General features: G+C 44.0%; 1 protein-coding gene across 2 annotated transcripts; it reads right to left on the bottom strand.

Moving 5' to 3' along the window:
- Positions 1 to 23,706: 23,706 nt before the first annotated feature.
- TBX15 (T-box transcription factor 15) lies at positions 23,707 to 125,496 on the bottom strand. Of its 2 annotated transcripts, none has more exons than XM_082670969.1 (8): positions 124,778 to 125,496; positions 66,715 to 66,928; positions 61,420 to 61,521; positions 59,690 to 59,861; positions 58,405 to 58,572; positions 49,257 to 49,321; positions 35,483 to 35,580; positions 23,707 to 26,209 (listed from the first exon to the last, which is right to left on the bottom strand). In XM_082670969.1, the coding sequence occupies exons 1-8, from the start codon at positions 124,980 to 124,982 to the stop codon at positions 25,425 to 25,427; spliced, it is 1,809 nt and encodes a 602-aa protein (XP_082527095.1). In that variant the 5' UTR covers positions 124,983 to 125,496; the 3' UTR covers positions 23,707 to 25,424. The 2 variants fall into 2 exon arrangements, with proteins under 2 accessions (XP_082527095.1, XP_082527096.1); XM_082670970.1 differs by lacking the exon at positions 124,778 to 125,496 and adding an exon at positions 79,537 to 79,792.
- Between the last annotated feature and the right edge of the window lie 18,683 nt (positions 125,497 to 144,179).

Here is a 144,179-nt window from a genome sequence, read left to right as displayed (position 1 = left end):
CTGACCAAGGTTACGCAACGAGAGTCAGGCTGAGTCAGGAGTCAAACCCAAATCTGTCCAACTCCAAAACGTATGTTTCGCCCACTGAGCCATGCCTACCTTCTCACTAGGACTCTAATTCTGTCTTCCCATCTATCTTGGCCTTCAATTTCCTTTTAATTATATCTGTTCTACACTTTACAGTTAAGATACTTCTCCTTGGTGAAGAAAATGAGGACTTGTCAGAAACTAAGGTGTTTTCTCCCTTTCATGTCTGCCGTGCATTCTAAGTATTCTCCAAATGACTGAGCGTGTTCTAGCAAAAGGAGCTTTATCCTTCTTTTCACAAGCTTCTTATTCTGCACATTTATGTCAACCCTAACCTCACCCCCACCCCATTTTTCACCTAAAATCCCTTTGATTGTGTTGGTGAGACTTGGTTCCTCAGGACAAGCCTTCTGCTCCTTATCAGAAGTTAAAATTTCTTATATCAGTCCTATTTTTTGAGTCCCATCCTCCCATTCCCTTCTTGCTATGCTGTCCTGATCTTCGACTGGAAAATTCATCTCAGTTTCTTCCCCACCCTCCTTCAAGTGCATACTATACCCTCATGGACTTATAAGCGAAAAACATAGCCGTCAACTAAATATCTTCTGGTATCAGCCAATGAACACTCTAAGTCTCCCTTTACCTGGAGGCATTTCAGTTTTGGAAGGGACTGATGAAGTGAGGGACAATGATTCCAGGTACAACTTCTAGAGAGAGAATGTGCCTGGGTCCAAATCCTGACTTTACCATCTACTACCTCTGTGATCTTGGCAATTTACTTAACCTCTCTGAGCCTCAGTTTATTCATATGGAGAATGGAGATAATAATTCTGCTAGGATAAATGTTAGCTCTTACTTATCATCAAGTGTATCTTAATGTTGGCATTTTTGCCCTCTAGGTAAATGAAAGAATAAATATTTGAGAGTTGGGAGCCCTGAAGTTTGCCACTAAATTCATACTGTGTGAGTGGTTAGCTCATCTGCTTAGAAATAAGTAGCAACAGAATTTCTGAGTTGTAAATGTCATCACAACCAAACCAGAGGCCTGCAGTTACAGACTCAAATGCCAGTGGAGCAGACCAGATGAAGACTATCAAACTGGAGAGCTCATGACCCTTCTGAAGACGGCAGCCCTATCTGGCACCCACATGAAACTGTGGCCTCAGTAGTACCAAATCTTTGCTTTTTCCCCCAAAATACCAGAAGTACAGACTCTTCCGTAAAACCTTCTAATTTTTAAATGTTGGCAAATTATTTTTTAAATATTTAGCATCTTACATGTTTACTGACAACATACCAGCAGTTTGAACCTCTGGCCTAAAGCCTGAAGTTTGAAGCCCCACTCCCCTAGTTATAGAAAGCACTTGTAGCTATCACATGCTATAACCATGACTACAAATAATCCCAGAGATAGGTCAGGAAACTTTATCTTATTTATGGAGCACCTCCAGACTGGGAAACCTGCGTGTCCACTCAGCTATGTGCTAGAGTCACCCTTTTTTTGCCACAGATATTAATTTACCACAAGACTGCTCTTGTCAGATCCTCCAGAATCTCCAGGTCAAATTCCTGGCCCATCCCAAGATTCCAGGCACTCACCGGTGATCTTATCTATGGTGTCAATTTCTAATGGTGCTGAGATTAAGAACCTGGTGAAACAGTTGCCAGACAAGCTGTTGCTAAAATTGTCTATGTATGGTTAGAGGCAGGGAGAACCCCGCCCCTGTCCTGCGCATCTGTGGAAGAGAGGGGGAGGTTACTGGAGCCAGCACCTAATGTGCTCACAGTCAGGTCTGCTGAAGCCCACAAGATGACCCATTTGGGGAAACCAGGGCTGGTGGCAGCTGCTGAGTAAGCCTTGCTCATTGGAGGATTATAAGAGAGCTGGAGAAGCCTTGATAAGTCACTATGAGTCAAGTCTATCTTTGGAATATTCAACAAATTTTCCAGCAGATTCAACCCATAAAGGCTAGAGCCTAAACTTATCCAACTTTTAATGCATACAAGTGGCCAAAATGTATATTTTTAAAAGCTTATTTCAGCATTGTCTGGATTCACAAATAAATAAAATAGAAGCAACCTAAATGTCTATCTGTAGAGAACAGATAAAAATATAGTAAATCATACTACGAAGCAATATAAAGGCAGCTATGGGATAAATGAAATTAATTTTAAAAAACTACCTATAGAATAATACATATGGTACTAACACTTTGGGGTTAAAAATATTAAAAAGAAAAGAAAGGAAGGAAATAAAAACCTATGAGAATATATGTGTAAGTGTGAGTAGATATGTGAGTATGTGGGCTGAAAAGACTTAGGAAAAGACTCTGGTAAGATACATACTAAAGAATCAACAATAGTATGCCAGGAAAAAAATATTTTTATTGAATATATGTTGGCATATTATTTTGTTAAAACAAACAAGAAGTAATTTTATAAATTAAAAAAGTGAATATGTAAAGAAAATATTTAATCCTAATCAGATCAAGTCAACTCATTATTAATTTAGTACCTATTGTGACTCTAACAGGTGCTGCATATCATCAAAAATATAAACGAAAAACTCCTATCCTCAAGTGTTATAATCCACCAGGAGAATATATATATATATATTTAATAGTACTCAAACCCAAATAACTGAGTCCTTCTCATTTCATCAATAAAAGAAAGTTAGTAAAGCTGTCACTGTTTGCAGATGACATGATACTATATATAGAGAATCCTAAAGATGCTACCAGAAAACTACTAGAGCTAATCAATGAATTTGGTAAAGTACCAGGATACAAAATTAATGCACAGAAATCTCTGGCATTCCTATACACTAATGATGAAAAATCTGAAAGTGAAATCAAGAAAACACTCCCATTTACCATTGCAACAAAAAGAATAAAATACCTAGGAATAAAACTACCTAAGGAGAAAAAAGACCTGTATGCAGAAAATTATAAGACACTGATGAAAGAAATTAAAGATGATACAAATAGATGGAGAGATATACCATGTTCTTGGATTGGAAGAATCAACATTGTGAAAATGACTCTACTACCCAAAGCAATCTACAGATTCAATGCAATCCCTATCAAACTACCACTTGGGGCTTCCCTGGTGGCGCAGTGGTTGAGAGTCTGCCTGCCAATGCAGGGGACATGGGTTCGTGCCCTGGTCCGGGAAGATCCCACATGCCACGGAGTGGCTAGGCCCGTGAGCCATGGCCGCTGAGCCTGTGCGTCCGGAGCCTGTGCTCCGCAATGGGAGAGGCCACAACAGTGAGAGGCCCAAGTACCGCCAAAAAACAAAACAAACAAGCATAGTAAAGATGATCCAAAATCTTGGAAATAGAATAGACAAAATGCAATAAACATTTAACACGGACCTAGAAGAACTAAAGATGAAACAAACAATGAACAACACAATAAATGAAACAAAAAATACTCTAGATGGGATCAATAGCAGAATAACTGAGCCAGAAGAACGGATAAGTGACGTGGAAGATAAAATAGTGGAAATAACTACTGCAGAGCAGAATAAAGAAAAAAGAATGAAAAGAAGTGAGGACAGTCTCAGAGACCTCTGGGACAACACTAAACGCACCAACATTCGAATTATAGGGGTTCCAGAAGAAGAAGAGAAAAAGAAAGGGACTGAGAAAATATTTGAAGAGATTATAGTTGAAAACTTCCCTAATATGAGAAAGGAAATAGTTAATCAAGTCCAGGAAGCACAGAGAGTCCCATACAGGATAAATCCAAGGAGAAATACGCCAAGACACATATTAATCAAACTGTCAAAAATTAAACACAAAGAAAACATATTAAAAGCAGCAAGGGAAAAACAACAAATAACACACAAGGGAATCCCCATAAGGTTAACAGCTGATCTTTCAGCAGAAACTCTGCAAGCCAGAAGGGAGTGGCATGACATATTCAAAGTGATGAAGGAGAAAAACCTGCAACCAAGATTACTCTACCTAGCAAGGATCTCATTCAGATTTGATGGAGAAATTAAAACCTTTACAGACAGGCAAAAGCTAAGAGAGTTCAGCACCACCAAACCAGCTCTACAACAACTGCTAAAGGAAGTTCTCTAGGCAAGAAACACAGAGAAGGAAAAGACCTACAATAACGAACCCAAAACAATTAAGAAAATGGGAATAGGAACATACATATCGATAATTACCTTAAATGTAAATGGACTAAATGCTCCCACCAAAAGACACAGATTGGCTGAATGGATACAAAAACAAGACCCATATGTTTGATGTCTACAAGAGACCAACTTCAGAACTAGAGACACATACAGACTGAAATTAAGGGGATGGAAAAAAATATTTCACCCAAATGAAAACCAAAAGAAAGCTTGGGTAGCAATTCTCATATCAGACAAAATAGACTTTAAAATAAAGACTATTACAAGAGACAAAGAAGGACATTACATAATGATCAAGGGATCGATCCAAGAAGAAGATATAACAATTGTAAATATTTATGCACCCAACATAGGAGCACCTCAATACATAAGGCAAATACTAACAGCCATAAAAGGGGAAATCGACAGTAACACATTCATAGTAGGGGACTTTAACACCACACTTTCACCAATGGACAGATCATCCAAAATGAAAATAAATAAGGAAACACAAGCTTTAAGTGATACATTAAACAAGATGGACTTAATTGATATTTATAGGACATTCCATCCAAAAACAACAGAATACACATTTTTCTCTAGTGCTCATGGAACATTCTCAAGGATACATCATATTTTGGGTAACAAATCAAGTCTTGGTAAATTTAAGAAAATTGAAATCACATCAACTACCTTTCCTGACCACAAAGCTATGAGACTAGATATCAATTACAGGAAAAGATCTGTAAAAAATACAAACACATGTAGGTTAAACAATACACTACTTAATAACGAAGTGATCACTGAAGAAATAAAAGAGGAAATAAAAAATACTTAGAAACAAATGACAACAAACACACGATGACCCCAAACCTATGGGATGCAGCAAGCAGTTCTAAGAGGGAAGTTTATAGCAATACAATCCTACCTTAAGAAACAGGAAACATCTCAAATAAGCAATCTAAATTTGCACCTAAAGCAATTAGAGAAAGAAGAACAAAAAAACCCCAAAGTTAGCAGAAGGAAAGAAATCATAAAAATCAGATCAGAAATAAATGAAAAAGAAATGAAGGAAACGATAGCAAATATCAATAAAACTAAAAGCTGGTTATTTGAGAAGATAAACAAAATTGATAAACCATTAGCCAGACTCATCAAGAAAAAAAGGGAGAAGACTCAAATCAGTAGAATTAGAAATGAAAAAGGAGAAGTAACAACTGACACTGCAGAAATACAAAAGATCATGAGAGATTACTACAAGCAACTCTATGCCAATAAAATGGACAACCTGGAAGAAATGGACAAATTCTTAGAAATGCATAACCTGCCAAGACTGAATCAGGAAGAAATAGAAAATATGAACAGACCAATCACAAGCACTGAAATTGAAACTGTGATAAAAATCTCCCAACAAACAAAAGCCCAGGGCCAGATGGCTTCACAGGCGAATTCTATCAAACATTTAGAGAAGAGCTAACACCTATCCTTCTCAAACTCTTCCAACATATAGCAGAGGGAGGAACACTCCCAAACTCATTCTACGAGGCCACCATCACCCTGATACGAAAACCAGACAAGGATGTCACAAAGAAAGAAAACTACAGGCCAATATCACTGATGAACACAGATGCAAAAATCCTCAACAAAATACGAGCAAACAGAATCCAACAGCACATTAAATGGATCATACACCATGACCAAGTGAGGTTTATTCCAGGAATGCAAGGATTCTTCAATATACACAACTTAATCAACGTGATATACCATATTTACAAATTGAAGGAGAAAAATCATATGGTCATCTCAATAGATGCAGAGAAAGCTTTCGACAAAATTCAACACCCATTTATGATAAAAACCCTGCAGAAAGTAGGCATAGAGGGAACTTTCCTCAACATAATAAAGGCCATATATGACAAGCCCACAGCCAACATCATCCTCAATGGTGAAAAACTGAAAGCACTTCCACTAAGATCAGGAACAAGACAAGGTTGCCCACTCTCACCACTCTTATTCAACATAGCTTTGGAAGTTTTAGCCACAGCAATCAGAGAAGAAAAGGAAATAAAAGGAATCCAATTCAGAAAAGAAGAAGTAAAGCTGACTGTTTGCAGATGACATGATACTCTACATAGAGAATCCTAAAGATGCTACCAGAAAACTACTAGAGCTAATCAATGAATTTGGTAAAGTACCAGGATACAAAATTAATATATAGAAATCTCTGGCATTCCTATACACTAGTGATGAAAAATCCGAAAGTGAAATCAAGAAAACACTCCCATTTACCATTGCAACAAAAAGAATAAAATCTCTAGGAATAAACCTACCTAAGGAGAAAAAAGACCTGTATGCAGAAAATTATAAGACTGATGAAAGAAATTAAAGATGATACAAATAGATGGAGAGATATACCGTGTTCTTGGACTGGAAGAATCAACATTGTGAAAATGACTGTACTACCCAAAGCAATCTACAGATTCAATGCAATCCCTATCAAACTACCACTGGCATTTTTCACACAACTAGAACAAAAAATTTCACAATTTGTATGGAAACACAAAAGACCCCGAAGAGCCAAAGAAATCTTGAGAACGAAAAACGGAGCTGGAGGAATCAGGCTCCCTGACTTCAGACTACACTACAAAGCTACAGTAATCAAGACAGTATGGTAATGGCACAAAAACAGAAAGATCAATGGAACAGGATAGAAAGCCCAGAGATAAACCCACACACATATGGTCACCTTATCTTTGATAAAGGAGGCAGGAATGTACAGTGGAGAAAGGACAGCCTCTTTAATAAGTGGTGCTGGGAAAACTGGACAGGTACATGTAAAAGTATGAGATTAGATCTCTCCCTAACGCCATACACAAAAATAACCTCAAAATGGATTAAAGACCTAAATGTAAGGCCAGAAACTATCAAACTCTTAGAGGAAAACATAGGCAGGACACTCTATGACATAAATAACAGCAAGATCCTTTTTGACCCACCTCCTAGAGAAATGGAAATAAAAATAAACAAATAGGACCTAATGAAACTTCAAAGCTTTTGCACAGCAAAGGAAACCATAAACAAGATCAAAAGACAACCCTCAGAATGGGAGAAAATATTTGCAAATGAAGCAACTGACAAAGGATTAATCTCCAAAATTTATAAGAAGCTCATGCAGCTTAATAACAAAAAGCAAACAACCCAATCCAAAAATGGGCAGAAGACCTAAATAGACATTTCTCCAAAGAAGATATACAGACTGCCAACAAACACATGAAGGAATGCTCAACATCACTAATCATTAGGGAAATGCAAATCAAAACTACAGTGAGATATCATCTCACACCAGTCAGAATGGGCATCATCAAAAAATCTAGAAACAATAAATGCTGGAGAGGGTGTGGAGAAAAAGGAACCCTCTTGCACTGTTGGTGGGAATGTAAATTGATACAGCCACTGTGGAGAACAGTATGGAGGTTCCTTAAAAAACTACAAATAGAACTACCATATGACCCAGCAATCCCACTACTGGGCATATACCCTTAGAAAACCATAATTCAAAAAGAGTCATAGGGCTTCCCTGGTGGCGCAGTGGTTGAGGGTCCGCCTGCCCATGCAGCGGGCGCGGGTTCGTGCCCCAGTCCGGGAGGATCCCGCGTGCCGCGGAGCGGCTGGGCCCATGGGCCATGGCTGCTGGGCCTGCGCGTCCGGGGCCTGTGCTCCGCAATGGGAGAGGCCGCAACGGTGAGAGGCCCGCGTACCGCAAAAAAAAAAAAAAAAAAAAAAAAAAGAGTCATATACCAAAATGTTCATTGCAGCTCTATTTACAATAGCCCAGAGATGGAAACAACCTAAGTGCCCATCATCGGATGAATGGATAAAGAAGATGTGGCACATATATACAATGGAATATTACTCAGCCATAAAAAGAAACAAAATTGAGCTATTTGTAATGAGGTGGATAGACCTAGAGTCTGTCATACAGAGTGAAGTAAGTCAGAAAGAAAAAGAGAAATACCGTATGCTAACACATATATATGGAATTTAAGAAAAAATAAATGTCTTGAAGAACCCCGGGGTAAGACAGGAATAAAGACACAGACCTACTAGAGAATGGACTTGAGGATATGGGGAGGGGAAGGGTAAGCTGTAACAAAGCGAGAGAGAGGCATGGATATATATACACTACCAAACGTAAGGTAGATAGCTAGTGGGAAACAGCTGCATAGTATAGGGAGATCAGTTCAGTGCTTTGCAACTGCCTGGAGGGGTGGGATAGGGAGGGTGGGAGGGAGGGAGACGCAAGAGGGAAGAGATATGGGAACATATGTATATATATAACTGATTCATTTTGTTGTAAAGCAGAAACTAACACACCATTGTAAAGCAATTATAAGAAAAAAAAAAGCAAACAAACTACCACTGGCATTTTTCACAGAACTAGAACAAAAAATTTCACAATTTGTATGGAAACACAAAAGACCCCGAAGAGCCAAAGCAATCTTGAAAACGAAAAACGGAGCTGGAGGAATCAGGCTCCCTGACTTCAGACTACACTACAAAGCTACAGTAATCAAGACAGTATGGTAATGGCACAAAAACAGAAAGATCAATGGAACAGGATAGAAAGCCCAGAGATAAACCCACACACATATGGTCACCTTATCTTTGATAAAGGAGGCAGGAATGTACAGTGGAGAAAGGACAGCCTCTTTAATAAGTGGTGCTGGGAAAACTGGACAGGTACATGTAAAAGTATGAGATTAGATCTCTCCCTAACGCCATACACAAAAATAACCTCAAAATGGATTAAAGACCTAAATGTAAGGCCAGAAACTATCAAACTCTTAGAGGAAAACATAGGCAGGACACTCTATGACATAAATAACAGCAAGATCCTTTTTGACCCACCTCCTAGAGAAATGGAAATAAAAATAAACAAATAGGACCTAATGAAACTTCAAAGCTTTTGCACAGCAAAGGAAACCATAAACAAGACCAAAAGACAACCCTCAGAATGGGAGAAAATATTTGCAAATGAAGCAACTGACAAAGGATTAATCTCCAAAATTTACAAGCAGCTCATGCAGCTCAATAACAAAAAAACAAACAACCCAATCCAAAAATGGGCAGAAGACCTAAATAGACATTTCTCCAAAGAAGATATACAGACTGCCAACAAACACATGAAGGAATGCTCAACATCATTAATCATTAGAGAAATGCAAATCAAAACTACAATGAGATATCTCACACCAGTCAGAATGGCCATCATCAAAATATCTAGAAACAATAAATGCTGGAGAGGGTGTGGAGAAAATGGAACACTCCTGCACTGCTGGTGGGAGTGTGAATTGGTACAGTCACTATGGAGAACAGTATGGAGGTTCCTTAAAAAACTACAAATAGAACTACCATATGACCCAGCAATCCCACTACTTGGCATATACCCTGAGAAAACCATAATTCAAAAAGAGTCATGTACCAAAATGTTCACTGCAGCTCTATTTACAATAGCCAGGAGATGGAAACAACCTAAGTGTCCATCATCGGATGAATGGATAAAGAAGATGTGGCACATATATACAATGGAATATTACTCAGCCATATAAAGAAACGAAATTGAGTTATTTGTAGTGAGGTGGATGGACCTAGAGTCTGTCATACAGAGTGAAGTAAGTCAGAAAGAGAAAGACAAATACCGTATGCTAACACATATATATGGAATCTAAGAAAAAAAATGTCATCAAGAACCTAGGGGTAAGACAGGAATAAAGACACAGACCTACTAGAGAATGGACTTGAGGATATGGGGAGGGGGAAGGGTATGCTGTGATAAAGTGAGAGAGTGGCATGGACATATATACACCACCAAACGTAAAATAGATAGCTAGTGGGAAGCAGCCGCATAGTACAGGGAGATCCGGTAGGTGGTTTGTGACCACCTAGAGGGGTGGGATAGGGAGGGTGGGAGGGAGGGAGATGCAAGAGGGAAGAGATATGGGAACATATGTATATGTATAACTGATTCACTTTGTTATAAAGCAGAAACTAACACATCATTTTAAAGCAATTATACTCCAATAAAGATGTAAAAATAATAATAAAAAATAAAAGGAAGTTATCATTATTTCTATTTTATAGATGAAGGAAACTGAGGTTCAGAGAAGCTGAATGACAGCAAGTGAAGTAACTGGGTTCTGGTTCTAAACCCAGGCATCTTCACTACTGAATGTTTAAAGGTGAATGTCTTTGGGGTTTCCTATTTCTTGGAGTGTCGTGACTGTGAAGAAGAAAGGACATTGCAACAAATACTAATTAAGTAACATTTAGAAGGTGCTTGGGCAGAGATGAGATATCCAAGTTTTCCTTTCTGCTCAAGTGAGATTTTTCAGCTTATTGTTGATCTTTCTTTTCACTTATTTCCTTAAGTAGAATCTATTCCAAAGATTGACCAAAACATCATGGATGAGATCCAGCTATCTTCCATGGAGCAACAAAGATGGCAGACACCTTAGAAATCACCTCTGTGACATCTCTATTTTAAGGACAGGATACTAAGGCCCAGAAAGGCCTGAGGACTGTAATACAGCTAACTGGAGGCAGGCATGAACCTACTACCATTTTAGCCCATTCACTTCATGCTAGTCCCCGTGAATATCCCAGCTAGTAAGATATCAATTGGTGGGAGCACCTGCCTGGTAAACTGGGGTACTGAGGGATGCTACTTTGATGTCTCACTAGCTGGCAAGGTTCTCGCTGGTTCAAAGTAACCCAGATCAACTTTAATGGAACAGGCAGTCATGCCATTCTAATCATGTCTTTTTTGAAACAGTTTTTGCTAACACGTTATTTTCTATCAGAAAGACAGATGCACAAACACCAGTACAACTAGCATTTATCAAGTGCCTATGTTATGACCCTCACTGTGAGTAGGACTTTGTTTTGTTTTTGTTTTTGTTTTTGTTTTTAGCTGTACACGGGCCTCTCACTGTTGTGGCCCCTCCCGTTGTGGAGCACAGGCTCCGGACGCACAGGCTCAGCGGCCATGGCTCACGGGCCCAGCCGCTCCGCAGCATGTGGGATCTTCCCGGACCGGGGCACGAACTTGTGTCCCCTGCATCGGCAGGTGGACTCTCAACCACTGCGCCACCAGGGAAGCCCATGAGTACGACTTTTGATTGCACTGTCTTTTAATAATCTCAGAGGTAGATGATAATTTCCATTTTACAGAACCGAAGGCTCAAATCCAGGCCTTTTAAAAATACGTCTAGGGCATGTTTCCTGTGTGATGCCTTCCCTGGTGTAGCAGCAAAAGCACTGGATATGGCCCAAAGACTGTAGCTTCTCTAGAAGCAAAAGTGCTAATAAAAATCTCTGCTTCCAGGGGGGAGCCAATTGAAATCAAATAAGGGTAAATTTCATTCTGTCATCTCCTGACCTATAAAAGTGAGTTAGAAGAACAGACTCCTGGAGAGTTGCTGCCTCCGGGCTCTACAAGAGTCTCTACTCATTTCTTATTGTTCCAGATTTCTGGATCTTGTCTTCTGTCCAGCTTCCTGCTCTCCTGTAATCACAGCAGCACTCCATTCTGTGCTTGGACAGTTTGTAAAATCTGTACTCCCTGGGAACAGATGATAGGTCTCAGGCTTCAAAATTCAATAAATCTCATCCTGTGAGTTTCTGGAAGTGAGCATTCAGGAGAGCGGAAGCCAAAAATAGATGCTCTTCATTTAAGTCTAGGGGTTACTCTATCATCCTCCCACTTCCTTCTTAATGTTTCCTGGTTCTGATCAGGTCTACTGCTTAACTCAGTGGAAGAAGAAAGATGGTCTGGGTGCAGCAGGATGTCCCACTGGAGCTTGTGCTCCTGGAGTACAACTCTGCAAAGCAGCATTTTCCCTGAGATAATGAGCTGGAGTGAATTTACCCCCTACTACTGGTTCTTCTTTAATTATTTCTTGAAACAGAAAGGAAAATGTCATTCAAAGTATAAAATGCACCTAAAAAAATATTCTTCAGTGAAGCCCAGTGGAATTAAGGTGTGACAACCCCAAGTCACAAAAGAGCTAGTCATGCTAAAGGCCAAGTTAAATAACTCATAATTTTGGATCTCTGGGTCCTGCTAGCACTCGAGTGTGGGCTTAGGAAATGCCTGAACTGAACAGGCAAGACGGCCCCTGTTGAATCTTGCTTGCCTTGGCCCTTGCATGGGTAGCTCTTCCGTGATTTGGCTTTCCCCACACATCTCACACCTTCTCACAAGTGACATTTTCACCCAGTGCTTGGCTTTTCTGTGGTGGGTTAAGTGTCTGCATACATTTACGTCATCAATTTCCCAGTGTGAGGATGACGTGGCCATACATGCTGTTGCTCTCCAGACATGTGAGAGGAGTTGAAGTGCTGCTAGGGTTCCTGCAATCTTTCCTGGGATAAATATGGATGAAAAGGATACGGCGTAATGATGTATGCCTTATGTGTCTCTATGATGCTGCTTCCTGTAGTGCCTTCTGATGGGCAGCACTTTTTTTTTTTAATCAAACTGAGTTTCCACGTGGTTCCAATGGCACCTGGTTCCTTGGAACTAAATCTTCGACCAAGTGTTGTTATTTCCTAATATTCCAGATTCACATCTGCTGATATGAGATTTCCCTGGATTCCACAGGTATACTGCATCGTGTAGCAGTGGGCTTCTGAACTTCTTTGGAGCATCAATACAGCCACCCTGATTACAATCACTGGTCCTCAGCTTATCCCATGTATGTGGGAAGCAGTCTTGCTTTAATCATCTACCATCACCTCCAGGAAGTCTTCTCTGAACTCTGGATGGAACCAACTACTTCTCTTTTGTGCTCCTGCAGCATCCACGTTTGTCTCTACCATAGCATTTCTACAATACACTACGTTAATTGTTTCTGTTTATGGTCTGTCTCCATACTAGAATGTGAACTCCTAAATTGTAAGGACTATATATTACTGACATCTAGCACCATGTCCTGCACAAAATAGATTTTCAGTACATGTTGATGAGCCATCGTTGAAGGTTTAGTTGAATGAGTTTGGGTGGATATTATTTCCAGGCCTGTGAATTAATTCTACTCCAGAAATTCTTTTTTGCCAGTATTACTTTGTCAGGAGATGTTATATATGGCTTGTGTTGACACTCAAATAGAAGGACACACATCCAGCTAAAGTTGTTACCACAGAAAGACTAAGTAGTTTTAACACTCAAAGGGTAACTGTATTTAGCAGGTCTTGTGGAGGCCACGTGGAGGGAGATGACTGACTTCCCCCCATGCTTTCACCTTGTTAAGAGACAAGGAATTAGCAGCCACTTTGGATTGGCCTTTAGTTTGGTCTATAACTCAGTATCTTCTGACCGCATCTTCCTTAAATCCTCCCAAAAGACTCTCCTGGGATTCATACACATTATGAAATCCAACTGTCTGATATGACATATGGATGCCTCACCCTCTATATCAGATTTCCATCCACACACACCACGAGTGTGTTCGTGTTCCTATATTAGATACAGACTGGGAACCCCAGAGATAATCTTCTTTCCCAATTTCAACAACTTCAGCTTGCTTGAGGGATAGTTCTGTTCAGCTACATAATAGAGAATGTCCTTGAGTGATTAAGTCTGGAGGAGTCTTGCATCCTGGTGGTTTGAGGGGAAACAAGTCTTTCCAACTCTGGATCCTCTGGTTTTTGCCCTGATATTTTACTAGGGCCTCAATATTCTCTAATTCTGAATGGTTAAGGAAGACCTTTCCAGGCCATGTTTCAGAAGAATTAACCCATGTTAGAGTGAGGCTTGGAGAGCTTTAAGGAAAAGATGTACGTAAGCCCGTATTACAAAGAAACAAAATCAGCATTTAGGAAAAAGGCTCTACTGATGAAGCATGAAACCCTGCTCAGGCCAACAGACTCTGCAAGTGGGAAACGGATCTTGTGGCAGTTTGCCTACATGTTTCTGGGAACCATTTCTGGATGAAGGGATTGTTGAACCAGTTCTCCTTGGCAAAGAAGACTAATTGGACCAAGATGGTGGTTGGCTTGTTCTACTGGGTGCCTCACTCTCTGAGCTTCCTCTCTGAGGCTCATCACCAGCAACACTCTGAGCCCAAAAGCCTGGGTGTTGTCTCAGGGTCAGGCAGAGCCTAGTTCCAGAAACCCAGCTTGGGAGTCACGGAGAAAGATTTTACTGGGTCTTTGGCTATTGCACAGAACGTCACATGACAAGGCTCTCTGTGCTCCTACTTAGGGGTAGGAAGGGTCATTCCCCAGCCCTGCAGAATTACAGGCTGCAGAGAAAGTGATCCTGATACTCTAGAGCTGGCTTCCATATCTGTGTCTGTTTTGAGATGGTCTCAGCCTATGAATAGTGATGTTACTGGCTAGGAATGCCTGGGGGCGCTCACCTGGGCCCTACTACTGTGACTAACCCCCACAGACTTTTCCCCAGCCAGAACCAATGTTGTGACTGGACCAGCCCTTGTGGTTCTTATTATGATTGCAAGATGCACCTCAGCAACAACCATCAGGAAACTTTGAAAAAAAACGAGTTTTCTTCACAGGTCCTGAAAGGTACATGGCAAGCCCAGGGCCACACAGCCAGATCATGGAGAGAAAGAGAGAAAGAGAGAGCGTGGACCTGGGGTTCTGCCTTTGTCGGAATTGAGGGTGGGGTGCCTAGTGTTTTGTGGATTCACTAGTTACTGGTGAATTTAAAACATAAGAGCAGGAATTAAGGTACTGGAAGCGAGAAGCACAGTCAGTCAAGCCCTCAGTTATCTAGGTGACTGAGGACTTTCTAAAAGGAGAAATTTATGGATGGGGTGGCCTTTATCTGGTTGTGTAGGTGACAATACGTTTATTGAAGACGGATGTCTTTGAAGTGGATCCCTTGGGAATCAAAAGCTTAATATCAGGCACTTACATTATAATCAAAAAAGCTAATCCTTAGGTACTTACACTACAATGTCCTATGTGGCATCTTTCTGGGTGAAACCAAATAAGAGTCTATTCCTAGGTATCCCATGCTCTTGAATTGGAAGAGTTAATATTGTTAAAATGGCCATACTGCCCAAAGCAATCTACAGATTTACTGTTTTCCCTATCAAATTACCCATGACATTTTTCACAGAACTAGAACAAGTAATCCTAAAATTTATATGAAACTGTAAAAGACCCAGAATCGCCAAAGAACTCCTGAGAAGAAAAAGCAAAGTTGGAGGCATAACACCCCCACAAGACTTCAGACAATACTACAAAGCTACAGTAATCAAAACATCATGGTATTGGCACAAAAACAGACATATGGATTAACAGAACAGGACAGAGAGTCCAGAAATAAACCACACACCTATAGTCAATTAATATTCAACAAAGTAGGTAAGAATATACAATGGGAAAAAGACAGTCTCTTCGGCAAGTGGTGTTGGGAAGGTGGACAGCTGCATGTAAACCAATGAAGTTAGAACACTCCCTCACACTATACACAAAAATAAACTCAAAATGGCTTAAAGACTTAAATATAAAACATGACACCATAAAATTTCTAGAAGAGAACATAGGCAAAACATTCTCTGACATAAATCATAGAAATGTTTTCTTAGGTCAGTCTCCCAAGGCAAAAGAAAATAAAAAATAAACAAATGGGACCTACTCAAACTTAAAAGCTTTTGCACAGCAAAGGAAACCATAAACAAGATGAAAAGACAACTTACAGAATGGGAGAAAATATTTGCAAATGATGCAACCAACAAGCACTTAATTTCCAAAACATATGAAAAGCTCATACAACTCAATAACTAAAAAACCAAAACCCAATCAAAAAATGGTCAGAAGACCTAAATAGACACTTCTCCAAAGAAAACATACAGATGGCCAATAGGCACATGAAAAGATTCTCAACATTGTTAATTATTAGAGAAATTCAAGTAAAAACTATAGTGAGGTATCTCTTAACACCATTCAGAATGGCCATCACCAAAAAGTCTACAAATAATAAATACTGGAGAGGGTGTGGAGAAAAGGGAACCCTCCTGCACTGTTGGTGGGAATGTACATTGGTGCAGCCATTATGGAGGACAGTAGGGAGGTTCCTTAAACTAAAAAGAGATCTACCATCTACCATATGATCCAGCAATCCCACTTCTGGACATGTATCCAGAAAAGATGAAAACTCTAATTCAAAAAGATACATGCACCCCAATGTTCATAGCAGACTATTTACAGTAGCCAAGACATGGAAGCAACCTAAATGAACGTCCTTCAACAGATGAATGGATAAAGAAGATGTGGGGTGTGTGTGTGTGTATATATATATATATATATATATACACAGAGAGATATATGTATATGTATATATATGATGGAATATTATTCAGCCATAAAATGAATGAAATTCTGCCATTTGCAGCAACATGGATGGACCTAGAGATTACCATATTAAGTGAAGTAAGTCAGAAAGAGTGACAAATATCATATGATATCACTTACATGTGGAATCTAAAATATGACACAAATGACCTTATTTACAAAATAGAAACAGACTCGCGGACATAGAAAACAAACTTATGGTTACCAAAGGGGAAAGGCGGTGTTGGGGGGAATAAATGAGGAGTTTGGTATTAGTAGATACAAACTACTAATATGAAATAGATAAACAACAAGGTCCTACTGTATAGCACAGGGAACTGTATTCAATATCTTATAACAAACTATAATAGAAAAGAATCTGAAAAAGAATATATATATACATATATATATATATATACACACACACATATATATATGACTGAATCACTTTGCTGTACACCAGAAAATACATTTTAAATCAACCATACTTCAATTAAAAAAGAAAAAAGAGGCTATTCCTTCTATACTATAAGCTCTCTAGGGCAGAGAACATGACTTATCTATAGCATTCTCAGCATTTTGCTCAAGTAAATAAATATAAAAACAAAGAAATGAAAAAGCCTGCTGTAATTAAGTAACATATTAATTAATAGTGCAGGTTCTGAATGGGACAGCTTGAGTGTGCCCTTGGGCAAGATTCTTAGCTTCTCTGTATATTTTCTCTTACCTACATTATAGGAATAATAATAATAGTATCTATCATGTAAGATTATTGTTCAGAATTAAATAAGATGATGTATGTAAAGCACTTAGCTGGCATGTAATAAGCACTTGATAAATATTTCTTGCTTTATAGTTATTACCACTTAAGAAAATCTTATTCTGCATTTTGTAAATCCTCAAGATGTTTTAGGAGAATGGGAAGGCACTCCTATTGAAAGATATATCTTAATGATGAACTGAATCCTAATGGGGTAAAGTCAACTTCTCCGGGTTGTTTTGCAAAACATTTGAGTAGCTGGGACCAGAAGCTAGCCCTCCCTTTATCTGCTGGGTTTATAGGAAAAGTAGATCTTAGAAAATAAGCCTAGACTGGCTCAGGGGCTTGCAGAGACTCCTAAGTCATACCTAACAAATCTGTTTCCCTTCCTTCCTACGTACTCAACTAGACTATATTTCCCAGGTTCTCCTGCAGTTAGGCGTGGTTAGAGTTCTAACCAAAAAATGGGGAGGAAGTCATGTAACCAATTCCAAGCCAGGCATATAAATATTTCCCATGTTCAAGTTTCCATTCTTCCTCCATCTGCTACCTGAATGGAAAGGTATCAAGCTATGTGTTGAAGATAGTGGAATTTGGAAGGAGCCTGGTTCTCAGAATCACTGCTTGGAGAAGAGCCACCTAACCAGGAAGCCCATGCAGATTGTGAGATGAGTGAGAAATAAACATTAACTTGTTAATATTTGGGGGTTTATCTGTTACATCATCTAGAGACAGCTTAAGGGGGATTTTACCTGCCCATGGGTGAAAGAGGAATGTACAGTGTGGCAAGACAGGGAGAGCTCCAAGATTCCTCTTCATGGCCAGGAACTTCTCCTAGAACGAGAATTGCAGGAGGGTTGCCTTGGCCATCCTTTGGCAGCTCACTTTATCTGTTTTGGCTTTATTGAATAAAAGTACTAAAAAGGACTCAAAATCTCTTTGGTTTTCTGTGCCTATACTGGGCCTGCATTAAAGTTTAATAAAAGCAAAAAGTATGAGTAGGAAGCATCTGAAGTAGGAAATGCCGTTAGGTTGACCCATAAAACATGAGTGCTAGGAGCAGTTGTAGGGATGGAAAATTTTCTCTTACCTTCTGGGTTCTTTAGCTGATTTAATAATTAAATTGACACAAGACAGATTAACAGAAGCAAAACAAATTTAATTCTGTCTGTACAGAAGCCCCCAGAGATATGAGACTAAAGGGCAAGTAGGGCAATTGAGGCTTACATGACTTCCTGAGCTAAAGAATGTACTAGGAGCCTGGAGCTTCAAAGGGGAGCAGGGCAAGAACAGCTGAAAGGTAAGAACAGCTGATGTCTGGTAGTTAGAAGTTTGCCCTGCCATGCAGGTAATCAGATAAAACAAGATGTCTCTGATAATGTTTTTGTTTTTTTTTCTTTCTGGTACAGGCCCCCTATTTAACTCATTTAGGTAATTAAGGGAGAGGTAAAAGTTTTTCCCAATCTGCTGGGTCTTGCTTGCCTTCAGCTGAAAATAATCCACACGCCAAAGTGCATGTTTTGGGTTGGCATATTCTGCTCCCCTTCACAGTAGAATAAGCTAAGAAGGAAGACATGATCTATGTTTTCTCAGCCTTAAGCAGCAAGTTTCACCTCTCTCCATCTCGTGTGGTACTGCTTTGCCTGGCCGAAGAAAGCAAAGGGCTCTGTGCAGAGCTGTATACAAGGAGCATGGCACCTGAACCTAACCCTGGGGACCTGGTGGGGTGGGGAGTGTTGGGGGGATGTAACTTGACTCCTCGATCACCCCCTAGTCCCCACTGGTCCTTTCCAGAGTGAAGGTTCCCACTGAGACACTGGATGGAATCCTGAACTGCCCAAGTTAGAGCGTTGGGCTGCACCCCACAGGCTTACAAGGCCTGTGCTTGCCCATCCTTAAGACCGAAGAAAGAGCCCGGAGTCAGCGACAGAGACATCAATGGTTCAACGGATGGGAGAGCTTACCTGTCTGAAGCAAGGTCCTGGCTTGACTCTGTGCGGTAGAGGGTCTGGCAAGTCATGGCGGCAGGCTTCGCTCCCCGGGGGAGGGGAGGGGTACTAGTTATAGGAGGAATTGATGTCAGGTGGGCTCATCGGTTACCAGGGAAACCAGCGGAGGAGCTCGCCCCTTAACAACCCTTTGATAAACATAGTGGAGGGTTCTGATCTAAAGCTAGAACAGTCCTTAGGTGGGGCCTGGGGCGAGTATGTAGGAGGTGTAGCAGGTACTGGTGAGGGGGTGGGGGAGGAGGAGGATGTTCAGAGAGCAAGAGAACAGCCATCTTGAGTGGCCTGACCACACACAGAGCTAGGACATCTCCTATCAGAAAAGGGAGTCCAGGAGTTTCCCTGGTGGCGCAGTGGTTGAGAGTTCGCCTGCCGATGCAGGGGACACGGATTCGTGCCCCGGTCCGGGAAGATCCCACATGCCGCGGAGCGGCTGGGCCCGTGAGCCATGGCCGCTGAGCCTGTGCGTCCGGAGCCTGTGCTCCGCAACGGGAGAGGCCACAGCAGTGAGAGGCCCGCGTACGGCCAAAAAAAAAAAGGGGAATCCAGAGTCATCGTACTAGGAGCAGCAGGGAGAACATACGACTTAAGATTTTTGAGATTTGACTTAAGAGAGCGAACATCCTCTCCCCCAATCCCACTACCATAACTCATTGTCCCATACAGAGAACACCTGTCTTTGCCATGCTACTTCCCACCCTCGCATCTGGACGCCCTCCTTTCTCCTCAGTTTATGCGGTTTCCATGAATTCTGAAAGGACAATTCAAATTCAACCTTCTCCATGAACACCTCTCTTTATTATTGACCTTATAAATCTCATTTTGGGAAAAACACAGTAGTGGAAAGGCGTTGGTTGCAGCTCTTTGTTGCATACAAGCTGTGTTAATTTTGTGCACCTTACTAAACCTCTATAAGTTTCAGTTTCCCTATCTATAAAATAGGGAATGAAATACAAATCCTAGAGGGTAGTTGCAAGGATTATAGGATAACCTTGCATAATATGGAACACGTAATAAAGACTCAATGAAAATTTGCTTCATTCTAAAGTTCTGCCCCATATATGGTCTCTACCACCAATTTAATGCTTTTCTTATTCACTGTTTCATACACATATATCTTGACTCCTCGACCAGGCTGAAATCCTTTTGAAGGTAGAAATTTTTGCTATCTATTACACAGAATAGTTCTGAGAAAACTGTAGAATACGAAGCCATATTTAGTATTTTCTTATTATTATGAATATGATTATTAATTGGTTGCTTGATCACTTGTTGTAACCTTTTAATAAAGTCAGAGAGAAGGGATGACTCTCATCCTTACCAAGTCATGAAAATAGAACTTCACTGGGACCATGTAGAAGACAGATTCAGATCTGAAGAGCCCCTAAATGGCCCTGGTCCCAGAAAGTCAGCAGCAGGGCTTTAGTAAATAAGTATCAGTGCTACAAAGCCTTTGGAAAGACAAAAATGCCTGGCTTCAGCTAATGCAAAACTAGCAGAGCACGTCTTCTAGTGAGGATATGGCTGCCCTTGTCATAAGCTGGAGTAAGCAAATTCTAAGATAAGGTCTTCCTTTGCACTAACTCAAATGTCACCCACTTAGAGTAGCCCTCTTAGAAAACCCTGTCTAGATGAGCCTCATTCCCCAATCACTATCATCCTATTATTTTTAATTTCCTCAAAATGATGTTTGCAGTTTGAAATTATATTCTTCATTTTTTTGCTATGTCACTCACACCAGACCATGAGCTCTTTGAAAGCAGGAGCAAGTTTAATTGTTCATTTCTATGTCTTCATGTCAAGGGAGGGCAGTGACTGATAGGCATTAAATAAGTATTTATTGAATTGAATGAATGAAGCCGGTCCCAGTCATGGCCCTCTCAGGAAATCAAATCTCCAGTTGACAATCATAAGCAGAAAAGCTTTGTGAAAATGTGTCTTTGTGACTGGTTTTCCTTGAGAGGACAACTCTCCTTTAGCTTATTGAATGCAAATTGGTACAGCAGAGCTTCTCTGAAATCCTAAGTACCTACCAATGAATCAAATATGTGTCATCAGACAAACAGCTCTGCCCTTCCATCTCAGCCCTCAAAACTTCCACTGATACAATATTTCATAGAAGAGGGTATTAGTCTGTAGGCTGCAAGAAGCTTCCGAGTACCTCCAATTTTATTAATTGCCAGGTTTCAATTGAGATGCTATCCTTTTCCCTCCAAAACTTATTTATTGTATCGACTTTTAAAATGTTATTTCATTCTTAACCCGTCATTCCTAACTTCCATAAAAATTCTGAGCATCCTTCAAATCTCAGTCAAGTTCTACCTCCCCAGTGAAAACACTCCCAACTTCACCTTCTTACACTGAATAACTTCTTTGAATTTTCAGAGCGTTTTATATCATTTGCCTCACATGCGCATGACTGCCTAAAAAGTGAACTCTTTTAAGGACAAAACTATGACATGTATTTTTTAAAAACCCCTATTATGTGTAATGGATGCTGCCAAGCTAGTTTCTAAAGTAAATTTTCATTAATCTGTCACAGAACGCTATGTGAAGAACAATAAATCTTTGATAATGTGGGTCCCATTAATTTGGACTGAATTCGGCCACGTAACCATTTTGCACTATCCTTGAAAAGTGGGTTTGGCCAACAAATTCAACAGTAAGAATGACTATGTATTAGGATTCATATTGGGGCCTTGAGGATCAAAGGGGAACAAGACAGCCTTTCCTCAAAAACATGAGCATCTTAACTCAAAGAAGAATAATCTTTCAATAGCCCTTCGTATGCGATCATTGTGCCAATTGAAATAAAATTTCACCATTTCATTAAAGATAATTGGGTAGAGTATATTCTTGACAATTCTTTATCCAGTTTGTGTTAAAATAAATATTTTTATTACTTTCTCAGTTGCAGGTAGAAATGTATGCTACAATTCAAATGTAACCAGCTTAGATTGTTCTAATTCATCCAAATTATAGAAATTACCTATACTTAAAACTCTTAAATGATTATTGCTCTTTAATAGGAAATAATAAATAAAACAAGAAATTATTATTCTTACTGTTAAATGAAAATATGGAGGTTCTGTGTTGAGTTTGCTGCTCAACGTATCATGCTTATCTATTACCTAAAACCTCAAACACTGGTAGACCAGTGAACAATATTTGGTATGCTGCTAAGTCAGTAAGAATAACAATAAGCTTCATATGTAGTTGGTCTCGGTCTACTGTTATGAAGCGAAGTGTTGAATGCAAGGTTTTCAAATAGCAGTGTTGTTTTAAGTTTTGAGATGTCGCCCAGCGAGTTTACAATCCATGAAGATACTCGATCAGCTACTGTCCCGGCTATTTTAGCAACAATCTGATGGCTAATGGAATTAACTGGCATGCCACTCTTTGAAGTTATTCATAAAACCAAAGCAATGACTAATTAAAGTTTTTGCTTTCCCAACCCAAGTATGGTGGTCCAGCAGCCTCACTCTCCCCAAATCAAGCCCTGGTGAAATGGGTCAGTGGGCTTCCAGTGTAACTGTCCACTGGGAAACAGTCTGAGGCAGGTGTAAGAGCAGGAGATTTTAAGTCCTGGCTCTGCTGCTTCCCAGCCACGTTTATGTATAGACAGGTCCCAGGTTTTATAACCCTAGTCTCCCATTTGCAAAACAATATGTCCTGCCTAACCACTGTGAAAATGCTTACAAATGGAATAGCCCTGGGCACTTTATTAGTCTCTTACATAAATCGTCATTTGATGCATGACAACTCAAAATCACTCCTCCTGCGCTGGGTGGCACATTCAAGGGGGAGAGTATATGTTTATGATTAAACATCCTAATCTGAGGTCCTAACCCAGCCTCAGAGACACTTTTGCCCCAATCCCTTAGAATTCTTTCTTGATGGTCCGCGGGCGTCCTGAGACTGCTGGGGCTCCAGCAGAAAGGCATAATGTCAAATTACCAGCTCAATCACTTGCTACCTGAGGGCCTTGGTCCATTACTTTACCTTTTTAAAGTTGGTTTCCAAATCTATAAAAAATAAAAATAATACCTACCGCAGAATTGTGGGAGGATTCACGTAAGACACATGGTATGATATCTGGCACTTAGCGACGATGAGGATTGCTATTAGACTCACAGGTTTTTGCAGCTAACATGAAAGTGGGTATCCCACTGGAGTCACACCTGGTTTCAAGTCCTAGTTCCCTCTCTGACTGGCTGTGTGGACCTGGATAATTCACTCAGTCCCTCTGGAGCTTAGTAACTAATCATAACATGAGGACGATAATATATACTTCATGTGTTCTGAATAAAGATCATGTTACATAGTAGAGATGAGAGTGCTGTGCTTATTGTAAAGCACAATGTAAAGGCATCGGCTGCTGCTTGCTTTTTCCATATGAACGAACACACAGAAAACAATTGCAAAGATTTTATTTAGCGGCTTTCTGTGCTTGGCACTTAGAAACAGAGTTCCGTGCATAAGGGCAAATTTTTATACACCTTTTCTTCATACATATTTTACATACCCTTTTTATTGCCCCCTTTTTTAATATTCATAATACTGGATTCCCCACTAGGCACATAAATACATTTATCTACAACACCTCAAAACCAAAACTCTTAATAATATCTGTATTCTTTTACTTGGTATTATTTGCATTTCCACACCACTTAAAAAGTTTAGCTTGTACCAAACTTCACTTGTTTTCTTATCATTAAAGGATTTGAAGGGGAAGGGAAAGATGAAGGAAAAAAATCCAAAACTTCAAAATTGCAATGAACTATTTGATTAAAAAAAAAATGGCGATCTAAGGGCAGGTCGAAGGATGCAGAAGACCCATCTGCAATTCTCTGGAACATGACAGGACTCCTCCTGCCACAGGGGTGATGGGCAGGTGATCCAGGTCAGGCGTCTGGACCTGGCATTCGGAAGGCCAGACCTCCATTTGTCACCTCTGTTCTTGGTATCATCTGTCGGGATTATAAAACCCTTCCTTCCTCATACTCCTTCTACTTCCTTTCCCCTGCCAGGCTGCATGCGCTGGAATCGGCACTTCCTGTGTGGCGCCCCTCTCTTCTGGATCACAATGGTCAGAACTGTGGCATGAAGACGCATTCCTTGCCCCGGTGCTTCTCACCAGTGCTCTGACCACGCAGTGTCCCAGAGAGGTTTACTCCTCAATGACTTCATGGTTCCTTCCATAACCTGTGGGGGAGAGGGGGAGAAACAAACCCAAACCACATTTCCTCGGTGAATTAAAACTCTCATCGTTGCTCTCACTTCATCATTCAGTCTTGCTCTCCACCTCTCTCTTGGTCTCTGTTCGTTCTTCTTTCTTTCTCTCTCTCTCTCTCTCTTTCATCTGCTCTTACTCCCCTTTTCACAGGCACCACTGGGAACATCAATGACCGCACACCAATTGAAGAGAGCCAATGTTCAAAAGCAATCTTTCTCAGGAAGCCCGGTCCAGTTGTAGTACTGATGTCTTTCCACCCTCACTGACCGGAAGGGGTTCCAGGATACACGGTTCATTCCAGAAACAGGGTAAGCTGCAGAGGAGCAACGCTGGCAGCTACTGCTGGCCCAGTCCATCTACTGTTGTACCTAGACACATTTTTGGTGAAAGCACCCATGCTGGGCTTCCCTCCACAGAGTTCACCCAGTTCCGAGTCCGTGTGCATGTATGTTTGTGTATGGATGAGTTTGTGTATGAATATATATGTATGTGTGTATACATGCATGCACATATGATGTGTGTATGTATGTATGTATAGACCTGTATTCGTGTGTGGGTAATTTTCATGACTGCTACATGCTAGCATCTCCCTTAACATTATTATAAAATGATTATTCAGTTTCTTCAAAGCCCACTCTGGGGAGACGATGCTTTATAAAACTAAGATTTGGGAAGGCAAGAGAATGGCCACTGAGTCAGAGATGATTCCACCACAAGTATCCTTCAGTGGCTTAAATGTCTCTTGTTCTTGGGTATGTGCTTTCCTCCTCCAGTAAAAAAATAATAATAATAATAATACACAGTTCCTGTTTTTCAAAGGCGTTGGGCTCCCAAAGAGGAGGATCTGCCCATGGAGACCCTGGGGCCTTGGCTGCTGTAGGCTCGGTGGTGCTAGGACTGGCCACTAGACCATGTGAACGGACATCTGGGAGGAGGAGCCTGGGACGGCCCCATACTGCCGGCCATCACAGGTGTTAGTCGCCTGCTGATTATTGGCTGAGGGGCTAATCATGTGCATGCCATGCTCCATCCCTGTAGGCAGGTACTGCCTCTCTCCAAAGGCCCCATTGGAAGGAGAAGAACAGAGTAAAGTGCTTTGAGAGGTGCTCAGTTTTTCTGGGCTTGCAGCTAGCCTTGGGGAAGTGGGGAAATTGTATCCATATAGATTATAAGGGTTGTGGAGAGAGAAGGCATTGTAGGAGCTCTGCTGCATGTGGCTGCCCCCAAACATGTGTGGTGATGAGGAGCTGGACGCTGCATTGCCTGCCTGCATGACATACTGAAACTGGGAAGTGGGGAAGGACCCCAGCTGGCCACCGTAGGCTTCCATCTTGCTGTTGCTAGGCAACGAGGAAGGAGTAGGTATTCCTGAGATCAGGGATGGAGTCCTCTGGGGCATGAAGGTTTCGGAGGGCTGAGAGGCTGAAGCAGTGCCACTCTGGAGCCTGTTGTAGCCACTGTCACTCAGCCCTGGGTAGCTCTGCAAGGCAGCCATGTTGCTTCGGGCACATGGTGGGTAATCAGAGAGGTTTAGGTTACACAGCTGGCTCTCTCGGCAGCCCACGTTGAAAGTGTTGGGGGCCAGATGAAATGTTGGAGGAGAACAGGATGGAGATAAAAGATGAGAAGAAGCTGAAGGGGATGGTGTCCCAGTGCTGGAGGTGGTTGGGGAAGTACCTGTGCTGCCGCCTGAAAAATAAACCATAAAGACCGTTGAGACATGAGAATCACCTGAAGGGCTTGTTAAAACACAGATCGCTGATTCTACCCCAGAGTTTCGACTTCTGTAGGTCTGGGACAGGGCCCGAGAATTTGCAACAAGTTCTCAGATGATACTGAGGCTGCTGGTCCAAGGACCACTCTTTGGCTAGAGGATGTCCAGGTCCCTTTTATCTCCTAAAATACCTGAATTTGTATTTGAGAGAGTTGTTCTTATAAGCTGGGGATATTAAAACTGGGTTGGTGGCCGATGCACCAACAGACAAAGGGCCAGTTCAACCCAGTCTACTTCAAATGTGTTCTCAGGTAACTTAAGAAGGTCAAAAATGACCTTTCCACGCCTCCCCTTTACTGGGCTGGGGAGCAGCAGTGCTGCACCCACTTCCTGTCTCATCTACTGGAAGTTGAAGGCAGTGGTGAGTGTCAGGGTTACTGGACCTTTCCTGTGAATTCCAGAATGGGCAGCTACTTTGTCTTCCACAGGGAATCTCCCATGATGGAATTTCTCTATCAGCGCAAGGTTGGGACTTTCCCAGAATTGTTGAGCGCTGTGATTCTCAAGGAGCATCTTATCCTTTAGGTCACCCACAACTCATGCAGGGGGTCCTAGAACATGAGCTGCTATACAAGGGGAAAGGAACTTTTAAGTAGAAGGGAGCAGGAATAAGGTTTTTAACACTGAGAAAAAATGTGAATAAAATCATCAGGATTCCAGAAATATAGGGATACAAAGAAACCATCCACAGTGTACCAGGGAGGAAGGTCCAGGTGTGCAAGCTGAGAGGCAGATACCTCAAAGAGAAACCCAAAGCTAATTTTTAGCACAGGAAAAAAAAAAACAAAAAGCCTTAGCCTACCTCCACAGATATCGTAGCAGTTTTGGCTGTAGAAATACAAATTTAGCTCTTGTTAATGGTTTTTTTCAGAGTTAAAGTTTTCACAAAGCCCAACCAATATCAGCTCTTGCTTGGTCAAAAGAATTTCCCCAATGAACTTCCCAGGTAGAACTGGATTTAGATCTAAACAGCTCCTGATTTCAGAATCATTTCAGGAAATTCTCCTTCTCTGTTTCTTGTTCATATCTTAAATTCCCTTAAGAGAAGTAAAAAGATTTTTATTCCACAAATTGAGATATGGCCAACATTGTAAATGCCGTTGGAGAAGTAAGGCAGCACTGACCATGGAAGGAAGGGCATCAAGCCTGATTCTAGGTTCTCTGGCCTCCAGCCAGCTCCTGACCACAGGCAAGGCAGGCCACGTCTTAAATCTCCTCATCTGTGAAACAAGGGCTCCAACTGATAGGATTCAGTTTCTGTCCTTCTCAGAGTTTATGTCTGAGGATTAATTTCCGCTAAAGTGTGAATGGCCAGTAACAAGTACTTTCCGAGGAATCATTTAAGCACCAGGAAGTTCTTGAAGGGGAAAGCTAAGAAGTATGATGGAAAACACACTTCTTGCTTTTGTACCCCTGAGCAGCCTAGCCTACGGTGACTTAACGCGAAGCTCAGGGGTTCATTTTCTGCCAGCGTGGGGCTCCTCTCTGAGGCGTCCTCCACAGTTTCTCCTTCTTCCACCCTAAATGCCAGGCACGTCAGTGAAATAAGTGCTACGGCACAAATAGAGAAACTCAACTCCAGCTGTAAAGAGATTTGTGTTTTATGGGATGTGTATCTAGTCTCCTCTCTTTGAAAGTCCATCCTTGCCCTCCCAGATCTGGTGTTTATGTGGTCCTGGAGGAGACCCCCTGTTCAGCACGCTGTACCGTCCCGTGATAGGTATGCTCCATCAGGCCCGAGCTCTAGCCCTGCAGCAGGAAGTGCAAGATGGAGCAGATGACTTTTTACAACCCTAAATGGTTTTCTCGGATGGCCCAAGATGGAACGAATGGTACTGATTTAAGGCCTCAATTGGTTTCACTAGAAAAAAATAAGACGGGAACTATTAACAAGTTACAGGGATTTCTGCTGAGCAGATGAGAGGCACATGTTAAAAAGTTTGTAGTCAGCTTGCTTTGGCTTTCAAATGACACTCACTGGAAATGAGACTTGGTAGCCTGCTGAGCTTCAGGGGGAGAGAGTGCCCATACGAGCTAGTGTTTGAAGAGGGAGAGCAAGCCTGCCCAGGAGAAGGTCACATGGCTTCCATTCCCTTTGAAGAAGTGCTCTTGTGCACGTAAAATACTCAGTACAGATAACAGCCGTTTTTCAAAGTCCACACAGAGAGAGAAACTATGGCACTCGTTTATGCAGAGAAGCAAACCGAGATACTGAGAAGTCTTTACTCTCTTACGATCTAACAGCTTGTCAGCTGTTAAACAAGATTGGGCGTGCCGGCCAAGTGCTAAATAAGCAGAAGGAGGCAGGCTGCCCTCCCTGTGCATTTCAACACAGCTGTGTAGAGGCCTCTCGTCCTAGAAGAGCCAGGGCCGAGCGGGAGGCCAGGCCACTCTGATACAGAGGGGTCAGAGCTGCCTCTCAAAGGAAAGCAGGCCTCCCTTTCCTGCGTGGCCTTCTCTTCTTTCCCTTATTCCCCTCTGTGCTCACTGGGTCCGGAAGGCTCTACGAGTCTTGATTTAAACTTCGTTAAATGGATGACTGTGGACTACAGAGTCAGACAAGCCCAGTACTAATCCCAGCTGTCTTACTGATTACGGAACCTTAGCAAGTGAGCCTCTCCAAATAAATGGAATTTTGAATATTGACCTTGTAAGTATGTATTGAGAATCAGATGAAATAATACAGATTACAAAGTGCACACGGGCATAAAAATGTGTTTCCTTTTCTTTTCTCTTCTATCAGTGAAGAAGAAGTGAAGGAAGGGGAAAGGCATCTTAGGGCATTTGGGTCCTAATGGGGATGGCTGTGGGGTGTTGGCCTCTGTCCACGGAGGTGAGCATCTCAGCCTCTCCACACTCTGGGCAGCATCATGTCACAGCCAACTGCCTGGTTGTAACAGGCTACAGGAGCCTTCAGAACTGTGAATGATGGAGAACTGGACACCCACCGGGCCCATATCCCCAAGGCTAATCCAACTCTGTTTCCTCTCCAAACTATCGGCCCCTGCCCCCTCACTCCCCACCTGGGATGGAAATCAGATGCCCCATGTCTCCACCTCTTCTCAGATCAGATCAAGCAAAGTGGAATTGAACACAGACAGGTAGGTTGGTGTCTTCCCCACTATCCTCAGAGGTCTTAATCCACATCTGAGAGGTGACTAAAATGTAATGCTCTAAGTAGCTGAAAACTCTCTGGCCTCTCAGGACCCATCCTCCACCACCGCACTTCCCTGCATCCTATTTTACCCACGGCCCAAAGTGAGAAGGTACCCGAAATTCGTACTCAACATTAACTTGCTCCAATATCCAAAGCTAACAGTCAAAGTGACCAAAAGGAATACATGTTTAGCAGCGATTCCATACAAGGGCAATAACCTAGAATAGACTTGTGTACCATGAAGACAAATTAAATGTGACCATGAAAATCCTGAATACCAAACCTGCTGACTTTTGCATCTTTAGATTGATCACTTCCAGACTGTAACATGGAGGCTTTCACGTACAGTTCCCTTTTGGGTTTATGTTGTTGTGCTTTCCGCCCCCTCACCAAAAAAAAAAAAAAAAAAATCGAAACACAGTGAAACACAACCCCATCTGGGCTAGCGAAGAATAAATCTCCGTGTAATTGCTCGGTGCCACGAACCGCACTCTTCTGTCATAGAACTTGATGGCATCTGTCCCTGAGGACTGCTGATTCACTGTGTGTCCTTGAGTAGCCTTCTTCAAGGCTTTCAAACAGGTAAGAGGTGATATGTCAGCACCCTATGGACCGATCCCAGGGAATAAACCCAGAGGCCATAAAGTTTAATGATCAGAACCCAGTTCATCCCAACTAAGGAATTCCCCTTCGTTGAAATAAGTGCCCTTCTCAAAATGCAAATGTGAAACATTATAGTGCTAATGGGAATTGCGTGCTTTCAATCCTAGAAAGATTCCTAGTGCATCCTTCTCCGTAAAATTTAAAGATATGCATAGATCCAAACCTCTTCCCTTTAGAATAGCTTTTAATATCTTCACCCATTCTCATTTTTCACATTGGTTCTCTGGGTTCTGAGTCTCTCTGCTTTTTCAATGGCCCTATTTCACACCTATCACATTCCCTAGGTGGAATACCCCCCACTTTTTCACTTTCCATTAACTTGCTTGTTTTCTCTGCTACTTGTTTTACTGCCTTTCCTGCTGCGGTTTACATCTGTTGTTATTGTCATTTAGAACTAATCTGCCTCTCTCCTGGCAACAGTACCATTTTCCCACTGAGAGACACCCCCTTTCCCACTCTTACCCCTTCACCTGTACCTCCAGGGAAGGCATGTGACGCACGCCTGGACAATCTAAGCATCCCCACACCCTGCCACAGTAATTAATTCAATGGTATCCCAATTAGAGTCAGTGAGACTCAGTGAGATTGTGCTGGAAATCTTGAGAGAGAGGCACATGACCCTTGCCGTCCGATTTAAGCCTAAAAAGATGCAGGTGCCAGGGATGCTGGTAGCTGTGTCACCACCCTGGGGAGCCCGAGAATGAAGTCAGGTGAGAGATGATAATGGCTTGGAGTGGGGTGGTAGCAAGGGAGACTAGAGACGTGGGCAGAATCAAGAACCTGGTAAAGGTTGGATATGGTGGGTAAGGCGGGAGGCAACCGTCTAAGGTGATTAATGGATAGTGGCGTCCTTCCCCCAGGAGAGGGCGCCAAGTCTGTGAGGTAAATCATGGACTCCATTTTGGACGCATTGAGCATAAGGGACTTCGGGCCCAAATAGAATATGTAACCAATAACCATTTGCCTTAATAGACTGAATTGAGATACTCTCCCCTCCTTGTCAAGACCTCCTCACAGGCATTATTGCTTGTCTCAGGGATAAACGAGATCAGCATAAGTTGGCTACCTTTGAAACATTATAATGATCACACAGTAGTTCAAAGACTCCATTCCCAATCTTTTTACTACTATGAATTTGCTCAGTATTTGCTATCTTTCACTGACCAACCTCTAATTAACACAAATAAAACTGATGAAAATCCCAACACCAACAGAGACCTTCAGGATCCTAATTTTTAACTGCCTGACAAACATTGAAAGACGCAAAGGTGTTGAAATCTAGTGACGTCTACCACCAGTTGAGAAGGGAGACCTTCTGTAAATGGCAGGTCTCCTTCTATCCACAGATGGAGACGTATGATCCGCTTTGGTGTTCTGGTCCAGGATGGCTCCTTTTCTCACAACAGTTGTCAGATCACTTGGAAATGCCACCCACAAAAACGCTCTCAGTTTTGGTTATGCAAATAGCTCCATTGTATGTGTGTATATATATATATATATATCATCAGAACAACCTCACAGCAACATCAGGATATCATCAGAACAGCAGGATTGAACTTGGCTCTTATTTCTTTTTACGTCTTCGTCTGTGTCACCTCACTCCACTTCTGCCAACATAACTTACTTGTTTAGTTCATTTTGTCCTGCCACAAGGAGTGTTCAGGAAAAAGCCATTCCTGAAATATAATTCCTATCTCCAGACTCTCCGACAGTATAAACTCCTTGCTGATTCTAAATGAAGATGTCTGAAAATAAAACCATACCCTTGACTTCATAAAAATGAAATATGGACCTACTATTTAGAGTTCACAGTCAATTGCTGACACTAAGCCATCAACTGGATGAGTGAGCTAATTGTGTGTGTGCGTGTGTGTGTGTGTTAGTAAAAAGGAAGAAGGTGTGGTGGAAAGGAAAGTGCCCAGTAAGGCAGGAGGTCCTCTTTGGAGTTCTCAACTTAGTTCTGTCACCACTTAACTGCAGACATGTTACTAGGCTGCTCTACGCCTCAGTTTACTTTTGTGTTAAAGGCAGAGGATAATGAATCCCATGCATTCTTCTCCATCAGAAGGATGCTTTATAGAGCATCCATTCAATATGTTTTTGAAAATAGAAGGATTTGGACTTTTTTAAAACCATGGCTAATTCACCTAAGCACATTCCTTGAAATTTTATCAACAGATGGGTCTCAATGAAAGAGAAATTACAATGACCGCAAAGGCAAGAGGGGAAAAGCACCCTGAACTTCACTCAAGCAGAATGGCTGATCCAGTGTCCAGTAGCAGTAACAGCACAAAACTGTCCCAAGGCCACGTGTTTGACATCCAGATATTCATGTGCTTGAAGCAATGAGGTAATGTGGACACCTGGGTGGGTTGGTCACTTTGGATCTTCGGTTTGGTGCCAACACTGCCAATACTCTCTTCACCAAAAGGGAGTTACTACAAAATCAGTCTGCCACTGAAGCTTCCACTAGACGCTCACCACTCTTTACGTCTTCTAAGACACAAAACAGTTCAACACAGATGGCTGTGTCTCTTTTCTTCATTTTATGACTGATACTGTCCAGAGGTACTGGAACACTCAGTTTTTAAAGGAAGAGGGAATGCGTATTGTTACTTTTACATCCTTTGCTAACGTCAAGAAACCAAGCCACATATTTTTTAATAATGAGAATCTGGATCAAGTTCAGTGTATAGTTCAAAAATGTATTCCAATTAAACTATTTAATAGAGTCTTGGCTTTTCCTCTAGCCCCATTTCACCACCATATGTATCCAATAATTCCACACTCATTTCCCCCCATCAGCATAAAAAGGGACTCAGTGAATAAGAGTGACATTTTGGTCTGAAAGTTCAGTGTCTCTTAAACCATTGTTTCCCACATGTCAATAATAAGTCTTCAGATCAATAAATTTTCAATAGAAGCACCATGAAACCTGCTATGCTGTACACCTTAGCAAAGCAGGCTCCCCTGCAGCTTCCCCATGCATGCACCTGCCCAGTGGGTCCACATGCTGGTGAAATGCAGGTAGCCATCCACAACTATCACTCCACATCTGTATCCACGCACATTTCAGGTGGCTGTGCTCCAAGATTTAATCAGATAGTGACCCTGCCTACCTGAGCCACAGTGCCACCAAGTGACCTCATTCATTGTTCATTAAGTACTTCCTGGGTTCCGGGCCCTGGAGTAGATTTTGGGGACACAGCAGTGAACACAATGTCGCCACCAATGCTTGCTCTCAGGAACTGGCAATATCCCTGCCCACCGTCTCGTACCAGCCTCTGTGATACAAACTCCTGCTTAGCTAGAGCTTGGAAAGCCAACACATCAAGCAAAGGCAGATGAGCAAGAAGCCACCTCAGAAATAAATAGGGTCAAGTAAGTGTCTTTGCATGACACATTTTCATTTATAAAGCATGTTTATATATTAAATATATTAAATGCATTTACAAATGCTTATATTGGGGCTTCCCTGGTGGCGCAGTGGTTGAGAGTCCGCCTGCCGATGCAGGGGACATGGGTTCGTGCCCCGGTCCGGGAGGATCCCACATGCCGCGGAGCAGCTGGGCCCGTGAGCCATGGCCGCTGAGCCTGCGCGTCCGGAGCCTGAGCTCCGCAGCGGGAGAGGCCACAACAGTGAGAGGCCCGCGTACCGCAAAAAATAATAATAATAATAAATGCATATATTAAATAAAGCATGTTATATATTAAATTCTTCACAAAAAAGAATCATCCCTCTTTGGGGTGAGGAAATGGACTCAAGAGTAGAAGTAACTCGCCAAGGGTACATAGAGGGTTAGTGGCCATCAAAGACGAAGGCCCAGAGTTCCTGACTTCCATAAACCTCTGCCCTCTTAAGGGCCACGAGGGCATCAAAGCCACAGTGACACCCTGAATACATATGGACCCTGCTTCTATGACAGCATTATGAGGAGCAAGTCGCTTCATACGAAGGGCTTCCATTTCTCCTCCACTTATTAAAAAAAGAGATGGAAATTCTGGATCACTTGCCTCCCCGGATCCCTGTGAAGATGTATGGTCTAATCATGTTTTGAATAATTATTCATCAGAACAGCAATAGTTCCTGTCCCTGGTGCATTTTCTTCTCAGTTACATAAGGGGAATGAAGACAGTGATGATGTTGATGATGACAATGACAGTCAGCATGTACTGAGGGCTTACTATGTTTTTAAATGCATTATCTCATTTAATCCTCACAAGAATTTTATTATATCCTCCCACTATACAGATGAGAAAACTAAATGTCAGAAAGGATGAGGGACTTGGCCAAGGTCACCAAGCTAGGCCAGAACAGTGATAAGAGCCTAACCCAAGTTGCCTCACTCCAGAGCCGCTGCTTTTAATCACCATCTCCATCTTAAAACCCTGAGGGAGTTCAGTAATTTAGGTTACAAAACCTAATTTAGTGTGCAAACTGCTAGAACCTCCCTGAGAAGGGAATATACTATAATGTGTTATCAAGTCCCAGAAGGGGCTCCTACATCACAAAGCCCCAAATTCAAAAACTAGGACTCTATTAATGGCAATCATTTGACAGAACAGAAGGAGCTCCATCTGTAATTTTGATCCCTGTCACTTTGGGGCAAGAGGAGGGTGGAGAGGAAAACTCACAAAGTGTCTGACATTTTGGGAAGCTTTCACTTGGGTACCCAGGTGTATGGGTGCTGCGCCTTGGGAGAGCCAGTGGTTAGACTGAGAAAGGGAGTTGAAATCCGCCCATGAGCCATCTGTACACACGGCCACAGGCTTCCCAACCTGAGCTGCGAGAGAAGGGAGATTAGAAACTGGATGAAAAGCACAAAGCGATGGAAGGAAAAAGTCCACCTCGCCCATGCCCTTGAGATGGGTGTGGCTCCACGTCAGCAAAAAAGGAGAGAGCACAAGTTACAAGATTCAGAGGGGCTTGCGGCAGCTCCCTCCCCACTGTCAGACCTGAGCGACTTATCCCCATTGTCGGGAGCTACGTTGTTTCTCATCTACAAACTAGAATAAGAAAACCGATGAGGCTGCCATGAGTAATAGATGAAATTATTATGAAGATCTCCAAATCCCAAGGGCTACATGAACGCTTAGTGACAGAAATAATCATGTCACCACCATTACGTAACCTTGCTTTGGGAAGGGAGAGAGAATTTGGGGTGCCAGGTGAAACACTGCCTCTGAAACCTGCTTATTTGCACAAGTGGTGATGCCTTGGTTATTTACGGAGCTACCTAGTTCTCTTCATTCCAGGAGAGTCGGTGTAACTCGTGGCTTGGCTTGGGGCCAGATGTGCTATATTCAGTTCGGCTCCCATTCCCTCCCCAGCGCTGCCTCTAAGCAGAGGCCTTGCCCAGGGCTTTACCTTGCTGCTTCTGCATGGTGGTGAAATCTTCAAAGGTGAGCGTGCGCACAGGGGGTCTCCAGAATGCATAAGTCTCCATGATGGCTTCCAGTCCGGTTCTACACAGAGAAAAGCCAGCAAAGGAAGTTGTAAATAATCCCAGGAAATGCATGGACTTAAAAAAAAAAAATCCTGAAGTGGTTTGTCTGAGAAGCGGTATATGCACAGGCACTGAGAGATACCACCACCAGGGTAAATCAGTCTGGAAGAGCACAGGTACAGATGCCGCTGGATTGCAAGAAAAAGAAGAAATTAACCCAATTCAGATTATCTGCAAGCAAGTCAGAGCTATGACGGAATTTCACTTCAACCTTTCTTCAGAGAAGGTTTGGTCTGCTTGAAAAAAAATGTTAAGTGTGTTAAAGGTCAAGGTCACTGGTAGCATGAATAGAGCTGAGCAGAGAGTAGCACTGACCATTTCTCTAGCACAGGATGCTGTGATCATCATTACCACAACACACTGACACAGCCCGTCCCAGAGTCAACTCCACCACCGGGTATGTGGAGTCCATGAAACTGTCATATTGCTGCGCCTTGAAAGGCTTCTTAAATCCTCTTAAACAGAGACAAGCACCGTAATAGAAATAGGAGAGGTAAGCACTCAAATATACTTGAGTTTCTGCTGCAACAAGAAATACCTACCTGAGGGCACAAAGAGGGTTTGGTCCCAGAAACTAGACCTCAAACAAAAAGACCAATACATTTCTGCAAATGTTTATCTGTATTTCGTAATATAATAACCAAACTGGTCTTTGAGAGTCATGTACTTGGGACTTTAGGAAACATCCCGTATTTTACCCATGTATTACTTTAAGGCTTCTGTTTCATTGACACTAGAAATCCCATTAATTGAACTATGTGCACACTGCCTAATTTATCCTTCAATAAATTCTCTCTATCATATATATGTATATATATATATGAGATGTTGACGAACAGTGTTTTAACATAATTATCCAGGCTATCTGGATTATCTTAGACATATTCTTGCTGATACTCGGTATCCTCAAAACAGAATATTGGCTGGTGCCTTGTTTGAAGCTTTGAACACAGCTTCTGATTATTGCCTCCTCTTTAAAACTAACTGCTTCACTTCTAGCTAAGTGGAAAGAGGGGAAGTTAGGGTGGAGGAAGGTAGGAGAAGGAGGGTGGAGAAGAGTAGGTGGCATAAGTCCTTTCATTGCAAAGTTGCTGGAAAGTAACATGGTGTCCCTTCCTGGAAAAGACAAGCTTTCCCTCTTGAGATGAAACTTATGCTGCCTGTTCTTCTCCCTAGGTAATACATTTCCAGCATTCTCCTCAGTCTGGCACAGCAAGAATAAAGTGAGAAGCTTTACTTTAAGTGAGAACAAATAGCCCTTCCTTATAAATGACTATAAGGTCCCCTGAGGTTCTTCTGTGATGAGCTGCTGATACACTGATTGGCTCTTTGTGTTGGAAAATTTCCTCTCTGAACTGGCCTTACTTGCACAGTTAACTTTCTAACGTCTCCCCTGGAATCTTGGAGGCTTTAAATACACCAATGTTGGCAAATTAAACTCTGTATTTTTAGAAGAGGTTGAGAGGAGAGGGTGTTGCATGGTGTTTATTAGCTGTTAATCTGTTAAAAGTAGGAATAGAAGACATTTCCACATAGTCACCCTGCATTAACGCTGAATGCAGTACATGAAACTACTTGTGGGAAGAAAGAGTCCAGGCAATTAGGGAGCTCAGAATAATAAGGGGATAGGCAGATAAAGCCATGCTGAGCCTTGATGGATATAAAAAATAGATAGGCCAGGCTTAGCTCTTACTGCCCTGTTTTGGAATGTTGGGGGCTCACCAGAACATCTTAGGATTCCCTTTAATGGCACGGGAGGCTCACTGCAAATGGCAAGGTCTCTATTGTTCCACCTCCTATTCCATTCTTTCCAGCAACATGTACCAGTGATGAGGACAAAATATTAGCTCAAGGACAAAGAACAGTCCTTTCTCATTTCATAATAAAGTGATAGAAGACTGTGAGGTAGCTATAATACACCGATATACTTCCAATGTTATATTTATTAAGGGAATAAAAAATCAATGTTGATTTTATTTTCATAACAGGCAAAAAGACTATGGCAAAGGTATTAATAATTTTATTTAAGTAGTCAACGCTGTATAGGATAGCGACCATTTATCCAAATCTAATGATACCATCTTAGATGGAGAGTTATCCAGCCTCTGTTTGAGTATTTCCCAAGGAAAATATTTTGTTTGGGGACAGATCTGTTAGAAAGTTTTCTTTGACCTTGTGCTGAAGTATCTGAGGTAACTATTTCTCTCTGGTTCCATTACCAACGGGTAAATGGTAAGAGTGCCAAACACTTTCCACATCCTCATCAGGAAGACCTTCCTTAACTGTTAAGAACACAATGTGTGACACACCACATATGGACACACCCATGGTCCATCCAGTCCAGGTGTCTTCACAAGAAGGGTCTTTTTGGTGATGAAGTTGGGTGAGGGAGATGACTACCAAAATCTAATGGCTAAGTCCACACATTCCTTATCATACTTTACTAATCTGTTGTGGATCTATCTTTCATAGATTCATCCTGTACCTTACTGAATCTATTTATATATTCAGGGTGGATCTCTTTTTTAGGGAATTAATCCTATTTGTTTACTATATGCCACATCTTATTTGTCCTCAAACTCCATTAAGCTTCCTTGGATAGATCTAATTGTTCAGTAGTACTAATTCTATTTATCAGGATTGGGTGGAGTGCCACAGCAAGACAAGTATTAGCTAATTCACTCTCCACCAGGTTTTCCACCTCCCAGTACTTAGCACAATGCCTATTACCTGACAAGGCTTCAATTGATAGGCATTAAATTAATAAGTAAAGGAATTATTTGTATTACTATTTTTATTTATTTAATATTTATTACTATTTTTATTACTGAGTCACAATTTCCTGAACTTTAACCAGCAATCATTTTTTCTAAGCCTAAATCTTAGGAAAACAACTTGATATCAAATCAAGAATCTGGGGCTTCCCTGGTGGCGCAGTGGTTGAGAGTCCGCCTGCCGATGCAGGGGACGCGGGTTCGTGCCCCGGTCCGGGAAGATCCCACATGCCGCGGAGCAGCTGCGCCCGTGAGCCATGGCCGCTGAGCCTGTGCGTCCGGAGCCTGTGCTCCGCAATGGGAGAGGCCACAGCAGTGAGAGGCCCGCGTACCGCCAAAAAAAAAAAAAAAAAAAAAAAAAAAAGAATCTGAAGACAGAGAGAGTCCTCTAGAACTGGTGACTTGGGAATTGCTTCTACGTATAGCTATTTGTGCCTTTCTTGACTCAGGTCCCAGAGAGGTTTCAGTTTTCCTTTGGTTTCTTCTTTTCTGGTCATGGAATTTCTGACCTTCAACAGAGTCTGAGTTCCCTAGCAGAGGACAGTCATTTATACTCTCATCTTCTCTTATAAGAATCCTTGCCAACCACCTGTTGACATCTTCATCCACTTGGATGTCTATTCAAAGTTTATACTGAGCAACACGTTGTTTACTTATTCATCATCACTGTATCCCAGTTTTATAAAACTTTATCTCAAGGTTCTTAAAAGTGAATTCATTGTCTAACAGATAAAAAAAAGTGGTGTTAGGTAACCACATGTCATTAACATATTCCACATGGTGGGCCTCTCCGGGTCTGCTGAACACCAGAGACCTGATGTCATCTCTTAAGTTTCCAATCAAAGATGATCAAATTGGCAAGTGTCCCCCTCTTGCTTACTTTCCCCTGTTTGCTCCAGTGACAACAGAGACCATATCCAAACCCCCTTTGTTAAGTCATTTGGCTGTAATCACCTCTCTGATTTCCAGGCCTCTTCTCTTTAGACTTTTCAGTCTGCTCACTGGCCAAACCAACAGAATGTACTGAAGAGGAGAGAGAAAAGGAAGGAAAGGAAGCAAGCCAAAGAGGTCTTTTGCAAATTGATGATGCCTCGAGATCAACTGATTTGGAAAAATAGCCAAAGTGCAAAGAAATATTCTTCCAACCTTCTCATTCAAAAAAAAAAAAAAAAAAAAAGCTGGGACCATCCTTTTGAAGTTCAGCAAACATATGATAATTATAACAATTACAACTACATTCATGAACCTGTTAGGTAACACACCAATGCATAGTTTCTGCTTTTTATTTCTCTTGAGATAGAAAATTATTTTTTATGTTTCTTTCATTTATTTTCTTTGTAATTCTGACATCTGACTCTCTTTGCTGGTGATACCGTTAACAACAGGAACCTACGCTAGGGATTGATAAGATCACTGGTTATCTCTCAATAGAAGACAGTCAAGGACTAAAGGAAGTCTACTGAGATGGGGTCTTGAAGTCAAAAAGGGGTTATCCAATCAGGAAAACAATTATGTGCTAGGTTCAAGAGATATAAAGGCAAAAAAGACACAGGGTGTTTACCCTTAAGGAGAATCCTGCTCAACAAAAAGATAACAACATGTAAATGACTAATTTCTGAACTGTGTGATAGATGCTACACTGGAGATGTGTAGACAATGCCATGAGGCACTGAGCAAGATGTATTGAATATACCTGGAAAACCCAAGGGGGATTCCATAAAAGACCAGTTGTTTAAGGTTAATGTTACAGGGCACTCAGTAGTTTTCCACACAGACAAGAGGCAGAAAGAGCTTTCTTAGTAGAGTTAATAGTATATGCAAATACGTGGAGGTATGGAAGAGAAGCCATGTTCTAGGAACTGAAAATAGTTCAGGGTGACTGGAGCTCCAGGTGTGAGATGGGGGCCGGGGGTGGGGGGAGGCAGGCGGACACCATGGGTATTTATTCCACGTGAGGCGCTTGGATTGTATCCCATGGGTGATACTATGCCCCTGAACTCCTTTTCTTTCTCCTCCTGTTCCAACATTTGAAAAGACACAAAACCAGAATATACTGTTCTTTCAAATCTAATCACCATGTGGCAACTTTCTAATCCTTTTCCTTAGACTGTCATTGGTCCACTGAGGTTAGGTCAAACCTTCCACACATCCCTCTCCTTCACTGGATCTGGAATTCGCTCCTATCTTTAGATTCCTCAGGGTTTTTATTGTCCAGAGATATTCTTAAAGACCTCCCAGTGGAGGTCTGCAAACTGGCAAAAGAGCCATCAATTCAAAACTTGGCTTTAGATGTACAATAAATATATCTACCTGATGAACTGGATGTCACTATGTGCTTTACAATGGTTTGGACGAACACGTGTCCAATGGACAGATGACTGGAGTTGAGTTAAAACTGTTCCTTGCCCAGTGATTCCCAACTTGGGAATCCTGTCCCCACTTGGAGTCTGAATAGGTAGCGATGGTGGTCCATAAGGAGTTTTCGCTGCCTCAAGAAGTACGAGAAAAATCCTTGATAACACAAAGCAGGCTGCCTAAAACATTAAGTTTCTTTGCATTTGACTGGCATGGTCTCACTTTAACTTAGTAATACTAAATCACACAAGGGGCAGATTAGCATAGTGGTTAAGAGCACAAGGTCAGGAGCCAGACTGCCTGGGTTCCAACTGCAACCCTGCCGCTTACTAGTGCAGTGTTGCCTAGTTGTATAACCCTTTCACGCCTAAAGTCTCCCTACCTGTAAAATGGGGATAATGATATTATCCCCTCCTAATTGTAACTTAATAAATGCATATTGGTTAAAGACAAAATATTTCAAAACAAGAGAGAAAATACAATGAAAGCGTGAGGACCATTGGTCTAACTCAAGTAAAAGAAATCCCGCCATCTGCTCAGATTGTGATCTGTAACACGAGAAAACACTTTTCCTTCACTGGGATTCAAAGCTGTGTCAGCCCCCTGGCTCTGGATTGAATGTGGAAGGACCTCTACGTTACCTAATTTCATTTCTCATTCTCTCCTCTAAAAACAAAAAAACGTGTCCCTCAAGCCTCTTTAGGCCTCATTATCTTGCAGATATTTCAGATTCCAATATGTTAGCCATTAAACAGACGTCTATCTGTTAGATGACACCATCCCTGGGCAAGAGCCATAGATAATAAAACAACCGCCAACTTTCTCTGGCAAACCCACATGGCCAAGAGGACAATGGTGGAAAAGATTCATGACAGAGGAGGGAGAACAAATATCAAGGCAGAGAAAAATGTTAAATACTGGTTGAAAGACCGTAAGCCAGGGGACATGAAAAACAACTAATGCCTGGATGAATAGGAGGAGTCTGGCAGGATGCTGCTGCCGGAGTCCAGTATGGAGCCAGCTACCTTGAACTGCAGATGCGGCAAGGCCTGCAGGGGAGTCCAGCACTGATTACTTCCATAGATCTGCCGAATAGCACCCATGCCAGGGATAACAAGAGTATACACAGTCTACAGGGGCTAGTGAGACTGCCAGGAATGAGCAGGATGAGATTGGCTGGAAAAATACAGCCAATGGCTCTAGGGAGAACAAATGAAAATAGAGAAATTGAAAGTGAGAGAGATAGTTGGAAAGTTGTGCTGGTGGAAGGAAAGCGAGTGGTCAGCTCCTTGGCTCTAAGCTTGCCTTCAGGAGTGAGTGGGAAATGGAGGTGGACAAGGGCAAGCTATGCCTATCAGAGGAGTGAGACCTCATTCTCTGGATGTTGTCACTGGCTGGCTTTGCAAATTCTAAAAGGTAATACCTCACTGTACTCAGTCTTACCGTCAGTAAATGGGAAACGCTTTACCGATACCGATCAACTCAGAGGTAAAAATAGAAAACTTGGACCACAGATACTAAATGAAATGATTCTTACTATTATTTGTATGCGTATGATTTGATGCCTAGAAATAAATTTACAAGGTTGAACTATATGAAATTGCTAATATCTTCCTATTTTTGACCTACAACTAAGGAAATTTTGTATGTTCAGCTTAATAGCTAGATAAGGGTGTAGACAAGATTTGAGACACTTAGTTATACTAGAGAAATCTACCAACAGATTGATACTAGAGACCCACCCTGCACCTTGACTCCCAGAGAAAAGTTGTTTCTTTTGGATCTAAGCAAGGATGATCCGGCCCTGGGGCTAATCTTTTTTCCTCTTCCCTCCTGTTACCTTTCAGCACTCTAATTCCTCATCTCACAGTCCTCTTTCTGTCTGCATACTTGTCTTTGTGGGGTGTTGTGAGGAGGGGCTGGACCTTGACAGGAGTTCCCATCGTGCCAAGGAGGTGGCTCTTCACTCTGTGAACATGGCCTTGGGACAGCAGCTGCTTAAGAGGAGGCATCACAAACAAATCTTTACTCCCAAATACTTTCCCCACAACCAGTAGAGAGTCCTTCCTTTGGGTTAAGTCTTAGCCTCGTTAAGCATCCTCTTCCAGCAAGTAAATACATCCATTCCTGTGATGTACCGAATGGCTCCATTTTTAGATCACCATCCCCCGACACATGTAAGGGACACTAGGCACTGGAAAGACTGTCACCAGCCACATTCCCAGCAAACAGCAGTGCTTGCTGGAAACACTCTGAGAATTAGCTCAGACTCAGTGCCTCCTACACTTCAAGCTGCAAGCCCTATTGTTTTTTTAGTGAGGGGCAACCTATTAAAACTACTTTCCCATGTAAACCAACCTCCCCATAATACAGGGCCTGCCACTGGCCCTTTCTGACAGTCCCTGCCTTGTGGAACTTGAGTGTCCTTGTTCAAGCCTCCAGGGGAGAACTCCACAGAGACAAAGACACCCTCCAAAAAAGCTGCAGCAACTCCCTGGACTACAGAAGGGCCACTCCAAGGGGGAAACTGTCATGCAGCCATAGCAGTGGCTCCTGGAGCACCAGGCCAGTAAGGAGCATCTGGAGGAAACCATGTCACCTGGGACAATCCCCCTTGCCGTTGTTTTAGATACTATGGAAGCTGGAAGTACAGGTAAATCCCAAGGTCAAGACAGGATGAAGGTTGCTGACAGAGGAGAACCCAGGGTCACAGAGTCCACGGCACCTCTAAAACAAGTTCATAGAACCTTCACTCCACTTGACAGGTCATAACTTTAATCCTCCCCTCTTTATGTATGTGTTTGCTTCGGAGGAAGTCGCTGGGAATTATATAAAAGTTCCCAAGCTTACTCGGGCTTTCGGTAAAATCTCGGCAGCCGCTCCTCACAGGGACAAAGTTTTCACTTTAGATGTGGGCTGAGACCCACAGAGTCTTTCCTTATGCTCATCTGTCTATCCCTTTTCAAGTGCAAGGTCTCTGCAGCGGCAATTCTCCCTCTAGCTGAGCACAGTGGGCTCCCCAGGCACGTGGACAGATAGACATCCCGAGGCTGCTTCTCAACCGTGAGACTCAGTGCAGAGACGACTGCTTCTCTTCAGCCTCACGCCCTTCGTCTTCTCTTTGTAAAGAACTGAACCATTGGGGTGGCCATCACCAAAGATGTCATTTGACCTCTCAGTTTGCTACTGAGTGACCTTTCTCAACCAAACCTCACTCTGCTTGGGCTCATCCTCTGCGAGCCCTTCTTTCCTGAGGCTCATGCCTCTGGAACTTGCTGGGTGTCTTCCTTCTCCAGGGAGCCAGGCAGCACAGACATGCACCCACTGTGCAGAGCCAGCTCAGATGGCCTGAAGGGTGTGCATGTCTAATCTACAGTTAAGCTAAATCAGTGTCTTCCAGCAGCAGTCCGTCTCAGATTTGAATCAAAATTGCCCTTAATCTTTCAAACAAAGACTATTTATAGATTCACTCTTTCTTCCTTTCTCGGTTAGTATCTAAAACTAGCTCCCCACTCTTTCTCTACCTGACTCACCCTTAGTTGGGGTAAGGCTTTCTCACTCCCGAGGTCCTGGTTTTTAACTTCTCTGCCACTCGTCAACTCTGTTCAATGTTTTGTAACTAAATGTATGATTATTATTTTACTTTATATACCTGGCACTACAGGAAAAGAAATCTAAGAACAGGAAGTTGAAAAAGGTAGACTTCTTTCTTCAAAGGTCTTCATTCTAGCAGGGGCCAGACAGAACCCAGGAACACAGACCACACGACAAAACTTACTGTCAGGCCGAGGGAATCTATTTTCCCCCAGGAACAAGAAGGTGTTACTGTCTCCTCCTTATAGGAGGAATCTCCCACAGGTAATGCTGGATATCGCACCATGGGGCTAGGCCTGTTAAAGGTAAATATATATTGACCCTTTCACCCAAAGCTATATTTGGGCCACATAATTTCTGAGAAGTCTAGAAGGAAGAACAATTTAGACATAAACAATTTCCCTCCCATTGCAGAGACAATGCCTGGAAGCAAAATCTGTCAGTGTTTCCACGCCAAAAGAACCATATGTCTACTACTCTTCTCCATAACATGAACACACACACACACACACACACACACACACACACACACACACACACACACACACACACACAGAGTGGAGACTTCTAATGAGGGACACAATGAGGGACACAATTACATGGGAATGAAAAGTAGCAGCTCCGTAAGTAAAGGCTGAAGGGTGGTGACCTTCTCACACTGCAGCGTGAGAATGACATTTCTTAAAGAATCAGGAGGAACTATCATGGGCTCCGATGACGGTGATATCACAGAGCTGACACAGTGAACTCACTAGGACTCCTGTTGGGGTTCTGCATGGCCCAACGGATATCATCCCTTGTCCTCATTTGAACTCAGAATAAATTTCCAAGAAAGACCTAGGAGACTGATGTAGTAGAGACCAAAATACCAGTTTTATTATTGATAAAAAGTGTCTGGAGACTATAACATAGGTGTGAAGGCTGAAGGAGTGAGCTAGAACTCCCTGAAATAAGCTGACTTCCCAGAGCTGCAGGCCTCCTCTGCTGGGCTTACCACACAGTGGGAAGAGCCCAGATGGTACACTTTCTGCAGACAAGCGGGTCCTAAAGAGTTCCAGACTCAGCAGTCACATCAGTCACCTTGGTTCCCACTGAGGGGAAGGGGAAAGTGATGGGGCTAGAAGCCAGGAATACTTCTCATGGATATCTCTTTTCATTCAAATAAGAATGGGGACTAAGTGTCCTGGCCACAGCTGCCTCAAGTTCTTCTCCACACTCAGAGGGCACTGTTGTGAACCCAGCCAGCTTCTGATTGCCCTGCAGTGAGAGGCTTGCAGGATGAGAGAGACTCATGAGAGGCATTTCAAGAGAGTGCAGTGGGCGGCTGTGTCCTCCCCAGCTTTCCTCTCACACTCCCTTCTGGAGCCTCGGGATCGCACTGGCATGGATTGAGATCGACAAACCTGAACGTGTTTTGGTTTGAGGTTTGGCAATTTCTGTAACTCCAAAGTATTCCATAAATGTTTTGTGTTCTACAAAACCAAAAAATATTGGCCAAGCACTTTCCCCCCTAATTTTTAAGCTCACGTGTTTTTCAAGGAAATGTAGTCCGTATGTTTGGGGTACATTTCTATGCAACTCATCAAACCATGCTCGTCTGTACGAGTCATTTGATGTCTAAAATGCATGGGGAAAATCACAGATTGATGAGAAGCACTGTGTTAGCACAAGCAGGGCCAGCGATGGGGCACTGGTGGGCACTGCTGGGAAGGCGGTGAACTAACTGGATTCTGGTTTTGGCACAGGCCACCTCTTCCCAAAGATTTATAAATAATCCCCTATATCCTCAGCCATCAATTTTCGCATCTGCAAAATGGCATTAATAATTCTTGCCCTCATCCTTCAGGCAGCTAGTGAGAGTTAAAGTGTGATTATCAGGTAATTTTGAGCTTTTTAAAGAGAAAATATAAGGGCTTCAATACTTGTCCCAACAAGTTGATTTTAGTCTAGCTTCCCAGAGTGCTGGAGGATGAAATGGCTTCTACCTTCCCTAATTCATCCTTGTCCCTTCATGACACAGGTGACTTCAGTCTCCTCATATCACAGTTTCACCTGCTAGGGACGTTCAGCCTGACTTCCTGTCCTTGCCTATGGAACCCTTTTTTGGGATATAGGAAGTAAATGACACAGTCATGGGGAAGAGTCTACACACACAGAGAATATAGGTTGATTTACGTGGAAAAGAGAAGGTTCTGGCTACTTGAGTAGGATCTTTAAGTGGATGAAGGGGGGTTAGAGAAAGAGCTGTATTCTCGGTATCTGTTGAAGATAAAATAAGTCAAGTTTAAACTGTTAGCATGATAAAGCACAAAGTGCACAGACTCTGACATCAGATGGACTTGGGTTTTCATCCCTTCTTCAATTTACTGTGTGACACTAGGAAAGCTGCTTAAACTCTCGGAGCCTGTTTCCTCATTTGTAAAATACAGGTTGCTTTAAAGATCAGAAAGAATGTAAGTAAAAGGTCTGGAACACAGTAAGTGTTCAATCACAAATAACTTCTATAATTACTGATATTACTTAAAACAGCCTGCAGATTTAATAGGACATAATGAAGAATTTCCATACGATCAGAAATAAATAAATAAGGCACTGACATGGGCTAATGAAGATGCATAGTTTTGCTTCCCTGGAGTTCTTACAAAGAAGAGCAGCCCACCAGGCAGGACAGGCAAGTAACTGTCTGTCCTGAGCAGTAAGATATTCACCAGCCTTAAGGCAGACACAGGCCAGGGCCAAATGATGTGTCAAGGTCCTTTCTAGCCCAGTGAGAGGACAGAAGAACCTTGGGACTTTAACTGAGCTGTCATCACAATTTCCTAACCAGAGACAAATGCTTCAAGACACAAGGTCTTAATCTCAAGATTAAAGCGTGGCTCCAATTCCCAGCGCAAGCTCTAATGCTGGTCAATACAGCCACTCTATTCCAATTTTCTGTTCTAAGTCATGCCTCTGAAAAACAAGGAATCCAATGGGATGACAAAGCAAAGAAAAAAGAGACAAAAAGAAAGCAGTCTTTGGAGTGCCAAGAATAAAATAAACAAACACTAAATGCCACTGGAGATGCAGAAGGAAAGAAAAAGAAAGTAGTTGGATAACTAAAGTCAGTAGGGTTGGTCTCTGGAGACAGATGGTGATGTCTAGAGTGGAAATTCTTAACTTTTGGTCATAGACATTTTTGAAAATTTGAAGAAAGCTGTAAACCTCTCCCCAGAAAAATGCACACGGCTCATCCACACACACGTTTCCTTTCGATATCTGGGAACTCACAGAACTCCTGAAATGCATGCGTGGACCCCAAGCTAAAGATCTTAAACACCCTAGAGGCTTCTTTATGAAAGGCCAGCTTCTATTTGAGCTCCTTATCACTAACAAGTTCCTCAATAAGCCCAGAAGGCAGAGCCCTGAAAAGGAGGCAACAGGAAATGGCTCACAGGCATGTTTTGTGACCTGGACATGGAATAGAAACTAATTGGGAGGAAGAGCACTGTCTATCTGAAATGGAAGGAATAAGTATTGGCTTCTTCATTGGCTAAATTTTGAAAACAAAGGCCTCTTATTTTAAACAAAGAGTCATTAACTGGAAAGCATTCAGCCTGGAGTCCATATGCCTGAGGCTATACAACTAACTAGTTGCTTGACCTAGAAAATATTACTCAATTTTGTCATCTTCAAACCAGAAGTTCAAGTGAATTTTACTCAATAGATGTGACCTTAAAAAATTCTGAGGAAAATAAAATTTTAAAGAAATCTAAGTGTATTTTAAATATGATAAAAGTTTCATAAAAAGTGCTTTCATATTCATTTTGTAAAGAAAATGATCACTACACACATCTGATTTTTAGCATAAACTAGGTTCTAATATAATGTGCTACACAGTTCACGAGGTGATTCTAAATATAATATTAGATAGTTTATCTGAAAACTCTTGAAGAGAAAATAGCAAAGATAAATCCTGACAAACTGTGTCATTCAGATGTAAAAAAAAGGCCCCCAAATTAGGAAAATGTCTGAACATTAAAGTAAATAGTTATTGCAAGGTCTACACACTTACAGGACACATGTGTCATATTTGCTGTTTCAGTATAGTTCATATAAAATGAAATTTTCTGATTGAATAATCTTCGATGTATCTGCTTTCTCTGCCAATTTCAGCTCTCTCCTAACTCTCTGTGAATAACAGATTTTAATTTTATATATGAAGAATGAGACAGGAAGGATTTAGACAGAAGCAGAGTTAACCAGAAAAATACCACAGTCCCTAAGGCTCTTTACAACAGGCACAAATAGTCCTACAAACGTCACCAATTCCTAAGAGTTCCACAGTATAACAACCTAATCATAACGATGATGCTGGGTCATCAAGAAAGAGTGTTCTATAAACTCTCTTTACTAAAGCAGAAAACATCTAGTAGAGTTTGGAAACATTTCCTAGGAGAAAAATGGTCAATTTTTAAACGAAGTTTTAGCTCTTACAGGGAATACTTTTCTGAAAAATTTTATTTGTCCACAATTCCTTTTTCCTGATAATGAAAAATAAAGGAGATATTACTATAGTTGCTGTAGCCACCTATAGACACTTATCAGAAAAAGTTGCAATCTTTTAATGACAATAAATCACTGTCAAATTTGTTTTAAGTGACTAAATTACCAAGTACGATGCAGGGAGAAAAACACCATGAGGGATTCAATCTGATGATTTACAGTGTGTTAACAAAGAATTTGGAGAGTTCAACCTTTGGGGGGCAGCTTTTTGATTCTTGGATTCATTTCTCTTTGCCTGCGGCAGCACAGTTGCCTAGCATGCAAACGTTCTCCAAAAAACCAGAGCCAGAAGCCACCAATGGGGCTTGGAGAAAAGAATGTCATATAGAAAAGAAAGGTCAGTGAGTCTCTTGCCCACTTTGCTCACCTGTTTCTTCCAGAATCTCTGAATCCTTTAGCAAAAGGGTTTCTGTCGATTTTTAATCTGGTGATCTGGAAACAAACAAAAAAAGCATGAATTGTATTTATATTAACTGACTTCTTTTTTGGTTGCTCCTAGAACGTTAGTAAAAATCACTCTGTCAACAACAGCTGTTGTTTTTATTTCGTTTCCTCTTAGTGTGAGATTTAGATTGAAGTTGATACAGGACTTGGTCCTGGCACACAGACGTCTGACCCATCGGACCCACATCTCCCTAAAAACCAAGGTTTTCCCAGTATGCGACTCTGTAAGCTCTCTTCTGCTCACCATCCTTGCCCCAAAATGGTGATAAATCACTTGCCCAGACAAGCAAAGGTGTCAAAATGGAAAATTGGACAGTGGTCAGATCCATAGTGCCTGACACACAGGAGACAGTTGAAACATGCTTGTTGAATGAATGAGTAAATGAATGAGTGAGCAAGTGAGTGAAGAACGAATGAATGGGTTCAGTCAATCCAATCAGTGCAATCAGGTCACCAGACAACATGCCTCAGCCTGAAAGAACCAAATAGTTGACTGCGTTTCCCATTTCACTTAAGTTGTGCCTTTCTTGCCGCTAGGGGTTGTTCATTTGATGACCTAAAATGGTCTTGTAAAAGACACAAAAAAGTAGCTGGACTTTTGTCAAGGTTGCATCCAAAGAAAAATCTACAAATGTGGGACGGGATGGGGCAGGACACAGTGCAACTCACCCAGTCTCCAAGTCCCACAAGCCAATCAGAAGAAACAAAGAAGCAGCTTCATAAGGCTAAGCAAATCCAGTGCAAACAGTTGTATGACCTGGGTTGGATGAGTCCTTAGTAGACATCTGGTTCGACCTCCACTCAGTGCAAGAGTCCCTCTCTATTGCATCCTATCTTAGTCCCCTCCCACTCTGCAACCGTATATATTACCCTCTCGCCTCCAGACTAGAATGGCCTGACCAACGAATTCCATCTGCGCTCTTGTGTTTCCGCCTTTAGCCTTTGTCATGGAAGGCATTTGGATACCTTCTGTCTGAACCTGATGTTAATGACTCGCTACATTCAAGCGATAGAGACTTAGAGGTGGGGGTTAAGGAGCTCAGGAAAGGAGGAAAGTCACTCTCAATAGAAGGTAATTCTGAAAGGAAGGGGATCTCATTTTCAAGACCCTCTTCCCATTTCTGATCACTGTAGAATTTATCACAAGGATGGCTGAAGTTGTTTCTTGGGTTGCAAATCTTTCCAAGTCCCTCTTCTGTCTCACTTCGTCAGAGTGGAATTTCCTAAAGCCACATTCTAAATAGGTCTTTAAAACGCAGTGTGAGATTCTGACAGACTCTGACTTGAAAGTACCAAATTTTTTTTCCCCCTAAACGTCCTTTGCCTCTAGAGTGGCACACTAATAATGTAGTACTCACAATGAAGCAAAAGCAATTTTACATCTATTTCATAGACCAGAGCAGGAGCCTGAAGCGTTGGCTTTCTAAAGTCTAGCGTCTGCCCTGTGAGTATTGTATTGAGTTTAAAGATTGTCACTGCTTTTCTGTTGTTGACTTAAAATCAGTTCTTTCTTCCTCCATAATCCCCAGCAATAAACCACACACCATATTTTCTTTTCAAGTTGGGGTTATAATATTTTATTTTCTCCTTCAAGTTGGCTTATCCTGTCTGACTCCTTTATGATAGGGGTTTCTGATATATGATTGTGCTGCTATGTTTTGGGGGCACAGACCCCTGTAAATATAACGACCTTCTATTTCACGGTCCTGGGAGAAATGGTTGAAAACCAGTTCCCCAGAGCTCCCTGTATCACAGGCCAAGGAGTCTGCATGGAGATTTAATAGACAAATGATACCAAATGTTAGGAAACACAACACCTCTCTACTTGTTTCAAAGTTTTTATTGTGGGATTTGGACCGCTTTATGAAGAGTGTGATCGTGCTACTCGTTATTCATTTATTATCAAGTGCCTTTTGTGTGCAAAGCAATGTGACAGGTAGCACAGGTGACAGCGTGGCAGACAGTCAGTATACGGCTGTGTATCATCCCCCCCAAGAAATTTATAATTGAGGAGAAAAAAGAAGACATACATATTAATAATTACAATGTAAAACAGAAAGTGATAAGGTTTGAAATAAAGGTAAAGTGCCCAAAGAGCTTAGAGGAAGCAGTAATTGCTCCGAGCTGAAAGGCTCTGGGGTTTCACTTTAGTGGAAGCACGTGAGCCAAGCTGGGAAGGATGCATAGGATTTTCATGAAAACTGCAAAAAGGGGAGAAAGGAACAAGGGAAGCATTTCAGAAAAAAGGTCCTATGTAAGCCATAGAATTGAAGTGGGAAGGAATGAAGCATTTTTGAGAAACACTGAAGATTCCAATTTGACCAGAGCACAGGGTACAGGAAGAGAAGCAGTGAGAAAGAAAGCTGAGATGCTGGCCTGAGGCCACATCATGAAAAGCCTTTACTACCCTGCAGACATTTAGATACCTTATAGGTAGAAGAGAGCAATTCTAGCTATCCAAACCAAATTATGATCCCAGTTAATGCTTGTGCTGACAACTTAGGCTATATCTACAAATAGCAAGGGTAACAATGAGAGTATTTTGGAGGAATAAATCAATGTATTCACAACCTCAATAATCCTTAGTTTCTAATAGTCCCATGGTTTCCATATCAAGAAACTCCTGGTAGACTCAGTATAGAAAGGGATGCAAATGACAGCTTGCTGTCCTACAGGAGACAAGGATGTTGCATAAGGTGAATTCTCATCAGGTAGAAAAAAAAGTAAAAATCCTCCCCTGCCACTCCACTGGAACATGAGAAGAGAGGAGAGAGACAGAAGAGAAGCAATCAGTTAGACTTACATGTGCCTTAGCTTTCTACTCAAACCAAAAGCCAAGGGCGGTGGGGGAGACTCAGAGGAACACGGGCAGGGTCACCTCCATACACACATGGGGGTGGCTGCACCAGTATAAGTGCTGTAGGAAGAGGCCTGAGTTAGGATCCCCAAGCCTTCCATGGCCCTTCGGCAGTGGGTCAGGGACTCAGAGGTCCTCACATGCCATGACAGGGAAGGCAGGGTGACCCCGACATAGAGGTGCTACAGTCCAGACAGGAGTCAAACAGAGGCCCTGGATGAGAACTGAGGTGAGGCTGAGTCATTCAGGGAGGCCCAGGAGGTCCAACTGAGGCAAGAACACAAAAGCACAAGGTCAGCAGTCTCCTGCCAGTAAAACAAATCAACACAAGGAACCCCAGGACCAGCCCAGACCTGACCCCACTCCAGCAGAGGCCAGTGAGGCCCAGAGAACAGCACAGGGGTCCACAAGCAACCACAGTGAGGGCTCAGAAACCTCACTGCCTCCACCCCTGCCCATGCACCGTACATCTAGAGGCCGTCTGGAGGAGGAGGCGAGGCCCATTTGAATAGTTAATTTTCAACCCTCCCCTCAATTATATTTATCAACTAGGCTCAAATATGGCGGTCGATCTCCACCTCGTCACCTTAGACCAGGTCAGTGTCGTATTTTGACTAAACTACTCTAAATACTCTTCAAACTGATCTCCCTTCTTCCACTCTTTTCCCTGTCCAATCTCTTCATTCAGCAACCAAAGCGATCTTGGTTAACGCACCATAGTTGGACGATGTCATTCCTTCAGTGCCTACCACTATGCTCAGAATTCAATCCAAACTCCTTGCCTGGCCTTGCGGGGCCAGCATGCCCTGACCCCTGCCTATCTCTCCATCCCCACCCACCCTCCCCTGACTCTGGCCCCCAGGCTCCAGGCAACCTGAGCTGCTCTCAGTGCTGGCATGTGCCAAGCTCTTTTCCTGCTCAGATTCCTCACGTGCACTCTACCTCCAGACTGAAATGCTCTCTTCTGTACTCTTCATATAGCTGACTCCTCATTCTAAGTCTGAATCTAAATGTTATCTCCTGAGAGGCATCTTCCTTGACCCATCCCTCCAAAATAGGATATTTCTGCCACTCTCTTTAACTACACCCTCTTTAATTCCATCTTTACTCTTAACCCAGTTGGTAATTATACATTTATTTTGTTGTTTACATATTTACTATGTGTCTCTCCCCCTAGACTACAACTAGGAACCCTGTCTATTTGATATACCATTTTATGAAACAGAACCGAATATGACATGCTATTCATGCTCAATGAATATTTGTTCAGTGAATGCATGGAGTGAGGGAGTAAATGAATGAATGAGGATGCGGGAAACAGAAATCACCAGTCCCAAAGCCATCACAAGCCTTAGAGGATACAAATCAAACAACTCCCCCAATCCCATTTGCTTTCACTGTAGGCATTACAGACAAAAGTCTTGAATGTCTTTCCAGTCAGAACAAGGTCTATTAGTAACTTCCATCGTAGCTAAAGCTATGCCACAGCAGTCATGCTCAAACTTGGTCTGATGATAATGAGGCAACATGGAAAATACAGAGGCTGTGGAAGCATTTTTCTTCCCTGATTTTCTTTCCATAACCTTATACTGATGTGTATAGTCTGAGTTATTGAAGACTATGGGATATAAGGGGGTAATTACTGGCTTGCCACCACTCATTTTAATCATTTTCCCTCACTATTTTGCCTAGTAACATAGAGGCAGTTAATAAATGAGGTATACCTCACCATGCACAGTGCAGACAGAAATAGCACAACCTACAAAGAAAATGAAACCTGAATATTCTCAGTATAATTTTACAGGACCAAGGCTCAAAGAGACTTCCCTTATTAACACTCTTATTCTTATTTTTTTTTACCATATTGCTTGAAAAGCATTCCATCAGGATAAAAAAAAATTTTAAGCCAACATAAAAAAAAATTCTGCACTAATTTGATTGGAAAGTTAGAGCAAAACTGGCTCAATAGTTCAGGATCTAATGAGTGGCTCAGAAATCCTATTGAATTTGCTTATACAACCCTGGCTGTGGTTTCAGACTTCCTATGTAGTTCATGTAGCCAATTCTCATCAAGAAATAAGACTGTATTACCTGAGGAGAACATGGCTGTGTCATTTTGAAATCTAGTTTCCTGTTTGGAAAAAAGAAAAACAAATCAAGGTTCAGCAGTCTTTTTCCCTTAGAAAAGACAAAGACTCTGCAATGGAAATTTCCTGCTAATGCCATGAGGCCATATTGGCGTCAGCTTCTTCCAAGGAAAAGCATTAAGTGTAGGATCACCTTTATTCCCACTTCTACCACCTCGTTCTCCATGATGAGAGTCTGGGCATGGTGTACTTTCCTCTCTGCAATAAGCCTGCCAAGTTGGCACTCCAAGAGCAAATAATAGTAATAATAACTTCAGTATGCTAGCGGCCCTGGGAGTCTATGCATCAGTCAGCAAGGGTGAGAAGGAATGGGAAGGGGGGAAAGAAAAGCATAATCTATTTCATGAAAATAGAAACTCTTTCTTCACACTTCACTCCTACTTATATCCAAGGAAGCAGAACCATGGATACATAAGGAAACTGGTAGTAGAGGTATGCTGGCTAATTATTCAGTCATTTTCCAAGCATGTAGTCAGTACTATGCATAGACTATAACTATCTTAGAATTATGGAAATGGAAGGGTCCTTCCTCCTCATTAGTGGTTTTTGGGCTTCAAAATGTCATAGGCCAATTCTAATCCCCTCCCCTTCCAACATGTGAAGGATCAACAATGGCATTACAATTTTTTATTCTACCAGATAAAGAGAATTAACAGCTCTCTATTATCTCCTGCCATCATTATTCCATAAAATAAATGAGATTTTAGTAACAAACTGAAGCCCAGAAAGAGAAAATAGCTTGCTCAGAGTGACACAGGTAGCTAGTGGAGAATTTAGGACCAAAACCCAGGTCTCCAAATGCCTAACCCATTGCTATCTGTGGAACAGGACACTGTCTCTCCTTAGGAAGGCTAGGCAACAGCTCATTTCAGTTCCGTTCCCTCCATTGTCCTTCCTGACTTGTGCTCCTCCGAACAAGTCCCTGAGAGCAATGAGGATCTATCGCTGACTCTTCTCTCTTTCCTTTCTCATAGCTTTCCTAACCCTTCCCTTTAAAAAAAAAATGAAGTAAACAACTTTGCTTTAAAATATTATTTGTTCTCAATCTAGAAGGTTGAAGGAAATAAAAACACAGTAATCACTGAATATAGCTCACAAAAGAGAACAGTTTATGCTACCCAGCCTCTTCATGACAAGTCTGAAAATTATTGTTAGGTAACAGATCTGACTTACAGGATGCAGACCTCAAGACTCCTGGGGGAGAGACCTGAGGTTAGTTTGCTTTATTAGAAGGCACTGTATCCTATTAAATCATATCTACGCAGCTAAAGGGAATGTTAAACAATCACACTTGATTTACCCAGGGACTGGAGGCTTGTTAAACAGGCAAAAGCTGTTATCTAGATTTTAAAATGGGCAGAATTGAGAATGACTCATCTATTTTGAATGTCAGCACATCATGAATTCACTAACGTGACATGAGAACAGAGAGATCAAGGTAGTTACCTATTGAATATAATACCTTCGAGAGCCCACGTAGCTCCTCCAATTCCCAAGAATCTACTTTCTTCTTAATGAGCACTTTATTCTTTAAAATTGCCTCTATTCCCCACTAGCCTTCATGCCTGTGCAGGTGCAGGTATTTAGCAATGTAGGCTGACTACTGACAATTTGATGCCAGGTTTGTGTCAGTGACTTAATGCAGGTTCCCTCGTCTAGTCCTTATAATTCTATGAGGCCAGGACATTTTCAGACCAGGAAACACAAGTTGAAAGGGGTTAAGAAACTTGCTCAAGGTCACACAATTCACCAGTGAAAAGGTCAGAAACCAAACTAGATATGCCTACTACCAAGTCCCATGATCTTAGTCATGGCATCCTACCCCCACCAAACCACCACTGCCCCACTCAAGTCCAAATATAGACAAAATATTTATATGAATAGAATGTACTCAGGTGCAGGAACACTGTGAAATAATGCAGAGGAAGTGAAAGGGATTTCAGGTACCCATGTTTGGTCTTCACAGTGCGCTGTAGGTTTTTAGTTTTAGCTTGGGTTATACTGACCCTTCTTGGCCTCTAGAACCGATCTCAGTGAGGCAGTAGAATGGTCATTTATCAGTGTTCTAGTTTGCTCTACCAACTACGTTCTAGAGTCATATTTATTGCCACATCTGTCTGTCTTCATGAGAAAGTAACGATAAAAATGGCGGCTGGGGTAGTCTTGGAAAAAATCCAATTTTCCGAAGAACTTAGACTTATATTCCCCCTTTTCTGTAACACAGTTAATCCCAGAGTTCCAGTTGCTCAAAAGCCATGTCTATATTGCTGCTCTGTCTAGCATCAGAGCTTAAAACATCTTGATTATTAAAGTTTTCTGTAAGGACTCTCCACGGTCTCTGCAATTTTACTATCTGAAGAGTTCGAGAGAGCTTAATAATTTTAAAATAGCGTCCATGGCAAACTAAAGCTCTTCTTCTACTTTAGATCAAATGCGGCATCTAAAAGGAAAGTCCAAAGTTGGGAACACTTTACAGCTGCTGAGAAAGCCCAGCAACCGTAGAGCACTTAACATTTATTGGACTAAAGGGTTGTTGTATATCAAATTCCCCTGAAGGTAAAAAGCATCTAAGGAATTTTATCAGGACGTGCCATGAAAGATAGAAAAATTCTTTCTACTGTATACGAACTAAAGATTGTATCACTCACCTCCATCTGCCTGTTACATACTAAGCCCTTGATAAATATTTAGTAAATCAATGTTTTTCCTCATTGCTTTCTTTGTCAGAGCACAGTATCCATTATAAAAGGTATTAAGGGGCTTCCCTGGTGGCGCAGTGGTTGAGAGTCCGCCTGCCGATGCAGGGTACACGGGTTCGTGCCCCGGTCTGGGAAGATCCCACATGCCGCGGAGCGGCTGGGCCCGTGAGCCATGGCCGCTGAGCCTGCGCGTCCGGAGCCTGTGCTCCGCAACGGGAGAGGCCACAACAGTGAGAGGCCCGCGTACAGAAAAAAAAAAAAAAAAAAAAAAAAAAAAAAAAGGTATTAAGTACGATAGTATACGTCCACTTTGCTCCAAGCAGGCCCAAAATAAAAGTAAGCAGACTTTCAAACTAAATAAACAAGCAAAAACTGTTTTAGAAAAGAATTCACTGCAGGATCCTACGAATTAGACAATTTACCAAAATAGGAAATACAATCTAACTTACAAAAATGAGATTCACACACAACTTTCAGAGAACTGCATAAAGTGAGATCACTTGTGAATCCAACCAGTCACCCTCCTCAGAAAAAGAACATTGTTTAGAAATGCCCACAGTAATTCCAGACTTGGCCTCTCTCTTCCCCTCACCCACTCATTGTCTAAGTAGTGTCTCAATGTCAGAAAAAGCATCAGTTCTTCCACACAAACTTCCCTCATTCCCCAAACCAAAACAAAAAAACAAACAAAAAACTGTGTCCACATCTCTGTTGTTAAGTTATTCCACTGTATTATCATTATGTATTTATGTGTCTTTCACTCAACTAAAACTCTTCTTTTCTTAGGGAGAAATGCCTTAATCTGCTAAGCTTAGAATATCGTAAATTCTCAATAAATATTAATGGAATGAATGAATATATTACTAACATAAAAACATACACATCTTAGGGTGTGGCTGGTGAGCACACGGAGGCCAATTTAGTCTGAAAGTGTAAATGGAAGCAGTGGGTCTGACATAGAGTTTGAGAGGCTTGATGACTTTGATGTAGCCTGATGGACGGCTCCACGGAGAGGATAAGAGGGAAGGAATGAATCAAACCTCAGGAATTTCAAGTGATGAGGAACATTTGCCAGGATGTAGTAGAGATCATGAAACATGGGTACAAGTACAGAGAGACATGAAAATGACTTAGGAGGTTTGGTCCTCCTGGTCAAAGATCTTGCCTCTGATCTAAATCTAGACTCTGACAGCTGCTACTAGGCATTACCCCCTTGTCATCACCAGTGCCGCGTGTGCGCCGCCAGCCTGGTGTCTCTCATTCCAGCATTTCAGTGCCATGCAGAAGGACTAAGCACTTCTTACAAAAGGATGAGTAAACTCCTTTAAAAGCGGCTGCAGCAGGAGACTCTCCAAGGCAGCCTCTTACCTGCTGGTTCTGATAGGCTGTGACTGTGGTAAACACGGTCTCAGGAAAGTTGAATGTTTTCACTCCATCCCCAACAGGAACGGCTTTGGTGGGTGAAAGGTCGCTGCTGAAATCCTTGCGAATCACATGAACCCGAGGCTGGTATTTGTGCATAGAGTGAAGAATGATCTGAAATGAGAAGGGGAAACATTACTCCAGCGTTGTCTCTAAGGTCCCTACATCTTTTCCAGCTCTCATGCAAACAAAATTACAGGATAAAAGCGTTACAGGAAGAGCACAGTTTAGAGGTGGGATGTATGGGAAACTGGAAATCAGCATACTTTCCCATGGCTGGAAGGACTAAGTGATCGGATAGCATCACATCACATGAAACCATGTAGCAAATATCCCAATCGTAGGTGGCGAGTGCAATATGTTTGCTTTAATTGGATAAATACTGAATGAATTGGTTCCAGTACCAGCAGACATCACTCCACTAAAAGGTCTCAGAACCTCTGCCATGTGACAGTTGTTCCCTCCTGCTTCAAATTTTCAGCACGAGTTCATCTGTCTTTAAATTCTACAAGCTATTATTTGCACTTTGTTATTGATTTTACGGACTTTCTCTTATGTCATGTCAGAGTTAAGGGTATATGCGTCTTCTCTCTTCCTTGGAAAATTATCATTTCCCTAAAGATAGGAGCCATGGTTTTAGCTTCTTTCATCTCCCCATATCATCCAGTATGAATCCCAGCATTCAGTGAAAATTCAGTATGTGTTTTACTGCCAAAAATAAATTAATAACATCAGTTGCACCAATTATACCTGGCAAGCCTTACAACCTATTCTTCTCTTATAAATTCATAAATTTCTTGACCAATCAGCCAGAACTGTCCCCCAACAGTTTCCCTGAGTTTACTGTCCTGTGAGTTATTCTATTCAATACTGTGATTTATTCACCATTTTAAAATGTGTCCTCTGTTTCTGTCGCTGAATTCTCCTGACTTGACCGTGAGTTCCTGGAGCACAAGAGCTCTGTCTGATAAACACAACCTGACTTACGGCAGATGTTTGCTAAATGTTAGATTTGTAATAAATGTAATTTCACAAAAGGAAAAAAAGACTTTTATGCTTACTTACTTAAAATGACTCAAAGATTCATTTGAGATTCTCAAAATCTCAAATGAATTTAAGAATCTCAAAAATATTCTTATTTTACATGTTTGAAAAAAGCCTGGGGCTAGTTATTTCTAGAGCAAAAGAGGGGGAAGAGGGAGGAAGAGGAAGATGGGATTATTTGACTCACATGTCCTTGATCATCCAATTCATTGTTGGTCAGCTTGAGTTTGTCGAAACTGACCACCTGTCTCATCCAAGTATCTCCAGAAGCTAGAGAATCAGGGTGTATATAAACTCTTGGGGGCACAGGGGAATCAGCATTGCCAGCCACCATCCACTTGGAGCTGTGATACACATATCTGAGACAGAGAGGGAGAGAGGAGAACTCAGACACAGATGCAGAGAGGGAATAGAGGCCCAGGAAACAATTAGGGACAGGAGGGAGGAGACACAAAGAGATGAGAAGAATGGAGTAGGATGGATTAAACAGAGAATACAGAGGAGAAAGAGAGAAGGGTGGATAACCAGGGAATATGAAATAGAGATGGAAATGGAAAACAAGATGGGTGGGGGAGGGCAGGAAAGTGTTGTAGTTAATGATCAAAGCTGCAGCTCTCACAAGGAAAACATTCTCACAGTCCTTTTTCTTTCTTCTTCCTCTCCTTGCCTTGCACCCCTGTGTGCACACAGGCATCCTGAACCCACGTGTTTAGCTATGGAAAAAGTATTTTACTGCAACCTTTCACCTTTCAAATGCAAACCATATAATCCATTGGCCACTTGTTCAGGATTTGGTTCCTTATTAAAAACATCTTCCATATTGTCCTATAAAACACAGCCATGTGCAGAGACCCTCCAAGCCTCTCACTTGTTAACCATTTCCTAGCTAAGAGTCTGAACTTAGAAGCATTTCAATGAAAACCTAGTTTTGAACATCATCATCTTCCACATTATTTTCCCACAAAGTCACTGGAAATGAGACTAGGTTAATCAAAGTCTTCCCAATAAGTGGGAAGACTTAGCAGTGTTTCTGGGAATGGCTGCACTAAGGCAGAGACCTCCATTTTCATTGAAATGGAGGATGTTTTTAAAGAAAAGAGCATCTCCCCTCCTAAGTCCTACATCAAGACCACTTCTTTCTTAGCCAGCTCGCCCTCTAAGATACAAGTAATGGTCTTCTCTATTCACCTCTCACCTCCAAATTCATGGGCTCAGGGCCAAGTTCTGAAATATCTCAAAAATGAGCCATGACTCACTGATTTGACTGAGAGCTCAGGAGATCAATTAAGCCACAACTCGTTTCAGACAAGAACTATGTGTAAGGCACATGGAGACTATGTTGGCTTTTAATGGCTTTGAAGGAAAGTTATTTAACAAACTTGTTCACAACCCATTTTAATGAACAAAAATTCCCCTTAACTAGATGTTCTTCTTGAGGTCTTACCCAATTCTCCCATTCTTCCCCTCCATCATCCACAGGATAATCCCTCAGATATATGATTGAAGGTACTGTACTAATCCACTTCTCCTCCCATTTTCCAAAATAAATCATCTCAACTCACTTAGTATTTCACAAACCAAATCATTCAATATGTTAATCACTTTCAGTGTTAAGTGAGTTCGTTTTAGACTTAAGATCCATTTGACTTTTGCTGCTCTGGCAGACCTTATCCAATCCCACTCTTTAGAGAGATGTAAGGAGGATTCCAAACCAAACCATTACTGGTCTAACTTCCTACCTCTAGTGACTACTTCCTGTCTGGTGTTCTGCCACAGGCCATTGGCATGTCCTCCATCCTTGTTCCTTATCCAGTACATTGTACGGTGCACTGTTAAAATGCTTCATCTAATGAGTTTATAGAACCATCCTGGGATACTGGTGATGCCCACAGTTCCACATCTCAGAGTCATCCTTACCTGTATCTTTTATTGTCCACAGGTACAATGTCCATTGCTATGTAGTACTGCTGGTGTGGATCCAGGCCAGTGATCTTCACTCTCATGGCAGGAAACATCCTCCTGTGGATGGGAATAATGTAGGAAGCTCAGCAGTCAGAGGGGGAGAAGTAGCAAGAGTAAAGCTTGATGAGTCTCTTAATAGGAACGCTAAGCACACAAAGTCCCATATCCTCTAATTCTCAAAGTTGGCTGTTTTTTTTCACTTTGGAAATTATCACTGTCAAATATGCTGAGGATTTACATTGCTGAAATAGCACCTCTTCTTAACTTAAATTGAACTGTTTGATTATTCATACACTTAAAGACCTCATACCATAATTTGTTTTATAGTATTAGTTAATCTTTAACGTGAGATAGATGGATAGACAAGAGAGAGATACATAGATAGAATGTGTGTATATACATTTCCTATTAGACTATAACATTCTTAAATATACTTATACTCTTATACTTAATATACTTGAATAACTTATATTCTTCTTATTCCCCAAGTAGCTTGTCACAGTTGATTGTATTAATCATGAAATATTTTCTGATTGAGTCTATTTGAAAATGACCACTCTAAAAATAATATCTCAAGAAAAGAGGAAAAAAAGGAACGTGCTACCAGTTCCCAAATGAAGGACCACCAAAGTCTTTTTATTTTTATGCATAAAACTGTAGAAAAATTTCTGCAATTTCTCAGGCTGTCAACGTGTCTGTCAGAGGAAGGACACCGCAGAATAGGGAGCAAATACCAAATGAATTCTAGTGGCCTCTGGGCAATACCTTGTTTCTACCACAATGGCTTGTTAAACTTGCCAAAGCAAGCGAGGTCAGGATATGACACTTTACAACTACTCTCATAATTGAAGAGGAGAAGAGGGAGCAGCCCCACAGAGGTATTGAGTTTCAAGGAGACTAAAACAAAATTCACCATTCTTCTTTAACCGTAAGAAAGAAGAAAAACATCAAACTCTTTTGCATGTCGTGAATTTAGGAACCAGACATAAGAAGTGCTTGGTTCAAAAATTTGGATTGCCCTGAATGTGCTCTAGAGTACTTGTACACAAAATGCTGCATTAAGCTTAACCATCTGGGGCCAGTTAGTTGAGCTGGGCAGAGCACGGTGCTAATGAGGTCAAGGTCACAGGCTTGATTCACATATGGCCTAATTGGCTTTGCTCCATTTCACGGCCATAGACCATACCCTGACCCCAGACAGCCATCTTGCAAGTGTGCACTGGTTGTTTACATGACAGGCTTTCTGTGCTAGTCACACACTCTACTACTCAACAGAAACAACTCAAAAAGCAAATATCCTCTGGCAATAGATTGGTGACATCATAATCATATTTGGGGGGAAAGCACAGAGGGACCACAGACCTTCAACAGGGATGATGGCTAATTCTTAAATATTTGCAAAGAATAATATATTACCAATTCTTTCCCACTTTATAACTTTTCAGAAGCTTCTATTGGTATATCATTTTAGATTTTCTTTCTCTACCCTCACAAGCTTAATTAGAAAGCCTTATATTTTATTTTATTTTAAATGTATTTATTTTTGGCTGCGTTGGGTCTTTGTTGCTGGGCACGGGCTTTCTCTAGTTGGTGCGAGTGGGGGCTACGCCTCATTTGCGGTGCGCAAGCTTCTCATGGTAGTGTCTTCTCTTGCTGCAGTTGCAGAGCACGGGCTCTAGGGCATGCAGGCTTCAGTAGTTGCAGCACATGGGCTCAGTAGCTGTGGCTCGCCGGCTCCAGAGCACAGGCTCAGTAGTTGCGGCACACGGGCTTAGTTGCTCTGCCGCATGTGGGATCTTCCTGGACCAGGGATTGAACCTGTGTCCCCTGCATTGGCAGGCGGATTCTTAACCACTGTGCCACCAGGGAAGTCCCAAAAGCCTTATATTTTAGTCTTATGGTTGGCTAATGAAATTTGATGGTGTGTTGCTCGTAATGACTAAATCTAACATTCACTATAGGTGAGGCACTTTGACTCACATGAACTCTTTCCAAAAACTTAGGAACCTTGGTCTATACATGTATATATAGATCATTAATTCCCGACTTAATAACAATGATTTATGATTGCCCTGTATATATAAATATTTGGAGAGCATCTTGCCCGGGATGGAAGTCCTCTCCCTTGCTATCTGAGATACGAAAATGTGGTTCCTCTCAGCCATGTAAAGAGGCTGCATTACATTGAAAGAGATAAATTTATTTTCTTGATGACCTTAAAAAAAGGGGTTAAGATGTTTTTAAAGTCAATACCTGTTTTGTCTGAAACACTTATATGACCTTGAGTAGAGAAGCTACCTGTCTCTTTTCAGAACTCAGGTTCTAAAATGAATGAGCTGTGTGGCTCTGGATAAGCCATTTAACCTCACCATCTAGAAAACAGAGGAAAGGAACTAAATAATCCTTAAGGTGACCTTTTGCTTTAACATTCTCTGACAATTCTTAAAATCTGACCAAAGGTGCTCTTTCTTTTTGTCAGTATTTTAGCACAGAATATCAGGTAATGTCATAACATCCTAGAGAAAAATTAATCTTTCATATTCATAAAATGAGATGTGTTTGGTTTTAATTTTATGCCTAAATTTAGGCCAATTCTTTTGACTTCCAAACCCGTTTATCCCTACAAACACCTCTGTCCATGGTGCTGACCATGCAGGTTTTGTTGGTGCATTCAAAGATTGAGGGCTCTGTAGACTACAGTAGTTCTGAATCAACGGGATTATACTTTGGGATGTGAGAAGAAGTAGGTGGTGACTAAGATCTTCTGAGAGGGAAAAAGAGCAGAGAGTCATACATAACTAACAGTAACTAAGAAAATGGATATTGGGGCTTCCCTGGTGGCGCAGTGGTTGAGAGTCCGCCTACCGATGCAGGGGACACGGGTTCATGCCCCGGTCCGGGAAGATCCCACATGCCGCGGAGCGGCTGGGCCCATGAGCCATGGCCGCTGAGCGTGCACGACCGGAGCCTGTGCTCCACAACGGGAGAGGCCACAACAGTGAAAGGCCCGCATACCACAAAAAAACAAAAAAGAAAGAAAGAAAGAAAATGGAAATTGGAGTTAAAACTGAAAAAGACACTACATAGGAAGAAAAATGAAGTGAAAAGGAAAGAATCAACTTGGAGGATGGGGAGGGAATGAAAAAAATTCACAGAAGAGGAAGACTTCTTTGCATGTTTCTGAGTGGTTCTGGAATTACTTGAGCAGAGTTACTGGTAGCAACAGCAACAGCTGAGGCACTCCAATATGGAAGCAATGAATGTAGTTTCTAAACCTAAATAAAGGGATATGATTAAAGAACAAACTGTTTGTCTGTGCTGGGAATCTCTGGATATATTCAGGTATCAACATGAATTTGTGAAGGCAGAGATATGGAAAAGTAAACATTGCAGAAAATCATGAAATGAGGTCACAGGAGAATTGTCAAGGAGGTGCTCAGGTAAACTGAATTCACTGAAGCGCAGGGAACAAGGGAATGATATCAGGAACAAAAGTGACTAAAATACATAGACATAATAGTAGTAAGTAAAGACCCAAAATAAAAACTGGAAAATCTTACAGACAAAAAAAGTAATATTTCCCCTCTCACCAAACCAATGCCCTTGCCAAAAACTAAGAAAAAGAGTAAACACTTTTTCCTTGAATTGCTGTTTCTTTCCAAGTCATATCTCAAAATGTAGACTCAAGATGTAGACTGAAACACAAGCAACAAAAAAGAGACGGTTTTTGAAAGTGATTCTGGATAAACAACAAGGTCCTACTGTATAGCACAGGGAACTATACTCACTATCCTATGATAAACCATAATGAAAAAGAATATAAAAAATAATGTGTATATGTGTGTGTGTGTGTGTGTGTATAACTGAATTACTTTGCTGTACAGCAGAAATGAACACAACATTGTAAATCAACTATACTTCAATTTTAAAAACAAGAAATTCCGAAAAGTAATTTTGAAAGTAATTCTCCTTCAAAATTGTTCCTCCTAAGAAGCTTTTTAATGGTTTTATTCTCTACTAAAACTTAAAGAAGGAAGAGGGTTTACCGAGGAGGATGAAAATGAATAAGACTTCAGGTTCATTTTAAGCTCACCTTTTTGTGATATATTATTGTATTGAGAGGTTTCTCTATATGCGTTCAAGTGAACTAGACCCAACCAAACTATGCTTTTACTTTAAACGTCTATGTGCATGAAGACAGCTTATGATCAATGAGGTGAGTCTTTTTGGTCTCTGTGATGTGAGACAGTGGGTTGACTTTATAAATATGAAAGCACTATAATTATTTTAATTTCAGTGAACTATTCCTATATACTAATAAACTCAGTCCAAATTTATTTTGATTTAAATCCTTTTCATTTTAAATCCAAGGGGCAAAAGCTATAACCATTTCTTAACAGTGCAGACTTACAAACAGTTGAGACAATTGTTTTGGAGCCAAACAGATTTGTGTAGAATTCTGGAGCTGCCCTTTACTACCTGTGTGGCCTTAGTCAAGTCAATTAACCTCTTCCAGCTTTTGCATCCTCATCCATATACGGAATTATCACATCCTACCTCACAGGATTCCTGTGAAGTTTAAATAATGAAATACATGTTGAATATCCAGCACAAAACAGATACCTAACCATGAAAAATTTAAAGATACCAATAAAGGAGTAGCTTAATTAACAGTGTTTATTTCAAGAGACGCTGTGTTTTTAAAACTTTTATCATCCTACATAAATCATTTTGCAAGAGTTTCCACCAGGTCCCATTAAAGTAATCACATTTCAAGCCAACTATAAAACACAATGGATCAATCCGCAGGGCTCCAAAAATGCACCAAGCCCAAATTTTACCAAAAACAAAATTCTTACAAAAATACCTGGCTGATTTAAATGCCTTAGAAGATGCAAGCTTTTTCTCTTGAAAACATTGGTTGGTGAAGTAACACTTGCTTTGGAAATCTATTGTTTGACTGTTATGCACCATGGATCTCCAGTATTAGCTGGAATACATTTGCAGGCAGAAAATGTTTGTGAGGGTAGAGGCGATTTAGGTTTGAGTGGTCCTTGGAGGAAAATAGCAAAATCACAGTAAACACAAGAAAAGCACTTTATCAAGACATCCAGATGCTGAAAAGTGAGTGTGAGTTGCTTTGGCTGCACCAATGCTACTACCACAAATAAGTGAAAAGAAAAATGTAACAGCTCCTACATTTGTTTTCCTGTTCTTCGAATGTGGCTCTGCAAAGGAACTCGTCCTTACCTGCCTGCTTTGGTGATGATCATCTCGGTTCCAATGTCATGGAACCTCTTCCAGAGGTCAGCACACTGCAGCTCCACCTGAATCTCCTCCATGGAAGACATGGCAGCAGGCACAGGGCCTGCAGCACCAGGGCCCAGGTCAGCGTGAGTGTCAAAGGAGCAGGAAGACCGCTCAGTGATCACCTCAGAGTCTGAACCAGTGCTCTGCTCGGAATCTGCAAAATAAACAGTCAAGACTTAGGTGAGAAACTGCTGAGCTCCCACCACACCCCTGGCCCTAAAAGATGGAGGCAGGGTAGGGAGCACGATGGGGTGGGGAGAGGGGTGAACAAAAGGAGACTTAAAGCTGGGAAGCTCCGGAGCACAGCACTCAGCGTATTTTATTATTTTTTCTTTATGGTTTGTTTTTGTGATTTATGACCTTCTTTCAGGTTTCGTGTTTCCAACATGACATCTGGCATTTTAGTAAGTTTTAGCAACAGCTGAAGAAAATTGGTCCACAATAGGCAACATAAAGAGTACTAATGTCACCATGTTGAAGGGAATGAAGCCAAACTGGAGCAACAAAATAGACAAATGCCAAATTTTAAAAATAATAATCATCACAGACTATAGCTGCAAATCTAGATTAGACCATTTAACTTGGGGTAAAAGATTCAATGCTAACAACAATGTGTTCTTTAATTCCATACCACTCAGCATCACTGTCCTTCAGTCAGTTATTTTTAAACACAGTGAGTTTTCCTCCATTTATATATCCTGGTCATCAAAAGTAATGAAAAGTTATTTGGGATCTTCAGAAACACTTTGTTGTATACTTGAGTAAATGGCTTTTCCTAAGTCTAATCAGGCCATTTTGGATGAAAAAAAAAAAGTCTGTTGTGAGGCAAGGATGTAAGCATATGGAAAAAGTTACCCAAGAAGGTGGTTGAAACAAAGGGAATAAATGAGTTTAGGAGACACCTTGATTGGTTTCTGAAGTATGGGCAGAGGGGAGGGTTGATCCAAACAGGAAGGTAGGATTGAGAGCAACCAAATAAAAAGCTGGCATGCTGGGCCAGATGGTCCTTTCCTCTTTCGTCTTCTGTTCTCATGAAGAGGGGGCTGGTGGGGGGCGGAGGCAGGGGGGATGTAGACCGATGGAGAAACCTAGAGTCAGATCTACTAGAGAATTTTCTGTAATTTTTCAGATTTTTTACTTTTAGAGGCCCTATGCCAAGAACTTTATCTTCTAATATTTTCCAAACTTGGATTAGCTAGTACAGTTTCCTTATGTCACACGATACTGCAAGCCAAGCCTAAGAACCTATTTCTCTAACTCACCCTTAACATCTAGGATTCCAATTGCTTCCCCCATAATTAAATACATACATAAAGAAAGGTTGAAAACAATGATGTCTTACTCTGACAACTGGCTTTTCAATGCTGTCAAAGGTCAGGACCTCTTGGGTACCAGTCCTTGACACTAGCAGGATGGAAGGAGGCTGGGACAGAAAGCCATATCATCTCGCTGCCATCCTCACTAACTGGAGCAGGTTTCTAGGCCTGTGAACAACCCCTCTCATGACACCTTTAATTTTCTTTTCTTCTAGCCCTAGCGTGCTCCTCTCTCAAACGCGGGCAGCATCACTGCTGAAGACATTCAGTACACTGCAGAAGTGAACCAAGCTCCTAAATAACCCGGAAGTCTCTGCCCCAAATCTTTAGTTTATCCACGATCACTGGTCCAGTCACCATCTTCATCAAAAACATTAAAAAGTTATATGACTAGATATTACATGTCTAAGCATATCATTTTATATCTTGGACTAAACTGGAGCTAATATTTGTCTCCTTCAAGTACAGAAAAGTGGAGCTGCTTTTCTAAGGTGAGAGCTGTTGAGTGACAATCAGGCTCTATCCCAGCCTGATGCTATCTGCTTTTCGGTAGCAGAGCCATGATATCCTCACACATTCTCCAAACACAGTAATCTGATCCCTTGAGACATGGATTCCCAAATCCCATTTTGTTTCTGCGATATGCCAAGAGCTCCTCACTTATCACTAAAATTGTGAATTTTTCAAGAACTTCTTGAAGCAAGATTTTTAAAAAATAGTCTTGTCCTACCTTTGGAAGCAAAGTGTTATGAAATCTCCTTACCATAAAGTGCTACGGTTATGAAACAGTTGTAAATAGGCAGGGCCCAGCAAAAATTCTGGACATATAATTTCTCCAATGTGTGTTTAGGAAGGGGGAAAGGAAAGATATCACTGCACTAAGTGATAATATTTTTAAGGTAGACAACTTGAGGTTAGGATTGGAATGGGAACTGTGGCTGGAGATTTAGGAAGTAAGAGACTGCTCTTAACTCTCTATGTCATCTGGAATAAAACAGGTACTCAGGGCTTCCCTGGTGGCGCTGTGGTTGAGAGTCCGCCTGCCGATTTTGCCGGGTTCGTGCCCCGGTCCGGGAAGATCCCACATGCCGCGGAGTGGCTGGGCCCGTGAGCCATGGCCGCTGAGCCTGCGCGTCCGGAGCCTGTGCTCCGCAACGGGAGCGGCCACAGCAGTGAGAGGTCTGCGTACCGCAAAAAAACAAACAAACAAACAGGTACTCAAAATGTAACATTAAATGGATTGATGAATAACCTTGGACAAGTCACTTAGCCACAATGGACCTATTTCTTCATAGTACAATTAAAAGGATTGAACTGAAATCTCTTATAATCTCTTCCACCTCCAATGGCTTAAAGAATGTAAGACTCCTTCCTAATGCAAGTTTCAGTGATAACCCAGGTGACCTCAATTAGAAGCATCAAAAATTTTTTTCTTCTACTTAAAAACTTTTATTTAGGAAAAAGTCCAAAATACATGTGAATAAGTCAAAAGAGATAATCCTTTTCAAAGATCATTATACAAATTGCTTAATTGGGACTTTAGTTCTACGTAACTCAATGGCCAATCATTTGTAATATAGATTGTTAGTTGTTCATGTTTTTTTTTTAGGTAAAACACCAAAACCATGATTTGTGAAAGAAGAAATTGATAAGTTGGAGTTTAAAAAACTGTAGAAGCATCAAACTTAAAACCGTCTGGGAAAGACAAGTTAAATGAGAAAAAAGACTGAGAGCTCAAATTCACATTATCATAGGAGTTAAAGAATTGAGTTAGTATTCTGTTTACAGTTTCAATCAAACCCATCAATAAGCACCTATCAGCATGTGGCCCTATATGAGATACCATTCAGATAATTTGAAACAGAATCCAGACCTTGGGAAATTTCCCAGTTAGTGTTGATTAATTATGCATCTACTGAGTGCTTACTATGTGCCCAGCACTGTGCTGGATTCTGGGAAATATCTAAGTACACAATAGGGCTCCTCTTAAAGGTATTTACAGTACAAGTGGAAACTGGGAGCATTCACGAATAATCAGAGACCAAGACAAACACTACCATGCAGTTTTCCACACCATGACATACTTTCCTGTATGTCTCATAGGAATTCAGAAAACAGAGGGATCTGAGAGGGCTGGAACATTCCTGGGGAACCCATGGTTACTAATAAAGAAATGGACAAGATGTGGAGGCATAGGCAGTATTTTCCCATGAAGAGGATTTTCAGAGACAGTGATTTGTTTCCCTGGAAATACTCTGTGCTCCTCTACTCTCACTCCCTCACAAAATAGAGTCCAAGTGACTTTTATATACAGAATGCAGGCACCAGCCCTCATTTTCAGTCACATGAATGTATCATGTAATTTTCCATTCTTGATTGTTTCTTAACTTCCATAGGTTGGAAACAAAATTAGTATTATATTTTATATAGTTTGTTTTGAACCCCTAGAGTAATGAGGGTTACCTGTGATATAAACTACTCTACAATACCCTTCAAATAGTAATCTCAGAGTCCACGTCAACAGCCTAGGTAAAAATAAAGTTTAATTCTTTGTAAAATATATTTCTAAATCATAGTTATATAAAATATTTCGGCTAACCAGATCAATTATTTCAGCTATTAATCAGAATGTACAATCAAGTTACCTAAGTCATAAATGTAAGAAATGCATACGGAGCGGGTGGGTTATTTCAATCAGATCAGGTCATCCATTCAGAAATATAATCAGTCTTTTGAAGATCAGAAAACACCTCTGTGTTTTCAAGGTTTTTTCATTCTTGGCAATTTGTGACTTCCTGCCTTCAAAAAATAACCACTAGGAACTCATTTGAATGATCTGGAAAGATTTCTTGGCCATCAGACGTCTCTTGTGAGTAGTATTTTAACAAGGAACGTTTTAGTAAGTCAGAACATAAATGATAAAGTTATACGTAACTAAGGAAGTTAAAGAAGAAAACTTTGGGAACCTGCGCTAAGCCAGTTACAAGTCACTGGAGAATATCATGTGACTGACTCATAGGGTCAAACTAACATATCTATTACCATCCAAAAAAAAAATCTCTAAGAAAGAGAATCTAACCATCCATTCGTTGTGTCACTCATTTTCTATCTCTGACCTATTTCATATTGAGAAAATGGATACGGTTAATGCTAAGTTCCCAGAGAAAGTTGAGTTTAGCTTAGAGAGAATTTCAGTTCTCAACTCATACAAAATAGTAGCAATAATAAAATAGTTTCTTAATTTATATTTTACATATTATCTAATATATCCTTCCATTGGATGAGCTAGACATGGCCTATATTTTTATGTCCATTTTGTGGATGAGGAAACTGAGACTAAGAAAAATTGAAAACCACATGGCCTACAAAGTAGGTCTTCTGCCTCCTGAATCAACAATCAGGGCTCCCCAAGATCCTACTACATTCATCCCTGGCCAAAGCAGTCAGCAATTCTGTAAGACCCTTCAACTGTTTGGGCCATCCTTACAACTGAAATAGCTTAACATGTTTGATCTTAGCCAAGTCACATAACTATTCTGGTCCCTATTTTCCTTGATCTTTATAGCACGGCACACGCACATTTAATTAGGGCCGCTATAAAGTCTCTTTTAGGTTTAATGTTTAATGGATGGATTCATAGTACAGCTTAAAGACCACCAAGTCTAACAGCAGGAACCCAACCACGATAAGCTGATTTGGTTGACATGTATAGAAAAAGCCTGAGTTATGTGTTCTCTGACTTCATTTCCACATTAGGGGACTTCCCTGGTGGTCCAGTGGGTAGGACTCCACGCTCCCAATGCAGGGGGCCTGGGTTCGATCCCTATTCAGGGAACTAGATCCCCCATGCATGCCTCACCTAAGAGTCCGCATGCTACAACTAAAAGATCCCACATGCCGCCACTAAAGGATCCTGCCTGCTGCAACTAAGACCCGGCGCACCAAAATAAATAATTGTTTTTTAAATTAGACGTTATTAGAACATATTTCACAGTCTGCCAGGTGATTTTCATCTCCACTTAACTAATAATTTTAAGGAATCATTTTTTACTACAGGTAACAAGGCACATTTACTTTTAGGGCTCTGCTACCCATCAAGAGTGGGGTCTTGGAAAGTCACCTCATTTCACCAAGCCTCAGTTTCCTTATCTTTAGTATTTCCTTATTTTACTATTAGGGTCAAGGAAAAGATACCTTCCTTCTCAAAAATTACATTTATATCTGTATGATAAAGACAGAATCTAATGGTTCTGCTGATAACAATGTTAGTGACTTTGGACAGTGAGACGACTATAAGCTCACAACAACTATCCCAACCAAACAGTTAAGTGCTCCCCTATTGAGCACTTACTGGCACTCTGCTAAGACCTTACATACATACCATCATTTAATAGAACAACTCTAAGAGTTATTATTATTACCTCCATTTCAAATATTATTTACAGCCAAATCCTAATTGCATCGGTTCTACCTCCTAAGGATTGCAGGCATATGAAATTATATTTAATTCCTATTTTTTAAGAAGATGTTGGGGGTAGGAGTTTATTAATTAATTTATTTATCTTTGCTGTGTTAGGTCTTCGTTTCTGTGCCAGGGCTTTCTCCAGTTGCGGCGAGCAGGGGCCACTCTTCATCGCGGCGCGTGGGCCTCTCACTATTGCGGCCTCCCTTGTTGCGGAGCACAGGCTCCAGACGTGCAGGCTCAGCAGTTGTGGCTCACAGGCCCAGTTGCTCCGCGGCATGTGGGATCCTCCCAGACCAGGGCTCAAACCCATGTCCCCTGCATTAGCAGGCAGATTCTCAAGCACTGCGCCACCAGGGAAGCCCCCCTTTAATTCCATTTTTATTCCACCAAACATTTCTGCTTTGTATAGACCAGGTTCTGTATTCATGTAGGAAGACAGACAAAACAGGTTCTTGCTCTGAAGGAGCTCACAATCTGGTAGGAAGGATACAGAAACTGTTAAAGAAGATGGACTGTGATAGGTGCTCCGGCAGATGTATAGGAGCAAAGCGCTACCAGGAGCTTTGAAGAGCAAACAAGCCAATGCACAAGAGGATCGAGAAGACGTCATGAGGTGACATTTGAGAGTGGGCTTGAAATCTATATGCGCTTTATATGAGTTTAATATGAGCAAGCAAAGAAACTATGGGGACAGAATCTCAGGTACTGGGAATAGCATAAGTAAGAACTTGTCATTTTTAGAAAATTACAAGCACACAGATATGGCCAGAGCTTAAAATACATAAGGGAAGAGGGGAGGGGAGATAAGAGATAAGTTGGAAAATCAGGTTCAACGCAATTATACAACAACTTATTTAACATTTAGTATGCGCCAATCACTTTTCTAGATTCTTGAGACATCATCAGGGAAAAAACAAAAATCCCTGGCCACGTGGAGTTTATATTTTAGGAGAAACGTGTGTGTCATAATATGGAGTTTAGACTTTATTTTCTTTATACCAAAGTTTTCTTTTAAATGTAGGTGATGATGGTTTGGTCTTCCCTTCTAGACTATGAATTCCATAAACTGAGTTTCATGCTTTGCCACATCTCCTGAACGAATGATACACGATAGCCTGCTTTCAATGTGGAAGATGGGTGGTAGAAGACTACTGCAGAGTCAGATAAGAGATGTTGAATTTTCTGAGATTAGATGCACAAGCCACTTCCATGAGACTGGACCTCAGCTGTCATATTTTACCCAAGGGAGAAGATAGCTTGAAACAATTAAAAGAGAAAGACCCAAACCAGATGATAATCAAACAATCGTTCTTGTTTTTGTTTCTGCCAATAACTGGGACATGACTACATTGAGTGGTGCCCCCTAACTGATACTAGCAGGGCAACCACTCCTTGGCCTACTTCTTAAGTCCCAAAGTCTCTAAAACCAAGACCCACCCACAGTCATCTCAGGGCTCCCATTCACACCATAGGAGACATCAGAAGCTATAACCCAGGTAGCACTCTCTGTACCAGGCTCAAGTAAATTCTTATTCCCAGAGGACCTCTGCAGTGGAAATTGGTTCTGGGACATCAGATTTTATCAGATAGCTTAGCAAAATCTGGTGATGAAACTTTTCATAGAGTAATTCTAAATACAGCAGAAGCAGAGCATTTGGCACTGACCTGAGTACGCACTGAGCCCACATTTGATACCCAGTCCAGAGCTTCAAGGGAATGAACTATAACCCAGGTTGGATTAAACTAAAATTATGATGATAGCAAACACTCAAATGAGCCTGTTAGATGACTTTAGTAATGGAATGAAGTCTCTGAGCCCTCCATGCCCTCCAAGTTCTATTTGGGAAAAACGGGGGTGGTAACCTGAAGCCTGCAATTCCCATGCCAATAATCCAATTAGGGAGACTGAGAGCACATATCCTTCAGCTGCCTAAAGCACTCTCCACCTGACAACCAGCACCTCTCTCACTGACATACAGACCACAGGCAAGGACCCAACGTCATCCCTGAGATCTACGCCTTTTAAAGGGGCTTTGCAAAGAAGTGGCGGCAGTCATTTCTACATCTATTTCTTGTTGATCAAACCAAGGCTCAACGTCATTAAAGGTTCAGCCTCTAGTGCTCCAGCTTGCTTTGAAGGTGGAAGCAAACCAAAGAAGAGAAATAACAGGCACTACACTAAATAGTCTCTATACATTTATATTTAAGCCTCATGCAATTTTCACAGAAAACCCTATGAAGTAGGCATTATTGCTGCCCCTTTATAAGGGAGAATGCTGAGGTCTGGCAGATGAAAAAGCTTTTCTCACATTATATAACTAGGAGGTGTCAGAGTGGGATTTGACTTAGTCTGACACTAGAGGTGATGCTCTTTCCACCATCAACTGTTGCCCAGGTTTTAGAACTAGACCTGCACAGTTCTGTGCTTCCCACTCTGAACTTGGAAATGCAGAACTCACGTTCAGGCTGCTCGGTCAGAAGATAGCTCTATGGAAACTAAAACATTATCAGTTATTTGGGGAAAACAGAAAATTCAAAGCCAGGTCAGATGGGAATTTACCTTTCGCAGTAGCAGAGCAGTTATGTTCAGGAATATTTTAGGTCTCTTCACTAACTTAACATTATTTAACAAGTAAGAACAAATGTAAAAGGCCCTCTTTTGTTGTATTTCACTTCCTGTTCCCAGCACCCCCCATGTAAAAGATACAAATGTGACAGAGAGATCACTGAAGATCACTGTCAGCGTCAAATCACTCTTTTGCTTTAGCCTAGAGCATAAGAAAAATAATGTTAGAAAGTACTTGGAAGATGTCTGGACTTTGAGAAGTGTGTAATGACAGCATTGAGAGACAACAAAAGGCAGCTGAAGTAGTTCCTACTTGTACATAATTTGGTTTACACAGGCTTAAGTCAGAGTTCAGGGCACAGAAGTGTTTGATAGTATTAAATATATATCTGTACTTGAGGAGAAATCAACTGATAATTATATATATGAAAGCACTTTATAAACAGTAAAGTGCCAAATTAGCAGATAAGATTATATGCCAATGATCAAGGTAGTCGGGAAGGCCAAGAAAAAATAAGGACAAATATGGGTCCTGGATTTTCTAGAACAATCCTAATTTCAAATATTTTATTTCATCCTCCCCAGAAAATTAAAAGTTTTGAGACCAACTTTTGGTTCAGAAAACATTCTTGATGAAAGCACAGAAAATGCATAAATGGAATAGTCAAAAATTGGTCAGAAGCCACGTGGCAATATTCAAATCTAAATACCTCTTGCCCCAGAGGTCCTCCAAAAGTTGATCCTGATGGACTGGGTGGTCTTCAAGATTTACCAGGCAATTTTAGGCCAGTAGCTGTCAACACAAGCCCCTTCACAAGGCTCTTGGCATTTTTTCTGAGTGAATTGACACATTAGCTCATTCCTGAGCCAGTGCTTATTTGCTCTTTGCAACCACAGCTACTCCCAACCTCCCACCCCCACCCCCATCATCACAGCAGCTACTACCATTAACACCGTCAGATGTTTGCCACAGTGGTCTTTTAATTTCCATGATGTGAAAAGGAGGCCTTCCCCCAAAGGCCCTGGAAGAACTTGCCTTATATCGTGTTAGGATATTCTCACTGAGCACCAATAAATAAATAAACCCATGCTAATATGCTAAAGGGGAAGAACTAAGCAGCCAGTTTCCAAGCAACAAGTGTAATTTAACTATGACTTCAGGAGACAGTGCCCTTGGAGGTGGCAATGTCAAACATGTAAGTAGGATAGACATTCGAGTACAGCCAGGAACATGCAATACCCTTCAAATTATGCTCAGGATACCACCAGCTACACTGAGTTTAAAATCTCCCCAACCACTTTGTTATAAAGCAGAAACTAACACACCATTGTAAAGCAATTACACTCCAATAAAAACGTTAAAAATAAATAAATAAAATAAAATCTCCCCTACCTATCAAGCCAAACATAAAGAACCATCTGTTTGATGAATAAAAGAGCTAAATGGCTGGCAAATATAACAACTTCTCCGGTAATTTTCTGAATTCATCCATTCAATCAATTATTTATTTTTTCAACAAATACTAGTTGATTATCTAGCCTGAGCCTGGCAATGTGTTAGGTAATGTGAGGGGCACAAAATTAAATAAGATACGTTCCTACATCCTCAGGAACTTACAAAATCACTTAGGAGACAGGACAGGTTAATAAGTAATCTAATAAAAGTAGAAGAGTCAAAATCCAGCATGGCATAGAGCATGCTGACGGACTGTAATTCAAAAGACCAAGTTCTAAAGTTCATCTCTTCTTTTTCCAACTGTCTAATCTTGAACAAGTCACTTAACCTCTTTGAGCCTTAGTTTTATCATTTGCAAAATGAGGATATCATTAGTACCTACTTTGTGAAATTTTTATGAATCACTAACAAAGTGTGTGTCTGTGTGTTTACGTAAATACTTTATCAGTAGTAAAAGGGATATATGAATGCTAATTTTCATGTATTATCTAAAAGGAGTATCAACAAAATGCTATGGGGGTTTAGAGGTGAGAAGAACTTCTTCCCACCCGGTGGTCTTTTCTGGACCTAATGGAGAGATGTGTGCAAGATGAAAAGGAAGAGATGGGGAAGGAGGAGAAAGATCTTCCAGGAAAAGGGAATTTTATGGCAGAGGCACAGGAGTAAAGTCTACCAAGCAGGTCTAGAGAACAGCAAGTAATTGAGACCACATCTGTGTGATTCCTCTTGTATCCTCAGCACCTGGGACAGTGTCTGGCACCTATCATGCACTCAATAAAATGTCGGTTTTGTTGAATAAATGAATGAATGAATGAATAAAACGCTGTATGTTTAGCAAAGCAAGAGAAGAAACGTGGCCAGAGAAGAAGGCTGGAGCCACATCAAGAATCTTGAATGCTATTCTTCTGATCCTCTTCAGGAGACCACTATATCCCTAGTAATGAGGTGTTTTAATTGAACGCCATGTTCCCAACAAAATCCCAACAGGGTCACCTCTACACATAATCTAAGCTATTGGAATCCCACTAGTTTTCCTTCCATGACCGTGAGTTGGCAAGGTCTAACCCGAAATCTTTCAGGGGCATCAAATGAATTCAGTGACTTCGGTCACTTCTGTGAGTAGCAGTCACAGTCTATCATCTAGAAAATTCTCAATACTAACTCTCCTTCACATGAACCTAAGAAGAAAAGGTGCCTGTGATCACAAGGGTAAAATGAGGAAAGGAGCAAGCCCTTCTACAAGTGCTGGAGCTGGTGATGCTTGTGTGTGTGTGTATGTGTGTGTGTGTGTGTGTGACCTGGCAGGGGATGGGGTGCAGAGATGCCTTCTCCTTCAGGAACAGGATGACTCCTGCACACAGAGCTTCTGCACCCTATAGACCCCCACACAGCAAGCGTCCCTGCTATCTGCAATGAAGTGGGGTTTCCAGAGGAGCTGCCAGGACGGGGAAAGAGCACGGTCCTTCTTTAGAATCATACAGACCCAGCTTTATGACTTTGGGCAAGTGATTTAACCTGCCTGAGCCAATTTCCTCAATAAAACAGATATGCCCATGGCTCTCAGTAAAGCCCCGGGCACACAGTAGGAGTATATTAAATGTTAGTTCTGTCCATAATTTGGAAAGGGAGGTGGCCACAGGGTTGGATCTTTTCCCAATCACTTGCCAATCCACATCTGAGAGGGAGAAAGAAGGTTTGTGTTCTTTCAAAAGGAGAAAAGCAAATCCTAACAAAGAAAATTTTAAATGTAGAATGGGAAAATATCACATAATGAAGAAAATAATTCAGGGCCTGAAGCAAAATTATCAGAATTGAATATGTTAGAAGGAGAAATTGTGGAAAGGCAGAAGGCGGGAAAAGCAAAGGAGTAGTAAAAATGCCAGCTAAGAAAGCCTGTTTTTGTGTAGGTCTACTCCAGGTTCATGATGGCTGCCATACTAGTTGAGAAGGAAAATGATTAGAATCTGAAAGAAGAGAAAACAGGTTAGACCACTGAGAAAAGATGTAGGCTGGATCTTCAGTTAGGAAATGGGGCCCCGAGAGCAAATTCTAGCCTTCAACAGAGAAGCAGAGAGATCAACCCTGGCTGAAGAAGCAGCCCAAGGGCATTGCTTCACAAGAGGTGGGAAAGATAGAAAAGAGCTGGGGGGCTGCAGGGTCCCCTGACTCCAAATTGACAACCTTGTCAAGAGCTCTCACCCTCTGGCTCAGGCTAAGGAAAATATACATTGAGGAGACAGAAAAGATCTAGTGCCTAAGGGAGTCTCCCAAGAGCCTCAAGGTGAGACCTGAGAGTTGTGCATTATAACCTATTTGACAGGTGAGATTACTGAGACTTAGTCAAGGTAACATGCCCAGTGCCACTCACCCAGAAGCATCAGAGAGAAGAAAAGGATCCAGGTCTTTCTTACCCCAAAGCTTGAATTAACCACCATCCACTCCACCTTCAGAAACCCTAAAATAAAATGCTTTAACAACAGAAATGAATCTACTTTTGGGGCAGGGGGCAAGCATTAAGAGTTAAACAAACACTCTGGATTCATTGTGTTCATAGCAGTGTCTGTGTACTTACAATACACCATCCCCTGCTTAAGATGCTTGCCAACCTCAGAAACTTACCCTCATATCCCAAGTCCCCAGACTCCTCCAGGAAAAGTCCACCTGCCAGGTGTCTCTCCTGCCTTCTTTTTTTTCCTACAAATCCCTCCCTGGAGGAGAGTGGGTTGTCAAAGGAGTCTAACCTGATGGGAATTTTGGTGATAGCCAAGAGAGTGGAGCAGGGTAAGACACAGCCTAACACTGTCTTCTATGTAAAAGCTGATTTGGGAATCCCGGAGTCAATATTCCTACCTCCATTCCTGACTCCTCGAACCGTCTTGACCAGGTCACTTAATTCCATTCATTCCTCAGCCAACCCCTTGGCCATAGCATGCCTCTGTTTCTCCCCAGGCCTACCTACCTTGAACGGTCCCAATGACCTCTGAAGAAAGAGTGTCCTCCAAGTGTGCTAGCAATTCAGAAACGGACAGCTTCTAAAATAGCTGGTATGTTGTTGGGTGTTGGTTGCCTTCTGAAGGAGTGGTGGTGTCGCAGAGGCAGCAGGATTTCCTTGCCAAAGTTGCTCCCACCCTGCTCCCCGTGAGGCTCTGCACTGCCTCTCCCAATCCCAGCCCATGAAGAGTTCAAGCCCAGGGGCCGCAGCATTTAAGCACTGTCAGAGTTCCCACTCCAGTCCTCATAGTGGTGCCAGTTCAGCATCTGTCATGATGACCCAGCCTGAACCGTATTTAGAAGTTCTGGACACGGCACCATGTCCTGGCCCATCTCAGAGTGACAGGAGATTTCCTGAGCACCTGGGCCTGTGATTCAAGGGCTCCTCCTCCCAGGGAATGGGGGTCAGAAGGACTTTCCTAACGGTCTGTTTCCTCCTCGGGAGGGGACCCATCTGTTGGAGAGTCGATCTCCATCAATATTATTATACAATGTTATTTTTTAAAAAATACATACTTTTTATAAAGCCTGTAAGACATGGCAGAGGAAAAAGAGAAAAGCAGTCAGAAAATGGGTTTAGTGCTCTGTTCACAGACTACTCTTACAAAGATAAATTTCCCTGGAATTACATCCTGGGAGTGCTCAGAATCTAGCAGATACTGCCAGTGAATAGAAAGGGCTAGCCTAGGACTCGGCCTCTAGGAACAGTGTGTAATAATTCACATCATCTTCTTGACAGGCTCTATGCCAGTCCTGAAAGTAGCCTACTGGAGTCCAAAAAAATTCATAAGTGATCCCTGGTTAGCGGTTAACAAAATAAAATTTAATTTATTTACAGTTTAACATAATCTCTGCCAGGCAGGAAGACTGATAATTAAATAACACTAATCGGGTGGGCTTTGAGGGTTACTACACACAGAGTGGGTGTGGGTCCTCAACTCTGCTAGACCACAGGAGAGAGAAAGGCTTTTTCCCAATTGACCCTCAACTCTCTGCCCCAGTGTCCCTGACCAGAGTCCCATGGAGATACCCTGTCATTTAAAAGGCATCAGTGTTTGTGGCCTCTCCTCATTTCTGGGCAAGGACCCAACATTCAGAGAATGTGGTTTTAGGATCAGGGCATCTAATCCATTCAAGGATTATTTTTCCCCCCTACTGCTCAAATGGGTGTGTTAATCATCACCTCCTTTTGTTCTGTAATAAATTCAGCCCTGGCTAATTCCAAGCCTCTATGCATCACTAAAGTTTAAAGATGGCATTTTGACAGGTCAGATATTTAGAATCAATAGACCACCAACCAGTCAAAAATCTTAAGTAGTTTTAGGAACATGTGGAAGTAATTTTTTCCAAGAATTCACAAGTTTGGAGGATGAGATCTTATTGATGGTGTGTGGGCTGTTGTAGATATTAAAGTATTACTTTATATACCATATTCTACGTGTAATCAAAATTGATTTACAGTGAAGGCAGATTTTCCTTATTATACCAAATATTACACATTATCAGATATAAATTACAATGGAATGCACGCTATATAGCATCTTTAAAAGAAACCAATAAAAGACTGAGATAAAATTATAAGTGAATGTGCAATGATCACACATGTAAAATACAAATGTCATAGGCTAGGGAATTTCATAGAAATCAGAATATTTTGTGTGACACTGGCTATAGACCTACATTTTAATTACAATCATCTCAATTGCATGCAGTGAATCTGTTTGTAAAGGAAAAATTATTTCATAAAGTGTTAATTTCTAATTTTTTTACTTTTTAAGAGAAATATTGATTTTAATTCAACATAAGGTAAGTTCTAGTCATCTGTCATCTTTCAGCCTAAAAATTAGCAAAATTGTTGAAACAAGGCACAATTTTCCCCGTACTTGCTACATGGCTCCAGTTATGAAATATATATATATATATATATGAACATTTTAAAACAAAAATAGAAGTCTGAGGGTTTTTTTAAGTGTATAAAACTCCCACAAAACCTATCAGCACTGTTTCTTACTCTACAAAGTAGCACCAGTAAGAAGAGTAAAGGGTGTTAAAAACCGTTATGACAGCATTTCTGAAATTAGGGATACATTTCTAATTTTTTAAATGAAGAGGTTATTAACCTGAAGTCAATGGATGGGTTTTGGGGGTTTATAGGTGACCTAAAATTATAAGTTAAATTTGTAGAAGCTTTCATTTTTCTGGGAAGAGGATGTATGGTATTCATGGAATTCTCAAAGGAATCTATGACTTTAAAAGGACAAGGACCACTGGTTTAATAGGATTCCTTCAAGTGGGAAAATTGTCTATGTTCCAAGCTCTCTTCTGCTGTAATGTAAAGCATTTCCCCTTAGCTGGATATTTCCAATGGGAGAAATATTCAAAAGAATATGACACAGAATACTAGTGGCGCATCCTAAGAGAAATATATTCTTTGTCTCCCTTACGAAGACAAAGCGGTTTCATTTTCTGGGACTGTTAAATGGTCATATGGGACCGCCCCAACTTTCTCTGTATGGGCCCTTATTTCCTACCTGTCTTTATTTTAGCCACATATACATGCATGTGTAATTTTTTTACTGTAATTCATAACACATCATTTTGGGAAGTAGGGAGATTAGAAATTATCTTTAAGTGAAAGAAAATGGGGCTTTTCCTTTAGCCTGGCTACTTCTATTCTTTCGTACTCTCTCAGTGTCCTTCTCCCTGCCCCTCAGAAAAACCTCAGTGGCGCAAGAATCCTGGGGTCCCCAGGCTGTTTCTCCTGCTGTGTGCCAAAACCAAGCAAGCTTGCTGCTGTGGGACACACAGTCCAGTCCCCACACCAGGGGTGTGCTCTCAATCCATGGTCTCCAAACCTCAGAAGAAATCTTCCTCTCCCTCCACATCCCCCACCCCTGCCCTGTGTCCTCTAGGGCAGCACCTGCTTCTGGCCCTGGAGCCAAGAGGCAGCTCCTCAGGGAAAGCTGGACGAGGTGAGTAGCTGACGCTGTCCTCAGCAGGACTGCCAAGGCTTTCCTAAGGGCCACGGCAACCAAGCCTGCCTGCGAGAACATTTTGATGAGCTCAGTTTGTTTGCTACCGCGAACCTCCTTGCCCTCACAGTCTATTTTTACCATGTTGTGACGCTGAAGACTCTGCTGTCATTAAAGCGAATGATAAATAGAGTAAACTGTCCATTATCTATTGTTCTATGGTGAAAGAAACCCCGGATTCAGAATCAGAAGGCAGGAGCTTGAGTCCTGGTTCTGACCTTGATGTGGCCTTGAGGACGCCACTGAACCCTGCTGAGTCTCAGTTGAAGCACCCGTGGAAAGTGGTTACGGAATCCTACGGCTTACCCAACTCCGTCAGTCCTCAGCAGGATAAAATAATGCAGATGAAAGCACTTTGTAAACTACAAAGTGACTTAGAAAAAGTGATCAGTACTACATTTAATCAATCAACTCATTCACAGAGATTTCTCCCTGTGCGCTAAACACAGGCTAAATCCTCACTTATCTTATAGAGCCATTAAAGATAGGAAACAGACTCAGAAGCAGAGCAGTGACATGAGAAGACCTGGATTCCCTCCTCTCATCCGTCTACACCTCCCCCGTGTTGCGCCCTTAATGTACTCTTACTGAGCAACTACTGCCTTGTCTTTAACATGTAGATGATAATCCCTAGCTCCTGTGAGGCAAAGATGTAGACATAATGACCTCCCAGCATCTCATTCCATGACCTATGATTCCGCTAGATGTGACCAAAGTCAAAGGGTGCCTAGTGGTAGAGTGGGAACGAGCACCCAGCTCTGCTGACCTATGGACCCCATCATATCCTTGCTGCCATGTCCTCTGAACCATAGCACCTGCTCATCTCCCAAGTGATGACCCTGCAATATGACAAGATCCCGAATTATCAACGAGAAATCACAGTACAGTTAGATGCTAAGTACATCTTACTATAGTCTGATCCCCTGTTAATCAAAGTATGTTGCATCTTATCACCGATCAAGCAAAATAGCCCACCCTCTAGTGAGGCAAGCAGATTCCTTCTTTAAATGATCATTTATACTCCATTCCAGGAGATCAGCTCTATCACGTACCCCTTTATATGGAGGTCACGAGGCTGTAGGATAGTTATTATAGCCATACTGCTTTAATCATTACCAGTGACAGGAGGTTTTGTTCAATCCAATGGCGAAATGTCTTGTCCATAGGCCCATGGAATTCCCAGACCTGCATCAAAGCTGGCCTTCTGCTCCCTTCGTGTGAAATGAAGGCCAGTCCCAATGAAACCTCAGGTTTTCCATAAAGTTACTCTGCTTCTCCAGGGTCCATCATTCCTGTCTCTTTGCTCTCCAAGCCTCAGAGTAGCTCTTCTCTCAAAGCCTGCCTCACTTCTTTGCCCCACAGAGTCACTGTTGTGGCAGGACTCAACAATGTCTACAACCTTCTTTAAACTCTGCAAGGAAATGCTTAATGAAGGATCCTGCCTTGATTCTCATTTCTTTTTTTTTTTTTGCGGTATGCGGGCCTCTCACTGTTGTGGCCTCTCCCGTTGCGGAGCACAGGCTCCGGACCCGCAGGCTCAGCGGCCATGGCTCACGGGCCCAGCCACTCCGCAACATGTGGGATCTTCCCGGACCAGGGCACGAACCCGTGTCCCCTGCATCGGCAGGCAGACTTTCAACCACTGCGCCACCAGGGAAGCCCGATTCTCATTTCTTAAAAGGACCTTGTTCAGAGGAACTGACTTCCTTCCCCTCCAGAAAGATCCTACTGTGGTTTGGGTTAGGATTGCACATCTGGATTCAGTTCGCACAAAACTGTTTATCTCTGGCGTTAGATGTTCTGCTAACTTAGTCTTTAGAAGAAAGAATATGACATGTTTTTTGTCAGCACCTAAACTAAACTACCTGTGAAAGACTTCCTTCTTGTCATTATTTACAATTTAATGATGAGCCAAGATGGTCCATGATAAAATACATCCCCCTAGACAAAGCGGACAAATGAGTTTTAACTAACCTATGTCAACTCTGGTCATTTGATGGGAGATCACAAAATTGAGGAGTATGAGGCCCAATCCAAGCTTAGAAGAAGAGATTGATTAGTGATGTCTGCCATGGGCACAGAAGTAGGGAATAGCAGCCCACATGTTACATATTCACTATCATATTCTTTCCAAGGTTTCTACTGAAATGCTGCCATGCATGAATTGCAATGCTGTCCCTCTTATCTGTTTTAAGGGAATAAAGGCTATTGTATCATTGTTCGTACTTTGCGTCATTCTTTCCAAGTGGACCAGGTTTTCCAGAGGCAGCAGATAGGCCACTAATCTTTCTCCTTTACCAACAAGGTCATCATGTTAGCAAACGTCCTCTGCTCTGACACAGTTTTGGTTTTAATGGCAAACTAATGTCTTCATCAGTATCTGTGCTATTTCACACTTCATTTCCGTCCCTAACTCTTGGATGCAAACCATCCAGTCCTGGTGATTTACTTTGCGAGAGTTTCTTTCAAGTTAGTTTCCTTCTCTAGGGATGCCACGCAAGCATTTTCAGGGCTCCAGCGGGGGAGCACCCAGCCTTGAAACATCAGCATGTGATCAAGTCATTCAAGAAAGCCAAAGGCCTTGGCAGGGATCTGACAGTGAGGCCCTTAGCTGAGGCCTTCGAGTCTGAGGGTAACAGAAGCAGCTGCTAGTTGTTCTGCTTCTCAGTCAGCACAGTGGCTCAAGGTGGTCCAGATCATCAGAACCAGAGAACTGTGAGCAGATGGAAAGAACACAGATGCTTTGAAATTGTGATCCACAATTCAAGCTGTTTCCAGAGCTCTCAATGCATTTCACAAAATCTCCAAACACTCTCAAGGTAAGAATGGTCTTAAACTTCTTTTCTATGTCCTATAGTTGCTGCAATCATCCAACCCAGACTTCTCTAAAATAGTCCTAATTTCAGATAGTTCATTCTGTGGTCCTTGAAATACATTTGCATTTAAAATGTAAAGATAGGAGATAATATCCTAATATCTTGCTTGAAAAACCATCCCTTAGCATAAGTACACAATAAATACTTTACCTTTGATTTAATACATACTGGCCACAAGGCACAGCTGGGAGGAGTGAATAGGGAGGGTGAAGAAAGAAGTGTCCCGATTTCAAAAAGTCTGTAAAGGATGGCTCTTATGGAACAGAAACAGAAAGTATCCCTCTACGGTAAGAGTCACACAGCCCTGGGGGCTGTGCACACGTGGCTTGTGGAGAAGAGGTTTCTCTGCTGAGGTCTGAAGCTTCATCGGGGCAGGGCCATGTCTGACTTTTCTCTACAGGGAGGGAACACGAGGGGCTGAGGATGAAAGACCCAGGATGAAGCTGGCTAATGCCAAGACCCAGTGGCATAAAGAGGACCTCTCTCTTCACGCGTCCTTGGGGCAGAAGCCCTCATGATGTGGTCTCATTTGGGGCCATAAAGATAGATTAAATGAGGACCACCGAAGTACCTGTCAGTAGCAGCAGCAGTAAATATATAAGCACCTTCCTTCAGAGCACACTCCAAATAGAAGGCAGAGCTGAGGCCTTCCAGACAAGCCTGAGCTGCGTGACCTCTGATGTGGCTTTGCTGTTACTGTTTTGTTTTTGTAAATGAATATCCAATACTTATACCTTGATAACTGTGAGACTACCCCTCACCATTCTACCAAAGGTAAGCTTTAATCAGAGCACCCGACAGAGCTCAAACAGCATTACCAAGAAAAATAAGAAAAGACAGCTTCAGTTTCTCAAAGCTTGCTGGTATGAAAGCACAATGTGCTTCATGTTTCTCATCGGAGGAGCAGGTGGGTCAGTCTCAACATCAGCCTGTGACCTTGGTTCTTTGCCAGATGAGGCAGTGAAGACGGACAGGAAGGCTGGCGCGTGTCGCTCTGAATAGGTGCCGCTGTTTATGACCCCAGAAAGCAGCACACACGAGCAATTTGGATATGCAACAAATTTAAACTTTTAAGAACAGATAGACTCATGAATTCAGATGTCATCCAGCTATATGCAGTAAGGGCAGATTACTCCAGAAAACAAATGACTAGAAGTAAATTTCGTCAGTAATGTCACAAAACATTGGAATAAATTTCCTTGACAGCAAAGGTTCTCCTTAACCAGAGACTAACAATGTCCAAGTTGCAGCTGTCAGAGGATAACAAAATAATGAGGAAAAAGTTCATCTCCCAGCAGTAGGAGATACTGGCCCCAGTTGGCTTGGTATCCTAAGTTCTTAGCAGAATCCCACATTGAGTTCTGTGGAGTTCCACACACAGGCTACTGCTAATGTGAAATTCCCCAGAATAAGAAGCAGGACGTCTCTCTGCTAAGGAATAGGAGTAGCCTGTGTCCTCCTACTTCTCCCAGCTGGAGAAGGGCCACTGGAGGAGTTTTGGGGTAACTGTAACAACAGTCATTGGCCCTGAGCCTGGGGCAGCAGATCTGTGGAATCCCAGGCCCTGGTCCTCCCCTTCTGGGTGGCAGGGTCTCCAAATGGCTCTTGAGCTCTCCTTGGCAGTCATTACAGTTCACCTGCTGCAACCGCAGGTGCCATTTTCTGCTCGGCCTCATGGACGTTGTTGCAACATCCCATTGTCCCTGATCCCGTGTGCTGAAAACTGAAGGTCACCACTGACCTCAGCCAAAATTGCTTCCTGCTCCCACCCCTGCCAATCTGTACCACACATTCCAAAGGTCACCAGCCCGATGTCAGTGCCCCCTGTCCCAACATGGGCCTTGCTGCTTCTCCAGACTTACAGCCCCTACAAGGTCCTCTCTCTTCCCTGTGCCACCCCTGCTGCTGCAAGTGTGAGAAGGCCCTGTCCTCGCCAGTGTTAGAAATCTGAATGTGACTCTTCAGCAATGCATTCAGCTGGCAGGAACGTAGGGCTGGGGTGTAAGATGATACAAGTCTAAACAAGGAGTGCAATTTTTTTTAAGCGATATTACATGCTTAAAACCAACCATGCCTTCAAAACAAAACAAAAACAAAAACAAAAAACAAACAAAGGGGGTTTTCCTGGTGGCGCAGTTGTTGAGAGTCCGCCTGCCGATGCAGGGGACACAGGTTCGTGCCCCGGTCCGGGAAGATCCCACAAGCCGCGGAGTGGCTGGGCCTGTGAGCCATGGCCGCTGAGCCTGCACGTCCAGAGCCTGTGCTCCGCAATGGGACAGGCCACAGCAGTGAGAGGCCCACGTACCGCAAAAAACCAAAACAAAAACAAAAACAAAAACTAACCATGCCTTCACAGATTGAAACCAAAACTCAATTCTCAATTATTTTATGTGCAAGTTCCACTCTCACCCAGGGCTCTGAGAGGCAACAGTCTTAGGCCCACTGTTTTTAAAAGACCTTTTACAACCCTGGAGCCAACCATCAGTTCCAGGTGTTTAATCCCTCTGTCTCCTGGTAAGCCTGCCCTAACATAGGCTTAAACACCCACAAATGCCCAGACTGGGCACCCACATGAAGTATGGCTGAATTTCGCAAGTAGGCTAGCCCTAGGAAGCTCAGCAAACAGAATCACAGCTACACTTTGGCTCCCGGAAAGCTGACAAGGACTTTTTCCTTGGCTAAGAACCTGCACTAGAGCCCACAAAAGACAGAAATTGAGTACTTCTTTTACTTGAAATTCTGTCTCAGAAAACCAAGAGCAGGAAACCACCAGGAAAAGGCTGTTAGCACTTGAAGCAACGGTACATCTCATATTTAGATCTACCCTCAGCTCAGGCCTCTGAGCAGTATGAAATAGAGAAAGCAGCCACAAAAGAAGGCTGGAGAAAAGGGGGGCATTTCATTTAAAAAAAATATAGACCCAATACTGACATTTTTTCCATATTACAAAGGACTGGGTTCTGGCCTGTGGACAGCTGAGATAATACTCTTTAAAAGTGGATTTTATAAAAAAAATGAATTAAAGCCACTGATTCTAATTATAAAACACATTTTAAAATTCAGTTTCATTATTTCACAGTTCACACCAGAAGATTTCAGATGGGAATGGATGACACACGAGAAATGCCGAGTGCTTATAACATGTATGATGTTACACATATGGGAATTATCTGAAACCAATGTCTTCCTAACCCAGCACTAATGTTTTACACACAGGGTTGTTTCAGTTTTCTTTTCCTCCCTCCCTTCCTCTCTCCCTCCCTCCCTTCCTCCCTTCCTTTTTAAGTTTACTGACCTTCACACTCAAGAAAGTCAACAATTCTCCTCTTTCCTAAATGAAAACTTTTAATGAATTTTGGTGAATACTTTCTTGCCCCATACAAAGGTAGACATTATTTCAGCAGATCTGAATTTATTCTAAATAAACACTCTAAAATTAACGGGCCAAGCAGTTATCTTTATTTGCAGTGGGAGTGGACTTAACATGAATATTGTAAGCTGTCCATAGTGGCCCTTGCCTACCTTTCTAGGTTCTCATAACCAGGAAGACCAAATAAAGCCCGATGTCCTATTCCTCAAGAATTGTCCCATGACCGCCAGGTGATGGCTGGGAGGAATGCTAATCCTCACATGGACGCTTGGAAAAGCATCAGTCTGAGCAGCTACTTCCCAGTAGACTGTCAAAGCTTTTTTTTCTCCTACCAGCCATCAAATCAATCTGTAATTTGAAGACTAAATGTCACAAATTCTCAAAGTCAGATGAATTTTGGGGGACCAAGGAAAGCTAAGGAGTTCCCCTACGTGGCTTGCCAAAGCAAGGATCAAAGGAAGCTTGGAGTGGGTGCAATATCACAGCCCTGGAACGGAGGTCAGGTATTTGGCCTTTCCCCGGCTTCCAATGATATTGAATACAACAGATAAATTAAGATCAAGGCACACGGCAGTTCTAAAAGCACCAGCCTGTCCCCAGGAGATCCCAAGGGAGAGTCGTCATCTACCACAGGCCAGGTCTTTTCCTCACTTGGAAGAATGCCTGTTAACATGGGGACGGATTACATACAATAACGTGTAATCCAAAGCCCTACAACATGATCACAGAAGGGGGCAAACTCATCAAGAGCGTTCCCTTGACCAAGGAAGAGATTCTAACGCAGCATAGGACACAACCAACAAAATTCACTCTGCTCCGACTCCTGATGAAGCATATGTGTGTGGAGAGGTGACTACCCGAAATAGCAAGAGAGCTCAAGGGCTTACAGGAAAATCTGACCCTTTAACTTAAGGCAAGCATAGCCTACCACCAAATCTCAAAGACAGGAAATATTTCTGGGCTTAATAACTCAAGCCGATATTCATTTCAAGTTGAGGGATTTCCTTAATCCAACTGTTGGTTTCCACAGTTGATATACGCAGACATCCTAGCTGGGAGCGCTGCATGATTTAATAGGTTCTTACTCAGCACAGCCTTCAGGTTCCACCAGACCTACCCATACCAGTAAGACAGCAGAATCCTAAGCACCTCCTAGGTTGGAGGAATTACAGGATACCAAGCTTCAGGCTTCATCAGGCTCAAGAGTAAGGCCCAAGAAGGGAGTATGAAGAATGTACGCCATCTTTCCAGAAGCCATCTTCACAGGCAATGTAGAAGTCACCTACATTTTAGGGTTGCCAGGAAGGCTTCTCTTGCTCTAAGTTTGCCTATAGCTCAATACTGGAGATCATCTAGGCCATGGTTTTATTTTTATTTAAAAGAAATTTTTCAGTATATAGGAGCCTCCTTCTTTTAAAAGGCCAGCTGCATTTTAAATAAGGAAGAATATGTTAAAATATATATATGTATGTATATAAAAATATATATATACACATATATCTATATATAGATATATGTGTATGTGTGTGTGTGTGTATATATATATATATATATATATATATATATATATACACACATATATTTTTTCCTTAGGAAAAGTGAGGTCTGGAACTGCTATGGTGATTTTGCTTCTGCAAGGGAAAATTTAGAGCCACTCCAGGGCCACAATGTTAAGCTAACACAGCAAAGGCTTTATATTTACAAGAGTCAACAAATTTCATCATTCTGTCTCCTATCACACATATCCCAAAGCAATCAGGGTTTTTCAGAAAACCAATCAATCAATGAATAATTCATGCAATGGGGGCACAGGCAATGGGGGATGCCAAAAAGTATAATGCAGAGCCCTGCCCCCAGAGCATTTACAGCCAGAGTGTAGACAGTATAGAAATATAAAATTGTTGGGTCAGAAAAAAAACCCTGTCATGCTTTTCTGCTAGGTAATATTCTTTCTGCGAGCGTCTGGAAACACAGCTCACAGAATAAGTTCACAGAAAGGAAGAGCTTCCTGCTCTAGGACAATCATGGAGTGAAAAAAAGGCAGAGAATCACATAGGTCATGCTCTCCTGCTTCAACTCCATGATCCTGTTCTAGGCTCCAAGGAATGCTTGTGTATGGAAATTTAGTGAGCCCCGAGGCTTAGTGACAGCAGCCCACTCTTCCCCATGTATGTCCTATTGAGATTTATAACCCCTGTGTAAAAGGTCACCTATAAAAGATCTCATCTTTCCAGGCAAGGTCAATGTGCAGAGTCCATCCTAGGTCTGTAAAGACCTCCTGTCCTGATGGCTGTGAGCTGTAGAATCTTGTCTGCCTTCTCCATCCTCATCCATAACCTCCTCTCAGAATTGGTACAGACTTACTGTTGGTACCCGTATAACACAGTGATGATTTATATACCTTAATGCAGTACTGGCCATGGCTTAGTATATGCTCTTCTTGTCCACCCTTTAAGAATATAAACTTCTTGGGAGGAGGAACCATGTTTTATGCTCTACAGAATCTATAAGGACTAGCAAAGAACCAACCACCACTAGACAAAAGCATATTAGTTAACTGAGGGGTTTATTGCAGTTCTCAACAAATATTCAAATAAATCAATTACCTAAACAAAAATTATACATCAATGCACCTGTGTGAATCACACCCAGGCTTGAAATGGTGAACCAAAGCAGATTCAAAGAAGACTAACTGATGACACCTTCTCACAGGAAATACTGATGACGTCACATAAAGAATATGCTGCATAGCACAGTGAACACAACAAATAACATCAAGTTGACTTTCCACATGGAATCAAAACTCCATCCTCAGTTAGAATAATCTCCTCAAAAATGAAAATAGTTAATGAACTAAAATTCAATCATATTATTCTAGGGCTTGGGCAGAAAACGTACAAGTCAAGCCCAGAACATCTTGTTTCATCAGAAAGTAAGAAAGCGCTCAAAGAATACTGGGAACATGTCAAAGCACACAGGAGCTAATTGGAAAGGACTTCCTCTGGCCAAGTCAGGAGTGATTGGAGTATCAAAGTGAATAATAATAACAGATTATAATCCATTAAATAAAATAGGAACTAAAGAGCCCAGAAGTTCATTTAAATCAAGTTAATTAATTAACCAACTAACTAATATAAAAGAAAAGCTCTTCCTTAGAGTAAAAGGTCAACTAATAAATATAGAAGGAATGATGGAGACAAAAACGTCATTATCAATAGACTTCCAGTTCCCATGCCAGCATGTAAGGAGCTTAGAAGTCATCACTCCACTTTAACAACAAGTAAAAACCTGAACAAACTGAAAAATCAACTACTCTTCTTAGATATGTCAGAGAAATGAGGTCACAAGGCAAGTCCCTCTCCCAAATCAAAGAGACAGAGAGGGGGATACTTAGAATCACAACTTACCGTAGCAGAAACCCATGAGCACAAACCTCTGCAGGAACTGGTGCCAGGGTAGGAAAACCTAAACCGTAATTGACCAACTGCTGGAGGCAACTCCAGGGAGACCCAGTTATAGGGGGAATCCCACACTTTTGTGAGTTTTACCTCTAGGAGATCTTTTTAGTGAATATCAGAGAAAAATACCTTCATACTTCCATCATGGAGAGGGAAAAGGGAACCATTTTGAAATACACCAGAGCATTCTCTTCTCAACAAGACCTCCCCTAAGAAACTATTTGCCAGAGCATAACATACCTGGGGGAAGGAAATTACCCAACTTCAGCACCCCTCTATCCATCCTGTACCACTCAAGGGGAAGGAAGGAGGAAACTGAGAATCACTGGTGAAGTTTACAGTCCAGGACACAGGCTCACCTGTGCACTAATTATAGAACTATAGAACACTTTCTCTCCCTTCCACACCTTACCACCACACCACTAAAAGCCTATTTACTACAGTTCCTTTCACACAGTACAACATGTCCAGATTTCAACCAAAAATTACAAGGCATACTAAAAGGCAAAAAATACAGATTGAAGAGACTGAACAGCAGCAGAATCAGAGTCAGATGGCAGGGATGTTGGAATTATCAGACCAGGAATTTAAAACAACTATGATTACTAATGGAATTTAAAACAACTATGATTAGCAATGGCTCTAATGGAAAAAGTAGACAACATGCAATAATAGATGGATAATGTAAGCAGAGAGATGGAAATTCTAAGAAAGAGTCAAAAAGAAATGCTACAGATTAAAAATACTATAACAAAAATGGAAAATGGTTGTAATGAGCTCATTGGTATACTGGAGAAGGGTGGGGAAAGAATCTCTGAGATTGGAGATATAGAAATAGTAACTTCCAAAACTAAAAATTAAAGAGAAAAAGACTGAAAAAAACCAGAACAGAATATCCAAGAACTCTGGGACAACTATAAAAGGTGTAACATACACATAATGAGAATACCAAAAAAAAAAAAAAAAGGGTGATAGGAATGGAAGCAATATATGAAGCAATAATAACTCAGAATTTCCCCCAAATTAATGTCAGACACCAAGCTACAGATCCAGGAAGCTGAGAAAACACCAAAGAAGATAAATAAAAGAACAAAACAAACAAACAAAAAACTACCTGGGCACATCATATTCCAACTTCAGAAAATCAAAGATAAAGAAAAAAATCTTGAAAGAAGCCAGAGGGGAAAAAAACACATTACCTAAAGAGGAACAAAAATAAGAATTACTTCTGACCTTTTCTCAGAAACCATGCAAGAAAGTGGAGAGTGGAGTGAAATATTTAAAGAGTTGAGAGAAAAAAACAACCAACCCAGAGGTTTGAACCATCCAAAATTCTCCTTCAAAAGTGAAGGAAAGATAAAGACTTTCTCAGGTAAAAGTTGAGGAAACTTACTGCCAGTAGACCTGCCTTGTAAGAAATGTTGAAAAAAGTTCTTCACAGAGAAGAAAAATGATACAGGTCAGAAACCCGAGTCTACATAAAGGAAGGAAGAGCATCAAAGAATAAGTGAAGGTAAACTAAAAACTTTTATTTTCTTATTAGTTGATATAACAGAATAATGCTTATATATTTCTTTATGCTTATGTGTGTATATACATATTTGCATGTATATGCTTATTTATGTATGCTTATGTGTATATACATATGTGCAAAAGCATATATATATATATATATATATGCAGACATACAAATAATATACTTATGTATAAGTGAAATGAATGACAGCAATGATTCAAGAATGGGAGGGAATAACCTATATGGGAAAAGAATCTGAAAAAGAATATATATATTCATATATATATTCATATATATTCATATATATATTCATATATATATATATGAATCACTGTGCTGTATACCTGAAACATGACATTGTAAATCAATAGTACTTCAATTAAAAAATGAAGAATGGAAGGGAAGAATTAGGAATATTTGGTTATTATAGGAAATTATAAGGGAATTCCCTGGTGGTCCAGTGGTTAGGAATCAGCACTTTCACTGCAGGGGCCCAGGTTCAATCCCTGGCTGGGGAACTAAGATCCCACATGCCACGCAGTGTGGTCAAATTTAAAAAAAAAAAAAGAAAGAAATTATTACTCACACTACCCATGAAAATACACTTGGATTAGTTGTAAATGTATATTACAAACTCTAGAGCAACCACTAAAAAAAGTATTAAAAAAAAGAGTATAATTGATATTCTAAGAAAAGAGTGAAAGTGGAATCATATAAAATGCTCAATTAAAACCACAAAAGGCAGAAAAGTCAAAAGAAAGCAGAAGTAGCTATTAAGTTCAAACACAGCAGATTTCAGAGCAGGAAAATTATCAGCGATAAAGAGGGTAATTACATAATAATAAAGGGGTCAATACTCCAAGAAATCATAACACTATTTCATGTGCATGTGCCTAACAACAGAGCATCAAACGACATGAGACAAAAACTGACAGAACTACAAGGAGAAATAGGTGAATCTACTATTATGGTTGGAGACTTCAAATACCACTCTGTCAGAAACAGACAGATCCAGCAGGTAGAAAAATCAGTAAGGACATAGTTGAACTCAACGACACCATCAATCAACTTGATATAATTGACATCTATAGACTACTTCAGCTAACAACAGCAGAATACACATTTTTCCCAAGTTCACATGGAACAGTCACCAAGATAGACCGCATTCTGGGCCATAAAACACACCTTGATGAGTTTAAAAGAACAGAAATAATACAATATCTGCTTTCAGACCACAGTGGAACTAAACTAGAAATCAATAACAGAATGATAGCTAGAACATCCCATAATACTTGGAGATTAAGCAACACACTTATAAATAATGCATAGGTCAAAGAAGAAATATCAAGAGAAATTTTAAAATATTTTGAACGAAATAAAATGGAACAAAATCATCAATGTATGCTAAAACAAATGGGTGAAAGTTTGATCAGGAACAAGATACATAGTCTCAAAATATCTCTTCATAAATTATTTATTGATTTGAAAGTAGAACAAACTAACTTTACAGTGGAGAGAAATGGTTGACACCATCTTAACCAAGTGATCAGAGTTAACATCACCAAGATGGACTTATTGTGGTAATCATTTCACATTAAATGCATATATCAAATCATCAGATTGTACACCTTAAACTTATACAATGTTATACATTGATTATATCTTAATAATACTGGTCACAAAAAGACTGGGGGGAAATGCAGTTAGGTGATATCTTCTTTAAAAAAAAGTTAACATCACTAAAATTGGGAGAAACCAATATCATGTGCTCTTGATATGGTGGTGTACTTAGGACACACGTCTGTGGTATTCCTGCCAAAAAAATGTATAACCTGAATCTAAACATGAGGAAACATCAGACAAGCCCAAAATAGCTGGCGTATAAAATAACTGGCCTGTGCATTTCAAAAAATAACAAGGTCGAGAAAGATGGAGAAAGGCTGAGGAAACTGTGCTGCAGATTAAATGAGATTAAAGGAATTGGACAGTCAAATGCAATGCATGATCTTGGATTAGATCTTGAGTTGGCAAAAAAGAATATCTGTAATGAACATTAGGACAAATAACGAAAATTAAAAGACTTGATTATATAACAGATTGTATCAGTGAACGAGGTCTCCAATTTATTAACAAATGGTTCAGAAAACAATTATATAAATGTGTGTGTATGTATACACACACAGACAGAAGCAAATGAAACAAAGTATACAATTAGTGAAACTGAATAAAAAGTATACAGACAGAAGTTCCTTGCACAGTTCCTATAACTTTTCTGTAAATTTAATATTATATCAAAACAAAAAGTTTAAAAAATGATTAATTTTAGGAAAATTTCAAAATTTTTTTGAAAAAAGTCACCTTAATATCAGATAGCTGAAGAGACATTTGTAGTCTTTAAAATTAGCTTAAATCTGCTGACACACCAAAATTGCAGAAGTCACCACAAAAGTTTGCCTAACAAAGCTGAACATTCAGAATGGGTTCTCTGGTTCCTGCCTACCTCCATTTATAGGAGAAATGTAAAAATTAGACTTGATTGTGGAATACTATATTTAATTAATTGCAGTGTTGGATGAAATGCAAAGTACTGTGAAACAATGAAAATAATTAAATGTTGAAAATGCAACCATACACTTGACAATAATCAAGGAAGAAATAGGAAATGAAGAATTTGGTCAGCACTGGACAATCCAATGAGTGATCAGACCCTGACCCTTTGGCTCAGGGTGATGCCTTGGCCCAATGCCCCCACCCCAGAACCAAGAGTAGGGGTTTCCCTAAGGCAGGGCCAGGACTGAAAATTTTAAGGAAGCACCAAAAAATTCAGCTATCAAGATAAACGATATTTTAATGCAATTTTTTTATGGGGACCATTTTTGAAGTCTTTATTGAATTTGTTACAATATTGTAACAAATATCTTTTATGTTTTGGTTTTTTGGCCACAAGGCATACAGGATCTTAGCTCCCCAACCAGGGATTGAACCTGTACTCCCTGCACTGGAAGGCCAAGTCTTAACCACTGGAAAACCAGGGAATGAACAAAATATCAAAATATTAAATAGAGACAGTGGTATGAACTGAATGTTTGTGTCCCTGCCAAAATTCGTATGTTAAAGCTCTAACCCCAACGAGGTCTTTGGGAGGTAATTAGGGTTACATGAGGTCATGAGAATGGGGCCCTCATAATGGGATTAGTGCCCTTATAAGAAGAGACACTAGACCACTCTCACTCTCCCTCTCTCTCTCTTCCACGTCAAAACACAGTGAGAAGGCAGTCATCTGTAAGCCAGGAAAAGAGCCCTCACCAGAAACCAACCCTGCTGGACCTTGATCTGGCACTTCTCAGCCTCCAGAACTGTGAGAAATAAATTTCTGTCATTTAAGCCAGCAGTCCCCAACCTTTTAGCACCAGGGACTGGTTTTGTGGAAGACAATTTTTCCATGGACGGGGCGGGGGTGGTGGAGTGGTGGTGGGAGTTCAGGCGGTAATGCGAGCGATGGGGAGCGGCAGATGAAGCTTTGCTCACTTGCCCGCCACTCACCTCCTGCTGTGGGGCCTGATTCCTAACAGGCAGTGGACCAGTACTGGTCTGCAGCCTGGGGTTTGGGGACCCCTGATTTAACCACCCAGTCTATGATATTTTGTTATAGCAGCCCAAGCAAACTAATGCAAATAAGATCAGTACTACCAACTTTTCCTTTTGCCTCAGGCTCCAATATCACTCTAATATTTTGATATTTAGTTCACTATGGATTTTTTTTCACCTTAACTTTGATTTTTTAAATATTGCACTAAAGTATTATCTTGATTAGTGTAGTAAGCTTTTTCTCTCCCTAGTCCTAGCCCCACGATAGGAAACACAGTCTAGGACTTAACTCTGCTCCCACAATATCCTCATATATCGCCACCAGCCCACCCTCCCACAGCAAAGTAGCCAAATACCCATGGTTCCAGCCCATATTTTACCAATATCTTGCCTTCTTAGGCAATGTTGAGGTGCTGATCAATTCCCTAACAACTCTACTTGGCCAGCCCTGCCTCTTCTGTTTTCCAATGACCTAGCTCCAAACAAGGAAAATATTAAACAGATGTCTCACCCTAGGAAAGGCAAAGACAGAGATTAGGACAGTAAGTGAGATGTCAAAGGATCAGTAGAAGACCATGTTTAGTGTTTCAGTATTATAAATACTATTTAACAGAGAATCAAACTCAGAGAAAAGAAGCGTTACCAATCGTCAAAGAGTATAACATCTTTCATTATGTGTATACATATAATGGGAAATTAAATGCAAGTTCTGGTAACTTTCCTTGAGGGAGAAGGTAGGAAGAAAGCAGAAAAGGGAGGTGGAATAGAGGAAGGAACGTCAACAATTAAGTGCCTAGAGAAAGGCGAATACCATATAATATCACTTACATGTGGAATCTAAAATATGACACAAATGAACATATCTATGAAACAGAAACAGACGCAGGGACATAGAGAACAGACTTGTGGTTGCCAAGGGGGTTTGGGGTGGGGGAGTGAAGTATTGGAAGTTTGCGATTAGCAGATGCAAACTCTTACATATTGGGTGGATAAACAATAAGGTCCTACTGTAGGCACAGGGAACTATATTCAATATCCTGTGATAAACCATAATGGAAAAGAATATGAAAAAGAATATATATATGTATAAATGAGTCACTCTGCTGTACAGCAGAAATTAACACAACATTGTAAATCAACTATACTTTAATAAAATAAAATTTAAAAACCATTAAGTGCCTGATCTGCACTAGGGTCTGTGCTAGGTGCTTCCCAATTACCTCACTGAATCCTCCCAATTCTGAATGCTGGGCTGTGAGGGATACACTCTGCCCCTATGCCAGAAAGCTTTCAGGCAAGTAAGAGTATGTATTTATAGACATCTGCGAAAGAGACCATCGTCTCTCCCTGCTGGAAGGCAGAAAGCTGTGGTCTGCCAGGTGTGCAAGGCTTCTGTATCTGAATGTTAAATGTATGAGGTGTCTCGGGCTGGTGCCTGAGCCATGATGGTCCTGGTTATTGCCAGTACCTGACCTCTGTCAGCACTGCAGGGGCTCCAGTCTGTGGAGCACAGTCTGCCAAGCTGTGCTGAGCCCTCCCTGGAGTTACCGCTGCTACAGCACCTGTTTCATTACTATTATCTTTTACCCATCTCCCCAAATCACCTTAACACTCTGAGCAGTAGCAAAATATAGAGATTTGTTCTTCAGTGCCAGTCCTACTTCAGTCTCCTAATTCATTACTACCAAATAGAGAGCTACCCACAGACCAAATGAGAAAGAGATGAAATCTGACTTCCAAACCAGAGTACGCATAAATACCTGCCATAAATTCAACACATCCAAAAACACTCTGATGAAAACTTGAGTTAGGGGCTTCCCTGGTGGCGCAGTGGTTGAGAGTCCGCCTGCCGATGCAGGGGCCATGAGTTCGTGCCCTGGTCCGGGAAGATCCCACATGCCGCGGAGCGGCTGGGCCCATGAGCCATCGCTGCTGAGCCTGTGCGTCCGGAGCCTGTGCTCCGCAACGGGAGAGGCCACAACAGTGAGAGGCCCGCGTACCACACACACACACACACACACACAAAAACTTGAGTTAGGAGTCAATTTCTCCTCCTTGTTCAGACACCTGGAATATATTGCCTTTGGCTAAGCAGAGAGGCATGTTTCCTATGGCTTCCCAGAGAGGAAGCCCTTGGGGAAGACCAGATTCTCTGCAGCCCTCCTGCACACCAAGAAAAGACCCAGCAACTCAGAGACTGGCAAGACAACCATAGTCCTGTAGGCTAGCTGAAGAGACCCTGAAGCAAGTCAAAACTTGAAGAGACAAAGAAAAACCAAGAAGAAGGCAAAGCGAGGGAGAGGAATGTCTGGCAGGAGCTGGTGGGTTTGAATGAGGCAAGATGGGGACCCCTGAGCTATTTTTGCCTCTGCTTTTGGCGGCTTCTCCTGCTTGCTGTGTTTATGGGCCTGACGTGACTTTCCACCCAAGCACACTTGCTAGGCTTGCATTGGAAAACTTGCCACCTTCCACACAGCTCAGGTTTCATCTGATTCATACCAGCAAGCTCTAGTTTCAAAAGCCCGATGCGTGTTTTTGCAACTGGATGGAAACAGTGATGCAAATCAGACCCAGAGAACACCTGCAGCTCTTCACCACACTGGTAACTTCGTCCTTGCCACCAGCTCCCCCATCTTCGGGGTAACTGACTCGGTGGCCCGATTCAATGCCCAACCTTCTCAAGGCATTGTTGTCCACAGCTGCCAACTTCCCAGGACCCCAGAAGAAGGCGCCGGTCCCCCTAAGCACCAGAGTTTACACAACAAGGTAGGGTGACCAGGAGGCCAGATTGGAGGTTGAAAGGAAGGGCTTCTGGCATACAGGCCAGGGCCGGAGGCACAGGGCTGTAATTTATAGGACATGACACAGCCTCCCGAGCAGACTAGTGTGTGAACCGGCAGAGTTTCCCTCAGGATCAGGCCTTCGTGTTCCAAAGCTGAGCCGGTGTGAGGAAGTAGGGACAAGGGGCCACTGTGACTCAGTCATACCAAATTTTAGCTACTCATTGCTTGGAAGGGAGGAGGGAAGGCAGAAACCAAGACCTGGTCAACACAGAAGTGGCTGAGGTGAAATTTCATCATCCTGGGCTTGGCCCAACCCATCCTCTTGGGGTGAGGGAGGAAAGATTTGTTACTGCTGCTGTCATGGACACTGGGCAGCCACAGCCAGAGACCCGCAGGAAGCAGTAGGAGGAGAGGCTGAGAACAGACGAAGGGGAGTGGCTGTGGTACTGGACTATGAGTTCAGCAGGAGAGGGGTGACCACACAGGAACTGGGAATTCATGCAAGGTCTTCCTTCATCCAGGCCCTGCTTCTGGGAAACCTGGTGGGAACCAGGAAACTAAAAATTGCTTCCTGGCTCCTTCCCAACCCAGGCTAGGTCAGGCATTCCTGCTCTGTGCTCTGTACACAGCACATAGGCTGTCAGAGCGCTCATCGCCCTGCATTACATTTGTCTGTTTACATATCTGTCTCTGGGGAGCAGGGACGGTATGTATCCATCTTTCTGCCTTCCAGCACCTAGTAGCCTATCTGCCTAGGTTAATGCTTGGTGAACGAGTGAATGAACTACTGCTGTGATTAAAGTGTGACTCGTTCCCTGTACTGAAACGGCGGGGGTGCTGCTGTGTTGCAGAGCCTTCTCTACGTGTCCAGGGCACTAGCTGGGATAAGGCAGCCGTCTCGGCTAGGGCAAAGGAGCATCACTTGGGGCTTTCTCGTCACTGTCATGTGACCTCACCTATCCTGACTAAATTCTGACCTCCCCATTCTTCTCTCTCCCCATTCCACACTTTATCATCTCATTTCCTACTATCACACAGCTCTTCCTAAGGCATAGCCCTGATGACAAAACATCTGCTGACATCAACTGATCACTAACTATGGATGCCTTTATGTAATTCTTATAACAGCCCTAAACAGATAAGGAAATTGAAGTCAAGAGGAATTAAGTAAGCTTGACTTGAGCAGTCAAGTTTTCAGAGCCAGTAAGGGACAAAAAAAAAAAAAAAAAAATCACAGTTCAAACCCACCTGAAACTTATAACCGCTATCCTCAAAATCTTGCAGGGGCTCTAAATAACTTACTCATTTATCCTTTTTGTCTCGATTTTAAAGTCCTTAGGGCAGAGACTATTCCTCACTCATCAACATGTTGTAAGTGTTCAATAAATAGTTGTTGAATTTAATTGAATGCACCATTTGTCTTAGGCCTCTTGTAAAAACAACCTGAAGAGCTTGTGCATGGGTCAAAGACGCAGAAGCCCTGGGACTGAACAAGCAGCGTGGATCATAACGCTCACAGCCATTCTTTGGAGAAAGGTGGGAATAGTCATGTAGGAAGCATCCTCTGGGTCCCCCTCCAGGCTTTTGCAGTGGTTCCAACTCTTTCTACTACAGGAAGAGATAAACACCCTTCATGTATTTCCTCTCACCCCCAACTGCAAGGAAAACAGTAACACTAATTAGTTGTAACAGGGTGTTCATTTCACACAGTTCTCAGCAGGTTGCCCTGCTGTTCTTTGAAATGGTCTGGAAACAGCCTTGATTTTAAACATCTGAAGATAATTGAACCAAAGTTGCACCCAGAAACCCTGAGTGACAGGCCTTTTATTCTCTCCCTCACTAACAAGAAATGTTTGCTGCCGTTTCTTATTGACTCAACACCTTGAAAGCCTCCGGCAGTGATGGCTTGCACCCCAGGATCCTAAAAGAATAAGTTAAAGTAACGATTGGTAATAAATGGAGGAGCAGGGACGCCTGAGCGATTAAACAAAACCCTATGCCTGTTTAAAGGGAAGAAGGAATTGCCCTACAGCCCCATAAACTTAAGGTCTGTACCTTGAAAAAATAGGGAAGTTGCGGGGAGAGCTGAAAAGAATTCATGACAAGATCAATTTGCAAACATTTTTCAAAGACAAGGATATTCGTTAGCAAATATGGAAACATTTTCTAATACATTGTTGGCAAGTGGGTGGGAAAATAGGCTGTCATGTCTTGTGGGTGGAAGTGTAAATTGCACAAACTTTTTTGGAACATCCATCAAAATTTTAAATGACATAACTTCAACTATACAACTCTACTTCTAGAATGTATTCTATAAATGCTATCACAAGAGTGCTCCCAAAGTAATCAAGGAGCTTTATTTATAGAAGCAAAAAACTGAAAACAACCTAAAGGTCCATTAAAATAGTTTGGATAAAAATTATGATAGATCCACACAATGGAATACTATGGGACTTTTAAAACAGTGGGAAGGGGGGGAACCTGTAAGTATGTCTATTTAACAATCTCCAGTATAACAGTTTGAAACTAACTTCATAAAGTCCAAAGTCCTGTGTATATTATGCCACATTCTATGTTTTAATTTTAAAGGTTTGTATATATACACAATTAAATATGTACATATAATGATTCATATACGTCATACCTATATGATGCAAAACAAAGTAGTAACAGTGACTGATCCTGGAATGATAACCTAGGAGACTAGGGATGGGAGATTCATTTTCACTTTATGCTTTTCAGTGATTACTTTCTATCCTATCTGAATTTTTTTAATATGTGCACAAATTATTTGGGTTTTTTAAATTTGTAAGCAAAAGAGAAGAATAAGTAACAACTGTCACAGCCTATTAAGGAACAGAATCTTGCAGGACAAGTATGATCCTCTAAGACACAGAGGTGGGCCTGGTACTTTAAGAGGACAAGTACAAAACCTACCTTGTGATTTTGAGGCCTTGATTCAGTCTGTCAAGGAAAACCTACAAACGTACTTGCCAAGCAGACATTGATTGAACAGGTATACAGGTAACCAGAGGCCCATCCCCAGAAGGAGGTACCTAATGATCACTGTCACTCAGCAGGAATTTAACAAATAGTACAGAGCAGGTGCTCCTGGGCCTACTGGGCAGCAGCTGAGGAAACGTACAGGTAGACATTCTGGGCCCAGAAACCCTGGCTCCTCAAGAAGAGTGAAGGAAACCGTCTACATCGCTACCACGTGCCTACAAGCCCAGCCCACGGACAGACCCCCGTAGAACCAGAGGAAAACCCACTGCACATTCAAAGGCCCCCAGATAGTAAAACAGTATTCTACCTGCCTCCAGCTCATCTTCCAACTCCGCACCCCATTTCCCAGGGTAAGGGAAGTGGGGGTACTGAGTCTGAGGGGAGGCTGTTAATGGGAAACCAACGGCTCCATCCCAGGGCTCTGCTCATACCTGGCTGTGATCTTGGGCAATTTGTCTTCATTCGTTTCCTCACCTCCAAAATAAGATGACTAGTAGCTCCCTTTTGTGTGGTTTTGAGAGAATCAAATGAGATTATCATGATTTTCCTGCTCTGAGAAAACAAACTACCATACAACTATAAAATATTAGCAATATTACCCTGGTGATCGGTTGCGTGAGAAGCCAGCAACTTGACTGAATTGTCTAGCCATTTGGTTTAGTCAAAACAGTCAATCAGACAAACAAAACCCAAAGTTAAGATCAGTTCATTAATTGCCACGCAGATATATTATTTTATTATTATTATATCATTATGTATTAGTGCAAGGCAGGGGTGGTGTGAGGACTGGAGACACAGAGATAAAGACAGATTCCTGACGTACAGGAAAGGCCAGGTCTAGTCAGGGGATATGTGAACAAATAACTGTACTCCAATATTGTCACTACCCTATTCTGTTAGAGGTACAGGAGAGGTGCCACTGGAGAAAAACAAAAGGATTTGTTTCTGTGATACTTACAGAATCAACCTCCAAATACTGACTCACCAAATACCAAGATATACAGACCAGTAACAATTGCTCACCAAATTACACATTTATTTGTTAAGGAATCTGCAAGTGATTCGTAGTAATTTTTGGTATCAGAATGTTAACCAACATATTTGTTTAATACTGTTTGGATTTAGTCAAGCCTCTCATTGAATAATTTCAAAACTAAAGGACAAAAAAAAATGACCCCATAATTGGTAGCCATTTCAGATTTCACAGTGGTAGGAACACTGGGTAAAAATTAAAGAAATGACCTGTAAGTAGCAGCACTATTAGGCAATATTTCAATCAAGATAACTTCAAATAATATCTTTACCACCATCGCGCTCAGGGCTATGTTCTCCAGATGCTTGACAGACATAGCTGTATTCCATCAAAACAGCAGTTCACCCACCAATTCAGTGGATCCCGTCCATCAGTTAAGTGAAGGAGAGGGACAAGTAGAAGATAAAATAGACAAAGCAGTTGTTTAAAGTCATGTAGACAAAAGAAATGGTTAACCAAATGTTTCACTTTCCAACATGTGTTATATTCAACTTGATGTTTCATTCAGGTCTAAATATCATTCTAAGAGTTGCAACTGTTGGGCAGAGCTCCCTGAGTTAACCTGCATAAAATTAAATTTAATTCTAATTTAATTCACTTCCAGAATGGTATTCTGTTGCCAATGTTAAAACCCTGAAGGAGTCTCCTTTTCCATGACCTCTATAAAATAACAAGTCGTAGTTGCCACAACCAGAAAAACATCCTGAGCCTCATTTGCCTAGGGAGCCTGTAATCAGATCTTACTTACTGCCCCACGTTATTTCAAGAGCCACCAGTCATTCTTATTAAAACAAAAAGTAATTTTCTGTCCTTGCTACAGTAATGAATGTTCTCGGTTATGACATTTATTTGGGTGCCGGCAGAACTAGTACAATTGCTTTTAAAATACAGGGTCCAGAGCACTCATTTAAGATGCCAAACATGCACTAACCAGTCCCTTGTCTCCTAGGCATTACCAATGAAAAGATAGCGGCAGAGAACACTAGTTTCCATACCTGTTGCCCATCCAAATCATCTGAGGACTTCTAAAACACAGACTTCACCCCCTCATCCCCATCCAGATCTTCTGAAAGGAGTATTTGGATTGGGGCCCTAGAATCTATCCCAGTAAAGTACCCTTCAGGTACATCGGACAGTCAGCCCTAGTGCAGAACCTTGTTTAGTGTGTGGTGTCATGAAAAGAACCAAGTAGGCGGGCTTCCCTGGTGGCGCAGTGGTTGAGAGTCTGCCTGCCGATGCAGGGGACACAGGTTCGTGCCCCGGTCTGGGAGGATCCCACATGCCGTGGAGCGGCTGGGCCCGTGAGCCATGGCTGCTGAGCCTGCGCGTCTGGAGCCTGTGCTCCGCAACAGGAGAGGCCGCAACAGTGAGAGGCCCACGTACCGCAAAAAAAAAAGAAAGAAATTCCCGAAAATAGACACTTTTATTTTCAGTTAGAAATACATTGGGGCTTCCCTGGTGGCACAGTGGTTAAGAATCCACCTCCCAGTGCAGGGGACGTGGGTTCGATCCCTGGTCAGGGAACTAGACCCCACATGCATGCCGCAACTAAGAGTTTGCATACCACAACTAAGGAGTCTGCCAGCTGCAACTAAGGAGCACATGTGCTGCAACTAAGGAGCCAGTGAGCCACAACAAAGGAGCTCACCTGCCGCAACTAAGACTCAGCACAACCAAAAATAAATAAATAAAATTTAAAAAAATAAGAAAGCAGTGCTGCATGTTTAAAAAAAAATCATGAAAAAAAACCAAAAAGAAATACACTGAATCTGTGAGCTTTGCAATGCAGAAGGTAAAATCCAAGTCATCAAGTATACAAAATGGGTCTATTTTCTTTTTTTTTTTTTTTTTTAGATCTGCATCGGCAGGCGGACTCTCTCAACCACTGCGCCACCAGGGAAGCCCTGGGTCTATGTTCAAGGCCCAATAAAAAGTACAGAATCTGCTACAGGAAGATATGACTTACTTTTAGCAAATTTGGAATATGAAAATCTGGCATTACCAAAGTGATAGGAATTTGTCTTCATTTTATCAATGGATTTTTTTTTTTTTGCCTTCATAGCATTTCACTCTCTATCACCAAAAATAACAAACATTCTTTGCACATTGAAAAGCAAGTTTATCATCCAAAGATTCTAGGTACACATTTGGTGAAAAGTGAGGTATAGCAGGACCTAGCAATAAGTCCCACTGGGTAAAATTAAACATAAATTTATTTACAGAGACTATTCAGATATTAGAAAAGTTGGTGCTGATAATATTTTGCACTTCAGCATCTGAAGACCCCAGCTGTCCTTCAGAGACAGGATACTTCATGACCGACAACTAGATCTTGGTGAGCTGTCATGTGCACCCCTCCTAAGTTTGAGTTCCTGGATCACATTCTCTTTCTAAAGAGGATTCAGAATAAGCCTTAAGTTGGAATGTGGACTCCCAAAAGACACCAGGACATTCAACACGTCCTATAATCTGTTGGCTATTAACATTTAGGGACCCACAAGCTCATCTTGACGTATCCTCACAATTCAGGATCAAAGATATTCAATGAGAGAAAGACAGACTCAGAGTCATCCTGCTGTTTACATATAAACTGTGGAGAAGCTCTCTTTTCCCACAACTTGGAGCTCAAGGCATCAACTCATCCCAGGTCTGTCAGCCTTCATGTAATTTTGTCTCCCTTCTGCTGTGTTTAGAATTGAGCGATGGCTTGAAAGCCACCAGTCCTGCAGAACCCACAGTGATACTGGGCTGGTCCCAGCAGTCAGCCACCATCGTGGGCATGGTAACCAAGAGCCCAAACAAAGACAAGCTTGAAGAGCCTTTTCCTCTAAAGTAAGGTCCAGCTACACACAGCAGTAAGGCAGAGCATAAAGAACGAAAGGAAATAGCAAAGTAAGGCTGTTTTTCTTCTTGACAATCTGAATCAGACCACAGATTTTATATGTAATTTGACAGGTACCAAAAAGTACCTGGCACTTTGTATCTCAGTCCCTGACTCTTCTTTTATGACCATGTCGGTTCTGAAAAGCATTCTCAGAGCTGCCACACATTCCTCAGCCCTCCATCTTCCTCAAAGATTACCTTGTGTTTCAGAGGGTTTTCTCTGTTTTCCTCCTGACAGCTCACCTTCTTTCCCATCATGGGGCTGAGCCCTGAGCTGGGACCTCCTGCCAGTTCACTCACATATTCCTACGGCTCATAGGAAGAAACAGCCAGAAGAATTTCTATCATTCTGCTTCAGCGTAACACAACTCTACTTTCTCAGGCAAACTTGTGCAATCTGTCTTTCATTTGGAGATATTTTTGTACTTCTGTTTGACACTGGGGATTTTCAGATTGCCTTTTATTCTCTTTCATTTTCTCCCTTGCTGGGCAGAAAACAGAGGCTGCCATGGACATAAGGCCTGAAACAAACAGGGTAAGATGAGGCAGAGTTATTCCCACAAACTAACTGTGCTTCCAAATGCTAGTGCCTGGTCAGGAGAGAGCTCTGAAACAGACTCCATGCAGACAGCATTCGGCAAATCCCAGCTACAAAAACTTCTTGTTAATGGGGCAATTAGAGATTCTTTCCTTCTTAAAATCCAGTGGTCTTATCTCCATTAGAGATAGAGACTTCAGAGTATAGAGATATCAACTCACACGTGCAAGATCACATCTAGAGGCAACTGGCAAACACCTCATGCTGGGCCTCCAGGACCATCTGGAAGCCAAATCATTTGTAAAGTGGCTGTAGTGGTTACCATACCCCTCACTAAAGTTGGACAACTACCGATTCAGTTTAGCAAATGTTCATGAAGAGTTAACAGGGATTCGAAGAGGAGAGAGTCACAGTGCTCTGCAGGGTTTTCCAGTCTTACAAAACAAATATGCCCTCCAAAAAGCTAACACTCAAGGCAAAATGTGTTAAGTGTCATAAGAAAGGTACAAAGGATTGACTTTTACAGGCTTCTACTTTGTCCCTTCTTCTGTGACCAATTTTAAAGCATAGAGAAGATCGATCAAAAGCACTGTGAGAGCGTACGTGTGTGCATGTGCACAGAGATGGCCACAGAACCCAGAGAGACAGCCAAAGTCACTGCCTCCTTGGCTACAGACATCAATTGCCCGAGAGTCTACAGGTTAATCCAGTCCAATAGGACAACAAGAGGATAACACGTGTATATGCTGCCAAGAAAAGAAAGAACTAAATTCAAATTACTCTCCTGCTGGCAATGCAAAGTCTGCAGGGATTCTATGAAGCCAGAGGCAGGGCAGGAACCTTGCTCATAAATGGTCTAATCAGATTAGTCAGTGAAGACCTCCCCTCAGAGGAGCTTTACGGTGATGATGGCCAGTGGGGAACCTCTGTATTCTTACCATCTTGGCTTCACATTTGATAGTTGCAGTTTACCTAGCTGAGACTCCCTGATTACTATAAAGTCACAGATGCACACTGGCACCATTTTGAGAGGAAATTACAGAGAGGCCCCTAAAAGGGAGTTCCCAAGTGGGAAGCAGCCACATAGCACAGAGAGATCAGCTCGGTGCTTTGTGACCATCTAGAGGGATGGGATAGGGAGGGTGGGAGGGAGACGCAAGAGGGAGGAGATATGGGGATATATGTATATGTATAGCTGATTCACTTTACTATAAAGCAGAAAGTAACATACCATTGCAAAGCAATTATACTCCAATAAAGATGTTAAAAAAATAAAATAACATGAACACAGAACCCAAAAAAAAGAGGAGTTCCCTATAGCGGACTCCAAGTGAAGAAAATGTTGGTGACGTCTGAGAACTTTCTTCCCTATGGCAATATCCAAATTGGACTTAAGCTCTGCATGGATATATGTGGTTTTCTTCTGAGGTCATCCTATGTTTGAATGTGTACATCATGCCAATGAACGTTTATATCAAATTATTCTTTTTCATCTTGGAATAATTCTCTTATATTAGGTGCTTAAGATGAGTCTTGAAAGTAGGATAAACTTTCTTCAAAAGAAATTTTAGGGAAGGAGAAGGAGAAAAGTACTCGAGACAGGAAGAGCAGGAGCAACTGCATGGAGGACAATAAAAGTTAGCCTCTGGGGGCTTCCCTGGTGGCTCAGTGGTTGAGAGTCCGCCTGCCGATGCAGGGGACACGGGTTCGTGCCCCGGTCTGGGAAGATCCCACATGCCGCGGAGCGGCTGGGCCCGTGAGCCATGGCCGCGGAGCCTGCGCTCCGCAACGGGAGAGGCCGCAACAGTGAGAGGCCCGCGAACCGCAAAAAAAAAAATAAAAAAAAAAAAGTTAGCCTCTGTCCAAAGGAAATGCAGTATCCCAAAAAGAGATCTGCACTCCATGTTTGTTGCAGTATCATTCACAACAGCTAAGATACAAACACACTACGTGCACAGGGAACTATATTCAATATCCTGTGATAAACCATAATGGAAAAGAACATGAAAAAGAATGTACATATATGTATAATTAAATCACTTTGCTGTATAGTAGAAATTAACACAACATTGTAAATCAACTATACTTCAATAAAATAAATTATAAAATAAAAAATAAAATAAAGTGACCATCCATGGGTGGATAAAGAAATGGATATATAAATATAAATATATATACATACATATATGTGTATATATATAAGTGTGTGTATGTGTGTGTGTGAATATTATTCAGCCAGGGGAAAGAAAGAAATCCTACCATTTGCCACAATGTGAACGGACCTTGCAGGCATTATGCTGAGAGAAATAAGTCAGAGAAAGACAAATACTGTATGATCTTACCTATATGTTGTATTTCTAAAAGTTGAACTCATAGGACAGAGTAGAATGGTAGTTACTAGGGTGTGAGGTGGGGGGATTAAAGAGATGTTAGTCAAAGGGTACAAACTTGCAGTTAGAAGATAATTGAGTTCTGGAGATCTAAAGCACAGCAGTGTGATTATCGTCAGCAAACTGTACTATATACCTTAAAGTTGCTGAGACCACAAAAGGTGGTAATCATATTTCAGTATATTAATGTATCAAATCAACACACTGTATACCTTAAACTTACACAATATGTATGTCAATTTTTTTTTTTAAGTCAGCCTGTGTAAAGGGAATTGGACAAGCAGTGGAGATAAGCTAAGAAGGGTAGGTTGGGACAACCCTATCTGACACTCACCAAAAGGTTTCTCATAAGAACACTGAAGTGTTTCTGAGTTCCAAAATTTACCAAAAATATCATTATGAGCATGGTAATACGGAGCACTTTCCATGGGCCTGGCACTGTGTCAAGCACTTTGCATTTGTTATCTCACTTAATTCTCACAACAGCTCTGCAGCAGGTATCCTTACCCTCATTTTACACGGACGCACCGGAGGCACAGAAGTCAGTCACTTGCCCGAGGTCACACAGCCAGAACCATGTGCAGGGGTCTGGTCTCCCCGACCCGCCCTCCATGCTCTTCACTGTTGCGCAAGGCTGCCTCTTTGGCCTCCACCTGTTGTCTTAGTTGCCCACACCAGCCAGTTTCTTCTGCTTCTAGGATATGAAGGACCGTCTGCTTTCTTTAGAATTTCATGCTCATTCCCCAACAGAGGCCATCCAAGGCAACACAGGGTTGGTACCCAGCTGGCAAGATGATGGACCAAAAATTATCCTCAAAATTTAGGAAAGACGTTGGATGAGAACGCCTCAAAATCTACCTATACACATGCCCCCAAATTGCCCTTGCGTTAAAGCCAGATCTGTCATTCTCAACACTCACCAGCGATGAGCCACGCAGCTGTGGAGGCCTAACAGACAGGCAGGAAAACAGGCAAAGAGAGAGAAGAATGTAGTCAAGCCCCAAAGAAAAAATGTTAACATCCGGAACAAACTCACCCACACAGGCTGGGGAACCGTTACACTGAGCTCTCCGTAACATCCCCCAGGCACCGTCCCGCCCAGCCCTCCCTACACACACGCGCGCACTCACACACGGATACACACACACTCTCCAGGGCTTGGTTTACTATTTGCTCACCCGCACAGCAGTCAGGTTGTCCTGTGTCTGTAGGAGGTGCCTTCTGCCGTACCTACCACCCAGTCAGGATATCACAGAGATGCCTTAAATCTCTGTGATGTCACAGTCTAATCTGGGTAACGCACAGTTGCAGCAGATGGGATCTAATGTTCCCAGGACTAATGCTGGTCATACAACCAGTGCTCTGAACACTAAAGGAACATTGAACTGGCCAAGGCCTGGCTGGTTTCATATCTTGCAGCGGTTCTAAATGGACAGATCTCATGGATGAGATCCAGTAAATCACCTAAGACTGCAGCATTCATCTCATCCTCTGTCACACTCTACACTTCAAGAGTCTGGCTCCACATGGGTTCCTCGAGCAAGGAAACGGGCCCAGAGATTCATATGCTTCTGTTGCTGCAAGAACATATCAAATCCCATCAGTCGCTGCCTGCCCCGAGTGAGGTGGGCAATAGGAGAAAGTAAAGCTTTAAAACAGAGATTGACTTTACATCTTTCTCTTTTTAGCTTCTAAAAGCCATTTTCCTATCACTGTGTACAACAGACAAGAATATGATAGACCTTACAGTTAAACAGCAAAGAAATACAGTAATACTAAAGTCCACACACTGAAAGCGGGGGTTGAGGTGGGGGTAGCTTTTCTACAAATCCCTGTTGGAGGCATGAGACTTCCTAAGTGGGGAAGGTTACTCAGAGTGGAGGAGAGGGTGGGAAATGATGGAAAGACAGTGAACAGGTCCACCAAAAACTTGAAACCCATTGTTAATTTCCCTGAAACTCACTGCTGAGATCACAACCACTTAAAGCGGGTCAGAGGAGTAAAGGAGCTCAGAGTGTAAGTGTTTATCGGAATGCGAGATTTCTGCAAATCACTGATCCCATACGGAACTAGGCTGCTCTAATAGAGCTGTTACAAAATAAATGAATCAGAGCAGTCACTCAGAGGTTAAAGTTAAAGCCATGACTCTGAGAGTGAGTGTACTTGCTGTGGGTCCTCAAGGCAGTTTCCTAATCCTTAGGCATTAGAAAGAAGCCACTGTGGAAATCAGAATCTCCTCCTTTGTAAATTCAATCCACGGCAAAGGGATTTCAGCTGAGATTGCTGAGTTCGAAAAAATCAGCAGTACTTAGAAATGCACGAATTGCTCGTCACTGCAACTGATACGTTCCTAAGCCGTTCCATTTTGAATCAATTACCAGTGAGATGCCATCCATCCCGTTGTGAATGGAAAAGGGAATGGGTGAAACAGAGTGGTTAACGTTTCCCCTTTATTTCACTGCATGAGGGGATTTAGGATGAGGAGGCTTTAGGTCGAAATCAATATTTCAGACACTAAGATTTCTGTGCATGAAACTCAAAAAAAAGCAAGTCACATTGGGAAGGCTGCACTCGCCCCGTTCCAAAAACCAGGGTGTAGAAACTCAACCCTGTGATCACTGTCACAGCGGCTTCTACCAGCAGGTATGAAGAAGGCACCTTAGGGCTAGAGGGACTAACAACCATAGGAAAGAAAGAGACCCAGAAACTGTAAATGAGCTCTCTCTCATTTATGATTTAAGAATTGGTTTGGGGGGACAGCATGGAGAGCAAGCATAAATTTCCATCTACGAAAGTTCAAAGTTCTCTCCATAGCACTGAAGAGTCATCCGCCGCGGGGAGCAGTACAGTCTAGTGGTTAAGACATTGACTGGAGCCACATGGAGCTGGGTTTAAATTCTGGCCACACCAGCTAAAGTGAACGGGAGGTGTGTGTCTGTGGGCAAGTTATTTGAGTCTCAATATCCTCATGTGTAAATGGGGAAACAATTACCTCCCTTGAAGGACTATTGGGTGCATACAATGAAAGAATGTACGACCATCAGCACAGTGCCTGGTACCCTCTAGGCATGAAAGCTCTTATGGTTAGCAGCTGTGGGGACACTGAGATAATATGATGCTTGTAAGATTGGAAGTATGGAAACATCTGATAAAATGTGGAGCAGAGAGTCTATTTTGAAGACTGAGACCTGCCTTCCAGCCAGGACAAAGCAGCTCCCTCCTCTGAATGGCCAGGCAGGACCTGGGTGCTACTGGTGAAGGGCCCTGGGCTCCTTGAAGGAGGGAGGGCTTGGGAGAGATCCTTTCTCTGTTCCTCTTCCCTGGGAATGCACCTTCTCCCTCTGTGGTGGAGAATCAATATAAACAAAGTCTGGGGTGTGACTATTTAAAAAAAAAAAAAAGTGATCAAATCCAGCCTTCCGTTTTCTGGAAGGAAGAAAACGGTGCAAAACTGTGCAGCCAGATGTGAGTTCTAACAGAATGGCTGGAGCTTCTGCTGTTTCCCTGGAAAAAGACTTCCCAGTGTCTTCTTCCTGAACAGTCAGCTTGGTTATAGGTTTTCCTTTCATTTAGTCCCTTCCCCTCCACCTCCATTTCTTTGAACTCAACCAAGGGCACCTAAAACTCCTTCACTGCAGCCTCAGCTAATCGGTGCAACTGGCTCATTTTGCCCAGAATCCTGGGGGGGGGGGGTCCATCAGAATACAGGCTTTACAAACAAAGCCTTAGGAAAATGAATGTTCTTTATTTCCTATATGATAAAACCTGAATTTGGGGGGATTTCTAGGCTCCAAAAACTAACCAAAGAGAAACACGCTCATGTTATTCCACTTTCCTGCATCCAGAAAGGCCCCTCTGTCTGCTGCCAGAGCTGAGTTCCTGAAGAGCCGGTAAGGCTGAGGCTCCGTAGCTCCACCCTCTGCCCACCCCCGTACGCCAGGGGGCTGACCCCCACCCTTGGAAGCCCTCTCCCCCTCCCGTCAGTGCTCACTCAGGTGCTGGCTCTTTGCCTCAGTGGGACCCTAAATAGCAATGGCTCTCAAAGTTTAATTTGATTTGATTAAGCCATGCCTGCTTCAAAGCCTGTACTCTGTTTCCAGCCACACGCTATCCACCAAGTACAGATCCCACTCCAAGTCCCAAACATCCCATTTAAAGCAAAAAACTGGGGGAGAGGGGCGGTGGCTACAATTGATTACGATTTGCAACAATTTCTTATTTAAACTGGTCACTAAGGTAAGTAATTACTGTCAATTCAATTGATAGGAATAACAGGCACCATGCTAAATCCTTTGTTCCTTCAACACGCGCTATCTCATTTAATCCTCACAACCATCTGTTGATGAATACATTTATTATTACCAATGCAGAAACTGGGGTTGACAGAGATTAAGTAACTTGCCCAAGGTCATACAACTAGCAAGTGTTGGAAGTAGGGCTCAGACACAAGCTGTTTAACCCCAGAAACCTGAGTTTTTAACCATTCTACAATCCATTCATTGTAACAAATAGTAACGATAATAGGAGTAATTATCTCATTAGAGTGTTCTGGGAAATCATACATATATATACAATTGTTATATATTATTATTTGGAATATATATATAATTGTTACATATTACATTTGGAATCTATGTATATATATAAAACTTAGCACAGTGGCTGGTACATAGTGTTCAATAAATTTGTTTTCATTGTTCTTGTTGTGTTATCATTATCATTATACTTTTATCATTTACTAAGTATTTCCTCTGTGTCAGCCACTTGTGTCAGGCTCTAAAGATACAAAAGCAATGAAGACAACATCCCTGCCCCACAGCAGTTTATAGGGCAGTAGTGAGAGAGGATGACCAGTAAATCTACAAGCTCCATGATGACAGAGGTCTGCACAGGGGCTGGGGCTGCAGAGAATGGGGCATCAACTGAGGGTGGGGAACTGTCACCGGGCTTTGAAGCCCACCTGTACCAGTCTGTAAGGAAATAAGGTCCCACAAGACAGAAACATGAGAAACCCTCTTAGGTGTGTCCTGGGCCCAGTTTTTTGTCTGACCCTGCCCTCAAGTTCAGCAGCTATGAATAGAGAGGTCTTGAACGCTAAGCTGTCTTCTGATCTATCTTGTTGACAAGCGTTTTGCCTGTTACTAAGTCATCCTTTTAGCATTCTCACAACTCTGCCAGATGAAGATCTCGGCTTAGCAGACTGGACATGGAAAATAGTTACTAGTGCTTTCCATTAGGCTCAAATAGAAATGAGGGTCAACTGATTCTGGGGGGATGGAGGCAGGTGGGAAGGGTGGTCCACCAATTCAGTTTACCAGTGATGAAGTTTTTCTCATTCTTCAAATCCATAGAGTTTTTCCAGCTATTTCTGAGAATGGCACAAAAAAATGTTCAAAGCATAAATAACTTATATTTCCTTTAAATTCACTAATGCCATAGAGCTCTTTTAGTAGGAGGGTCCTGGGCATTCACACAAACAATAGATTACATCAGACACAAAAGACTAGAAATCACTGATCCAGGACTTCTGAACATGTGATATTAATCTAAAAACTTTTCAAGAGCTTTATGGAAGCTCTTAATTCTAGCTGTAAAAATCTTTTTTTTTTTTTTGGCCTTGTGTTGCTATTACTGTTACTTTCTACAACTGCAGTAAAACTTCCCTCATTCAAACAAAGTAAGGGATGAGCCAAGTGATAGCCACAGTGCATCAGGAGAAAAAAAATTTTTTTTTACGATAACAAGATCACAGAATCTTACAGCTAATGGGCTTCAGGTGTTATTTAAGCCTCTCTTGCATCTCACAAGCCAGGAACTATGGCCTCATCAGTTACTATAAAACAACTTTAAAACATTTTTTTCAACATTTATATGTCCTCCATTAAAACAAATATCCCTGGTTCCAACATTAATGACAAAACTAGCACTAGCATCTAGGTCTAATTTAAGCGAGTATAGCCCTCTTCCTACTTTAATACATGGATATAATCTAGAATACGAGGGCCTGTGTTGAAAGCTCTGTAGCAGAGTGAAGACTCATAGATATCCACATAAGCAATTAAGGCTTCCGAAACGTTTTACAATTCAGTATTCCTCTGCAAGCTTGCATATACGATTAATTTTCTAAGCCCTTTTTTTCCTATATAGCACATAGGTATATAGATATATATACACCTAGCCCCTCCCCAGCTTTGCTGCAAACAAATAAAGAAATCAAAGTATTAGACTTCTGAATTAAGGAAGATTTGTCACATCCAGGGAAAGCATTGCTGCGTTCACAATCATTTATTGGCCCAAGTGCTTGCCTCTCCCCACTGTGAAAAGCAAGTATTTATTTTTCAGAAGCAAAAACATAAGGCCTGAACCACCCAAGTCACCTAACCCCTAGGTTAAAATTCTGGGCCCTTGCGGCCTGGTGTGATTGATGCTTTGGGGCCAGGATGCCTCGAGGCAGGACTTCCCTCTCAGCTAACGCTGAGCTCTTGAAGGGAAGCCGTCTGGCCGGCTTCTTACAGAATATAGTCATTTCTCAATCTGCTTGGTAAAGATGGGTGGTTTCTTTGTTTTTTTTTAAGAAAAGAATTACTTCATTGTTTTAAATCTCCAAGAACAATGCAAAGAACAATTGCCTGCTGTCCCTTTGTCTCGGTGGGCAATGCCGGGTTTCTGGGAGGGGGACATCTCTGCGGTTATGAGCCCTACACCCTCGGGGATCATGTGTGTCTCGAACCGACAAAATTACCTTCCTTTTTAATGGACTGCCTGTGATATTGACTGACCCTAGAATTACCCATTTGGAAATGGTTAGAGATTAAAAATCCTACAAGCCGAGGGATTCTTGGTTTCTAATTGCTAATGTTTGAAGTGAGTTTGATTCCTCAAAAATTTGTTCAGTCTGATAAAAGCAAAAGCTCAAACTCCCCTCAGGGCGCGAAGTGTAAGATCCTTGGGTGCTGTCTGATTTGAGGTTGGTTTGGGGTTTTTTTCCCCTGATTTTTTTTGTGGGAGGGGGGACGGCAATCTTTCACCAAAGCCTTCCTAATTAGCCCCATAGTCCCCGCATTTCTCCAAGATGTAAACAGAGCTGAGAAAAGCACCCACCATCCCTCAGGATGCCGGCACTGGTTTCAAAGGCCCCGCGCTAACCCTGGGCCCACGCGGCCCTGCGGATCGGCCAGGCGGAGCCCCGAGCGCCGGAGCAGGAACGCGGGCCGCGCTCCCCGAGGCCCGGCCGCCGCTCCCGCCCGGCGAGGCGGCCGAGACCCGAGCGAGGGACGGAAAGCGGGCAGCCCCAGCCGCGGCCCAATTCGCCGACTCGTGAAGGTCACCCGAGTGGCCCTGGTTTCCCAGGGATGGTTTCACGAAAAGAGATGCAATCCCAATGCCTTCCTCGGTGAAACGTCATCTGAAAATTTTTTAAGGGGGTGAAAAAATGAGCTACCAACGTGTGTGTAGGAGATTGGAGGAGGGGACCAGGTCGGGGTGAGGGGAAGTGAGGAGGGAGGGGAAATACAGGGGGGCGAACTGCACTCCGAGCCCTTGTCTGGGGCTTTGACATCACGTTCTGGGCTGTGGGACAGTAAAGAAAGGCAGGGGGTTCAGGGTCAGAATTTCGGTTCACCCGGTGGAGAACTAGGCTAAGGATCCGTCTAGGTGTGTAATGACCTCCCGTGATCCTTGTAAAGGGAACTCTACTGTTATCTGTAGCATTTTGGTTTTTAAACGAAGGCTATATTAGGAGATTAGTTCTGCAATCCACAATTAGGGGTTGGTGTTTTGTTTGCTGTAATCCTCTAAAGTGTGTGGCAATTTGGAAACTGCTAATTTGAACCTCAGCAACTATATTGTAGAAAATATAAGAGGACAAATAGGGACAAGATGTTGAATATATTTCCTATCTTCTTAAATTATTTCCCCCAAATCACACTGTTTCTCTCACTATTTCTATTAACCATTATTATTATTATCCAGATTCCTCTTAGTTGTTCCATTAGCTCTCTTCATGGAAGAACATGAAATTACTCTTCAGAATACAAGGCAGCTTCTGTCCATCCAAAATGAAGATGGCATTATTCACAAAATTAAAAGCCAAATTTAGAAAAATTTCCACTCTCCTCGTTCTTTTAAATTGCATCTGCACAGTCTCATTTTCTGCTGTTTTCTCTTAGGCGTTAGTCAAAATCATCAATTTGAGAGTTAAATAAAAACACCAATAGCTAGAAGTTTCAGGTTTGGGGATACTCTTGAATTGTCAAGTGATACCTAGAGATGACAAAGTTTCTTGCCCCCCAGATTTTAGGTGTTCCCTATTTGTTAAACTGGCTCCACACACACACACACACACACAAAAGCAGTTTATTTTCTCTGCAACTTCATCTATGTCTCATTCAGAACTTAAAGCTCACACATAAATTTGTGTATAAAACACATACACTTGTGTAAATACTTTTTAAATATCCTGTATATACTTATGTATAAAGGGCAGAACTAGACATTGGCTGATTTAAAAAGTACAGAATAAAAAGTAGTGATTACAAGGCCTATTTTCACCTCCGGTATCAAAAGCTCATCATCAGTTTGTAGTCAGCAAAAAACGTCCTGCCCTGCCTCAAAGTGAAGCCATTAATGGCAGGGAATAAACGTTGATTTGTCGTCACCAGTTGCTTTAATTCCCCACCTCTTCCCATTTCACCTCCAGTCCTCCCTACTGAGTCTCATTTTCCACCCTGACACTTAGAATGAGGGCCTCACTTAAATTAACTAATAATTATCCTTGCCCAAAGAAGTGTAAACAGACCTTAATTTCAAAATTTGCTAATTGCTGTTCCCAGTACAGACCCCTGAGTATCCCTGTCATGCACATATAAAATTCAAAGCTCACTAGAAACCAGAAAAGGCAAAGCAAAAATAAACCATAGGGATGAGAGAAAGAAGGGGGAAAGATTCCATGTTCCACCAGCTCCCTACTTTCCGCTGTGGAAAAATATCCCAAAAGGTTAAAACTAGAAAACCACTTAAATATTCTCCCCATGCTTAACTACTTTATCTTTTGGGAGTAAGAAAGCAATAACCAGCTACACCCCTGGAATAATCATTGGACAGATTTCTGCATTTCCAAAAAGGAAAGTGAAATGCCAATCTGCTCTTTATCCCTGTGGAATTTGCACAGTTCAGCCTGGCTTTTTTTTTTTTTTTTAATCTACAGTCACCTAGAGAAGAAACTCCCAGATTTAAGAAGTAATCACTTTTCTCCCAGGTGTGAGAAATAAACTCCTACTAGAGTCCATAATAAGAATCTTAAAAAAAGTGCTCTCATCTTATTAATATTATAATTTTGGCAATAGAGAAAAGGATTGTCACAGACCTGGAATATTTCACTCCTTAATACTAGCAATGCCCTTGGAGAGGTTTAGACGAACAAAATAGTTGTCTTCTGAGCCAAAATGTATTTGTCCCTCCCTCTTTGTGGCCCAACATGAAGGATTAATGATGAGGGACTTGCTTCCATTAAACTCTCATCCACACAAGGAATTATACAAATAAACAGGGGAACACAAACCACCAATACCCAATCATTTTAGTACTGGCTCCCAGGTCAGGCATTTCCTACCATTCTTCACTTACTCCTCACGTGCCGAGTATATGAACTAAATATGTTAAACAAATTTTCTTTAATAATTAAAAGATGTTCATGATACCATTTGAAGTAATGGGGTGGAGGTGCACAGGAAAACGGCAGCGGGTAGGCGTCAATATAATTTCAATCCGAGCCCCACCATAAGAAATTTAATTCCCCCTTCCCCCTGCATGAACGTCACCTCGTAAACTTTTCTTTCTGGAAGTTTTATCTATAAAATCAGGAAACCTAAAGTGGCTAGCTCTGAAACCAAATAAAGTATTCAATAAAGAAAGAGCGTTGGGTGGGCCGTAGAAGACGCGAATTCAGAATCGCTGCGCACCGAGGCTGGAAGCTGATCTGTCCAGGAAAGCCTTCGCCGCCCTTTAGGCTTGTGCTCTTCGGAACGGTCTCCGAGGGGTAGGGGTGGCTGTGAAGCCAGCCGGGCAAAGGGGCAGCCCTGCACCGAGTAGCGAAGAAACGAGAGCAACCCGTCCCACCCGCGCGCACGCCTTCCACACGCTTCACGTGGGTTTCTGAACGCCCCGGGGGAGGTGGAGGGGGGTATGGGAGCGACCTGCAGAGGTGCAAACCACAGCCCACTCCATTTCTTCCAACACAGTCCAAACTCTGGGCACCAGTGTTTTCCGCATTCCCTGTCCTCCCCACTGCCCTCGAGCAGTTTGCTCCATCTATGGGACAGAATGGGTTGGAATTATCTCCTTTTTCCGAGTGGCTTCTATCGTGCCACCACTCCAGGACCGGAGCTTTATGCAGAATGTCCCCATAACCCTCCCCACCGCGCGGGGGACATTGTGGCGCGCTCTCCCAGCCCCGTACCTCCAGAAGGCACTAATTTAGCCACTGTCGAAGCAGAGCGCGAAAAAGGCATTTGGCAGTCATGCCCCAGCAAACCACCATCCTTAACCGGCCTACAAGGCATTCAGATCTTGCCTACCCCTTCACTCCCTTTCAGAATCGTGACACAAGGTCACTGACCAAAGAGGCAGCCACCGCGGAAGGCCGTTTTGACCTGGCAACCGGGAGGTTTGGGCACGTTCATCAGGTCCTACACTTGGCTTATTCGCAGGGCGCAGACCCGACACTTCGAGGCCTGCATCGGTGCCGGGACGCACGTACCGCCGAGGAGCCGGAGTTCTACCCGAGAAAGACCCTTGGCGTCTTGCCCAGAGCGCCGCATACCCATACACGGCGGTCCACGCCCCAGCCTGCGCCCTGGCTGGTGCTTGCCTCGCACAAGTACGTTCTCCCCACTGGCTTCAAACTCATCGCCTTTTCTCCATTACTTAAACATCAGTTAAGAGTCACTTCTTCCGTTTTGACCCTAACGTTCCCGTATTGGGGAGTTGGGAGTGGGTAGAGGGGTGATGTCAGGATTAAAATCTTGGAGTTCTACTCTGAGCAAACAAGCCGTAAACCGGCAGATTAATTCCTGTGACCGGTTGGTCTCGCTAACTCGAAGGAAGCAAGTGCCTGGGGCACTGCGAGGAATTTTCTTGTCTCATTTCACTAGGGGTTGCGCAGCCGGGTGCCTGGGAGAAGGCGAGCGCCTGACGTGTGTGCACGTGTGCGCGGAGTGCGTGACTCCCTCGCATTATTGTGTGTGCCTGCTCTGTGTGCCCACCCGCGTGCGTCGCCACCTCCTTAGGCCGCCGAGCGCCTTGGCTGCGAAGCTCAGGCCCGCGGGCTCCGGAGGGGGAAAATCCCATCGCAGAAGGTTTAAATCATTTTTCTCCGCGGGGGATCGGGCCTCGGCCGCACTCGGCTGTGGGTTTGGGCGGGAAAGACCCAAACCCGAGCTGGGGAAGCCGGGTGGAGCCGGGGGTGCGGTCCGAGCGCAGATGGCGCCGCCGCGTGCCTGAAATATACTTCCAAGGCCGCAGCCGGAGCAGCTGTTCCCGGCGATCCTGGCTCGAAAGTTTCCTCCGTTGCTGCTGTGTGAGAGGCGGGGGCAAGCCGACCCGAGAGCCAGGCTTTTCAGAGACCGGTTTTGAGAACCCTCCGCAGCCCGCAGAGGCTGAGTGCTGGCGGCTTCTCCAAAAGACTGGAGCGCTGGCCCGGGTGTAAAAATGACGGTACCTTACAGGCCCTTCTCAGGGCCTTCTCCAAGGCCCGGAGGGCCTCAGGGTTTTTTGGGCCCACCAGGCTCGGTGGAAATCTTTGAAATACATACTGTGTGTCCTCTGATGTGTGAGGGCCTACAGCGAGCAGGCCAGGCTGGTCCCCCCGCTTATGCAGGTTGGAGCCCCAGGCTGCGGGCGCTCGGCGCCAACTAAAGCCAGCTCTGTCCAGACGTCGAAAGGAAAACGGGCTGTGAAAAAGCAAAAAGCCACGTCTTTGAAAAAAACTTAAGCATTAAAATCGGACCCTTCGGTTGTCTGAGGATCCCGGAATTTTGAGGGAGGGCTGAAAACGATGGTACCAGTCAGGGAGGGTATGGTGAGAATGATAAATACGGCTGCTCTAAGGCGGGTGGCCTGTGTATGCGTGTGTTTGTTTAATCCTTCCCCAGCCCCTTGGCAATATTTTTCTTGTCGCTGTGGGTTTTTTTCTGTTCCTGACTTCTTTTCGGCCTAGGGCCGGCGAGCCACGCAGTGGGTCCAGCCCCCTCTTCTCCTAATCGGGAGAAGAAAGTTTAATGATAATTCTGAGGCCCAGCCGGCTAGAGACTCGGCCCTGGGCATAATGGAGTCGCCCACACCCCCTTTCCCGCCTCCAACACCATGAACACACCATTAAATGTGGCTCTGCCTTTGTATTTGTTAGGGCGCTGTATTAAAGACAAAAAGAAAGGGCTATAGGGAACTCCAAGCCCTGGCGTGCCTTCTACTACCCCGCTCAAAGCCCAAAGCTCTGTCTGCTCCACTCTCCTGACTGCCAAGTCTCCACATCAGAGCACGCTTTTTCTGAAAGATATTTTTTCATCCTACATCCTGTTCGTCCTGTTCAAAAGAAAGTCTTGGCCACTACGGGAACTCCAACTTGGAGATCCCCTCGGCCCACAACGGGACGGCCCAGCTGCACGCAGCCTGGCTCCGCAGAGGGCCCGCGAGTGCTTTTGACTTCCGGCTTCTTCCTCCTACCAGACCTTTGCCCCACAAACATATTTCGTTTTCTCTAACCCAAACGCCCATCTTTTTCTTTAAAAAAAAAAAAGTGACAAAGGTAATGAGAACTGGTCAACTGACCTCTCTATTATGTGAAGTTCTATGTTAGGTCCTCACCCCCTACCCCCATCCCGCGGGAGCCAGGAAAGAGCATTCTGGATGCCAGGTTCTCGTGTTCACATCCCTGGACTGGTCTCTCCTTGTCCCCAATCCTCGTTTTTTTCTCCCCATTATTTTCTGAGAAGGACGGCGGAAAGAAAACTGCCAGTTGAGTCTCATTATGATCCCACATGTTGGTCCTTTTGAACATAAGACCCTACACGGGCTCCCTACGACCTGTACCCCCCTCCCAGAGAAAAGTACCCGTGGACAGGACAGGGCGTCTGCCATACTCAGTTAGATAACTTCTGCCTTTTCCACCATCGGGAAAATAAAATAAACTACATCGCCAATCGTGAGTTGTCATAAGGCCTGAGAAAACTTCCACTAAACTGTGTGAAGGCCCAAACGAGATTCTGACAACAAATAAGTACGGTGAGGAAATAGGGTCTGGCCAGAGATGGGAAACACACATTAGCCATGCGTTCCTTTCTGGATTGCCCACACAGGGGTCCGCGTGGACAGGCACCCGCATCCAAATACAACGAAAGGCTTGAGCAGACGAAATAAATCTCCTTTTAATTTTCTTTTCATCGACTAATAAAAATAATTCCCCAGCACGAAACCCAAATACCGTAACCGGCCGCAAGAACACGGAGAATTCATCAAACTCTGTCTCTGCAGGTCACCCGCTAATCGCGTTATTATTAGCCTCAGGAGCATGGAAATTGAACTGTCACTGCCGAAAGAGAAAATGTAAGCGACAGCTGTCTCTCCTTGGGTCGGCCAGCTTTCCAGCCCCCAAGCTCCTGGGCCCCAAGCTGGGTCCCCAAGCTCCTGGGCCTGCGGCCAGCCCCATCCCTTTGCGGGCAGCCCTTCCCTTCCGACTTGCCGGCGCTCTGACCCAAATCTACTCTCCAGCCCTAGCTGGTCAGCAGGAGCACCTCCAGAAAAGTTTTAGAAATCCTGTACGGAAACTTTCTGAAGCGCTAAACCAAGCCGCTGCGAGCGTTGAGTGTGTGCGCGCTCGCGCTCGCGCGCGCGCGCGGGCAAAATTCTTCCGACAACAGCTGTTCCCCCTGTGTTTTGCACAGTTGAAATCTTGGCACTTAATACAAAACGTTGTTTTCCCCCCTTCCTAGGGTTCTGTTAAAGTACTGATGTAGACACTCGCCCGCTGTTTTACGTGTTGTGTGTATATAACGTGCATAGAAGGCGCACAGATCCGAGACACGTTGCTGCACTGATCCCCACAAATACGCAGAGATGTGGGCCCTGAAGAGTGGCCCAGGGCGCAGGGTAAGCGGGCTAAAATCCATTCCTCTTTCCACAAATGCCAACTAAGTAGAAATATAATTATGCTCCCTCGTCACGGGCATTAGGAGAAACACAACTTGAGTCCCAGAAAAGTTGGTGTGGAAAGGGAAAGGACCGAGGTTGAAGGCTAAATGGGACAAACTGGGCAATTCCCACAGGGGTGTCGGACCGAGAACTCCGTGCCAGTCCTCGGACCTCTCAGAAGTGAGTCCCAGCTCCTCTCCGCTCCCGCCACTGCCTTGCATCGGCGCCCCTCTTAACCCCAGGGGCCTGCAGCCCCAGCAGCTGCGGGCACCGTGAACACTGCATTCTGCTCCCAGAAGGAGAAGGGGATGCGAGCAAGAAGGCCTCCCGGCTTGAGGTTGGCGACGAAACTGCAAGGCTCAGGCCAGTTTCCCCAAATTGGTTCCGGCGAATTTGGGGAAGGCTCAAGGCATTTGCGCAAAGAAAAAGAAACCCGGGTTGGAGCAAGACGTCGTCACCGCCAGGGCCTTCCTCTTCGCCACTCTCCCCGCCCGCTGGCCGCCCGGCGTCCCTTCTCCGCCCGCCTCCCGTGTTCTGGCCCTACGCACTCACCCGGGTGAGGCTCCAGGCCGTGCGCGGCCGCGTCCTCCGTGTCTCCGAGTGGGCCCGCGGGGCTCAGCGCCTCCATGGACAGGTCCAGCCCCTTCTCCTCCCAGTCTCGCAGCTTCCGCTTTTTATTTGAGCCGATCAAGGCTTCAACGGAGAAGGCATGTGCTCGCGAGCTCAGGGCGACTGCAGATCTTCTCCTTTCACTCATCTTAGCCGCCCGCACCCCGGCCCCCGCTCGCCCCCGCTACAGAGGGAGCAGCCCGAGCCCTCACGCTCCGAGCGCCCGCCGGGCCGGGCCCGGGAGAGGCGGCGGCGAGGCGGCCGAGACTGAGGCGGCGGCTTTGCGGGTCCTCGGCACCCTCCCCTGCGCCCTCCGCCGCCGGCTCGGACCGACGTCCCTGGCTGCCCCAGCCCCTAGGAAAGAGCGCCCCGAGCGCTACCCGCTAGCTGCATGAGCGCCCGAGTCCTGCTTCCCACCCACCCGGGCAGGCGCTCACAGGCTGTGCAGACTGGACTTCATCTTTTTTTTTATTCTCTCTCCCTCCTCCCTCTCCCTTTCTCTCCTCCCTCTCCCTCTTCCTCCCGTGGTCTTCCCGTCCTTCCTCTGATCCAAACTTCTGGGAAACCTTTTTTTCTAAATTCCTCCCTTCTCGAGGAGCTGGGGGCAGGCGGTGCGCTCCTGTCCGAGGGGCGAGGTAGAGGGAGGGGGGAGGAAGAGAAAGACTGAGGGGAAAAAAAAAAGCCCCCGACCAATGGCGAAGAGGGAACAGGAGAAACCCTGAGAGCGCCGGCCAATGAGAGGAGGGGAGAGACTGAGGCTCGGGCCAAGGCTCCGCGCGGATTGTCCCCGGGATGTTCCTGGGCCGACTTTAACTCCTGGCTTCCCAGTCCCCCACGGTTCCTCGTGGGGCGGGGGGGTGGGGGGGGGGAAGGGAGGGGAGCTGAAAGTCGAGGTCTGATCTGTGCCGTTACAAACTCCTGCAAGTCCCACATCCATACCTTTTCCTCCCAAATCTGCTAGGTCTCACAGACGCTGCAAGCGCAGAGTCATTTAAATTACGGATCTGGAATTGGGAGGCTCTGACAAAAGGTCAACCTGTCCAAATACGCCAGAAAAAGATTCTGACAATCTCGCGCTTGCCCCCCAGATGCTATTAGATCTGCTAGTTCCGCCGGGGTTTCGCTACACAGGTTCTTATTTTCCTGTTGAACGATTTCTAAGCGACTCTGGTTAAGGCAAAACGAAAGAAACAACAAGAAAGCCTCGTTACTATCCGAGGTCTTGTAATTGAAAATACAAAAATCGCTTCGTCCTTCCAGCTCTACCTGGTAGAGAAGGAGACTAGGCGCCCTCAAAGCGAGAGGGCTGCGGTGGGACACCCGGCTTACCGCGCGCTCCTCAGGCGGATCCCGACTGGGCCCGCACGCAGCAAATGCTCTCCTGCTGTTCGGCGTGGATGATAAGCCGGGCTTCGCCTGCTTGGGGCGCTTGCTCTGGAGAACCCGCCGAGAGGGGCTGGGAGAGGGCAGCCAGGAACTTTGACAGTGGAGAAGGAGCTTTTTCAAAATTCCCTTTAAATCCGATCACCTCGGGAGCCCGGCTCTCCCCGCCCCACTGATCCTCCCTCCACCCTTCAAAAAAAAAAAAAATCTTTCAGGACAGTGTGGTCGTCAGGGATTTCTAAGGAACTTAAACCCAACACTTCTGGCCATTCTGATTCCCCACACCCGCTACCGGTTTCGGGCCGCTGGAGACCCCGAGCTTAGCCCAGCACAGAGCAAGTTCAGAGGGGCCAAGAAGTTTATCCTGCCAAGCTGGAAAAAGGTCTCGGATTTCGCGGACGACGGGCCGAGCCACAGCCCTATCGCCCCAACGCCCTGGTCCAGACGCTTCTATCCCAGCGCGAAGAGGCAGGAAAGAGCCAGCTCCCAGATGCCAACGACAGACCGACAGGCCCCTGCAGACAAGCCTTGCCGACACCCAGGCTCTGAGCAGGGTCTAAACCCGAAAGCCTAGGGCAGAGGAGCACACGGTGTGTCACAGACCCCCCAAGAACGAACACCCATTGGTCCTTCCACCTTGGGGTGAGAAGGGAGGGCCTGTTGGACCTCTGAAAGGCCACATTCCCCGCCTGACCACTGAGAAATCCATCATAGTTCTTGCTATTACGGTTGGATGTGCTCGAGACAACTGCAGGGTGCCCTGAATGTACCTTGGGCCTCTTAGGAGGAGAGCAAGAAAGGCCAGTGTGGGAGCCCCCTCAGATGGGCCTCCAGCCTGGAGGAGAGGAAGCTATCCGCGCTGCAAATGCATTAAGAATAACGAAAAGCCGCCGGATGAGTATGATTCAGCCAGGCTTGGCCTCCCAGGCCTTCCAGGAGCCTGAGTCTCAGGCTTGGGGGTCCCCCAGCAGCACCCCAAGAACCCTGGGATCCGGCACTGAGCTCTTCAGCCTCTCCCACCGTGCTGCCGGGCAAAAGCCTGGGTGGCAAGGTGCAGGGTCTCCCACCTCAGTCACCACTCAGGGTTGCTTTCAGGCGACCTTGCTGAAAGTGATGGCGCATTCACCACTGCCAGGCTTCAGCAAAGGAGCTGGAGACAAGGCAGGTCAGGAAGGTGCAGTTACCTTCCCCCCTGGCTCAGACCTCTCTTTCGGCTCCCAATTCTGATATTACCACCCTTGGCCAGAGCCTGCCAGGACCAGGCCCGATGGAGTAACAATGGGGCAGGCCTCTATCCTTTCCCAGCATTTCCCTCCTCCCCCATCACCTGTATGTCCCATCTCCCTCTGGTAGACTCTTGCCTTCCTTTCTCTCACAGACCTTCCTGGGTTTGAGAAGTAGATGCATCATAGGCCACACACCCTCCCTGAGGTCATGAAAGTTTCTCAGAAAGAAGACATTTTGGTTACCCACCACCTAGATGCAGGTCCTGAAGGCCTGCCTGATGTAAGTGTCACTACCCAGGTGTCCACGAGTCATACGTAGAAAAATCCTGAGCAGTGCCTTCAACATCCTGCATCTGCTCCTCACCCCAAAACCTATGCTCTGCACAGAGTTCTCAGAGGAGCTCCTACGCCCTTCCTTCAGGTTGCACATAGGTTGCCGCCACCCCCATCCCACGTACACATACATCCTAGAATTGTGGGTTAGTCCATTAAAACAAACCAGATGATAACGAAGCCAGACTGGTTTAGAACAGTCATGAAAATAGGAGTTTTCCTCTAGGTAAATGGAGGGGCAGGGAAGTTTTCTTTCTGTCACTATAGGGATCAATTTAAGTTTTTCGGTGTGTGACCTTGTGCTGACAGAGAAGAAGGTCTGGAGAAAGATTCATCAGGATGGTTTAACGTCCGTGACTTAGATACATAATTTTATGCAACTGGAGAGAAGAAGAAAAAGAGGGTTCGGGGGATTAAATGTGATTATCTGGGAGTACAGTATGCATTTTCCTTCTCCTCATTGCATCAAGGGGCTTTCAAAATTTCCTCTCATTACCACAGTTTCTCTCTCCTTTAACCTTCAGGAATGAGAGTGGGGTCTCCAATGTCTGAGGCCAATTCCTGAGGCAATCCCCAGGTTTCCCCGCCGTAGGCTCCACCCTTGGGTCCTGGGTGGAATCTACAGGTGGTAAGTCCAGTTCAGGTCTATTTCAGGCTTGAAGATGACTGACAAGGACCAAGCTGGAAACCCTACTCTACACCCTGCAGGGCCCCCAAAAGGATGAAAAGGTTGTTAAGCACCTGAGATGTCAGAGCGGTGGGGGAGGGGGAAGGAGAACTCACTAACCCCCTCAATAAGGGAAGTGGATGTCCAGGCCTAGCCTTGACCAGAGGAAAGCCAAGAAGAGAAGGGCAGCATAGTGACTGCTCACCTAAAGCTGACTGTGTCCAGATAATTTGATTTTCCAAAGGAACATCAGAGTTCTGCAGGATAGGGACAAGAATCCTAGAAATGGAGCCCTGCATCCTCCACATAGCTGTCCTTTCCTCTTGTTTCTCCACACTAAATACCCCTAAATACCACCACGGCTAATGCCCCAATACCAAGGTGACCCGCCAGATGCTGTGACTTTGCAGTTTTGAGTAAGTAACTGAAAACAAAATTTAAAAAACAGGTGGTGGGGCTTCCCTGGTGGCGCAGTGGTTGAGAGTCCGCCTGCCGATGCAGGGGACACGGGTTCGTGCCCCGGTCCGGCAAGATCCCACATGCCGTGGAGCGGCTGGGCCCGTGAGCCATGGCCGCTGAGCCTGCGCGTCCGGAGCCTGTGCTCCGCAACGGGAGAGGCCACAGCAGTGAGAGGCCCGCATACCGCAAAAATAACAAAACCAAAAACAGGTGGCCAGCAGGACATGTTAGGCTGCCCTTACATGCCTAGGAGGACACCCTATAGAGGTGGGAAAATTACAATGAATTCGGCCTCTCAAGCGGGTTTGACACATTATAAGGCGGCGGTGGGGTGCGAGGAAATTATCAGGACTCCAAGGCAGGTGGAGCCTAGCGACCAGGTCCCATTCAGCTCTAAACTATGGGAGCTTAGGCAAATCGATGAATGGCCCCGAGCCTCAGTTTCCCTGTCCGCAGAGTGAAGGGGTCCTAAATACTTTACAGCTAAGCAAAGCAGGCAAGATAATCGGTGGGAGACTGGACAGACCTGAGGTTTTGTTATTGCTGTGATAGAATCTTCCGGGAACGTGAGGCCAATGGACCCACTTTTCACTTCTTTTCCTAAATTGGCGCCCAGTTATGGGGTGGCACAACTGGCCTGGAGCCCTCGTGTGAGCGTAGGCTGGGAATTGGTTACTGGAAAGGCCTGCCCGGTGCCGGTCCCGCGAACCAGCGCGGGCTCACTCCTGTGGGCCGCATCTCCAGTCTTTCGGCTGCGTCCAAGTTGCCGGGAGCTGTGGGTCCGTCGCGCGTCTTTGACTACTCAACCAACCCCTCTCACTTTTAAAAAAACAAAAGTCCGTGGGGGCGAAAGGGTCTTTAATGATGTGTTTTTGTTTGCGCGAAATAAAATCTTTTGTTTTTATTTTCAACCAGAAGCGTGCCCACCTCTCGGTCCTTCCAGATGTTTGCAATAAAATCGCAGGTTTTGCCTTTGGGACTGGAAATAAAATTTAACGGCCTTTACCCTGTAATTATTCTCTGAGCTCGCCCTTCATAAATTTATCTGCTTTATATCGGACTTGAGGTAGGGGGTGAGCGTAAAGGGAGAAAACCCCAATTTTATATTGGCGACTATAAAAAAGCGCCACCCGGTTTCCTCGCCTTCGGCGGCCGTGGTGTAGCCGGGAGAGCCTGGCCCGGCGGGCGGCAACATTGCGCTATTGTTCGCCGCCTTCGGTACGCGCCGGAGCCGGGCCCCTCCACAAAGGGGTCCTTGTGCGGCGGGGCCGAGCAGCCGCGCCCAGGAGGCGAGGAAATCGTGTTCCCCCAGGCCGGGCTCCTCTGTCCCCAGGGCGTCCCGTGCGAGCCGCAGCCGGCCCTCGGCCTTCGGTGTGCGCCCGCCGCGCCGAGCGCCGGCTTCGGCCCTGACAGACTTCGCAAGAAGCGAAACCCCGAGCCTGCGCTGAGCCCCCTGAGCGCGAGGGAGGAGCCAGCCTCTGTACCGAGGCCCTACTGAAGGCGGGCCTGGGGCTCCAGGGAAGGGGGCTTCCTGGAAGGCCCTCCAGCCTCTATCCTTCGCCTTGCTTGGTTTGGCCTGGAAGGTAGCGTTCCGCACCCTCAGGAGCTCAGGGTTGTTTGGCCACCCTAGGTAACCCAAACCAAAGAGGATTTTGAGGCCGCCAGCGAAATTTCTTGCACCCCGAAATAAACGCGGGCACATCAGTAACTGCTTCATACTTTTATAGGAATCTAGTAAATACAAGGTTTGTGCATTACGTTGCGTGACAACACAAAGCCGTGGTTACAGCTGTCTGGCAGCACACACATGCCCGTACACACAGTGTACAGCTACACGTGTGTAGCCACATGCCTTTCTAGGATCAAACATGCATGTAGGAACAACACGTGCTTGGGTACGCAGGTCACACACAGGCAAACGGGGAAACATCTTACCCACACACTCAACTGACCCCAAAGGCTGCAAAAATCTACAAGCCTTTGGCCCTTGGGCAGTTCTTTCCACAGCAGTTCCCCACTCCACAGCTCCCCGGGGCTCTCCCTTGCCTCCTGAAGTTTAATTCAGGTGGCTGTTCCCCGACCCCCTCTTTTACATCTGCCCAGAGATACCTTCGTGGTCAAGGTCTCTCAGGCAAGGAAAGAAGTTGGAAAAATGAGGAGTACCCAGTGTCAACCCCTGAGAGAGCCACGGAACGCCTGGGTGAGACCAGGGCACTCTCCAAAGCCCAGGAGCCCCAGCAGGGACTGAGAGACGGCAGCAAGAAGCAGTGGGACCAAGCAGCAATAGGGTTTAGTCTCGTTTGGTTTTAATTGTGCGCACTCCCTTACACCTTTCAGCCAGCCGGCCTCCAGCCAGCCTCCCCAAACCCGGGGAGCCAGACGCTTCCTAGGCAGAGCATTTTTCAGGGTTCTTTCCGACCTGCCGACTCCCAGGTCTGCCCCCTGACTGTGACTGCATCTCCCCCTTCCTGCTGAGTTTGCTGGTGCTTGGCTAAGCAAGGTTAAGAGTTCTCTTTGGTCTTTCCACTGAGAGGAAGGATGAGCTAAAGCTTGTGGGGGCGAGGAGGCGAGAAGTGCCAGGCCCAACAGTCTATCACTGCCGGCAGGGACCCTGGAATCTAGAGAGGTTCCCTGGGATTCCTGGGTGGGGTGGGGTGGGGGAGCTGAGGTTGTCAATAGCGAGGCAGGGGAGAGGGGCGCCTGGAACACTGAAATGGGGCCGCCCATGAGGACCAGCAGCTAAAAGCAAACGATCTGAGGCATTAGGGGCTTGATGGGATGGCTTTTTTGCCAGAATTGTTTGGATTTCACGTTTTACTAATAAAAATCGGCCACCCAGGAGCAAAACGTCCTCGATAGAGCTTTGTGAGCCGGCTGCGGGACCCTGAGCCATTACCCATAAAGGAGGAAAAGTAGATTTTTCAGCCTCCTTACAGATCAATTTCTCCCTCTCCACAAGGGGAGAACGAATTGTCCATCATACAAGGAAGAGTGGAAAACAGTGATCTGACTGCGAAGCTACAAGGAGGGGCTGGGGAATTAGATTCTCAGGTGTATGGAGGTCGGGGTAGCTGGGGTGGCCAGAGGGGTGCTTGCCTCTGTCCTCAGAGTGCAGGAGGAGGAGCTGGGGAAAGGCATTAGCTAGATCATGAGAGGCTTTTCCTTAGTTTTGGTCCATAAGTCATAGGCCACCTCACTGACCCTTCTTGGACAAAACCAAACCACTAGAAGAGAATCTGGAACTCCTAGGTTATATGCATTGAGTCCCTGGTGACCCCAAAGTGGGTACGGAGATTACCAATGAGGAAAACCCTATTGTTTGGACAAATGAGCCTTCAAAATTGTTTTTTATATATTTAAAAAACCCATTTGATATGCATATAGTATATGCCATATTATACATAGGGTATATATTATATGCATCATATTATATATAATACACCATATAATATAAAACCATATAATATATACATATATTATAAAACCAATTGTGTATATTGTTTTATAACTAAACAAACTATGTGCTTTTTAAAATAACTCAAAAGGTCTTTTGGAACAAAGACACACGTTGGGTGTCTGTAGAGAGCCAGACGTGGCCAGAGTTCCAGGGCCTGCCGCTGGGGAAGAGGTGGGGGGACAGGGGCAGTCCCACTGCTGGCTGCATTCAAACAACTGCAGGAGGCATTGCTTTCTGGCCCACAGCCGCCTACTCCAGAGAGCCAGGGGTGAGGAAAGTTGTCTATCCCTACTTAGGAAAAATATTCACTTAACCTCACATGCTTTCCAAGGACCTCACAGGACAGTCAACAAATTCAGGTAAATGAAAGCATTCTCAGGACAGAACAACCCATGAATCCACATTCTCCTAATTCTCAATGGTGTCTGCAGCACCAGGGGCGCAGGAGGTTTGAGGTTTTTAAGGGGCAAAGGCCAGAGGCACCAGGGTGGGCTGGAACTGCACCACTGACACCTGCTCCCAGTACTGCTCTCCTTGGCTGCCTTCACTGGAAAAGAGAACTTTTGGCCCAGCTCAATAAAACAGCAGAAGGCAATACCATCCATAGACCCCTGCTCTCAGGAAAAACAGAGAGAAAAAATGAGAGGTGCTGCAGCCTTCCTCTCTTGCCACCATGTCTCATTCTGTACCTCCTCTCTTTCTGGTCTGCACCGCTGATGAAGAGCTAATATTTATTGACCCTTTCACTCTGTGCCAGGCCCTGTGCTAAGTGTTTTACATGCACTAACTCATTCTACCCATTTCAAGCTCTATGAACCAAGAATAGTGTTATCAGTCCCATTTTACAGATCAGAAAACTGAGGTATGGAGGGGTTATATAACTTGGCAGGGGTTTCACAGCTTTTAGTGCAGGTAATCTAACTCTAGAGCTAGAATTCTTAATCTCGATACCCCCAAGCCTTTCTAGGTGCAAACACACATAAATACACCTTGTGCACCTAGGTTCCCTCTTCCTGCGACTCGGAGGTGGGGGTGGGTTCAAGAAAGGGACTTTGATGGAATTGTCTTCTACTAGTCAAAAAAAAAGTATATACTCTCATTTAAAATACAATTAGGAGGCTTTCCTGGCTAGAGAACAGCATCCTTTCCAGCAAGCAGATAAAAGGGCAGGAGGGCCCCTTGTGCTGAGCAGAACCGGAAAGCTGTCACCCCCAGCAGGGCTCAGTCAACTAAGGTCAGGTTAGGCTCCGGTGGCTCCACGGTACCAGCCTCAGCCGGCCTTTGCCGGGGCAGACTTGCCAGCCCTGGGCCAGCTCTCCCGGCGCCTCCCAAATCAGTCTGGGCTGCTTTACTAAAGTGTTGGTTTCCCTGGCTCCAACCCATTTTTGGTTCAAGTCCCCAACCACCTACTCCTTATTGGCTTCCTGCCTGCGCTGCCCCACTCCTCCCGCCCGCCTGCCCGCCCGCCCGAGTAGTCTCTAGACTGCCGATCCTCCACCCACTTCTGGGCTGGTAACTGAGCGATTAGGAGGCAACCTTGGAGCCCCCAACTCAGTTCCAAGCGTCTGTCTTTCTCCAGTGGAACCTGGTCCACGCCATCCATCGTGGACGGTAGCCAGTGCCATGCAGACGGGCTCTGCCCTCAGACTGGGAGCTTCTTGAGCACAGGGTGTGTTAATCCAGCGTGGAAACCATCTCCAGGACTCCATGGTCACTAGAGAAATCCTGCTCCCCACGGTGGCCTGTCAAATGTCTCCAAACTGAATTTCCCTCCGTCCTGCCGTCTGCCATACACACATCCACAGGGCTCAACTCCGAGGGGATCGAGGTCCTCCGTATATGGTAGTCGTTATTTCTAAGGCTCAGATCCAGATGAAATGCAGGTAAGGAACAGGTCCTGTGGCTTGAGCACTGAGTGGTATCAGTCATTTATTCCTCAGAATAACTGAGGACTCAGAAATCAGATTTGTCAGGGAAGCGGGGCTAGAGAGGGAAAACTCCTAGGCTCTTGGGGCCACAACTCCGGAGTTCCCAAGAAAAACCTCAGTTTGGGAGAGAAAGCTTTTGGCTTAATTTGGCGAGAGAGGGGAGTACAGCAGAGGTCTTCGGTGCCCAAGGAGGGCCACCTGTGCTGGGCAGGAGACACCAACTCCCCATCAGAGTCCTCACATCAGAAGTGGTGCCCCGGAAGTCCCTTGTGACCTTTGAGCTCCCAGGCGGCTCAAACTGAGTTGGGTAATATTTTTCAGCGCCTGTGGCTTCAGCCACCTCCCCTCGTCCAGGCTGCAGGCCTAGGTCCTCCCTCCCACTCCCAGCATAAGGCTGGCCTGGGGAACTGGGGCTGCAGGTGCTAAGGGAGCTGCAGGGGAAGACAGTCCCTAGGAAGGCCCAGCCAGCCATTTCCTGCGGGACCCAGAGAGAGGGAAGTGGGTGAAACGCAAGAAGACCTTCCCTCCTCCTTCTCCCCTTTTCCCGATTTCAATTTCTCGGTGGAATGTTGGCGGCCTCTCTTCTTAGGCTATTTTTTTTCTCTCCCCCTGATGGTAAATCCAGTCTCGCTGGCGAACTTGCTCTGAGCAAACACTGCTTTAAAACTCCTGTGCAGGCAATGGAGCGCTGTGCCGGTTTCCTTGGTGTGCGTACAACGCAAGGCTTGAGCTCTCCCTGTTCTTTAACCTCCTTCCTGCCCTCACCAGTAATCTCTACCCATGTCCCACCCACCAGGGAGTTTCCCTCGATGCCACAGAAGCATTTTTCCACCCAACAAGCTGCCCTGGCCACTCTCCTAACTGCCTGGGAAAACTCCTAGCCGTCTTTCCATCTATTTTCCCTGAACTATTACATGATAACTGGAAGCTGATCTCCCATGTATCTTGTGGGGAAGACTGTGGGGAGAAAGGTGGGTGAGTGGGAGTGCTGGTCAAACAAGTGAGAGGAAAGGTGTGTACAAGGAGGACCCGGCAGGCCCCTCTCCTGAGTCCTCCAGACGGTTGGCTTCTGTCGTGCTCCCAGTTTCTCACGCCACCCCCCTGAAGGCTCTATCTGGGTGTAACAGTCCGGGTGGGCAGGCTGGCCATTGGCCTCCTTAGAGCCTGAAAAACATGGACTGGGGATTTTAAGACAGAGAGGCTGGATAAAGTAAAAGCCAGAGAAACATGAGAGGGAAAGGAAGGATAGAAGGAAAAGATAAAACTTAAAGAAGAAAAAGAGAAAGGAAAGGGAAAATAACGAAAGGAAAGAAAAGGGGAAAGAAAAAGTGGGAAGAAAGAGGCTAGGGCTGCTTCAGCTTCTGAAAACCTAGCCCCAATAGTGGTCTGGCCATAAAATCAGGGTCCTGCACCCTGACCCATCTTCACAAGGTAGGATTTGGGGTGAGTCAGGGCAGAGCATTAGGGAAGGGGCCTGGAAAATCAGTTTTTCCAGCAAGCACACCGTGCACTGCAGAGCCCTGATGGCCTAGGTTTTGAAGCCCTCAGGTAAGGGTTCTTAAACCAGACTCCTGCAGAGAACCTGGTGGCCTAGCAGGACCAGCTTGCAGATTGAAGGGCAGGGTGACCCCCCACACACACACCAAAACACACACACAGCCCTCTTCCTCAAGTACCGGATGGAGAGTCTCCTGGGACAAGAGAGAGGGAAGAGAAGAGATTTCAGGTAGAGTACAGAGAGCGCAGTGATGGGGAGACAGGGCTGAAGACCGCATGCAATCAGAGACCCCAAGCAGACACTAGAGCTTTGGGAATTTGGCCAGGTCTGCCCAGTCAGAGGAGGGAGGGCTCTCCAGATGCGTGTGAGGATGGGGGGACTCGGTGGGAAGCCCGCCGCGGCGTTTGATTGGCGCTTTCAGTAGTTGAATATTCTCCCGAATCTTAATCCAGTTTGAAGTTATTAGGCAAAATGCCGGGAAAGGTTGCGTTGTTTTATTTCAGTAAATCCCCACGGCGGGAAAGACCTATGGGAACGGATTGGTATTGGCCCTCCACCCACTGAGTCTGCAGCTGCCCCCACTCCCTCCTTTCCTGGCAGGGAAGAGGGTGGAGGGCAGTGGGCACCGAGTTCTCCCCTGGAAGGCAGGAGGTACTTTTTCCTCTGAGCTCCTCCTTCCCTCCCTCCCAATTCAAGTCACCTAAGTGGACCCTCCGTCTTAGCTTTTCCGACAGCACCTCCCCGCCCCGCACCGCCCCCCCCCCCCACACACACACACTCGCAGCTTCTCTCTCAGCTTCTCTAGGTCGAAGACAAATAAAGCCCAGCTGCCCGCCTGGGGTGAGTCACAGGGACCGGTCCGCCGAGGAGGGGAAGAAGAAACTCTGGCGGAGAGGAATGCGCTGCAAAGCCGAGCGAACAGATGTGTGCCTGGCGCCTCGGGCCCAGCCCTGGCCCGGCCCAGAAAGACTCTCCTCAGCCCTGCGCCCGCGGAATTACATTATTTTCTCCCGGGTCCAATCATCTTTTTACAGGAAAAAAAATAAAGAAATATAAATTGCTGCTTTGCAAGATCAAAGCACCGCTTTCTGGTGCATCTGGCCGAGCGGGGAGCTGGGGGAGGGAGAGTGGCGCAGTCACAGATACCCAACTTCAAAGTGTTCTCAACAGCGAATTTCGACCAGTGTACTTGAGATTCTCTGCCCCTTCAACTTGAGGGGTGCCCAGCGGGGTATCGGGTAAGCTGGTCCTGGGCGCTTGGAGAAACCTCTCCTTGACCAGCTCCACACCCGCGCTAGAATCAGAGCCCTGAGGCTCCTGCCAAGACACTGACTCCGAACAGCACGTGGGGGTGTGATGAGCGGGAGGGCGAGGGTAGCTAATCACCGACAGGGTGTCGGGTCATCAAATATCCGAGTAAACCGCGGAGACACCACCAAATCGCCTTGTCCCTCCCCAGGTAGCTACCGGAGGCTCCTCGTCAGCCTCCTCTGCGCTCCGGCTGCAGGTCGCTTCTGCTCTGCCGGAAGGACTGGAGTGAACCAGGATAGGATTCGGATTATTCGGGGTACCCGGGTCAATCCCAGGCTCTCCGGGCAGAGAGGAGCGAGGATCTTGACTGTGGATTTGTTTCTTTGTGACAGGCCACCTGAGAGACTACGCAGGCCTGGTAGATTCGACTGGAGCTCCCTCGGGCCCTCAAGCGCTTTCCTTAAGCGAAGCGTGGGGCTGGCGCCCGCTTCGCGGGCAGCTCGGAAGTGTGGCCCGGGTGCCCGCGCCGCAAGGCGCGCGGGGTGCACCGCGGGTTCTCCGGGCTTGGGAGTTTGGGCGGCCGAAGAAGCTGAATCCAGGTTGGGCTGAGTCTCGGGGAGGGGCAGACCGTCTCTCAGCTTTTGCTGCACGGTTATTGTGCAGCCAAGCGGCAGAGGGTTTTTTTCTCGCGCGTCTGCGGGACCTAGTTCCCAAGCAAGAAGCGTAGGGGCACAACCACGTACCCAGTGGGCTCCCTGCGCCCTTTGGGGCGGGCCCTGGGGGCAGGCCGGAAGACTCGGCTTCTCCCAAACCGCCAAAGTCTTTCCTTTGCTGGAAAGACCAAGAGTGCAATATCACCTCGATTGCACTTGACTTCAATTGTTCCTGCACGGCCATTTCTGATGTTTCAAATTTCAGATTTTCGTGCCACGGCAGGAAGGGTTAAAACAGTCGAGAGCGCGCCTGCTCTCTCCAGCTCTGGGTTCCGTGTCTCCCCAGTCGCCCGAGGGACCGCATCTCAGAAAAGAGAACTGTCATCCCCCCCGGGTGGGTGGGCAACACAGTGTTATTCTCATTTCTCTCTGAGAAAACCAAGGTCCCTAAAACTTCGTTGACTTTTTCTAGGCTCCTGAGTGGCAAAGTTAGGACCCGTTACCAGGTCACATAAAAATTCTTGTTCTTCCCGCTCCCTTGGGGGTGATTCCACCCGCCTCGCACTCCCTTCTCCCGCCCGTCACTCGAGGTCATCGCCCCAGCGGCTTGAGCAGCTCTGCGCGGGCTTGTGCGCACCGCCCTGACCTCGCGCCGGGCATCTCACCTCAGCCAGGCAGGTGCAGAGGTGGCGGCGCGGCAGCCGTGGCTCGTCCGGCCGAAGGGCAGGAGTAGGCTGGCCGCCTCTTTCTGCTGCCCCGTGGCTAAGGGGGGCAGAGAAGGGGGGGGGGACAGGGCTGGGGAAACCGCCGTCAGCGGGTCCCGGCCCCGCCTCCGGAACACAACGCCCAGGAAACCTCGGAACTTTCCACTGTCTAAAGAGCTTTACTAAACACATTGTCCCTATAATTGTGGGGCCACTCAGGAGAGTGGATAACTGAGAGGTTAAGGAGGAGAGCGGGCCTGGGCTGGCCCTGGAGGAGCCCAGCGCCCGGAGCCTGCCTGCTGGGCTGTGTGACACAAGCCCTCCACCACCTCGGGCCCCGCGAGGAGGGAAGCCCGCAGCACCTCAGTGCTTCCCCACGCTGCAGTCGGGGAGCTGAACACCTGGCGTCGAGGCCCGGGGAGTTCGGGGCATCCAGGCCTGGCCTCCTAGGCTCCGGGTGGGCAAGGGGCCAGAGTCAGGCGGCGACAGGCTTCTGGGAGAGCCAGGGCACTTGTTGCTTGCAAGACACGGTGCCCAATAGCCGATTTCGAGCGCCAGGCTTTCCAGATATTGAATTTGTAATCACTCCCACCCCGGAGGGTGGCGGGTGGTGAAGCTTCCCCTTCCTTTCCTGCAGAGAAGTTTCACTCTCCACCTTCAGAACACATGCTTTCCTATCTCTTCAAATCTCTAGTCCCACTTTTCCTGGCACACGCCTTCCCGCAGTGCACTACCCTTAACCCCACCCCACCTTTGGAGGTGGATTCCTAAGAGGGACTCTCCGAACGCAAATCTTCGATTCTTCTCACCACACCGGGGAAAACATCTTCAGCCTTCTCTCAGGAAACAGCCGCGTGCGGGCGCAGACCTGGCTCATTGGGCCGATGAGCCGTGAGCTAATCTTGCACAAGTCTCTAGATTACCAAGTCCACATTTCCCATTTGTAAAATTAGGATGATTGGGGCAGCTAAAAGAGCGTTACGGTTTCCCCGAGACGCGTCAGCTGTGGCGCCCATTCCCAGTACATCCGACACGCGTGCACGTCTACGTTTGAATCCCGCCGCCTGAGCCCGCTGAACACCAGCGCACAGATCCACACTTTCTTTCTGTCCCTCTAGCTACTTTTCCTGCTTGCCGGGCTGGTTTCTGCTGGGTGATTAACGACCCCAGATAGTGTAAGGAATTTGGCTTCTCAAGCTCAGCATTTTCAATTCCTTAATTTGTCCCTAGGTGACCGTTAGCGATCACGGCTGTAGATCACATGGGGGCAGGTCAGGTAGAGTGAGCAGCTGATTCAACACTGTTGAGTTGGGGTTTGGTTTCGATTTTTAAAAGCGGTTCAGAAAGCAGCCCCTGGAGAACTTCAAGAAGGTGGCAGGCAGCAGGCTGCGGAGGTCCCTGACTAGCCTTTGGGTTGTCACCACTCTCATTCTTTATAAACTGTAAAGTGCCAGCAAAGAGCAAACTCCCCTTGGGCCTTAGTGTCTGATGTGGGTGGGGCAGACACGTGAGCAAAGGGGAGATCACCAGTGTCCTGCCCCATATCCAAGGCCTCACTGGGAGAACTGTGCTCTAGGTCAGGGCTGTTTCCGGAAACTACTCACCACAGAGCTGCTCCAGATGCAACCTCAGTCTGACATTCAGGATAGAAACAAGTTAGACTCCCCTCCACTTCTATAGCGCCCCCTCTTCCTCCACTCCGAGTCCAGATTGCTGTCATCTCATTTAAAGAAGGGATACTGTCGCTCCTGAGGGGCTGGGAGTGGGTCTGAAACATACCAGGTTGTCCCAAAGAGCTGCCACAGTTTCTCTGGCAGTTTGGCTTTAGAGAAGCTTTAAAAATACTCCTTTCCTACCCCTGTCCCCCACTCCTTCCCGAAGAAGCAGGCAGCTGCCCTGGGGGCAGAGCCTTTAGAGACAGCTCCCTTCAAGGACCTCCTGGACTCCCCAATGATAGGGGCCGTGTGAGGAGAGAGGTGGGAGATGAGGAAGGGGAAAGGGAATGGGAAGAGTCTCTGTTCTTGTTTTCCTGGGCCTTTCAGGCTGGGGCAGACTATTTCTGTTCAGAGGGGTCAGAAATTAGCTCCTTGCCTCCCTCGTGGTGACTAGGGCACGGGTTGGCCGCTCCTTCCAGTCTGCTATCCCTCTGAAAGGGTCTGGGGGCAGTGGGAAGAAGAGGGTATCCGCACCCTCTAGGTGGTAGCAGGCTGCCACAGGGCAAGAGTGTGACCCACTGGACTCTCTTCTCCGAGGTACCAGGTTTGTAATATCTGAAGTCACACACCATGGTGATTAAATACATGTTTTTGTAAAACAAACCCAGAACATTAGACTAGCCTCAGCCAGATTGGGAACAGTGGCTTTCTTCTACCCTTCCTGGAACTGACAATCCTCTCCCAAATGAAGACCCCAAGCTTTCCTGAGAACTTCAGCCAGTCTGTGAAAATGCTGACTGAGCCTGGGTGGGTTAACAGGGACGACCAGTCTGTCTGCAGGCCTGTGAAACCCAAGCAGTATACCACCTAGAGAGGGTATAAAGGAATGTGGGTGTGTGCGGGGTGAAATCAGTCAAAGAACCTTTATAGAAACATGAGTGTGACCTGTAAGGGAAGTAAGGATGTGACCAAAGTAATGCATTTGCTTTTACTGGTTGACTGACAGGCTTTGGTGGGGGTCGGATAAGTTTACCAACTGGTTGCAGAGACCTGCGCCTCAGGCAGGGACACGGGGAAGGGGACTGCTCAGGAGAACTGGACGGGAAAAGAGGCAGATACCAAAAAACGTTATCCTACATCCTGGGATATGTGACACAATTCTTTGTCACGTATGTATTACATACACATATACAAGCTCATTTAGTTTAAAAAAAAACAAACCTTAACTTGAAAATAATAATTAGTCACGAGTTCATTCATTCACTCAGCAAAAATATCATTGAATGTCTACAGTGTGCAGGGCATTTTACTATGCTCTCCTTTGTAAAAATGAGTGTGTGTCTGAGTACAAATTCATCCAGCAAACCCTGAGCTGGCTTCATGGAAGGTTTCAGCTCAACAATCAGAGTGATGGGGCTCAGACTTCAGGACACACACACTTTGGGTCAATGCCAGAGGTGGTAACCAGTCTGCTGGCGCCCTCGGAGTTCACACTTTTCCTCCTGTGCAGTTGTGGAAGCGGGGGAGCTCCAACTTCCAGTCCTACTACCTTGGGGGGAAATGCTGAGAAGCAGAGTACGCTAAACACCTTTTAAATAATGCTTTCCATTCCTAAAGCCTGTTCTCCTTCTAGGAGCCAGCGAGGAGCGGTCTAAGGGGCTTGGGAATCACAAACCCTGCAACCAAAGAAATTCTTTTCGATGCATATGCCATTGAAAAGGAGAGACTGATTTAGGGTAATTTCCACAGGTGCACACTTCAATAGCACGCTCACACACCCAAACACATGTATACACAAATACACACATTACTATACAAGTTCCTTTACACAGCGTATAATCATACCTACAAAAAAAGCAAAATGGGAGAAGAGTGCCTTCAGTTTCCCTGCTTCCCAAATTCAGAAACTCTACAAGTAGGTTCAAAATATCACTTAGCTTTTTAACCATCTTTTCCATAAATTCTTATCACCTTATCTGCTTTATCGGTGCGTGACCAGCCCAGCAAACACTATCCTGAAAGGGCAGCAATAAATGGGCCAGTGGCTCGTGACTTCATGGCATAGTCGGTGAAAATCAGATCTACACTCCTTGGTATCAATGCTCAGACCCTCTGATATCTAACGGAGCTGGTGAATGAGGCTTAGCAGCCTTGGCGCAGGTTTCTGCTTGTACAAGCATATTCCAGGCTGTGACTTTGAATTCTATGATCCAAGCCAAGCGGAGAGATACCAGGGTACGGATTCTGTCTCCAAATGCCTTTTTTGGGGGGTGGGGGTCCAGCTGGGGAAGAGTGTGACAAAGGGGTGGAGAGGAAGGTAAGATGACCCCAAAATAGAAAAGCTGGCCACAAGCCGCAGTAGAAAATAATGCTGCTGGAGGGACTGGGGTCAAAGGCGGGGGTGGGAACCATACGCCGCCACGGGAACTCATCCAGATCCTGCTGCGTTCAAGCACACGCCGCACCAACGGCCGAGGCGGGTACAATTCCCCCAACGCGAAGGTAGGGAGGTGAGGGTCCTGCGAACCGAGCTTTTCCTTTTACGGATTCAGAGGACAGTGTAAACTGCACACGACCTCCCTAAATGTCCATTCGCCTTAGCTGTGTCTAGTGAAGTAGACAACGGAGAAAAACATCCAGCCCCATCAAGCTGAAAACATTTTCACTTTCACCCTAAACAAGTGAAATAAACGGCTTTTCCTTTTCTGAACATCGCTCTTACTTTGCCATCTAGATTTTGGAAATGCAGACTCGGAATTAAACGCGCACAATCACTTCCACTGCATCTGTACAGGTGAGACACGCGCACACCCCTGCGACGTCGGATCTCTAAATGACCGAGCCGGGCGGCTACCACCCAGAAGGAGTCCTGGCCACGAGCTTCCCCCCCCCCCCCCCCCCCGCGGCCCGGGTTCAGGGGCAGTGGTGCGGGCCGCTTGGGAGAGGCAGCGAGGCTGCCTGCGGGCCCGGACTTCCACCGGCGCCGGAGCCAGGCGGGAAGAGTCCAGCCCCGGCCGCTCGGCGCAGGAAGCGGGCGGTGCCCTTAGCGGCTCTGCGCTTTCTCCCCGTCGCGGGGACGAGTGCAGGCTTCTTCGACTCCGGCGTATCTGCGATATTCAGACGCAGGCCAGGCTGCTGCGCCTGCCTTTGTTCCAGGAGGGAAGCCGCAGCGCGGAGCTCGGGTGTGGCTGGGGCGTGGGGGGGAAACAAAAAGAAAAAAGGGGAGGGGGGAGCGGCCAGGACCCTCTAGGAAGCCTGCTCTGCAATCCACTGAGCCTGTCGGTCCCGCGGGCTACTTGTACCGGACGCTACACCGGGTTTCACACGCGTAGGGACCTCGAGGAACTTGGATCCGGGCGCCCTGGCGCCCTGTGACCCCTCGGGAGGTTTCCTAGCGCCCCCCACCCAGCCTCGCCGCCCACCGATCCCCTCCCCCCCGCCCCCAAGCGAGCGGGCAGCGAGGGCGTGTACGGCAGTCCGCGAGGGGGCAAAAAGGCACCCCCGCCTTATTTCTAGGAGCTAGAGATGGGGAGGGCTGCAGCTCCTAATCTACCTCAACCCGGCACTGCCCTCTTCTCCGTCTTCAGAAGGAAAAAAAAAAAAATGCCGTTTGGAGCTTTCACACACCGCCCCCACCCCCCACCCCGATTTTGAAAAGAGACTGCCTCTCCCTCTTTCCCAACAAGGGTCTGCCCCGCGGGGCACAACTTCCGGAGAAATGGGCCCACGCGGTGAATTCCGTGGAGCCGGCGGGGAGGCCCCGACCGGTCAGTTGGCGCCGCGAGGCCCGGCATGGGGCCTGGGCCGGAGGAGGCCTCGGAGCGGGCTCGCGGTGAAAGCCGAGGCCCCAGCGCTCGCGGAGCCCATTTGCTCCGAGTTCCCGGCCTGACATTTTGTCCCTCAGGAAACGTGACCCCATCTTCTGCACGGTGGGCCCGCGGGGGAAGGAGGTAAAGCCTCGAGGAAGTCCTCGCTCATAAACCCCGAATCCCCGCCGCGGTTTTGTGGAGCGGGAGTCTGGCTTTGTTTCGGGCTCGGTGCTCTGGGCTTGTATTTCACACTCTCGCGGCCCCCACGGCCGACTGCGCTCGTGCTCAGCCGGTTCTCGGGCCGCCCCAGACGCTGCACAGA

The sequence above is a fragment of the Grampus griseus genome (assembly GCF_964374135.1).
Source record: "Grampus griseus genome assembly, chromosome: 1".
NCBI classification, from domain to species: Eukaryota; Metazoa; Chordata; class Mammalia; order Artiodactyla; family Delphinidae; genus Grampus; species Grampus griseus.
Note: the sequence above shows the minus strand (reverse complement) of the source record. Positions and strands in the feature narration are given on the sequence as shown.

Bases quoted from the DNA above. Each gene is read 5' to 3' on its own strand.
- TBX15 (XM_082670969.1), bottom strand. From the start codon at position 124,982: ATGAGTGAAAGGAGAAGATCTGCAGTCGCCCTGAGCTCGCGAGCACAT. The intron at 66,929-124,777 runs GTGAGTGCGTAG...TTTATTTTGCAG, and splicing joins CGGCCTGGAGCCTCACCCGG to ATTCCGAGCAGAGCACTGGT. The intron at 49,322-58,404 runs GTAAGAGGCTGC...GTTTGTTTCCAG, and splicing joins CAGCCTATCAGAACCAGCAG to ATCACCAGATTAAAAATCGA.